At 38.0% G+C, this 144,179-nt stretch overlaps 2 protein-coding genes across 4 annotated transcripts; one reads left to right on the top strand and one right to left on the bottom strand.

The window, feature by feature from the left end:
- Positions 1-25,974: 25,974 nt before the first annotated feature.
- RB1CC1 (RB1 inducible coiled-coil 1) lies at positions 25,975-114,641 on the bottom strand. 3 transcript variants are annotated; one of them, XM_030937525.1, is made up of 24 exons: positions 114,250-114,610; positions 88,103-88,217; positions 86,785-86,906; positions 85,213-85,339; positions 84,873-85,043; positions 76,198-76,400; positions 73,669-74,098; positions 67,834-68,004; positions 61,367-61,551; positions 60,934-61,120; positions 60,765-60,846; positions 60,435-60,496; positions 58,688-58,791; positions 57,768-57,894; positions 55,778-57,678; positions 46,628-46,793; positions 43,323-43,431; positions 42,970-43,210; positions 39,399-39,453; positions 38,409-38,456; positions 34,362-34,420; positions 31,944-32,080; positions 28,211-28,281; positions 25,975-27,363 (listed from the first exon to the last, which is right to left on the bottom strand). In XM_030937525.1, exons 3-24 carry the CDS (start codon positions 86,853-86,855, stop codon positions 27,286-27,288), a joined length of 4,785 nt encoding a protein of 1,594 aa, XP_030793385.1. In that variant the 5' UTR covers positions 86,856-86,906; positions 88,103-88,217; positions 114,250-114,610; the 3' UTR covers positions 25,975-27,285. The 3 variants fall into 3 exon arrangements, with proteins under 3 accessions (XP_030793385.1, XP_030793386.1, XP_030793387.1); XM_030937526.1 differs by having other exon boundaries at positions 26,400-27,363; positions 31,953-32,080; positions 114,250-114,641; XM_030937527.1 differs by lacking the exons at positions 84,873-85,043; positions 85,213-85,339; positions 86,785-86,906; positions 88,103-88,217; positions 114,250-114,610 and having other exon boundaries at positions 26,404-27,363; positions 73,669-74,093; positions 76,198-76,323.
- LOC104666972 (translation initiation factor IF-2-like) lies at positions 113,751-116,233 on the top strand. The gene has a single exon (XM_010369136.2). The coding sequence runs from the start codon at positions 113,847-113,849 to the stop codon at positions 114,369-114,371; it is 525 nt and encodes a 174-aa protein (XP_010367438.1). The 5' UTR covers positions 113,751-113,846; the 3' UTR covers positions 114,372-116,233.
- The last annotated feature ends 27,946 nt before the right edge of the window (positions 116,234-144,179 follow it).

Genomic DNA, 144,179 nt, shown 5'->3' with positions numbered 1-144,179 from the left:
ATAATCTACCAATGTATACAGCACAGATTAGTCCACGTTTGATGAGATTGCCAAAATATTATTGAATTTACTATGATACCTGATTATATTTTTTCTGTCCAAATTAAGGTTCGGTGCTCTGAGATTTCCCACCAGCAGTAGCATATGATGTAACTGTAGTGTTTGTCTCTCAGGTAGCTCAAAAATACCATTAAGTACAGAGCTGAGAGGCACACATTAGGGGGCCCCAAAAAATAATATTTGGCTAGGCACAGTGGCTCATGCCTGTAATTTCAGCACTTTGGGAGGCCGAGGCAGGTGGATTACCTGAGGTCAGGAGTTTGAGACCAGCCCGACCAACATGGTGAAACCCTGTCTCTACTAAAACTTAAAAAATTAGCTGGGTGTGGTGGTGCACACCTGTAATCTCAGCTACTCAGGAGGCTGAGGCAAGGGAATTGCTTGAGGCGGGGAGGTGGAGGTTGCAGTGAGTCGGAATTGCACCATTGCACTCCAGCCTGGGCAATAAGAGCTAAACTCCATCTCAAAAAAATAAATAAAATAAAATAAAATAAAATAAAAGGGTGATTAAGGGCAAGCTTAAATTGAGGTAGAGCAGAGACCCCTCTTAGTGGCCTGGCAGGCCCTCTAAGCATGAACATGAAAGAAAATCCTGTTTCTTTCAAGGAAAATTCCAGGCACCTAGTTGGCCTTGAGAAGAAAACGAGCAGCCTGATAAACAAGAAGGTAACAGTAGCTTAAAACAACAGCCAGGAAGGTTAGAGGCATAAGATGTTTGGTTCCCTATGGAAACTAAAGATAACATCTTAACGTATGTCCCTGAGTTGTTTTTCATAAATCAAATGGAAAATCCTGTCTGCTAGCAAGTAGACCTCAGATGCAAGGAAATTGAGGACTGAATTCCGGTCACTGTTCTTTGTTCTAAATTTCCTTGTGAGGGACCTGGAGGAAGTAATGACCACAGGCCAGAGCTCAACATTCCTTTCTACTGACCCCAGGATTTTAGACAAAGCTTAACAAACTGCAAATTGGAAAATATTTGAATCCACCTATGATGTGTGGGCCCTCTCCTTGAGATGTCCCACCTTTTTACACCAAAAGAATGTATAGCCTCCATGTATTGATTTATGACAGCCTGTAACATCTGCCTCCTACTTCGAAAACTCTTACATGTGCCCAGGCACACTGGCTCATGCCTGTAATCCTAGCACTTTGGGAGGCCGAGGCAGGTGGATCACTTGAGGCCAGGAGTTCGAGACCAGCCTGACCAACGTGGAGAAACATCATCTCTACTAAAAATACAAAAATTAGCCAGGCGTGGTGGTGCATACCTGTAATCCCAGCTACTCAGGTGGCTGAGACACAAGAATTGCTTGAACCCAGAAGGTGGAGGCTGCAGTGAGCCAAAATGGTACCACTGCACTCCAGCCTAGGCATTGTCTCAAAAGAAGAAAAAAACCTCTTACGTGTAGGCCATCTGGGAGTTTGAAGCTTAAGCATTTGCTGCCTGATCCTCCTCGTGTGGTACACTTTAATAAATGTCTCACTTTCTCTTGCTGTAAATCCTGATGTCAGTGTTTGGCTTTGCTACACCAGGCAGATGGACCCAAGTTCAGTTCAGTAACAGAATCTGTCTGTAGTACATATAGATTGTTCAAAAGTTTTAAAATCACAAATGGAAAGAAGACGAAACATTTTGAAATAATGCCTTAGATGCTATGTAGAAGTTGAATTTTGTGGTAGCTCACACCTCTAATCCTGATAGAGGCAGGAGCAGCCAAATGCTGCCCAGGTCATTGTGCACAGGGGGTTTGCCTTAAACATGCCCATGGTGAAAAATTCCATCCCTTAACACATGCATAAGTAAGAGAAATAAATCCATGTGGAGTGGCTCAGACTAAGGACCCACCTGTGCACTGAAAGAATGGATTGGAGCCACCAGGAATTCACGCCTTATACTGGTGAGGAGCCCCGCCTCTTCAGAATGTGTGTGGTGGCCTGGTACTCCATTTTTGAGGTAGAAAAGCTGTGTGCAGGACCCCTCTTTTTGTTGAGAGCTTTCCTTTTGCTTAATACATTCTGCCCTCCTCACCTTTCAATTTGTGTGCCTAATTTTTGCTGGTCATGGGACAAGAACCCGGATTTTAGCTAATCTAAGGAGCAAAAAATCCTGAATCATTTTGGCAGCCCATACAAGGACATGAGGAAGGGTGAGTAAAATGTGGACATCCTCAGATTTTTTTCTGAGGGAAGGGGAATCTGCCCCCCACTCCCAGTCACTCTCAGGGGTCACGAATATCAGCCTTGGTCCAACTCAGTCTTTTCTATAGCATTTTCCTTCTTATTCAGGATGGTAATAGCACCTATTTTTTCTTTTACAAATTGTGGGTCCCCCACTCCCATGGCTGCCCCCCGTTCCTCCTGGCTGGGGCACATGGCCATGGCTACTGCATGTGTGTGCTGTGTCCAATGGCCATGCAAGGCAGGAAGGAGCCACAACCACTGACCAGGTCCCAAGGTGGCCTCAGGGGCCTGGGCCCAGTGTGGCCGGCTAGCCAGTGTCCCCTGCCACACATCCACAGAGTCTTCACCTTCCCTGGCTGAGGGGTCCAGCTTGGTTCAACAGCAATTAAAAGTTTCTCTCCCTGTTGGAGAAACTCATTTGCATAAGAATAAGAGGTTTCTTCCCCAGGCATCTTTTTCTTTTCTCCACCCTGTCAGCAGTTAACACAGCTCTGTACTTAAGCTGTTGTTGTTTTCTCTACCAGATCAGGAGTTAGTGGGTTGGTGCGAAAGTAGTTGCAGTTTTTGTCATTACTTAGAATAGCTGGGACCATGATTGCGTTTGCAACAACCTAATCACACAGCCCTGCAAGGAGAGGGGGCTTCTCTATGCCAGAGGCTCTTTTTTTTTTTTTTCTTTCCCTTTGGAAGGCATCTTATTAGACCAGGACCCCAATTCACAGGAAACCCTTTTTCTCTCCCTTGTTGGAGGAGGACTCAGTTCCACAGCTTCATGTTAGCATTTGGCTTATGTTAAGGAGTCTATGCAACCCCGAGACCCATTTTTATCCCAAACTCAATTCCAAGGTTTGGAACTCAAAGGCTACTGACAGCAGTGGGGACAGAGCATATGTGGGTAAGAGCAAATAATCCAACTCCCTAGCCTCCCTTGTTAACATGGGTGAAAGTCGTGTTGGCAGCCATGGGGCAGCACCCTGTCAAGGTCGCTGTGACTCATGGATATAAGCACATAAGCTTACATCCTGACTCTATCAGGATTTAAACACAGAAGAAAAAAGAGGGATTCCTTATCTATCTCTCCCTCACATACCCCAGGTATTTTCTGGGGAGAGAAAGGAACTTGGGACTCCTTGCTCCCCTCTTTCTGGATGAGTTGCCAATTTATTTTCAGTCTGTACCCCTTTCAATGCCTCATGAACCCCTGGGACTCCTTAAAAAAAAAAAACCAAAATGCCTTCTTTTTTCCTTTTTCTTCCTCTGTTCTCTCTTCACAGAGGGGTAATTGTGTCCCCATATAACAGAACACTCCATTCGGATGCATCCTCCACACTGAGAAAAGTTAATTTCCCAAACTTTAAACTGGTTGGCTTAGAATTGAGCTTGGAGAAAGGGAACCCACAAGTCTGACATGCTGGCAAAAGGGTAAAAGTTTTTTTGCCAGTCAGACTTTTGACTTCCTTCTCCCTGTGCCAACCAGTAAAAGAAATGAGAAGGATCAGTGTTTATATTCTCTGTAAACTTTTGATCAATGAAAAAGTATTTATTAGGTTGGTCTTAAGCCATGGCCAATCTGGTGTGCTTTGCATGTCTTGAGACTTGTCGGTTTCACTTGTGAGGTTACTTGTGCTAAAAATCAAAAGCCAGAAATATTGGCCCCTTTGCATGGCTAAAGTCAGGTAATAAAAGACTTAAAAGGTCTTTCTTAAAGAGTGCTCAGCTTAATTTGAAGTGGATATCCAATCTATAAGTATATTTAAAAGGCCTTTATGTTTTTCTCTTCATGGATCTTGTTTTCCTGAAAAAGGTTTTTTTCTCAGTTGACTGAATTAGTTTTCTCCATTTTGTCTTGCCACTCTTGGTGCATGCATATGAGGCCCTAAGATAACTTCTAAGAGCATGAGACTTCTTAGAAAAACAGAGAAGGCGCCACTGACCCTGTTTGGGGGAGAGACCTTTGTTTTTCTCATGGAAAGTCAGGAATTAAAGGTGGATAGATCTCTCTCAAAATCTGTTTCTGTCTTTCAGCCATACCTCTTTATTGGGCCCTGGAAGCTGCATGCTTTCCTTGCCTTACTCTCAAAGGACTCCACCCAGAGCCCAATAATCCAATTAGGAGATTGGCAAATGAAAACTCTTATAGCTACTGGACCTTCTTCTGTCTGTCTGTGTTATATATGTGTTATATATGTGATGTCTATTAAAAAAAGCTCTAATTAATTGGCTTAAAGAAGGATAAGCACTTGGATCAAATATATTTTGAAGTAAAGATAAAACTTGTAATGCCTTTTAGTTCATGCAACTTTAATCTTTGAGAAATAAAAAGTCTTGAAGATTACTGGTAAAATGCAAATGTCATTAAAATATAAATAAGTGGTCTAAACCATGAAGGTCAGATATTAGGTTTGCTAAACGTTTTCAGGTTATAAACTGCTTCTCTGGCTTTTGGTTCAACTTGCCTGTTTCACAATTGGTTAGGGCTGGGCACATGTGGAATTAACCACACCCTTAACTATGCTGGAAGGGGTCAAACTTTATCATTGCCTAGTACATAATTAAAACAACTTACAGGATTTTACATTAAAGTTAAAAATTGCTAAGAGTTACCATTATAACATGTAATTCAGACCACTGAAAATGGATTTCCATGCAAGGTGTGTAAGAACAGTCAAATGTGTTTGTAGTACAAGATTGTAAGAAGGCATGGAAATGTAAATTTTTGGCTAGGGCTAAAGGATTGTTTTGAATTAGATAAGATGAAGCTAAAACTTTAAACAATTAATGGAAGGTTTGTAAAAATTAATCTTACAAAATACATTATGTGTGTGAACATACTAAATTCAAAATGGTATTATGGCTTTTCTGTAAATTGAGCATTGAAATAAAAGCACAGTAAGGTTTGTTTTTTTTTTCTTAAGGCACTAATATACTCTTTAGCAAAATTTGTAAAGAGTTTTAAAAGGTTCATAAGAATCTTAACTTATGGTCAAACTGGTCAAGATTGGATGCAATGGTCTATAAGGTTTCATTTTAAAAATTGGGTTGACATTAATAGTAAACTAATGTAAGGGTAAAATTTGGCTTTCTCTCCCTCATACAAGATTTTCATGTAATAGTAAAAGATAATGAAAGATAATGAAAGATTTCCATTTGGCTTGCCTATAGTCTGCCAAGGAAAAGAAAGAGAAAACAGGAGATAAACTGTTTGGAAAGCTAAGTCTTCCCTCTTAACGAGTAAAGGTTTTTGCCTTGTTTTAAAATGTTTGAGTCATCATTTTGGCAAAATAAATAACTTATGGTAATGTGGAATTCTACTTCATAACGTCAAGTGTTTTAAACCTCAAACATATTTAACAGGATTTCCAAAATGAAATTTCAGCTTCAAGGTTGTCTTTCCTGACACCTAGACTTTGGATGCTACAGAGGGCCCCTGGAGTATCCAGAAGAGAGGTAAACAGGATTACCTCATATGTTTAGGTAGATGGGATTGCCAAAATGATGTTTAATCTTCTTCTGGTTATATTTTAGTGAATAATATTAATATATGCTCCAAAACTGTAGGGGATCTCTAAAGATTCAAATGTCTGAGTATATGCTATCAGTCACAATTAAGGTTGTTATATTAAGTGATTATAAACTACAGAGATAACCAAATTTCTTTGTCAGTTGTGTTTTTGACTGTAACTACCCTGGACATTTTGTTATTCACAGACAATTGTTGTCTTGTTTTGATCTTCTTCAAAAGATGGTTTATAATCAGCTATAGAACTTTGACAGCTGTTCTTAAATGCAAGTTTCTGATAACATTGGAGATTGTGACATTAGAATAAAGAAAAAACATACAGGAACTATGAAGAGTTGAAATTATTATGAATATCAAGGAGAACAAGAACTAACGGAATGAACTGAACTAATAGAAAACGAAGTAATTCTTTTTAAACTTTTGTTTAAAACATTGTTGATCCTTGTTTTGTTTTTCAGAGTCAAGGAAGCTTATTTTGAGCTATTTAAGGCCCTTAATAATTGAGTCAGGTATACTCCTGTGAAAAAATGTTTGGAGTATATTTGTTTCTCTCTGCCTGGTTTCTCCAGAATTTGGAAACCGGTTGTGAATATTGTTAACTTATGGCAATATGGTTATTTGCATCAGTGCAAATAACTATATAAGAACCCATTTTCTTTTGCCACAGGATGCAATTGGAGAAGCTGGTTGTTTTACTAAGGCTTTGACTAGAAGGGTATACTTATCTTTAAGGAGTCAAGCTCAACCTGCAGAGCCAATAAAAACCCCTTGGGAAAACTGGCATCATACTTTCTCTACACAGTCCTAGTACAGGGTTTGTAACCTGTGGTGAGTAAAGAATGTCACTGTCCTAACAGGCCTGGGAACCCCGTATTCTTGGGATCTCAAGAAGAGAGGAATTCACCCAACTTATAGGTACTTGAGGATACAAACCCACTGCTGAGCTTGGCTTTAAAAAGTGCTATCTGAGATTCCTTGTGGAACAGAGTTCCATCAAAGCCAATTTAAAAAGCCTATGTAAAAATAATTATTCTTGCTGCACTTTATGCAAATAATCAGGCCAAATGTAAGACTAATGTTTATTTTGGAAACAACTGAGTCCTATCATAATTTTTTTTAACAAAAATATGGACTGGAGATAAATTATGCTTCAAAACTTATACATTGTCATTAAATTCTAGACACATTAGGTGTTTTTAAGCTATTTTGCCTACATTTTAGACTAACCCTGCTTATTCCTGTGAACCAACCAGCAATGTCTGACTGCAGCTCAGAAGAAGTAAAAAGGGATAGGTAATGTAAAAATCTGTATCGGTATTCTAGTTCTGGGCAATTATCCTGCAAATCCTGCCAGGTGATGAGAGTAAATAGATTACCCATTACCCAGAGGTTTCTTTGTTGGGAAAATAAGACCGAAGGAGCTAACCAAAGCCAAGCTCCATGCACACAAATCTTTTTTTTTTTTTTTTTTTTTAATTTAATTTTATTTTTTATTTTTTTTTTTGTTGAGACGGAGTCTTGCTCTGTCGCCCGGGCTGGAGTGCAGTGGCCGGATCTCAGCTCACTGCAAGCTCCGCCTCCCAGGTTTACGCCATTCTCCTGCCTCAGCCTCCGGAGTAGCTGGGACTACAGGCGCCCGCCACCTCGCCCGGCTAGCTTTTTGTATTTTTTTTAGTAGAGACGGGGTTTCACCGTGTTAGTCAGGATGGTCTCGATCTCCTGACCTCGTGATCCGCCCGTCTCAGCCTCCCAAAGTGCTGGGATTACAGGCTTGAGCCACCGCGCCCGGCAATGCACACAAATCTTAGCAGGCAGATTGTCACCAGTTATCTGGGCACGCTGGCAGCCTTGGGATTTTTTAGCTGTCCTTAACACCCGTTTTGTTTCATTTTAATACATGTCTTCTAATAACCCTGTTTGTCTCATCTTGTCTTCAGGCCATCAAACTCCTAACAGTCATGCAACCAGAGCCTGAATTGATGGCCCCCTTTTACCAGAGACCCTTAGATACGCCTCTGAGGAAGACCTGATTGCCCATTTCCCAAAACAGCGCCCCCTGTCTGCAGGAAGCAATTAAGATCAGTCATCATCTTTATCCTTATTCTAACGGCAGTTAAACGTACTTCTTTAGATGGGGGAATAATAGAGGCAGGAGACAGCCAAATGCTGCCTAGGTCATTGTGCACAGGGGGCTTGCCTAAACATCCCCACGGTGAAAAATTCCACCCCTTAACAGATGCACAGTAAGGGAAATAAATTGATGTGGAGTGGCTCAGACTAAGGGCTCACCTGTGCACTGGAAGAATGGGGTGGAGCCACCAGGAATTCACACCTTAATGCTGGGGAGGAGCCTGGCCTCTTCATCTTCTGTGTGGTGACCTATTCAATTTGTAAGGTGGAAAAGCTGCATGCAGGACTCCTCTTTTTGTTGAGACATTTCCTTTTGCTTAATAAATTCTACCCTCCTCAACTTTCAATGTGTCTGTGTGCCTAATTCTTCCTGGTCATGGGAAAAGAACTCAGATTTTAGCTGAAATAAGGTGCCAGAAATCCTGCATCAATCCCAGCACTTTGGGAGGCCGAGCCGGGTGGATCACTTGAGGTCAGGAGTTCGAGACTGGCCTGGCCAACATGACAAAACCTTGTCTCTACTAAAAATACAAAAATTAGCCAGGTGTGGTGGTGGGTGCCTGTAATCCCAGCTACTTGAGAGGTTGAGGCATGATAATCACTTGAATCCTGGAGGGAGAGGTTGCAGTGAGCCAAGATCACACCACTGCAGTCCAGTCTGGGCAACCAAGCCAGATCCTGTCTCAAAAAAAAAAAAAAAAAAAAAAAAAAAAAAAGGTTGAAATTTTCCCAGAAGACAAATTAAAAGCCACTCAGAAGTAGGTGGGATTAAACTGTTAAGGTAACTTTTAGAGTAGTCTGTGATTTTGACCATTGAGCAATACAATTTTGGGTTTCTGCTTTCTCTTTTGTTACATTCTCTTCGAAAGTTAAAGAAAACAGATTCCAACTCAAAATTTTGTGGCATCTTTTGAGATAATTTGACCTATTTATCTATTGATTGTAGTGATTTTCTTGTTCATTTGTATTTATTTTTAATTGTATAAAATAGTAAGCCTTTCTCATATTTGTAGAAATAATATTTCTTTGTGCAATGTTGGGCATTTCATTTTCATTATTATATGTACTAAAGAGAATTGTTCATTTGTGTGTGGAAATATCCACCTGTTTTTAATTTTCAGTATTTAATCCTAGGATTCTTGTTCTTTAATGTTGTCTGCAATTCGTAGCTTCAGTTCATTTGGATATTATTTTGGGGTATTGATGAGATGAGGAGCTAAGTTGATTTTTTTTTTTTTTTAGAAGCAATGCAGTTGTCTCCCCTGACTAATTTTATAAGGTGTGCTGATTTGGCTAAGTTGGTCTCATTTCTCTGATGCTTTAAGAAAAGGATTCAGTGGACTCAGTTTCCTCCCTCTTTTAATGGTCTTGCAGTCTAAAATGATTGTTTCAGCCCCTAAGCAGAGACAGCTGAGGACCTGTTGTCACGGGAAGAAGTGAATGCCCTGATGGTGGTGTGCACTGAATAGTGCTTCAGGGGTTCTACCAGGCAGATGGACAGGGACTGGCTTTAAAAACTCGAAATAAATCATCCTGTTATCATCCTTTCACCATCAACAAAAATAAAACTGCCTTTCTCTTTTTCATGCAAATACCTCCTAGGCTATAAGCTACATCATTCAATTTTTTAAAAGGGTGGATCATTTGTTCTGAGCACTGAGTCTTTTCTTGGGGTGCTGTTAATGATTGCAGCAATGTACATATTTTTTAAATGTCACCCTTGTAAAGTGTCATATTTTCCCCATTTCCTTTCTTTGAATCCCCCCCCTTTTTTTTTTTACCATATTTATCCTGTGAGTAGACAAAGACAAAGGATTCTGTTATCTGAAACTGCATCAGGATAGATTTAGGGTAGACACAAAGAACGTTTCCAAAATAAAATACACTTGTTTTGGGCACCTTTAACAGCTGCTGTTCCTGCCTTCCTGGACTCATAGCCTAATGCGACAGGCATAAAGACAGGATGCTGAATTCAAAACAAACACATGCAAAGTCAGACAAAAAGTAAAAAAAAAAAATTCTAAGGCAGCTTCAGGTTTAGCAAATACCTTAAAGTAGTGGTCCAATTTGATGCTTAACATGTTTGATACTGGGAAACTAAAGGGAAGGTAGTGGCCACTTTGGGATAAGAAGAGTCAGAATCAACTGGGGTAGAGGATTGGGACCCCAGCCTCTAAACTCTATACCCCTTTCTTTTCACAGTAGATACTTAAAAGTAAATCTGTTATGAATAAAATAGATTTTACATCTGAGTTAAAGGGAGAATAATACTGCCTGTTGTAGAAAATGGGAAGTGAGGAGTAGGAGTTTGAGATAAGGTCATTTCCATTTGTCTGTAATAGTTGAATTCCTGAATAATGAATAAAGTTCATGGTCCTGACCCTGGGCTAGTACATTAACCTCTCTACACTTCAATGTCCTTATAAATAAAACAGAGAGAGAGAGAGAGAGAGAGAGAGAGAGAGAGAGAGAGAGAGAGAGAGAGAGAGAGAGATTTTATTTCCAAGTTGAAAAAGATGGTTAATCTAGGTCCTGACTATAAGAATTAAAGAAAGAGGAAACAAACACAAAAGATGGCTTGCCAGTCAAGACAGGTTTATTTTAGAGAAAACAAACCTGAGGGGGGTGTCTGGCAGAGTTAGGTCAGAGGTACACTCTCTTACAAAGAGTTTTTAAGGATTCAGGGTGGGAGAGTTTATCAGATGCTTGGACTGTTTCTGTGTCTCTTCGTGGTGCTTATCTGGGAGGGAGAGTTGTGTCTGTTCCCATTCATCTTTCTGCAGCTGCAGGCATACCCCCTGAGTCTGCTTTTAGCTTCCCTATTTTGGTGCACCTGAAGTGAAAGGAATGTGCTTATTAAGGCCCACTGTTTTACCAGGGCCCATTGTATGAGGGTGAAGTTTGGCAGTTACCCAAAAGACTTTCCCCTCACCTCCCTCTGTGCCCAGGTTGTCTTATCTGTGTTTTACTGTCTGCTCTTTCTGGCTGCTTGTAGTTAGAAGAGAAGTGATTTCCTTAAAATACATGAGGCTAGAAAGGGAGCTGGAACTTAAAGTGACAGTGTTCGTCCAAGATGATGGTGCTCTTGCTCTGTCACTGACTCAACTCAATTTTTGAAATTCTAGGAAAGAAATAGGTGAAAGAAATAATCTGAAGCTAAAACTCTGAACAATGCTAAACTGAACAGTGTCAACAGAAACAAAAGGGACTTAGGAGCTTGCTAAGACTTCATTTAGGGGAAAGCATGGAATGGATAGAAATAAATGAAGCCATAGACACTTATGGGAAAATAAAGCATATACATACATATACATATATATTATATATATGCATATATATGTATGTACTGAGACCCACATATATGTGAGAATATATAAATCAACCATTATAATTCTTTTTAAAAAAGGAATGAGGTAGAACACACATATGAAGTCTGTGAATATGCACATTCAACCCTACTTACTCAGCTGAAAATGTAGATTATATTTGGCATCTAAGAAATCCGTCTCATGCTCCTTCCTAAAAAAATGGACTTCTGTCATCATAGTTCATTTGTCTATACTTGAACTTCATATAAATGAAGTAATTCAATATGTAACCATTTGTATCTGTTACCTTTAACTCGTTATTATGTCTGTGAAATTACTTCGTGTCATGTGTACCAACAGTTCATTCACTTAAAGACAGGGTTGCTATGTTGCCCAGACTGGCCTCATACTCCTGCTCCTAAGGGATCTTCCCACCTGAGTCTCCGGAGTAGCTGGGACTACAGGCATGCACTACCACACCCAGCAATAATTCATTCTTTTAAACTGCTACATAATACTCTGCTGTGTGAGTATACCACAATAGATTTATGCATTCTTTTATTGCAAAGCATTTGGGTTGTTTCCAGGTTTTATCTACAAACATTATTTTACATGGCTTTTGGTGAACATATGCAGTCATTACTCTGGGGTAAATATTTAACAGTAAGATTGCCATGTCAGAGTGCAGGACTACATTTAGTTGTGAAATATACTGTCACGTTTTTCAAATTACTTCCCACCTGTAGTGTATGAGAATTTCAGCTGCCTCCCATCTTTGTCAACAGTTGTAGTTATTATTGTTAGTCTTTTGAATTTTAAGCATTCTAGTGGGTGTGAAGTGGTACCACATTGTGGTTTTTATTTGCATTTTCCTGATGACTGATGTTGAGCACTTATTAAAAATAGTCATTAAAACTGATCATTTGGTTATCCTCTTTTATGAAGAATCCATTCAACACCCAGTTTTGCCCATTTCTAAAATTTGCCTAATTGTCTTTTTCTTAGTATACATCTTGAGTCTAGGACTTGCCTTTTCACTCTCTTAATGGGGTCTTTTGATGAACAGAAGTTCTTAGTTGTCATCTAGTCCAATGTATCAATATTTTCTTTCATATTCTAAAAATTATCCTGTTTAAGAATTTTTTTCTTCACAGGGAAAAGAAGATATTTGTCTATGATTTCTTCCAAAAGTTTTATTGTTGTATCTTTCCCATTTAGTTCTGTGATCCATTCCAAATAAACTTTTATGTGTCTTAAATAAACTTTGTGGATAACGTGCAGTCAAGGAGAAGGTTCATTTATTTTTCACCTAGCACCTTTTATCAAGAACACTTTCCTTTTCCTACTGAATTGCAGTGGTGCCTTGGTAATAAATCAGGAGACCATATATATACTATACGTGGGTCTATTTCTGTACTCCGTTTTCCACTTTACTTTGTGAGCACAAATGAGGACTGGATTTGAAATACTGGATAGTAATTTCCCAAAATGCGATTTTTAGATTGCGACATGAATTGTTTTGTCTTGATAGAGTTCTTTTGATTCTTTTCCCTGACTTACTTTCCATCTCTTTATAAGGAAAAAGATAGCAGTGAGCTCCAGAACATGCACTGACAGTGGCAACCCTAGAATTTTTTTTCCATAAATTCTGTTGTCTTTTTCTCATACAGTTTAATAACACAAAATTTAATATGTTGCTTAATCCAATACGCAGAAAGGGAAGCGAAATTATACAAGTACTAAGCAGACTTTATTTTGCATTTTCACAATTCATATTCATTTTCTATATTCATGACAGTATATACGAACATCTAGAAATATCCTACGAATGTTTTGAGATCTGAGAGAAATATCAGATAGTGCTATAATCTAGAACTTTAACTTTTCCTATTTTTTAATGTGTAAAGAAAAATATTGCATCACTTTAATGTTAACATTCAATTATAGTTATGCAATCTCTGTTTGCAATTACACTACTTAAAATTATCTTTTAATTAGGAGAGTACATTTTTGGCTCCTGCTTGTGAATGAAAACATGAGCTACAAGAAGAAATATTTATATACACTTTGGCTGTGGTATTTTTATGAACTGATTCCATATATTCTTTATAAACTGACAACTAAAAAGAACTCTCCTGGCCAGGCCTGGTGGCTCACGCCTGTAATCCCAGCATTTTGGGGGGTTAAGGTGGGTAGATCATGAGGTCAGGAGATCGAGACCATCCTGGCTAACATAGTGATACCTTGTCTCGGCAGACTGAGGCAGGAGAATCGCTTGAACCCAGGAGGGGGAGGTTGCAGTGAGCCAAGATTGTGCCACTACACTCCAGCCTGGGTGACAGAGCGAGACTCTGTTTCAAGAAAAAATAAAAAAAAAAAAAAAAAAAAAAAAAAAAAAAAAGAACTCTAGTGATTTAATTATTAATAAGTTTCCCTGATGCGTCTGGTGTAACTAATATACTTAATTCAGTTCTCTACAAGTACTTGGTCACTGAACTCTTAATGTCTTCTGAAAAGTTCTAATGTCCATCTCAGAATACACCTGGCTCCTATAAGGACAAATACATTAAGCAGTAAGTACAGCTTTAATTGTAAAATTATGGATTTCTTTTTTCCCTAGATTCACTCTTGCTTCCTTGAAATGTTAGATGAGCACTTCTAAGGTTCCACCTAACAAACACTGATAGAGAGCAGCTGAGTAAATGACAGCTATTCAATAGTTTAGGCAAAGAAGGTTCTGTTAAGATAAACTTAGAGTAACTGGGCGTTGTTCATTAGAAGCCAATTTGGGCTAATTATCACTGTGGAAAGTCTACGGTTTGTTGCATTCATGACATATGCAAAGTAAAGACCAAAAAGGAACCTCAGTTTTGCCTGAGATCTTTCTGTGAAGATCTTAGTTTTTAAGATAAGCCAAATGCAGCTAAAGGAGATAGATGTGGAAGAAGTGACAAAGCTAATCACTTTCTCAGTTCAATTATTTTTGAAGCATGTAAACTACCTTAAGAAATGTTGCTGGGCATGGTGGCTCACGCCTGTAATCCCAGCACTTTGGGAGGCCTTGGCAGGCAGATCACCTGAGGTTGGGAGTTGGACACCAGCCTGATCAACATGGAGAAACTCCATCTCTACTAAAAATACAAAATTAGTGGGTGTGATGGTGCGAGCCTATAATTCCACCTATTGGGGAGGCTGAGGCAGGAGAATCACTTGAACCCTGGAAGCAGAGGTTGCAGTGAGCTCAGATCGCACCACTGCACTCTAGCCTGCGCAACAAGAGCAAAACTCTATCTCAAAAAAAAAAAAAAAAAAAAGAAATGGTTATGAGGTTTATGAGGCACTTCCGTAACAATCCAAAAAGGGCTCATTTAAATTTTAATAAGTAATTCTCACAGTTTAAAGAACTTGTCTCATTTGGAAAGAAAAAAATAAACGTGTACTTTAAGGTTAGTTCTCTAAAATATTTAATTCCTATGGAGGAGAAAAACCTCTATATTTCATATATATCATGCTTTCCTTAACAACTAGTTTTAGAAAAAAGCAAAATTGAACTGTGAAAATAAAAAAGATTGCTCCCAGTGCATGATTTAAATTATTTTTTAAATTAATTTATTTTTGAGATGAGAGTCTCACTCTGTCATCCAGGTTGGAGTGCAGTGGTGCAATCTTAGCTCACTGCAGCCTCTGCCTCCCGGGTACAAGCAATTTTCCTGCCTCAGCCTTCCAAGTAGCTGGGATTACAAGTGTCCATGACCATGCCCGGATAATTTTTGTATTTTTAGTAGAGATGGGGTTTCACCATGTTGGCCAGGCTGGTCTTGAACTCCTGACTTCAAGTGATCTGCCTGCCTCCACCTCCCAAAGTGCTGGGATTACAGATGTGAGCCACTGGGCTTGGCATGAATGATTTAAATTAAAATAAAGATTAAAGTATTTGAAAATATATTTGTTAAAATTATTTTCAAATACAAACTGTGTATACTAAATAATCTTTAGATGTTGCTAAGCCACCATTAATTTAATTTCACTTTTTTTGAGATGGAATCTTGCTCTGTCACCCAGGCTGGAGTGCCAGGCTGGAGTGCATGATCTCAGTTCACTGCAGCTTCCACCTTCCTGGTACAAGCAGTTCTCCTGCCTCGGCCTCCCAAGTAGCTGGGATTACAGGCATGCACCACAATATCCAGCTAATTTTTGTATTTTTAGTAGAGATAGGTTTTCACCACATTGGCCAGGCCGGTCTTGAACTCCTGACCTCGGGTGATCTGCCCACCTCGGCCTGCCAAAGTGCTGGGATTGTGGGCATGAGCCACCACGCCCAGCCTAAACCACCATTAATTTTAGGAGGAAAAGTTAAATATTTTATTTGTAAAAGCTTTTTTTGTTGTTTTTGTTTTGTTTTGGGACACAGTCTCTTTCTGTAGCCAAGGATGGAGTTGCAGTGGTGTGATCACTCATGGCTCACTGCAGTCTTGACCTCCTTGGCTTGAGCAATTTTCCCACCTCAAGTGATCCTCCCATCTCAGCCTACTGAGTAGCTTGGGACCACAGGCGCATGCCACTATGCCTGGCTAATTTTTTGCTTTTTTGTAGACACGGTGTTTATTTTGCCCAGGCTGGTCTCACACTCCTGGGCTCAAGCAATCCTCCCTCAGCCTCCCAAAATGCTGGGACTACAGGCATGAGCCACCACATCTGGCCCACTTTTCATTTTTAAAAGATAAATACAGTCTTTATCCCCAAGGAGAACAGAGAAGAGAGTAGAAATGCATTTTAGTGCCTTCTTAAACACACAGGTGTCTTCTCCCACATCTGAGCAACTTTTTATGGGATTTGGTGATGGGGTGAGGTAGGGTAGAGAGCTTACACGCCTTTTTTTGTAAAGAAAGATAATAACAGCAGTATTGACATTGAAGCCTAGGAAGACACCCTGCAACTTCTAATCAGTGTTTTGAAAGTATGTGGAGCTTTCTGAAATCTTTCTAGGAATATGTAAATATTTCTACAGCACTTTAAATATGCAAAAATACTTTCACTTCTTCTCATTATGAACATCACAGTAAGTTGTGAGGATTATTTCTTATAGATAGGGAAATTAAAGCTAAAAAAAAAAAAAAGTTGCATAGGCTAACCAGTAATTTCCTTTAGAATCAGGGTTTCAACCCAGGTCTATAAACCAAAAGTGTTCTGCATCTTGTCAGAATGTGACACTGTATCACATCTACAATTCTAGGCAGCAGGAGCTGCATAAAACACTGGAATTTTCTGGAGGAAAGTGGTTCTAGAGATGTCTAAGCTTAAAATATTTACCAAATAATGAGGTCTATGTTCGACTCAAGCATTTTTGAGGTTCAACTATAGACACTGATGATGTGGACCTACTGATAAGCTTGGGCGAGGTGCAGTACTGACATTCTAATGCGCAGAAAGTAAACTGCAAGCTGTAGACCCAGGCAGTTTCGCCTTGCCCTCAGAGTGCACTCAGAGTGACTTTTCTAAGCATTAGGCTTCAGCGTTGTTATGGTCTATTGGTTAAGTGTAATGGATTCACTTTGTTTGATTAGGTTCAGATTTTTCCTTAGAGCAGAGGTTGTATGTCTTTCAAGTACAAGGACTAGATCCAGATAAAATGACAAAGGTTGGCCTTGCAAATAAATTCTAGCTCTTGGGTATTAACTCTGAAAATGTGGACTCCTTTCTGTAGCAGTGCATTTCATATTACAAGAGGCCCACTGCAGAAAATAGTCAACACACTATTTGTGTAATTAACCATAGCCTTTCAAGGTATGTTCGACTGTCTCTTCTTACATTAATGTACTTGCTCCAGGAAGGAGTCAAGGCAACCACCAGTAACATCCAACTTACTATTACAGTAATCTTGAATATACGATCTCTTGAAAAGGTTTGAAAAGAGCTTGTGAGAAAGGTAGACACAGTGGCTCACGCCTGGAATCCCAGCACTTTGGGAGGCGGAGGTGGGATAATTGCTTTAGCTTGGGAGTTCAAGTCCAACCTGGCTAACATAGCAAGACCCTATCTGTAGTATAAAAAGTAAATTAGTTGGGCGTAGTGGCAAACACCTGTAGTTACAGCTACTCGGGTGGCTAAGGTGGGAGAATTGCTTGGGCCTGGGAGGTTGGAGCTGTAGTGATTGTGCCCAGTACACTCCAGCCTGGGCGACACAGTGAGACCCCATGCCAAAAAAGAAAAAAATATTTTAAAAAGGCTTGCGAGAAAATATCATACAAAATAACTTCAGTGAATTGATATTCTAGTCACTTTCCATTTTGCAATTGTAGGCATTTTGCTTTGGCCCTTCTAATCAAAATAATTTCACTGTTAATGTGAGTACAAAGATCATTTTGATGTGAGGTGTTATTTAATGAAAATTTTTCTGAACCTCATTCTAATCATAAACTTCTAGTGATGTGCCCTGAATTAAAATAATTAGAAATAATATTGTAGTGAGGCATTGGACAGGTATTTCAGTATGTCAAAAGTTGGAATTTTCCACATTTATGTTAACAATTTGGGCTTTTTCCAATTCCAGGATGGTTTAATAAACAAATGCTAAAGAGAACACACAAACAGAATCAAGCACCCCCTACGGCCTGAATAACATTAGACAAGTTTTTTAAAAAATATCAACAATTATCTAAAGAAACAGTCTAAGAGTCTGTGGATGTGTGGCTAGGATTTTAAAACAATGGGCAGTCCAACCAAGATAATGTGGACTCGGCTGTAGAGCCAGAGATATAACTAGAATATAATTACAGTCTCAAAAAAGCTAACACCTGAGAAATTGAAAAAGACAGCATGAACCCAACAGGGATGAGAAAGTGACCTAGAGAAGGGTGCTGGGGGAAGGAAGACATGTGTGAGCTACACTGAGAAGGCACGTCCACCCACATTAGGCTACCACAGCTGGGCCATTAGGGCCCCCGACTACTAACTCTTGCTCCCATTTCCAGCTTTCCAGTCAACATTTTGATAATTCTGCTTTCCAACAAAAAGAAAGAATCCATTAGCATATTTTTCTTGGCAACTACATCTTTTTGATTTATACCAGTATCATACCCCACATGACATGCCCTGCATGTATACAACATGAAAAAACTAGCAGCAGATTATAAAATTTTTCAATTTCACAAAGGTTTGAAGAAAACACACATAAAAGGAAAGAGATTTCTATCTTTCAAGCAAAGAGATGGTGCGCTCTAAATGTGGAGAAACATCTTGACATTCCAGTTATATTCACAAGCCTCTACTCACCTCCCGATCCTCTGAACTAGGGATTGTTGCTAGTCCATGATGTGAGATTTCAACTACCTCAAATGAGAATACTCTTTAACAGTAAATGGCTGTTTAATAAAATTAACATTTGATTGTTTGAAAAGCCTCTCTGATGCCTTAGGAGTGCACAATTGCTCATGGTCATCACTAGTTAATGCGGAGGTCATCTGGGAAATAACAGGTTTCAGAGTTAGGCAGTGACCTCTGTCATACTCCCGCTTCACATGGGAGTATCAGGACCAGAGAGGTGAGATAATTCTCTTATGGAGTAGCATTTTTAAATGCTCTTACTTATGAAGTTATTTAATAAAATACTATTATTTGTAAGGCACTTCAAAATATTTTAAATATGCACAATTGCCTTTAGTGCTAATTGTTAAAAGGAAGAGCCCTCTGGTAAGATTTCCAGTGTGAGACGGCCATTGTCAATGTTTAAAGAGTAAGTCGCTCACTCTTGCTTCCCTGTATTCTTTGATGGCTATAGGCTAAACTGGGGGAATATTAATAAAAAATGCGTTACTTTTAGAAAAGATCTAATTAAGCATATGGTGGCATGAAAACAGAAAGGAAAAGGCACAGATTTTTACTGTACTACGGAGAGCCTTCTTTAAAGGTGACATGTTGACAACTCCAGGAGTCGTACTTCTCAATCAGGTAGAATGTAGAGATAAACTTTTAAGAAATGACGAGGCCAGAAATTGCTGAAAGAATGCAGTTATAGTGTATGCTTGTGAAGATAAGCTTCCTACTTTTGGAGACGTTTAAGAACTCATTCTTTAAGAAACTAGGCAATTCACGTTAGAAGCCTGGGCTGGTTAAGGACCCCACTGATAGAATTCCAAAGAGATAACAAATGACACCTATATTAACTCCTCACTAATACTACAACTATTAGAGGAATTAATTGATGGTATTTCCAGAGCAGTCTAAGAAAAGGGTATTACACCACTGATTTGGAACTAGATTGTCAAAAGCATCTTTGCTATTAGGTCCCACAAAACTGGAGAGTTCATTCCAAAGCAAAACATAACAGTTGTAAAAATAGCTCTTGAAAGCCTAGTGTTGCAAATTCTTAAATTGTCAACAACATTTAAAACTTTAGTGATGGTTAAGTACAGTTAGAGGGATTCCTGTCTCTAGAAGGCCAAAGGCTGACATCGTTAAAATAGTTCACTGGCACAGTATTTCAATGGGACATAGATACTGGGTGAAGAGGCAGTCCTATGTGTATTCTTAACAGGACATCTACGTTATATTACTGCTTTGATTAGAAGAGTACATGGAGGACTCTCTATTTTGCATTTTGTTATCTTGAGGCTTGCTACTTGTTTCTACTAACATTAGAATTGGTATTGCTATTAAGCTTCATTTTAAGGTGGTAATGAAACAAACAGGTGGAGCTCTAACTGGTTTCCAAGTCTGAGACACCTAAGAAATATGTAAACCCAAATAGCTAACAGCTGACTGTTCAGTCTCATTACCACTATGTTAAGAATTGTTTGAAATAACTTCCATCTTACCCATAAAGATGATAAACTATACAAAGCATTTTTTAAAAATGGCCAAAGACAGCTTATGTCCTAAGAGCTATCAATTAGTAACTAACCTAAGAGCTATCAATTAGCCTACATATTAATGTTTTCCCAGCTTTCCAGTTTTTACTAAAACTGATAAATCTATGAAAATTAGATTTTAAAGTAAACATTACCAAATTTGGTTGCCTTTAGGCATCATTAAATCATATGCTAAAAACAAACAACAAGTATACCTATAAATTTTTATCTACATCTTAAAGGGCAATAGCTATTTTAGACCTAACTTAAAAAGAAATGTGATTTTAAAAAGATCACAATTTCCTTGCAGCTACTCTTATACTTTGACTCTGGGTTGGCTCTGTGACTTACTTTGACCAAGTGACATGACTTCCAAGCTTCTTTTGCTGCCACTGTTTAAGAAACCCCGGGCATTTTGATAGAGGTTCAGAAGGAACCAAGGCATCCCTTTCAGACATGATTGCAGTCACATGCGCAAATGGTTATTTTAAGCCAGCAAGTGTAGGAATGAACAGTTACACAACATACACCTGATAAAGAAATTAGCACCAACAGTGAGACTACTGCCCTAATAAAAACTTAGAACACATGACACTGCCTCACCAAGGCTGTAAGAGTGAACAAAATTGTACTAGCAGAGGCTGGAAAAGTAAAGAAACTGCTACTGAAAGCTGGAAAGACAGGAACTTGTGTCTTGTGGTGGCAAAACAACTGGCAAAACAATGAAGTTGTGATTCTGGCTAAGGTGGTTTCCAGGAAATGTTCAAAGCATCAATTGGCTTATTTTGGCTCTGTATAGTAAGGCATGGGAAGACAGAGATGAAACAGAGAAGATTCTGTTCTGCTGGGTTGGATCCAGTCTCTGTAGCAAGTTGAAAATTCTCAAAAGACAGAGTTGCAGGGTAAGGATAGAATCAAGCCTGTGGCTGTTATGCGCTTTGCTATGACTTCAGGTTTAAGTCATAAACCTAATAGACCTTCTTATGTAGACAAAAGGTGCTCCTAGGAATCTTGTTTTCCCATAGTACACTAGCCTTCCAGGGAGGTCTGTGTGAATTACGACTTAACTTTTAGAGAACTCCAGTCAGTTTTATAGGAAAACCCAAAGTTTTTAAGGAAACTATACTTTGCTGAACACATATAAAGATATTTAAAAATGAAAAGGGCCTCAAGGCCTCCAACTTTGAACAAACAGGAAATAACTAATCTATTGTATGAGTCAACCTCAGGGCATCTGAGGCAAATGCTGCAGTATTAACTTTGAGCAAATGTATTCTTTAGTCCCTTTTTGTTTTCTTGGGCCCATGCATTAAAGTAACGACATTCAGTGATTAAACTATTTTAACCACTAGAAGAAATTAAGGTACACACTGAAATATTTCCCCCTAATTGGAAAATCACTGTTAGAAGTCAGAAGTGATCAATTTGACTCCTAGATGAGATTATAATTCTGCAACAGTGGCCAAGTCACTAAAGTCTCTGAGCCTGTTAGGCCAGTAGTAATGTCACAGAAAATAGGAGATTAGGACCCTCAGATAATTGGTCCCTCCACTTAAAGTACCTGATGCAAAAGTCCTGTACAAAATACTAGCAAATTGAGTTCAGCAGCATATCAAAAGGATAATGACCAAGTGGGATCTATTTGCAGAATGCAAGGATGAGTCAACATACAAAAATCAATTGACATATTACACTAATAGAATAAAGAAAAAGTTCCATATAATCATCTCAATTTAGGCAGGAAAAGCATTTGACAAAATTCAACACTTTTTTCATGATAGAAAACAATGACAACAACAACACTCAACAAACTCAGAAGAAAACATCTTCAACTAAAAGATCATACGTGAAAAACCCAAGCTATCATCATACTGTTATGGTGAAAGACTAAAAGCTTTTTCTGTAAAATCAGGAACAAGATAAGGATGTATATTTTCACCATATCTGCTTGACACAGTATTGAAATTCTAGCCAGAGAAATAAGGCAAGAAAAAGAAATAAAAGGTGTCCAAACTGGAAAGGAAGATGTACAACTATCTGAATTTGTAGACAATCTGAATATCCCAAAGAATACACAACACAGGCTGGGCGCGGTGGCTCAAGCCTGTAATCCCAGCACTTTGGGAGGCCGAGACGGGCGGATCATGAGGTCAGGAGATCGAGACCATCCTGGCTAACACGGTGAAACCCCGTCTCTACTAAAAAATACAAAAAAAAACTAGCCGGGCGAGGTGGCGGGCGCCTGTAGTCCCAGCTACTCAGGAGGCTGAGGCAGGAGAATGGTGTAAACCTGGGAGGTGGAGCTTGCAGTGAGCTGAGATCCGGCCACTGCACTCCAGCTTGGGTGACAGAGCGAGACTCTGTCTCCAAAAAAAAAAAAAAAAAAAAAAAAAAAGAATACACAACACATATACACATAAATGGTACAGCTAATAAATTCAGCAAAGTTTCAGAGTACAAGATCAACACACACAAAAATCAGTTATGTTTCTTTACCCAAGCAATGAATAATACAAGGAAATTAAGAAAACATTTCATTCATAGCAGCACCAAAAAGAACAAAATACCTAGGAATAAATAAACAGAAGCAAAAGTTCTGTACACTGAAAACTACAAATTTTGGTGAAAAAAAATTAGACACAAGTGGAAAAATATTTTGTGTTCATGGATGGTAGACTTAATATTGTTAAGATGGCAACATTCCCCCAACATGAGCCACAGACTGAATGCAATCCCTATCAAAACACCAATGACTTTTTTTCCAAAATGGAAAAATACCAACCCTAAAATTCATATCGAAGGTGATGGAACCCCTAATAGCCAAAACAATCTTGGGGAAAAAAAAGTTGAATTCATACTTTCAGATTTCAAAATTTATTACAAAGCTACAGTAATAAAAACACTATCATTCTTTATAAGAATAGTCTCTTCAAGTGGTGCTGAGATTACTGGATAGCCACATGCAAGAGAATGAAGTTGGATCTCTACTTCGTATCATACACGAAAATTAACTCAAAACGGAACAACCTAAATATAAAAGAGAATACTATAAAACTCTTAGAAGAAAATATATAAGTAAATCTTTATAACCTTGGATTTGGCAACGGATTCTTAAGTTGTGACACTAATAAAATACTTCTAAATCATGAGTTTAGTATCCAGAAAATATAAAGAACTCTTACAAATCAATAGTAAAACAAGACAAACTAAAAAACAGGCCAAGAGCTTGAATACATATTTCTCCAATGAAGACACACAAATGACCCACAAGTAAGTAACACTCACTAAAATGGCCACAATTTTTTCTTTTTTTTAAAAAAAAAACAAGAAGTGAGAGCAAGCATATGAAAAACTTGGAGCCCTCACACATTGCTGGTGAGAGTGTAAAATGGTTCAGCCACTGTTGAAACAATTTGGCTGTTCTTCAGAAAGTTAAACATAGTATTACCATACTTTCTAACAATTCTCTTAGGATATATCCAAAAGAATTGAAAACAGGTACCCATGTACATACGTGTTTTCATAGCAGCACTAGTAACGAAAGCCAAAAACCTAAATGTTCATGAAGAGGTGAATGAATAAACAGATTATGGGATATATATATATATATATACATATATATATATATATATATAAATATAATGAAATATTATTTAGCCATAAAAAATTAAGTATTGATACTGTTCATTTTCAAATTACTAACTTTATGTGAATTTCATCTCAATATAAAAAAATGAAACAAAAAGGACTAAGATGATTTCTAAGATTTCAAAAAGGTTTAAAATTATAAGTCTATAATTCTTCCTTATTTTCTGGATACAGAAGTTCAGCAGTTTAATGCCCTACTCTTGAATATGAGGAGACAAGCCAGGATCCTAAGACATTCGAGAAACACTTCCAACATGACATAAAGACTAAATGAGAAAAAAAGAGCATGGAAGACAACAGAGAGAATAGAAGAAAATTAGAAAAACACTAATTTGTATCTTCAGAGTTTAAAACAAAACAAAACAAAACAAAACAGATGCATAGGATTCATGAAAAGGTGATCAGCAATCTTGTAAGTTAAAGCCATAGTTGTCAACACAAAATTCAATGACATGGCTTAAAAGACACATTGTGCAAACTCCCAGATAACACTAAAATATTAATTAAATAGAATGTAGGAGATAATATAAAAAGACATTTTCTAAAAATAAAAAAAAAAAAAAAAAACAACTCCCTTAGTGCTACGGACATACATCACTAGGCTGAAAGGGTTCTCTGATTGCCTAGTACCAAGAATGGTTGGGGGTTGGCAACTGCAAGACATTATCATCAAACATAATCTATAAAAGACCACAGATAGAATGGTATTAGATTTCGCAATACCCCAAACGACAGAAGACAATGTTCGCAAAAAAATGACACTGTTAAACTATCAATCATGAGCCTACTTACAGAGGTTCAGAAAATTTATTTCACTAATTCTTTCCTAGGAAGTCACTTAATCAAAACCTCTAGTACGAAAGAGAAGAGAGTCCATGAAATGCAGCTTCCTAACAAAAATGTTAAGGAAAGTCCTAGAATATGAAATAGTCAGCTTAAAGAGCAAACAGATGTTTGAAGCAGAACAGTTCCACAATGGAGGTCTGAGAAAAGTGGCTTGATAGACTAAATATGAAGCACCATCTGCATCTGAAAATACTGAAGCTATGATAACTACAAGGTAACAGCAGAATAAGAAAGAAAATAAAAAATCTTCAAATAAAAATCTGTGGGCAGTACAAAAAAAAGTAATCATCTTAAGTCGTCATAATGCAAATCTTAATGCACAAACTAGAACATAATAAAGTATACAGGAAAGACAGAAGTGGGCAAGTAAAGTTATGAAAGAACTAAATCTTATATGAGAAAGTCAATTAAAAATGTACATGGATTTATCAAAATATCAGCATAGCCATGTAATTTGGCACTCCATATACAAATGTCTACAAGCAAAAGTAATTGCCTCTAGGTGGCAAAATTTGGGAAACAGGACAGGGATCTTGGGGTGTATTTTTTTTTGGAAAGAATGTGCATGTGTTTGTATCTTGACAATTTTAAAAAGTCAGTAAAAATGACCGTTCATATGATTTTTGCTCATTCTGTTCTTAGTATATCCACTCACCTTTGCCAAAATAAATCAATCTATGTAATTCGTGTGCTTAAAGTTTATGTGTAAAATGTGATTGAAATCTTCACTTATGTAATAAAAGGAGCTACATTTCCATGCAAGTCTGAATAGTACCTTACAGGTTTGATTGTATTACATAAAGAAATCTTTATAATAGCTAACACACGTTGAGTGCTTAGCATATGCCTGAAATTGTTCAAAGCCCTTTACACTTATAATTCTTAATCTGCAAAATATCCCTCTGAGGCAGGTCCTATTATTATCCCATTTTAGACATGAGAAAACTGAGGTTCAGAGTTTATGGAACTCACCTAAAGTTAACGTTAGATCTAGAACTGGAAGTGAGGTACCCTAATGCCAAAGATTAGGGTATAGCACCTTTACCCAAAGCTAGTAACTCAGTTGATGAGTTTAGATTTCCAAGTTTCATTTCTCTTCAACTTTTTAACTAAGAAAATTATTTCATTTTTTTGTGCTTTATAAAGATACATGTGAACAATAACAAGACACAAAATGGCATATAAAGAAACTATAGGCAACAATCTTCAACAGCAATATTAATAATGATTTGATTTGATATGTGTCACAAAAATTCCACAGTACAATGACCACATATGAAATTTGAAGAGTACCAAATTAAGTCAAAATGGCCTAGCTGGCAGATTCATTTAGACCTAACCAGATCTGCTTCACAAAATCGCCCTCTATATAAAGTTATTACTTTAACAGTCATTGCATAAAGATGTCATGGAAAGATTAAATAGAAACATGTGAAATCATTTGTTCATTTATTCATTAACTTGTCAAATTCAGTTTTCTATACACTACGATGTTTATTCCATTTTGTACTATTAGATACACATATTTAAAAAAATATTTAACTTATTTTTATGAAGAAATTAAATATTTTCTGAAAAAGAATTATTTTATTATTGTTTTCTAGCAACAGATCTCAAACAATTCTCATCCAACTCAACTAACTCATTTAAATAACTTTGCTCAATGGCAACTTCTCTAAAGATCTAGTTTACACAATTCTATTCTACGTAACACTGTTTACCCTGTTACATAGTATATAGTTAAAGAACATTTTTGTAATAAACATGTTTCTCTTTGATATGATACATAACAATATTTTCACACTTCCCAGCAATCACTCAAATATATTAAAAATGTATCCTTCTTTAAAAGGCACACACATTTACAGGTTCAAATCTTTATTGTTTTAAAATTGTACAGTTCTTTTACAATACAATATTTTGTTATTTAAATGACCTCTAAATGGTTAATGTGCAATGAATATCTTTTGTTCTGAAACTCAACCATGAATTACGATTTCATCAATATGATTATTCTAGAGTCATAAAGATGTTGGGAAGGTTTGAGTCTGCATTTGAAATGGTTAGTAGCACAGACTCTTTCCTTTAGAACCCAGATGACCAATCCATTGAAAGTGCTTTTGAAGATTGCTGATTATTTATGGCTGATCTTAAAATCAGTCAATCAAATTACAGTTCCTTTTTTTTTGAAACATCAAAGGGCATTTAAGAAAACTGAAACAACTTGCTTTAGTAATCTACCGAGGCAAACTCAAAATGATTATCTGCATGCAATAACACTCTTCTTTAAATAGTTTTGAAGAATTTATACATTTTATAAAGAATGTGTTAAAGAGTGCAAGTATTCTGATACTGATTTCACAAAAGGACAAATGCTGGTAATAATAACATTTAACATCTAAGTTCAAGCTAGTGTATATTTAACAGGCAATTAATATGGCTCATCATAAGCCACAATGCACAAGGTATGCCCTTTGAGAAAATGAACTAGTTTGGTCCGCATTTCTAGAGTTGTCTGGGTAAAAACAAAAAACAAAAACCATTTTAATTCAGCCAAAGATTTTGATGAATTAATTATTCCTAAAATGAAGCCAGTTAAAAAGTAAATGATGTACACCAATGAAGCATATTGTCACGATGACTTTTGCATAAAAAGATGGCCTGCTGTTTTTGGAGTGATGAATGAGCACTGCAGGACAAATCAGAAAAAAAAGTCATAGAATGTATTAATTTTATCCGTAAGTTATACTTTCTTATTCCATGATACGGCTTTCACTCTGTAAAACTTTGTCCCCAAAGGAACTTTAAATCTGTTTTGTGCCTAAGAGGGAAAGAAAAAAATGGAATCACTAAAATGATTAAACCACATCACACACACACACCCCACAAAAACAAAAAGAAACAAAAAAATACATAAACGGTATCACACAAATACCCTCCTATCATATTACTCATTGCTGAGTATTGAGGGGTTGGAGGGATGTGATGGTCTTTATCAAACTATGTAAGATCTACCCCTCACCAACAAAGAATATATTGAGTGAAGAGCAAAGACAAAGTTGGTAGCCACTGCTAAAGAATATAATACAAAGTGAGCCATACATCATTATTTTAAGTATCAAAGAAACCTCAATACTATATGGTTCAAGTTCTATTCATGTTTTGTACATCGAGGCCCCAAATTATAGTGAGTCAAGAAGAATGCTCAGAAGGTTTCACTGATTCTAGAGCACTGATATTGTTACACAATCAGTCCATTTTTTAAGTCACCAAATACTTTACACTACCTTTCTTTAATGGGGGTAGAGTATGAAAATAATAAAACATCAACTGTATTTACAAATAAAATTCCCTTTTTGTCACTAGTTATGCAGCAATTTTTTTTTTTCCTGCAAATTAGTTACACTAGTAACCTAACAGTCATAGAACACAGACTTTGTAGTAGTTTTCCATTATATATTGATAGGCTGTAGTTAATCTATCTCTACTATCTAAGGACAACATGAATACTTATAAATTGCCAGTTCAAACTCATTCTCATTAAAGTCAAGCTCTAACTCAAATAAGCATAAAGGCCAAGAACAGCAGAGGTAATGATTTCTATATAAAGCAGTATTAAAATATTCTTTATAGTTCCTAGGCTTAGTATCACACGATGTGGTTTTTACCTTTTTGGCTTGACAGTATTCTTTTTCCATTACTTTTCCAAGTACCCAGGGTCTTCTAGATGCACCTGAAGCTAAGGAAATTAAACAGTTAATTTCTTTTTGAAAGTATGATAATAATTATTCATGGAAACGTAACTGCCAGAATTAGACTAAAAAAGCTCTCACAAGTGGAAGAATATGTAAGACTTTAAAAACTGCTGAAATCACTGAAATGCTTAACAATTTACAAAACTAAATTCATGTTACTTTTCAACCAGTAATGTGTGCATAGCTCTTGTTACTCTAATTAAACGTACATGATATGTCAAGTCACAGAAATAACAGTTCAGGAAACACTAATAATCTAAGTACAAATCATGAACAAGTATCTAGGAATTCTAGGCTAACTCAGTAGTGCCATCTATCGAAAGAACTAAAAGATAACCTTTCCCATTTCTTTAAGCAAATGTATAGGTTCAAAGCAAATGTATTTAAAATGTATAGGTTCGGCCGGGCGCGGTGGCTCAAGCCTGTAATCCCAGCACTTTGGGAGGCCGAGACGGGCGGATCATGAGGTCAGGAGATCGAGACCATCCTGGCTAACACAGTGAAACCCTGTCTCTACTAAAAACTACAAAAAAAAACTAGCCGGGCGAGGTGGCAGGCGCCTGTAGTCCCAGCTACTCGGGAGGCTGAGGCAGGAGAATGGCGTGAGCCCGGGAGGCAGAGGTTGCAGTGAGCTGACATCCGGCCACTGCACTCCAGCCTGGGTGACAGAGCGAGACTCCGTCTCAAAAAAAAAAAAAAAAAAAAAAAAAAAAAAAAAAAATAAATAAATAAAAAAAATAAAATAAAATGTATAGGTTCAAAGCAAAACACTCTGAGGGGCAGTATTTTTAATACAAGTTCTCAAAGGCAGCAGCTGAACAGCTCTCACATCTGTACGCCACAGTGCTGGGCAAAACAGTGTGTATACAGCTGGTACTCAATAAATAACTAATAAGGGTTAAGAACCAAAAAAGTCTAGAAGGGCAGTACTTGTGTGAATGAAGGAAAGTTGAAAAATGTGAGAGAAGACAGGATAAACCTAGTCCTTATAAAGCCAAAATGTGACAAGTCAAGTGATATCCATTCTCTTTTAAAATTCATCAGAAAAGAAGCTGTCATATTAAAGTTGACTTCAAAAGAATTTAGGTAATAAACTACGGATACCTTTCAACTTATGATAAGGTTATGTCCAGATTAAACCCATCCCATATTGAAAATATCTAAGTTGAAATGCATTTAAAACTTCTAATCTACCATACACCATAGCTTAGCCTAGTCTCAGAACATTTACATTCGCCTACAGTTGGGCAAAATCATCTAACAAAAAGCATATTTTAAAGTGTTGAATGTCTCGTGTAATTTATTGAATACTAAAAGTGAAAAACAGAATGGTTGTATGGATACTGAAAGTAGGGTTTCTATGAATGTGTATCACTTTCGCACCATGGTAAATTAAAAAAATCTTAAGTAGAACTACCATAAGTTGGGAACTGTCTATATTTTGTTTATGGTAAAGCCTTTGAAAGAAGGCATATGAATTTTTATTCCATAAAAATAATTTGGGAAGATATACATGAAAGATATCCCAAATAAAAAATCAGAAATGAACCTAAAGAATACGATCACATGACAGAAACATAAAAGCTCTCGGACAATAGAGTGTGGTGAATTCTCTGAAGAGTAAACTAACACTTCACAGCCAATTACTAAGATCCAAAAAGAATCATCTAAACTAAATGCTTGTATGACGCTGGAAGAGTAACGAGCTCCACTCTGAAAAGGCATAAAAACACTGGTAATCCACACTCTTCCAAGGCAACAACACAGTAGGGTAGCAGGACCCCAACTGGCATTCCTCAAAGGAAAAAAGGAAGGCGGGGTTATTCATGGTTAAGTAAGACTGTTAAATAAATTCTTTTCTGCAGTACTTGTGAAAACCTTTAAAATGGCAGTGTGCATTTTTAAAAATGTTTAATATTTCCCATATTTAAACACTGAACTCTAAGAAAATGAACATGGAAATACTGAAAGGTAATAGGCTAAGATGTAACTTATCATCATGCAGTTCTGAGGGAAAAAAGTGTGCACATATTTGTGTATATTTATATATTAGATACATACACATAAAGAGATACTGTAAGTGGGGTAAAATGTTAACAGGTGAATCTGGGTCAAGAAATATGCAGTTTTTTTGTGCTATATAATCTTTGCAACACTGTAAGTTTAAAAATCATATTCAAATAAAAAGTTTAAACAACTGAAAAACAAAAAAAAAACAAAAAAAGAAATATCAGGTTCATTATTTTCAAGGTAAAAAGTACTAAGTAAAAATAGTAAGTTATAAGCTATCTTCTCATTTTTCATGGTTACATGATTACTGTTTCATGGATACTCTAAACAGCCAACCACAAATAGCCATGATGGAACTGTCATGGGAAAGCAGCCTAGTTCAAGACTAGGAATTTGTCCAGCCTGGTCAACAAAGCGAGACCCTGTCTCTACAAAACAAAACAAAAACTGGGCATAGTGGTGGTGCACATCTATAGTCCCTAGTCCCAGCTACTCAGGAGGCTGAGGCAGGAAGATTGCTTGGGCCCAAGAGTTCAAGGCTACAGTGACCAAAGATCATGCCACTGCACTCCAGCCTGGGTGACAGAGCAAAAACTCATCTTAAAGAAAAAAAAGGCCGGGTGCGGTGGCTCAAGCCTGTAATCTCAGCACTTTGGGAGCCCAAGGCAGGCGGATCACGAGGTCAGGAGTTTGAGACCAGCCTAGCCAACATGGTGAAAACCCGTTTCTACTAAAAATACAAAAATTAGCTAGGCATGGTGGCGCATGCCTGTAATTCCAGCTACTCGGGAAGCTGAGGAAGAAGAATTGCTTGAACCTGGGAGGCGGAGGTTGCAGTGAGCTGAAATTGTGTCACCACACTCCAGCCTAGAAAACAGAACAAGACTCTGTCTTGAAAAAAATTATCTATCTATCTATCTATCTATCTATCTATCTATCTATCTATCTATCTATCTAACTGTCTGTCTGTCTATCTATCTATCTATCTATCTATCTATCTGGCTTTGTTTGTGAGTCAGTCCAATTAGATTAGGAACATCAATCTAAATGCATTTACTTTGTTTTAGTGTTAAAAATAATTCTACTTAGCCTAAGTATACCAGGATATCTATTCTGTTCTTTTTTAGTATTTTGAAAATCAAATAGACAATAGACATTGTTACTTAGTGTATTTTAACAAAGCTTATTTCCTTTTTTAAAAAATAAGAGTATAGAACAGTATAATGATAAACAAGGTACGAACACAGGATACAGGATAGACATTTTATAGTTTAAGAAAACTTTTGTTTTGCCAAAAAATAATGGTTTTATATAAACAAATAAGCATACATTAATCTTGAATAGTCTGTACATGAGAATTTTGACAATATAATTATGCAACTGCTAGGATATGAGATGTCCGAATCACTGCACATTCTGATCAACTGGTCCCTTGTATAAGCTACACTCCTTAACTCTGAATTGTAAATGGAATCCATGAAAATAATCTAGATAATGTAGATTTTATTAAAAAGCAGATTAAACAGGGTTCCCTCTTAGTGACTTAATTCTTATATAATTAAACAGGGAAAAAAATCTTTAGTTATATAATTTCCTCCATTCCAGGTTTATATTTTAGTCATGGAATGACACTTACCACCCTCACCTGGTTTGAGATCCAGGGCAGGTAGAGACTCTGAATGTAGAAAATATAAAGTAGGACTAACAGTAAATAACACATAATTGTCATGGCGTTCGTCTAGGATGATGAGTACCAAATCTCCCACCTGAAAACTGAATAAAGAAATGCAATTTTATTGACTTAGAGTTACTTCAATCTCCCTATTCTGAAAACTTATATATGCTACAATGCTCAACTACATATTAAGATATTAACGCAAATATTAAATTTCACATTTACATGATATTCTTTTTGTATTCTGCCCAGGTCCTAATGGGACTGCTGGTCATGCACAAATATTCAAAGGATGATGTCAGGGTCTGTCAAAGACCAAACATTTCTTTAATAAAGTTTCCATAATCTAACGTTAAGAAACTGGATGAAAAGCAGAAAAAGCACCCATTATAGTTTATCCAGTCACAGGAAGATTTTTTCTACTAATCTTTCATTTCACACCAAAAATTTAGAGAGACATCTCATATACACTCACAGTGTCAAAGAAAAATTAGATCTTGTCTTCAAGCGCAGTGCTCTTCAATTTACAAGAAAAAGCAATTGAAATAGGTCCATAAGTGCTTAATCAGGTCTAAACAAGTCAACAGATATCACTATTTTGGGGTATAAGCCCGAAAGAAGACAGGGAAAGAGAGAAGTGGGTACAACCAATTACATGCTTAAGTGGTGTTTGTCTCTTTACAGCCTTTTTTAGAACTATTGTTCAAAACATCAAAAGACCTTGAAAATCAATCTCATATTTTTCAGTTGTCAAGATCATTTAAGTTGGCAGATCCTATACATAATAAATCATCAAAATCAGCTGGAGAAACTTTTAATGTCTTTTATTTATTAAGTTACCCTATAAATACTTATTGACTACCTAACAACCATGTGGCAGGTACTGTTTTGGCTAAACACCAAAAGCTAATACCTTAAAATGGGGAATTGGGAGATGAGGCCTCTATATGAGGCAGTATCTTTGGAGTTCCTCCCTCTCTCTAGTCTCTGAAAGACCATTAATGAACTGCCCATTGACATGACATACAGCTGGTCAAGACAGATGCCACCAAGCCCTTTCAAATCACTGAGAGAAGATGAAATTTTAATGAGACATGAAAAGTCAGAATCACAGATATCTGACAATCAAAAATGTGGTCAACACATTTAGAAATTCAGAAACAAAATACAAGAAGTTAAATAAAGGGTCTTAACTTTCACAACCTTCCTGTCAGGAATAACTCACTATTCATGAGTTGCTAACAATGCTTTTATTATTCCAGAGCTCCACCTTAAATAACCAAAGCTAAAGAAAAATTGTAACTATGGGGTAATACAGTTCAGGAAAACTATTAAACGATTCAACTGATAAATTCTGTAAACCAAAAATCAAATTTGAAGCCCCCCAAACCAACCATCTGAATGAACTTCCTCCTCTAGGCCAGTGCCCATAATATATAATTTAACCTGAAAGACTGGTTCAGGCCATGACAAGAGGCAGGGGTTGGACTTGCCTCATCATGTCCTCTTCCCTTTTAGAATTCAGGAAAAGTCAACAAGAATTTAACATTAACACGAGGTTAAGCGTGATAAGAAACATTTACAAACTATTATCTGTCAAGCCTGCTACCTGGAGGCTTCATCTGCATGATAAAACTTTGGTCTCCACAACTTCTTTTCTTAACCTAGACATTCCTTTCAACTAACTGCCAATCAGAAAACTTTTAAATCTACCTGTATCTTGGAAGCTACCCTCCCACCTTTCACTTGTCCCACCTTTGTGGACCAAACCAACTTGTATCTTCAATGTCTCATGTTTCCCTAAAATGTATGAAACCAAACTTCCCCCTCACCACCAGCCCGACCACCTTGGGCACATGTTCTCAGGGGCTCCTGAGGGCTGTGTCACAGGCCATGGTCACTCATATTTGACTCAGAATAAATCTCTTCAAATATTTTAGAGTTTGACTCTTTTCATTGACAATTTCAGTTTATTATGAATTTGTAGAATATTAATAAAATGAAATCTAAAAACTAAAAATAGGGAAACATTGCAACTTAAAAACAAATCAAAACTCTCCAATATAGATTAACAAGACTAAGGAGATAAATGAGATTTAAAAGAGGTAGCACATGCTGAAAAGTTAACTGGAGGAAAAGGCTTCAAGGATATGTATGTGAATCATAATGCTATAATAGGAAAGTTTTGGTAATCTAAACGTTTCCAGAATAACAATTTAGAAAAATCCTGCTTTCCAATAAAAAACTTTTACTACTACTGAGTGCAAAACACTCAGCTCAAGGAACCTGGACCTGAATTACTCTCACTGAAATACATTTTCATTAACAATTCGGTGAATGCTTTCCACAGAAAAATACCCACAAAACTAAAGTACTTACTCTCTAATAGCTATCTTTTCAGAATGCCTTGAAGATACTGAAGACATGCTCTGAGACATCTAAAAAAAAAAAAAAAAAGTTTATGAACTTACACAATTTGAGTACCACATGTATTCTTACTGCAAAAATTTCACCCGCTGTTACATACATTCAAGTCTGTGTCCAGCTTTAAAGAGCCCAAACTAATAATAGTTATTATGTTCATTAATAATTCCTTTACTTCAACAATTAGCAAATTTGGTTAGATTAAAAACTGATTTTAGAATCACATTTTATTTACATTACATATTTAGCCTTAAAAATAAAACAGAGAAAAGGACAAGTTTTTCAAGAAGGCTTTGAAAATTCTAACGCATTAGTTTCAAAATCTTTCCTTTTGGAAAAACAAAAATGTTGGAAACAAGTGCTCAGCACAGCCAAAAGAAACGAACACTTGGAAAATTTCTCGGCAAAGCAACTTTACTTCTGCAGAAGGGTGCTGCTCGCAGCCGTCATGGTTGCAAGAGAACACCAAACAAAGGAAGGAAGGGATTTTTATCTCTAATGCAGTTTGTTTCTGTGTCCTATTGCCTGGGGTTGGACCACACAAACTAAACTGATCCCAGTTGGCTTAGACCTAAACTTTTTCCAAATAGGATTTGTTGAGAAAAGGAGAAGGCAGCGGGGAGAAGTGGATGGGATTGATTTACAATCTTACAACTTATGAACAGGAAGTTGAGTCTTTGAAGAGGAACTTAGTTGTCCCAACATACAAAAAACAAACAAACAAAAAAACCCAAAAAGATTTAAAATCTCCAGCCTGGGCAAAATGGTGAAACCCCGTCACTACCATAAATACAAAAAATTAGCTGGGCGTAACGGCAAGTGCCCATGGTCCCAGCTATTTGGAAGTCTGAGGTGGGAAGATCACCTGGGCCTAGGAGGCAGAGGTTAGAGTTATAATGCAGCAAGCAAAGACCACCTGGTGACCATCAAACAGGCCATCTGGAGGCAAAACGCTATCTGAGGAATTCAGAAGTAATTAAACTTTCCTAGCATGTGGATACAGGTCTTTTTCAAAAATGTTGTAAGTAACTAGAATTTCTACACGTCTCCAGAATGCATGCATGCCAAAACTCACTGAGCAACCCTTGCTGACACTGAGACACAAAAATGTCTACAAATGTAATCATTTACCACGACCCACATGGCCAATATTGGTCCAAACTACCCTTAAGATCCCACCTTAAGGTCCACATATGCTTGTAGGGAAAACTCACCACAGCGCTCAGTCCTCTCTTGCTGAGGCGCCCCACTACACTCTTCAGCAGCATTCGCTCTAATAAAACTTTCCTTTTTCAAACCTATACTGTTGTCGGTAAATTCTTCTTACCAACCCAGAGTCAACCACTTTGCAATGCCACAGCGCTCTGACACCTTGCCCAGCAAATAATACTACTCTGGTTAAACTGGGGTAGGAGCATAAAGTTCTGAAGGCTGAGAACAAATCTCTTTTCTCATCTTCAATGCAACTTCTGAGATGTCTCAGTTTAAAAAAACTTGTGAACAATCACGAAACAATGAAAGATGTGATAGCCACCCATTTCCTCTACTAATGATGAGCACAATGAAATGGTAGCTGATAAGCTACCCTATAACCTATAGCCCATACAGCTTATCAGGTATATGGTAGCTGATAAGCTATAGCCATAGCTCAGCTGGGACTGTTCTGCTCTTCAAAGAAGCTTCAATCCATTTATCCACACCATCTCATAAGACCTGGAGCATGGAAACCAAGGTCTTTGAAGCTTGAAGGGGTGGTAAAAACATCTATTTTTCCCAAGCAAAGCGAGCACAATGCATGGCTGCACAAACCAAGGACAGATAAGGATTTTTTTGTTTATTAAGTCAAATTTTGATGCTCTGAATTTCCTCCATTTCCCTTTGAACACTACCTGGTACAATGCAGGGTTCTCAATAGGTGTTTTAAAAAAGAGAAATAAAACAACAAATAATAACTAGGAAGGCCTAAAATTGCATAGCAACTTACTAAAATTATCCAGACAAATGGTCTATATCCTGCCAGTGAAGACTGACCATCATTTTTAAGACCACAATTCAACTTTAATTTTTTAAAAGCTTAAGTTTTTTATATATTATAAATGAAGACAATGGAAGAAAAAATTTGTGAATATAGCTGTAAGTCTATGTGAAAGTGTGATTTACATTTGGACACCTTTCTGAATGTGACTGTAATGCTCTCTGGGTCTGTAAGAATTTATTCTGTGAAAAGAAAACAAATCTTGGAAACCAAAAATCACTAAGGAAAAGGGGAGGTTAAGCTGGGAACTACATCAGGCAAACCTGCCTCACATTTTATTCCTAAAATAAGATAGCTACAAAGACCTCACAAATTTGCCCACAAGAAAACGGCCCTGCTGTTTCACTAAGTCAGACTAAAGCATAAGTGACAATTCCTCTACTCTCCTCTGACATGTAAATTATGTATTCAGTGAAAGGCTAATCACAGTTTCAAAATAATGCAACCATTTGTCTCTTATCTACCTATGACCTGTAAGCCCTCTCCCCAGCTTTGAGTTGTCCCACCTTTCCAGACAGAACATCTTACACATACTGGTTGATATCTCATGTCTCCCTAAAAATGTATAAAACCAAGCTGCGATGTGTCCTGACCACCCTGGGCACTACAAGGTATTTTTATTTTTTAAACAAACTAAATTCTAAAAAGTATTTCAAAACTTTTCAAAAGTACTGAACAGAAGCCTTAAACTGTTCCTACTACCTTGTAAACTGTAATTATCAGAATTTGAAAAAATAAAGTTAGTGCTTTATTAAAACACATTATTTGCTGTAAAATGGGCTGTTCAAATAACTGGTTAAATTCACAGGTTAAAGCCAAGGCAATTTGGCTGGGTGCAGCAAAATTCCAGGCAATTCCAATTTGCCTGGAATCCCAGCACTTGGGGAGGCTGAGGCAGGCAGATCACTTAAGCTCAGTAGTTCGAACCCAGCCTGGACAAGATGGTGAAACCCCATCTCTATAAAAACAAAAAAACAAAACCTAAAACCAAACTGAAAGAAAAATTAGCCAGGTGCGGTGGCACTCGCCTATACACCCAGCTACTTGCTGAGCTAAGGCAGGAGGATTGCTTGAGCCAAAAAGGTTGAGACTGCAGTGAGCCAAGACTGTACCACCACACTTCAGCCTGGGTAACAGAAAGAGACCTTGTCTCGATTTTTTTTTAAATTAAAAACAAAACAAAACAAAACAATAAAAACCAGGGCAATTTACAGTACCATATGGGATCTCTTGCCTTTCAGGCACTTTCACTTAAAAATAAGATTCATGAAAAGGGCTGGGCACAGAGGCTCACAGCTATAAATCGCAGCACTTTGGGAGTCCAAGGCGGGCAGATCACTTGAGGCCAGAGGTTTGAGACCAGCCTGTCCAAAATGGAGAAATCCTGTCTCTACTAATTATGCAAAAATTAGCCGAGTGAGATGGTGCACACTTGTAATCCTAGCTACTTGAGAGACTAACGCACAAAAATTGCTTGCACCCGGGAGGTGGAGGTTGCAGTGAGTCGAGATCGCACATACTCCAGCCTAAGCTACAGAGCAAGACTCTATCTTAAAAAAAAAAAAAAAAATGCATGAAAAGATAGAATGTATTAAAATTATGCACACTTGTGAGTAAATATATTAATCTTCAAAAGGCTTATGAAGCATAGCTCAAAACTGATTTTGATGATTCTTTTAAAAATAATCTTAGGTGCTTCAACTGGTCAGATTTAAAGTCGTAAATTCGCCAAGACATTATTTAATTTCACACTAAGAAAAAAGTCCGAATCTACAGTCAGGAGGTAACTCTGGCCTGACTTCAGCATTCTGAAAATCAATAGGATTCAACGACCAACATGGACCAACAAACCTACTATAGATAAGTCAATCAAAGCATACATCCTCTGATGGAATATCTTCATAATGAAATATAATGCAAATCATTTAAAAATGTTAAGACCAATTTACCAAGAAGAAAAATCTTACCAGTCTTTGATTTAACCGTTTATTTTCTTCTTCTTTCAATTGCAATGTCTGCAGGTAGAAAAAAAAGAGAGACCTGTGGTTTATCCTTGTACCTACTCAAATAAATCTAAACAGTGACTGTCAAAAAGTTTTCATCAGACAAAAATGTTTGGTTCAGTCACGAAAAGTTCATGGGGATATTACTTTCGGTGAATCCTTTCCAACTGTTTTCATTATCTACTGGCTTAAATGAGAACCAGAGCAATTTTAGATACATTTACCAAGGACTGTCAAACATTAACACGCATTAGAAACACCTGTGAAATACATAAATATGTAGTAAAATCTGAGATCTATCCCCAGAGACTTTGTTAACTAAGTCATGCCTAAGAGAATACATCTGGCATCTGTAACATACATCTCAGATTAGGCTGAGGTAGGAAATCACATAACCCTTTAATAATAGAAAACATGCTATATTCAAAAGAAGTTGTACAATTCTGAATTTGGATTTTTATCAATTACACTTGTAAAGAAAAAAAGGCATTGTTGAAAATCTTATACGCCTAAAGAATGAAAAGTAATCTATGAACAATGATCTGCCAAATGTGTACCAATTTGATCTTATAGTACCCTTAATAAAGGAAACCATTTATTATCAGTTTTTCCTTGTCCAACGCAATTCTTTATTTAAAACATAACTCCCTTCATTACTTATTTTTGTTTTTGCCCATTTCTAAAAAGTATTTAATACTTTGTTTCTGAAACAGATGTTTAAAATGGCTATTTATGTTATTTTGCTGAATTTTGAACTATTAGATAAAACTATTACTTTACACATGGATTTAATAAAAACTAACAACTTTTTCCTCTCATACAGACTTCATTCATTGGGAAATTACAACAAATGGGAGGGTTGAAATACTGCCAACTGTTTAGCTAGTAGTTTCTTTAACTGTATCCAAAAGTGAACATATTAAATATGGTACTTCAAGAAGATAATTTACTTACTCGTTCTAACAGCATTATCCGCTGTTTTTCTTCAGACAACATATGAATATTTTCTCTAAAAGTGAGAGAATTGAGTTTCAGTTTGAAATTCTAAACTTTACATTCTTCAAGATTTTAGAAATTATTAATACAGATCACTTTAATAATTTAAGGGTTTTCATAAATTTTCAAAAGCAGCTTATTTCAGTTAGCATGTAATTTCAATGTTGTATATTGTCTGTAGTAGACCTAGATCTACAAACCTTTTGAAATAATAAGTAAAACTTTGTGTATGCATTTATCTAGAGATGTCTTTACATTTCTTATTTTTCCCAGGTATTAAGAATCACTCTTCTTCCTACTTGTGATTGAATCCATGTTACTGATAAAGGCGTAGTTCTTGAGTGGCTAAAGACTTCAGTAGATTTACTAAGTGGATGCTATGTACTCACTAGTTACTATCCTAGGTGTGAATTTGCCCATTACACTAAAACATCCAAAAACAAACTAGAAAATTTTTTAAAATGCTGTAACATTAGAAAAAACAATTATTATTTAGGTTTTAAAATTCATCTACAGGTATAATCCCCCAATTATATTTTAAGCAACTTGATGCAAGGCAGGTGTTCTGTCTCCTTCAATATGCTAATTCTTTAGGAAGAGGTTTTGCCTAATATAAAGGCCATAAAGACTGACTTCTGTAAGAGTTTTATAATTTTAGCTTTTACACTTAAGTCTATGATCTATTTAAGTCAACTTGTATATATGGTGAGGAAAGGGTCCAACTTCATCCTTTTGCATCAGGATATCCAGCTATGCTATCCCTGCACCATTTGCTGAAAAGGCGACTTCCTTCATGGAGCTGCCTCAGCACCCTTAACCATAATGCAAGGGTTCAACTGACCATGAACACAAGGGCTTATTTTGGACTCTCAATTCTATTCCACTGATATATGTCAGGCTAGCACTACAGTGTCTTATTACCTTCGCTTACAAATTTTCAAATTAGTCAAATAGTGTGAGACTTTATTTTTCAAGATTGCTTTGGCTATTTTGGGACTCTTGCAATTCCGTATGAGTTTTAGGATCAGCTTGCCCTTTTCTGCAACAAACACAGTTCAGATTACGGTAACAACTGTGTTGAATTTGCAGATCAATTTGGGACGGGCTACCATCTCAAGGAGATTAAGTCTTCCAGTCAGTAAACACAGGATGCCCTTCTGTCTTAACTTTTTTCCACAATGTTTTGTAATTTGTACAAGTCTTGAACTTCTTTTGCTAAATCTATTCCTAAGTATTTTTACCTTTTTGATGCCATCAGAAAAGAAACTGTCTTTTAAATCTCATTTTTGGATGATTCATTGCTAGTAGAAACAATGACAATCTTTTTTTTTAACAGACAGGGTCTTGTTATGTCGTCCGTGTTCACAAACTCCTAGGCTCGAGGCATCCTGCTGCCTCAGCCTCCTGAGTAGCTGGGACTACAGGTGTGCACCACCACAGCCAGCACCAATTTGTTTTTGCACACTGAACCTGTAACCTCCAATATTACTGAACTAGTTTATTTTTTTTTAGAAGAGTCCTTAGGATTTTCTAAATAAAAGATAAGGCTATGTAGGCAAATAGAGTGTTTTATTTCTTGCTTACCAATCTAGATGCTTTTTTTTTTTTTTTTTTTTTTTTGAGACAGAGTCTTGTTCTGTCGCCCAGGATGGAGTGCAGGGGCACAATCTGCAACCTCCGCCTCCCAGGTTCAATCAATTCTCCTGTTTCAGCCTCCCAAGTAGCTGGGATTACAGGTGCCCACCACCATGCCTAGCTAATTTTTTTATTTTTAGTAGAGACCAGGTTTCACCATGTTGGCCAGGCTGATCTTGAACTCCTGACCTCAGGTGATCCGCCTATCTCAGCTTCCCAAAGTGCTGGGATTATAGGCATGAGCCACTGCATCTGGCCAATGCCTTTAATTTCTTTTTCTTGCCTAAGTGCCTTTGATAGAACTTCAAAGTACAATGTTGAGCAGCAGTGGCAAGAGCAGACCATCTTCATCTTGATTTTTGGGGAAAAGCATCTTACATCATTGAGTATGATGTTAATTGTGGGTTCTCACAGATGCCTTTTAATAGGCTGAGGAAGTCAATTCCAAGTTTGTTGAGTGTTTTTATGATGAAAGGCTGTTGGGTTTTGTCAAAAGCTTTTTTCTTCATCTATTGAGATAATCATGGGTTTTTCTGTCCATTCATTCTACTGATACAGTGTATGACATAAGTTGACTTTTAGATGTTAAACCAACCTTGCATTTCTGAAATAAAGCCAACTGGAATTCGTTTTGTATTCTCCCAGACTGGATCTATTAGTATTTTGCTGATAATATTTGTGCCAATAGTTACAGAAGATGTATTTTCTTCTTTTTGATATATTTGTCTGATTTAGTATTAGTATATAATACTGGCCTCACAGGCTTATATGAAGATGCAAATGACTGCTTTCCTCTGAGTGGGCAGGGGTGAGGTACAAAGGACCCTGCACCTACTGGTTTCTTACTGTGTACCAGACCTTCTCAAAGGTGCTCATTAAATGACTGTCTGGGCGCAGTGGCTCAGGCCTGTAATCCCAGCACTCTGGGAGGCTGAGGCAGGTGGATGACCTGAAGTCAGGAGTTCAAGACCAGCCTGTCCAACATAGTGAAACCCCATCTCTACTAAAAATACAAAAATTAGCCAGGTATGGTGGCGGGTGCCTGTAATCCCGGCTATCTACTCGGGACGCTGAGGCAGGAGAATCGCTTGAATCTGGGTTCTGTTAAGAAAGTTCTAAATTCCAGTAAGCTCTGCCAGGATTTCAATGTAATTCAGTAAACATTTGCTATATATGAATAAACAATAATAATAAAAAAACCGTTCCCTGCCTTTCCTCACCAAAATGAATACATTCATTACTACAATAACCCCTTTATAGGTAATGGACCACAAAATGTCAACATTCCTTGTAAATAAGAATGGCTCAACACTACTGCCATCCTTACCTTGGCAGTGTAGGATAATTCTGGTGCACATACTATGTATAGTATGAGAGTTCCCCAAAATAATTCATCCGGTAATGTTTTCTTACATTTACAGTTTAAAGAATTAAAATAGGCCGGGCGCGGTGGCTCAACCCTGTAATCCCAGCACTTTGGGAGGCCGAGACGGGCGGATCACGAGGTCAGGAGATCGAGACCATCCTGGCTAACACGGTGAAACCCCGTCTCTACTAAAAAATACAAAAAACTAGCCGGGCGAGTTGGCGGGCGCCTGTAGTCCCAGCTACTCGGGAGGCTGAGGCAGGAGAATGGCGTAAACCCGGGAGGCAGAGCTTGCAGTGAGCTGAGATCCGGCCACTGCACTCCAGCCTGGGCAACAGAGCCAGACTCCGTCTCAAAAAAAAAAAAAAAAAAAAAAAAAAAGAATTAAAATAGCACAACTTTCAGATATACGGGCTGTGGACAACCAGTAATGCTAAAAATATTTCCTCTCTTCAGAGCTTTATAACTTATGGAATTGCACTACTGCTTTAAAAGCCTTAAATAACAGTTGAAAACAGCCATACTTACTGTACAGACATCATGCTTGTCTCCATTGCTGAATCCACTCTTCCTTCATCTGCTGTTTCCACAGCAGATCTATCTGATTCACCTGGGAGTTCGGGTGCACAAGCTCCATAAAGTTCTGGGGCTGTAGCTACATATGGTGAAGGAACAAAACTGCTACTACGCAACTTACTGACTTCTTCTTCAAGCTTTTTCTTTTCCTCAAGCAAACGAGCTCGATCTTCAGAAAGTGACTCTATCAAATCTGAAAGACCCCCAAATTGAAAAAAAGTATTATGTAATGAAAAAAACCATTTTGCATGAATGTATTTTTTTCACTTTTAAAAATTTTAAAAATAGTACAAAATAGTACAAACCTTTATCTCGTTCTTGTTGCTGCATTGTACTTTTCAACTTATCACTAAGATCGTTTATTATGTTTTCTTTTCTCATTTTCTCTCTTGTTAAAACAGTGTTAAAATTGGTCTGGAACAAGATAATAATAATTATTTAAATTTACCTACATGTACTTAGCAGCTAGGACTTAGAAAATAAATTTGCAAATATTCTTTTCTGTGGCACATTTGTACATGGAGATGACAGGGTGTGATTTGTGAAATGTTTTTAAGATGAAAATGCAACATACTGTGGGCAAAGGTTCTACTTTCTTGGTTCCAATTTAAGTCTCTTGAAAGTAAATCCTATTTTCTTATTATTGTCCATGTATTTACTGTCAGAGATTTTGAAATTTTGAAGAATTAGAAGAACCAATAATTTAGAGTGCTGTTAGACACTTACTTTTTTCCTGGAGTAATCATCCTGCCTCTGAAACCTTCCTTTTGTCTTTAGCATTTGATCACCACCCTAACAATTTCAGATATGACTCTATCTTCCTTATTTCTCTTATTTGGATATCTGCCATGGTCACTGGAATGCTGATTTATATTGGCTAGACTTGTTACTCCCCCACTTTTATAAACTCTGCTATGAAGCTCACATACCCAACTGCCTGCATGGATCTCATGAGACAATCTAGCAATTTTAACTGCACAGTTTCTTTAATAAAGATGACTGAATTTGTTTAAAAATTTTGCTTAGGCTGGACTTGGTGGCTCATGCCTGTAATCTCAGCACTTTGGGAGACCGAGGTGGGAGGACTGCTTGAGCCCAGGAGTTTGAGACCAGCCTGAGCAACATAGCAAGATTGAGTCTCTACAAAAAATTTAAAAATTATCCGGGCGTGGTGGCACATGCTAGTAGTCCCAGCTATTGGGGAGACCAAGGTGGGAGGACTGTTTGAGCCCAGGAGTTTCAGGTTACAGTGAGCCATGATTGCACGACTGAATTCCAGCCTGAATGACAGAGTGAGACCCTGTCTCTTAAGAGGCAAAAAAAAAAAAAAAAAAAAAAAATTTACTTACAAGATTTCTGAGCTTCTTGAAATGTAAAAGCAATGGATGAATGATGAAATGATCTAAATTGACTCTTCTCATCTGCCCAGTATTTCTAATTCCAAAATTTTAAGAGCTCTATGGTCCTTGGATCAATGAATAATGCTAACAATGCTGGCAATAGGGAGATTTAGGAAAAGTAACACAGTATTTTTAATAAAACTTTAATAAATTCATTAAATATTGAATTAAATACAATTTCTAGCCACAAAGCATACAGGAAGATCTCTCAAAAAGAAACATTTACGATATGGCTTTGTATTAAGCCATCTCTATGTATTTTATTTATATATAGAAAATAAACACTTATATAATATAAACCATTATGTTTATTTTCAAGATCTTTGCCATTTCTATAATTTGAATTTTTAGGAAGATTATCACAACTTGTAACTGGCATATGAAAAAAGGGGGCTAGTTGGCTGGGCGCGGTGGCTCAAGCCTGTAATCCCAGCACTTTGGGAGGCCGAGACGGGCGGATCACGAGGTCAGGAGATCGAGACCATCCTGGCTAACACGGTGAAACCCCGTCTCTACTAAAAAATACAAAAAACTAGCCGGGCGAGGTGGCGGGCGCCTGTAGTCCCAGCTACTCGGGAGGCTGAGGCAGGAGAATGGCGTAAACCCGGGAGGCGGAGCTTGCAGTGAGCTGAGATCTGGCCACTGCACTCCAGCCCGGACGACAGAGCGAGACTCCGTCTCAAAAAAAAAAAGGGGGGGGGGCTAGTTAAGAACTAATTAGTTCCAACTCAGAAATCACCTATACAGAGTTAGGTACAAATCACCTTAAATAAATACAACTTAACATACACATCATGGAAAATTGGAAGGTACCTTAGAAGTCATTTATCCCGCTCTTATTTTATAAATATTTAAAGAGGCATTAAAACATGAAAAACTAAGTTAGACAGCTGTCAATACTATACTTTTGGTTTCAGTTAAATCACTCTTAATTTTAGAAATTGTACACGTGTTTATAAAAGAACACACAGAGAGACAACGCAACAGAGATGAATATGCAGAATGAATCATAGAGAAGAATCTATAAATCCAGATTCTTAAAGAGAGAGGTTACTAATGACCTCTTTATTGCTAATTCTTACTTAAAACTTGGCTATGCCTCCTCCCTGAACACTTAACTTTCCTTGGTTTCCCTTAAGCCACACACTTTTTTTTCTGGTTGCGCTTTCTCGTTCCCTTTTCCCAGGCTCTTCTTTCTTTCCCTAGGCCTTAAAAATCTAAAATTGTTATGAGGTTTGAACTATATTTTCTTTCCATTCTCTGATTTACATTTTTTCAAATTCTACAAAGACACTAATTACAACATTTTAGGAAAAGGAAAAATACCACATAATATTACATGTGTACAACAACCATAATATGCAGTTTCAGAAATGTATCCCTTAAAATGTATCCCGCAAACTGCAGTATTTTCTCTGGCCTGAATCCTACCAGTAGCTACCAAATTGCTCTTCCAGCTGACTGCTTTGCAGTTCTCCAATCTTTCTCCATGTTCCAGTGGGTGATCTTCATTAAGTATAAATCTAATTATGCCATTGTATTTAGTTGCTGTCCAGTACTTTAAGTAAAGTACAAGCTCTCTAACAAGGCATCTGGTTTTTGATCTAGCCCCAACATACTTCACAAGCACTACCTCTTACTATAGACAACAACAAGTACATTAACAAAATTCAACAATATTCCATCTTAATCTACTACCAGCCTATCAGAAGGATAAGAATTACAGGAAGTGTAGGATATTTATGCTGATCTGAATGTAATTTGGGATAACAAAGTTTGGAGAATTTGAAGCTTAGAGAAAAAATAAAAATCATTTTTTAAATTAAAAAAATCCTTTCATAAAAAACTAATCTTAGTTCTAAAGAGGTTAAATGATCTATCCAAGATTACATAGGTAGTGAAGAAACCAGGAACAAAATTCACATTCCCTCGCTTCTAATTCGAAGACTATCTCATTTTGAAGCACCTGGTATTGTCATGTGACATTAACATGAAAAATATTATTTTTCAGATGAGCAAAAAAACTAAAAAATAAAACATTCTTAAAAATACACGCTTTTGTCATGAGGAAATTTATTAACAGGATCAATGTAAGGAAAATCACATCTAAGATATAAGAAACCCTCAGCTACATAAAGAAATTGTATTTGTTAATTTATGTCTACTTTCTTTAGTTCTCAAATAAATGAAATGGGAAAAGAGATACAGACCTGTTGTTCTGCAATCAAAGATGTTCGAACATTTTGCATTTCTTCATTCTTTCTTTTTTCTTGCTCTTCAAGTTGTTCTAGAAACTTAGCTTTTTCTTCCTGAAGCTTTTCTTGAAGTTCAGCAACTAAGCTTGAAGAATCTTCTCTGGTAGAGTCAATGGCAGGACTTACAAATTAAATATAGCATTAAATTAAAAAAAAAAACTACAGACACACAAATGTACCAAATATCATATTTATGAAATTTATCTTCCTTAAGCCTAATAATGTAGCATGAAAGATATCTGTGTGAACCCTCTCTTTGAATCTAAAAAGGGAAATACGTAAAAGTTTAATACAGATTAGATGGTGACACTAACAAGGTTTACTGATTTTTATCAGTATATCAGATACATTCAAGATAATCTGCTTGTATCAACATACATAAAAATCAAGAGGCTGCTCTGCCCATGGAGTAGCTATTCTTTTATTCTTTGGTTAAGCTCTGTGGCTCACATCTGCAATCCTAGCACTTTGGGAGGCCCAGGTGGAAGGATCCACTTGAGCCCAAGAGTTTGAGATCAGCCTGGGCAGCAAAGTGAAACCCCATCTCCTAAAAAAAAAAAAAAAAAAAAAAAACAAGAGCCGAGCACAGTGGTGCATGCTGAGGTAGGAGAACTGCTTGAGCACAGACGTTCAAATCCTGCCTGGGCAACATAAGGAAAAAGTATTTTCTGGTAAGGGACTATACACATAGGAGATAGGTAAACTCAACTTCAAATGTCAGTTTTGCTATTCCTATACATGAAATTTACACAATGACTTAGGAAAAAAGAAACACCTAAAGATTGCATATGTTGAAATGCTTTCATTTCCATAAAACAGGCTTTGATTCATTTTGGTAGCAAGTAGGCAACACAAAGCTAAAACTGAAAAGCGTTTACACAAACAAATCTACATATTCCTGAACTCACACTCATTTCCTGAAGACTTGCTAACCTCTCAGGGGTTGCTGACAAAGTGCTAGAGATGAGAATAGGACAATGTAAGAAGAAATGAACAAACACTGGTTAGTCATTATTTTAACTTATAATTAATAACTCAATAACTTCTAATTATAACTTCTAAGTATTAATCTTATCTACTTTCAACTTAATAATCCTTAGCATTAAAAAAAGGTTTCTTCAAGAAGATGAAAAATCCCATTGGTATTAAAATATGCTGCTAAGCCTCAAGAAATTGCTGTTATTAAAAACTACTTTAACAAGTCAATTTTTAGGCTTAAATGTCCCTCTATTTGTTTTTAAATGATATGCTAATGTTTTTGAAATCAGGGTGTGTTCTGCAATTAATATGGGCATGTATTTAAAATGTTCACTCTACATGTATCTTATGTAATTTCCTAATCTAATTATATGATAGAAATACACTATTTATACCAACAATCATACAAAAAAATTATTGGACTCTTTTTATTCATGCTTCCAAATTTACTGATAAAAATCTAATAACTTAAACTTGCTGCTCAGATAACCTTTCCTCCAAAGAGATAGCTTTAAACAGCCAAACACAGAATATACAGTTTGAAACATAATCTCTCTATCAAAGTCTAAGACTCCTTATTTAGTTCCCAGAAAGGCTGGAATAGGAATCCCCTATTTCATAATATAATTAATTAAAGGACAGGATATATATTCCATAATATAATTAATTAAGATGAAGGCTTTACTTTTAAAGTTTCTCCTTTGGGGCTGAAGAGGGGGATGTGCAAGTTTAAACTATTCCACGGCTGGAAAACTGACATACTACTTAAATCAAAGTCTTACTAAGGAACAAAAAGGGACTCAGACTACTAACAATGAAGTGCTTGGGATAAAAATAGGTATAGGCAGGGTTTACAAATAATCCTGTTTGGCCAGTGTCTTCCTTGAAGAAATATCCACAATTCTAAGGTAAGCTCAAACTTTTAGGAGTAAAAAACAAGGCCAGGTTTTAAGGAGGAAATCAAGAGAGCACTGAGGATGGAGAAGTGAAGGACAGATAGTGAACAGTAAAGGTTATGAATTTCATTGCGAGTACCATATAAAGTCATTGAAAGGTTTGGTCTAGAGAATGATAAGGTGTGAATCTAGGTTTTGAAAAGACTATTGTGAGAAAGGGTATTAGTAAGAAATGGGGCACAGTAAAGAAGCCTGAAGAAGAGCTTTCAACATGACAAAATATCCTAGAATTGTATTACAAAAAGTGTGGTTCACATTGTGCAAGTGAGGGAGGGGAGGTCATGCACAGCCAGTACTTATAATTTCTAGGTGTCCTGCATCTTTGGATTGCCTGGGGTACTCCATTTCAGGGTCAGTGCTGTGCTGGGATAATACAGGGACAAGAGGACACAGTTCCAGGTACGCAAACAGATATAGATATCACTGACACTCTGTAAACACCATATCATCCCCAAAACCAGAATGAGAACACTAGGTGATTAGCATAGGGTATCTCATTTACTGACTCATAAAGTAAAAGCAAAAAATGGACAGGTTATGACATGAAAAAATAACCATTATCCTGTACTGAAGATAGGTTTCTTATGGCTGTATTAATCCGGCCAAAGTACATACTGTGCCGTATTGTTTGACGCTCCCATTAGAAAATGTTCCAAGTGACTATCTGCCACACAACTTCTATTGCACATTACCCTAGGATCTGAAATGGCCCTGCTATCAGAGGAATTAACCCTAGCAATGAAAGGCTAACAGCTAAAATAGGTTTTGTGTTTTAACTAGCATCACTGCCTTTCTTTGGGGAGCAAGAAGCTGTGTAGAAGGGAGGGAGGTCATGAAGAAAAGGTTACAGGGTATCACAGTTTAGTTAGGAAAATATAGTAGTCCCCCTTCACCCACAGGGAATGTTCCAAGACCCCCAGTGGATGCCCGAAACCGCAGATAGTAGCAAACCCTGTATTTTTTTCCAATATATGCACTGTGGTCCTAACATTTGCAGTTTGAGGTGTGATGGCAAAAAGAGAATGAATTGTCTCCTTCTGCATAGTTTCACAGATAGACTGGGTCTTACTGTAGATCTTTGCAGTCTCAGCATTTACTTTTTTTTCTTACTAAATCAAGAACTTTCATCTTTTCACTTAAACGAAGCACTTCAAGGCTTCTTTTTGGCACACCCAAATTGTCAGCATCATTACTCTTGTGCTTTGGAGCCATTAAATAAAGGTTACTTGAACACAAGGACTGCGATACTGATAACCCAGATGGCTAACAAATAACTAATGTGTGGAGACTGTCCAGTGTGGATACACTTGACAAATCATGCTTCTCAAAACGGTATCCAATTTAAAACTCAGGAATTGTTTATTTCATTTAATACTTTCGAACCATGGGGTAACTGAAACCATGAAGGCCGAAATCACATAAAATGAAACTAGAGAAGAGGGAATGACTGTATTTAATCTAACAACACTACCACAGAAACCTAAGAAATTCATCAATAAAGGTTGTCCACCTAAAAGAAACTTGCATAATCCTGTCTTTGCATATCTGAATACTTTAAATAGGCCTGGACATTGAAACTCAAGGAAGCAGATACATTTGTTATCAGCTGGGAACTTTAATATCACGGAAACTTGAAAAAAAGCATCTCTAAAGGTTGACAGTTTTTCCCACCATTAAAATGTCAGTTCTAGCAAAGGACTGTATTATATCCAAATATTTCTATCAATTATAAAATTTACATTGAACATAAACTTGATTGTCTTGATGCTTGAACTCTTAACACTGACTAAATTATAATGCGGCCTAGTAAACAGTTCACAGTGGTTTTTAAAAAAAAAAAAAAATCTTCTATCGCTTGAACCCCGGAGGCAGAGGTGGCAGTGAGCCGAGATTGCGACACTGCACTCCAACCTGGGCGACAAGAGCGAGACTCCATCTCAAAAAAATAATAAACAAAATAAAAATCTCTTCTTTTGAAATTAGAATTACAAAATCAAAATGCTCCCACTCATACTCACTCAGATCCATATCACTACCTCCTGGGAGCAGGGCCATCAATCATGTAGTAGAGAGATCTCCCGACCCACAAAATACACACACGCTCTGCTCTCATTTCTTTGTACAAAGGTACAGGAGAAAGCTTTCTCCTACATTTTCAAAACTATTAATAACTCCAAATTAAATAGAAGATATTCTGATCTTGCATTTCCTGAATCACAAGTAGACCGAACAGTATTTACATTTTGGCCATTTGTATTTCTTCTTTGATCTTGTCATATCTCTGTCCATTTTTCTAACAGATTGTGCGCCTTTTTCTTATTGATTTACTGTGGGAGCTCTTGACATTACAGACATAGCTAATTTGCGTATTCATATCTTACAAATGTTTCTCATTGGCAGCTGGCCTCTCAATGTTGCTTCTGGCATATGTAGAAACCTAGTGGTGAAAGGGAAATGTGCCGGACTGTGTCCTCACATAAGCATCATTCTTCTTCAAAGGTTTCCTCTGCATGACAGAGAAGCCAGGGATATTATCCAGAATTCCTTCCTCAGTAGGTTCTATGTTTGAGTTTGCCAGTGGAAGATACCCACATCTGACCTGGGATGCTGAAGTTAGAGACTCTGGAGGTGGTTGTAGCCAAACATGTGGGCAATGTGAGATTCATAAGAGATTTCCAAGTAAACCACCTGTTTGGGGGTCTTGGTAGACAACTGATGAAAGTCTTCGAAGAACTGTAGCAGTTTCCTAAGCCACCAACTTTGGTGGTTCAGATGACTTTCTATTATAGATCTCCTGGCCTTCACCAGATTACTATCTAGTCTCCCAGTTCTCCCAACATTCGTGTAAACTGTAAGTCTGATACTAACCCCTTTAATCCTGAAATATTTAAAAGTGGTTGTTTTATAAGCTCAATCCCGATACAAAAAACGACTCTAGAGGAAAAAAAAAATCCCATAAAACATGGAAATCTGAGATTAATTATCTGATCTGAAAGCAGTAATGACCTCACTGCCAGTGCAAAATAGAACACTGGAAGACCAGGGCAGTACATGGCAGAACAGCAGACACTTGTAGTTGTTTGAAAACCAGTGACGACTAAGGAGGGCAAGGCTCTGGGACATGTCCCAGCTGTGCCTCCAAATCCCACCAAACCTCCCTTCCTGGAAGCAACAGCCTTTTCTACCTTCTCTGAGGAAATCAGTGCACCTTCACTCGAGGTAGTCCTCTTCTCAATGAGATGATCCTTTTCAACAACATCTCCCACCATTACTTCCAGACCCGTTGCTACATTCAAAACTGCCAGATCTCTGGAGATTTAAAAGTCTAACAAAGGAGGAATTGCAAAGCAATTACAGAATCTTTAATACATTTTGGCAGAAAAACGGAAAATAAGTATGGGAATGGATCTAATGAGAGTTACAAGAGGAGGGACAGACTTTGCTAAGTTGACTGCCCGGAAAGTAGACTTAAGAATAACCAACATTAAATGAAAATTAGATGGCAAAATGAGATACTCTAGACCAAGGGCAGGTAAATCCAATCCGCTGTTTTTTATAATTAAAGTCTTGTTGGAACACAGCCAAACTGTTCATTTATATTGTCTTACTTCTGTCTTGCTAAAATGGTACAGCTGGGTAGTCTGGATAGAGACCATTTGGCCCACAAAACCTAAAATATTTACTATCCAGGCCTCTACAGAAAGTTTGCCAATCATTTCTTCAGGCTCATGATTCCCAAAGAGTGATCCACAGAAGCCTGGGGTTAACCAAACACATTCAGAGAACGAGTGAAGTCACAACTGTTTTCACAGTAACACTAAAGTGATGTCGTTTTTCAACTTGTTAATATTGGCACCAATGATAAAACCGCTGGCACCGGAACACACATTAAAGACATTAGCACCAAACTTTATGTGTTGTCATTTTATCTTTCACCACAAGGCACTCAAAGTGGGCAGGAAAAAGGGGAGGTTGTTTTTTCTTAGACTATTCTTGATATAGTAAAAATTACTAGTTCTAAAATATGTTAACAGTTGGAAGATCTGTATTAACTCAGTGAACTAGTGTTTTCCAAATGACCAACTCATGATGCCATAAAATCATGCATGAGTAAAAGATTCAAGTATAAGAGATGTACCAGTAAATGTTAAGATTATGAGAAAATCCACTGATAGCTTCATATTCCACAATAAAAACTAATGTTCAGAAATTACCACTTGCTGAATTTTGATTTAGTAACAAAGAATATCGACAATCATCTGAAAAGGCTATTTAAATATTCCTTTCTTTTTCCAATTACATTCAGCATAAGGTTGGATTTTTTTTTCCATATACTTCAATCAAAACTCAAGAGATTTGCAAATATATAGAGCAATGGTACTCTTCTAACTAGTTTTCATTTCAGACAAGTTTTTATTAAAAAGTCTTATGTATGGCCAGGCACGGTGGCTCACGCCTGTAATCCCAGCATTTTGGGAGGCCGAGGTGGGCGGATCACAAGGTCAGGAGACAAGACCATCCTGGCTAATATGGTGAAACCTCGTCTCTACTAAAAATACATAAAAATTAGCTGGGTGTGGTGTCACGCACCTATAGTCCCAGCTACTCGGGAGGCTGAGGCAGGAGAATCACTTGAACCCATGAGGTTGCTGTGAGCTGAGACTGCGCCACTGCACTCCAGCCTGGGCAACAGAGTGAGACTCTGTCTCAAAAAAAAAAAAAAAAAAAGTCTTACATATGCCAACATGTAATAAGGTTATTTGAAAATGGCAAAGTTTCAATTTCTTGGTATTAATCTTTAGTACAGAAATACTGACATAATCCCTATAAACAAAATCAGTTTGGTGTCAATTTTTTGAGAGCATAAAGATACTGTGACAGAAGTTAGAGAGCCACTGTTCTTGTTTTTCACATATTTAAAAGATGGTAAACACACACATACAGATTATATTAGTAAGTCTGTGTGTGACCTGCAAATGCTAAAATTTTTACTATCTGGACCTTTAAAAAACAAGTTTGCTGTCCAGGGATGGTGGCTCACATCTGTAATCCCAGCACTTTGGGAGGTGAGGCAGGTGGATCACCTGATGTCAGGAGTTTGAGACCAGCCTGACGAATATGAAGAAACCCTGTCTCTATTAAAAATACAAAATTAGCCAGGCGTGGTGGTACATGCCTATAATCCCAGCTACTCGGGAGGCTGAGGCAGGAGAACTGCTTGAATTTGGGAGGTGGAGGTTGCAGTGAGCAGAGATCATGCCACTGCACTCCAGCCTGAGCAACAAGAGCGCAACTCTGTCTCAAAAACAAAACAAAACCAAAACATAAACAAAAACAAGTTTGCTGACTCCTGATCTACAAGAAGGCATCCAAAGGCAGGTATACTGGAAGGGATTTATTACTTACACCCTCAGAGGGCCCAGAGAATACATTCTTTACCAAGGCTTTGCAAAATACATGCTTAAAAGGCTCTGTAGTGGTGGTCTGTAGAAAACGGAGAGCAGAGGGAGATGAGAACACTGAAATTCAATGAATTTATGGGAATGACAGGCTTCTGGAGTGGCAGAGGTCAATTAGTGGATTTCACCACCAGAAAGATAATGCGGCTCTACCACAAGCAACAGAGCCAGAGCAGTAATTAGAAGGTTTTGACCCAGAGAAATCTGCGGTCGTGGTTGTCCGTAGGCCCTAATATAATGAACCGGTTAAAGACCTATTAAAACTGTAAAAACAAAACAAAATAGAAAACTCTAAATCTAGTATGCAGAGGCTTAGCTTATCAAGAGAATTCTAACCTTCACCCAATTCCAAGATCTGAGTTAGTTATCAACTACAATGCCGAAGAGATCTACAGCCATTTTCCAGACTTCTGGGGGAATACTGAACACCGGCTCTGAGAGGACTGTAGTGACTGTGGTCCACCAGGAGGAGATTATTGGTGCTCATGTGATAGAGTTTGGGCCCAATGGTTCCCTCATCGAGAGAGGAACAAGTTGAATAACCCTTAATGGAAATGCTTGGGAGTAAAGTGTTCTGAATTTCAGATGCTAGAATACCTGTGTTATATTTACCAGTTGAGTATACCAAATGTGAAAATCCAAAATCCAAAAGGCTCCAATGAGCATTTCCTTTAAGTATCATGTCAGGGCTCAAAAAGTTTCAGATCTTGGAGCATTTTGGATTTGGGATACTCATCCTTACAGACTGGCAGAATCCCCATGTTGCTTCCCTTACACGTGGAACAAGGACTATGATGGTAGAAAAGGCCAAGTAAAATTCCTAAAACTCTCACTTCACATGATACAGGGGAGGGAGGTTTCTATTATGTTCTCATCCAACATAAGTATGTGTCCTGTCCAGAAGACATGGAGACAAACAATGGATTTTAATGAAATTTTTCAGGTGGAGACTGTTTAAAAGGGATAAGGCAAAGACACAGGTTGAAATATATATGTATTCACTTGGAGAATTAATGATAGAATGAATTGACGTATTAATTATGTTCTAGAAACTGTTTATTGGGTCACAAAACCCCCTTCAAAGATTAAAAATAAAAGTACTAAAAACCATCTTCTGTGATCAAAAGGCAGTAACATCAGACAGTAACAATAATAAAAATATAAAAACAACACCAATCCACAACCAAAGTATCAAACCTGCAATTTAAAAACATCTTTCAAACACAGAGGAAACAACTGAAATTGTATTAATAACAATAAGGAACACTCTACATGTTCCTATCTATGATTTAGCCTTTAGTAAACAATATGCAGAAGACAATTTTACAGTCTTTTATATACTAAACTTAAAGAGAATAAATATAAGTAATTTTCTACTGAAGAGTTTAGAAAAAAACTGCGAATAAAGAGAGAAACTTAGAAGGAAAAACAAAGAGCTCTTTAAAACATTTCAAACTTTCAACAAAACATTTCTCTGAAAATCCAAACTGCTGATTCATTTTTTAAAAGCCATTCATGGATTTAGTCTGTTATTTCTGTTTGCAAGAAACACTGACAAAGGGTAAAAGTTTTTACTTCATGAAAATACCCTAGTTGCTACATTTACCCAAGGTAAATGAGTAAATCAAGGTACTATGATTACACACACTTACAAAAACACACGAATCACTGATATTTTAATTTTATAATTACAGACTAAACTGAATTCTTACCTTTTTGCTATTTGATTCTCAAGATGTTTTACTTTTTCTAATAACTGTTTCTCAACAACTTCTCTCTCCAATATAAATTCTTTTAGGGCAGTCTGAATAGCTTCATCTTTTTCACAATTAAGCTTCTGAATTAACTGTTCTCTGTCTTGTTCCTGGCTGATGACCAATTTTTGTCTGTCTTTCTCAAGGTTCTGGATAATAGCTTCATATTTCTCTTCTTGTTGGGTGATTTGTTCATCTTTCTGTTTTTCAAGAGCACTCAATTCTGAGTTCAATTTACTCTGCAGTTCAATTATTTGTTCTTTCAGGGTGTTTTCTATTTCAAATGCTTGGTGATGCAAAGATGTTACTTTGTTTAATTCAGCTTTAAGTATATTAGATTCTTCTTCATGTCTACTAATTAACTCAGAAATACACTGATCTTTTTCAATTGTCATTAAAGTTCTTAGCTCTGCTAAGCCCACCTGATAATTTTCATTATTATCCTGAATTTTTTGGTTGAGTTTACTGATTTCTGTTCTCAAATCTTCTGTCTCCTGTTCAAGAAGAGATTTCAAGGTCTCCTTCTGCTGGGCTCTGCTTTCTTCCAGCAAAATTTTTATTTCATCAGTTTCTGCTTCCTTCAATGCAAGTTCAACCTCTAACTTGCATCTCATGTCTGACAAATCAGAAACTTTGAGTTTTAATTCCTGTAACTGTTGTTCTTTTTCCTGGATAACTGCAGCATGAGATTCTTGTATTTGATTAATTATTTGTTGGTTTTCCTTTTTTAATTCCTCCAAAGAAACTCTGTGGTCTGTCATAACCTTCTCAAACTCTTGTATGTGCCTAACCTGAAGTGTGTCCTCTAATTCCTTTAGATGACTTTGCTCCAAAGACTGAAGTTCTGCCCTCAATAACTGTAACTTCTCATCATTTTCAACATGGAGCTTTTTTAAGTCTTCTAACACTATTTCTCGTGACTGCTTCAGTTCTTTAATTTCACAATTTTGAGAGTGCATTATATTTTCCATTTCTAACAACTTCTGATCCTTTTCATTCTGCAGGCAGATTACAACTTCTTTTTCATGTTTAACCAAAGCAAATTCATTATCTTTATTTTGTAAAACCTCCTCAAGGCATACTAACTCTCCCTTCAATTTTTTAATTTTGTTTTCATTCTCTTCAGTTTCCTTTATTAGTGCGTCAAGTTTACCTTCATATTCATTTTTTAAAGACTGTAGTTCTTTTTGATGTTTTTCTTTTAGTGTTATTTCCAGAGAACATTTTACTTTTTCAATAATGTTTCTTATTTCTACTGCTGTACATTTTAATGAATTTGAGAAGTCACACTGTTCTTTTTGTACAAATGTTCTAAAGTGGCAAAGGTCTTCCTTAATGGTTTGTATACTGAAGTGAGAGTCTTGGGCAACAACTCTACATCTTTCTAACTGGACATTCAGAGAAGCATGATCTCCAAAATCCTCCTTACCACATACATTTGTATCCTGCATACGTCTACTGTCTATTGCATTGATAACTGATGAATAAAGTGATTCCACCATCATTTCTGGGCTTTGTGGATCACTTATAGGATTAGGAGATGACAGATTTTCTTCTATTACAAACTCATTCACAGCAGACATAAAATCTGATTCAGGACTTTCTGCTAATGAATCCAAGTCTAAAGAAACTTGGTGAATAGTCTGTTCTATGTTTGGATGAGGAATAGTTTCAAAATCAAATGTATGTGCATCAATGCTATCTGGAGATAATTCTTCTAAGGGACAAACTGCAGGACATAAGGGATCCTGAACAGTCAGTGGTGGAGGAGTTCTCGGTGAGGTAGTAGTTGTAATTCCTGCTGTACTTTCCATCCTTGGTGAAGAAGCAGACTGTGGGGATGTCTGACTCACAGATACCTGGAAAACAGAAAGAAAGGCGTAAAGAGCTGCACCAACACAAACATTTTACACTAATGAAGAAAACTGTTTGAAAGAACTGAATTTGCCTTTTGTTCACTCAGTAGATCTGTAATGGTCTGTGACATTTCATCCAAACTTTGTGCTGCTTTTACCAAATTATGTAGAGCAAGTACATGCTGGTGTAGAGGTTCAAAGTCACAAAGTAAGGGAACCCTGAAACAGAATGCAATAAAATTAGACTTCTGATTTCTTAATGAAATAGCAGATAACTGCTACCAAATATTTTGATATGCCAAAAATAACAAGAGCCTTATCATTCCTTTTAAAATTAATACCAGAAGTACTTTAAGAACTTTGTGTCATAATCAGTGAAGTAAAAACTTAGGGCCAAACGTGGTGGATCGCACCTATAATTCCAGCACTTTGGGAGGCCTAGGCGGGTGGATCACGAGGTCAGGAGTCTGACACTGGCCTGGCCAACATGGTGAAACCGTATCTCTACTAAAAATACAAAAATTAGCAGGGCGTGGTGATGGGCTCCTGTAATCCCAGCTACTCAGGAGGCTGAGGCAGGAGAATTGCTGGAACATGGGAGGTGAAGGTTGCAGTGAGCCAGTATCGCGCCACTGCACTCCAGCCTGGGCGAGCCCGTCTGAGACAGACAGAGTGAGACTACGTCTCAAGAAAAAAAAAAAAAAAAAAAAAAAAAAAAAAAAAAAATATATATATATATATATATAAAGTCAGAAATTTCCCAACAGCATGCAAAAAGTTTCTACTGGAAAAAAACAATTACATGTAAGGCATACCTTCCTTTACTTTACCTTCATTTTCGATCATTTTTTATTCCTCAGATATTTCTCAAAGCAGTCACAGGAAAGCCAGTCTATCACAAATATTTCTTATCTTGGCACCTCTTAAGATTACTGGTACTACCTGGCACAACTCCAGAATAATAAAAACATTTTAAGGTTATAAATTAGATTAAAATACTGATGACATTTACCTGAGGAATGGCTGAACTTCCGAAGGACAAAATGATTGCAGAAACTGTAAATCTTTTAATGAAATATCTGGAAGTTCACAGTCAAACTTTCGAGGCTTCTGAGTCTGTACCAAAAAATAAATTAATTAAAAAAATTTTTTTCAACCAAAAACAGAGGGCAAATTTATATGATTTCTTACTATAATTAAATTTACTATACCAAACTAAAATGCTTTAAATGATTAAGCAACAAAAAAAGAAATATCATTCAATAAAGATATGGCATATTATTTTTCTGAGCCTTTAGTAAACTGTGACGTGAACTGCTAGTGATCAAGGGATGCGCTTGTTCCTCCCCTTCTCTGCGTTTAGCATCATTTTATGGGAATTACAGTATTCCTATCCTATATGTATGTGTATGTGTGCGTGTGTGTGTGTGTGTGTGTGTGTGTGTGTGTATATGGTAAATATGAAGTATATATATATTTACCACGTTAAAGTCACTAATATATTAAAATATACACATGTATTTTTTTTTCCATGTAACACTTTCTTATTTGCTGTTCCCTTGACCTTTCCATTACATATTCCAGAAGACAAAGTTTTGGTCAATTTTAGCTTCTGTAAAAAATATTAACTGGTAAATCCTACCAATTCGTTATTTATAAAATTGCCAAGAGTTGCATTAAAAAAAACTTCAATAGTTTTAAATCATTACTCAAGCAGATGTGGAGATGTCAAGATGTTCTTCATAAAAAAGAGTTCTCGGATAAATAAGTATGGGAATGGCTATGTCACCAATTCTTAGATATTAAAAAATGCATACATTTAAAACACTAAGAAATCCTGCAGTACAGAAACATGTTTAACAGCTAAGCACAGCTGGGTGTCGTGGTTCACGCCTGTAACCTGAACAATTTGGGAGGCCAACGTGGGCAAAAACACTTGGGGCCAGGAGTTTGAGATCAGCTGGCCAACATTGTGAAACCCTATCTCTACTAAAATACAAAAACTTAGCCGGATGCGGTGGCGGGCACCTGTAGTCCCAGCTACTTGGGAGGCTGAGGCACAAGAATAGTTTGAACCCAGGAGGTAGAGGTTGCAGTGCGACGAGATCGTGCCACTGCACTCCAGCCTGGACAACAGAGCAAGACTCTGTCTCCAAAACAACAACAACACAGCTAAGCAGTACATCTGATGGGAGTAAAAGTCCCCATATTGCTTTGATCGTGGAAACGTTTCTTCTTATGTAATAAAATTAATGACCCCAGATAATAATGGTTAAGAAATATACCAAACTAATGTTTAATTTCAGTGAAGTCTAACTGAGGCTTTATTATTCTGATTTGTCAAAATATAAAGGGGGGTGGTGTGAAAATATAGAAGGGCAAGGACGAGGCAGAGGCTGTAAAGGAGGAGGGAGGGAGAAGAGCGGTGGAAGAAAGAGGAGGGGAGGGTGGAAAGAAAAAAAGGAAGAGACAAGAAAACAAAAAAAACTAAGTGAATCTATTTCTACCAATCCTAACAGTGCTGTATAATGTATCTTCCTGTGTTATGAAGATTCTTTATAAAAATTATGAATGCAAATATCAATCTTTATGCTGACTTTTATCAAGCTTTATGCTGACTTTTAAAGTCAAAAACACTTTTATTTTGATTTTTTTAAAACCACAACAATTTCTGCAAGTTTCTGATAAATGCCTCTACTTCTGGAAAAAAGGTTTTAAAACATACGGAATTTAGTCATGGTTAGAAAATAAATACATACACAAAAGGAAGGGGGCCAGGAGTCCAGTCCCCTAAACAGACGATTTCTTAAAAAAGACTTCCCTGTATAAAGAAATTAACAATATGGTTATTTTAGAGCTTTATTTAAGGCAAAAAATTATCTCTGGTTTTTGAAAAAGTAAACTAAAAGTTGACAGTACTTCAAGTTTAAAATTTAACAATGGATTCAATTCTATACACTTTAAAAGGAGTATTTCCTAGATATCAATGGTAATTAACAGCATATACATCAAGTATGCTACAGAAAATCCAAGTTTATAAAAACTTTTTTCCTTTACAAAAGTAATTGAAATTATTAATGAACACTTACTAAATAATTTCCCAAAGGATTCCCTTTTTGATTTTTCTGCTTCATATAATCTCTTTCCATCTTTCACTAAAGCACCAGCCCACTAGAAGAGGAACGCTTATGTTAAACATAAACATACACCAATTCGTTAAACTTCATATACATTTAAAATAGAATTCAACTTGCATACCTCCCTGTAGTGTTTTATGAACATTTTTCTTCTTACAACCTCAACAACAGCTAAGCAGTACATCTGAGGAACTGTACTAAGAGCTTCAACAATTTTGACTCTTTCTAACAGCTCTATCACGAGGCGGAGCAAAGCTTGTAACTTCTCTCCATCTTGATCAGCATGAAGCATTACAAAGCAACACCACCTAGAGAACAAAATCCATCATTTTCAAAATTCACAAAACTTTACTTAGTTACTTACTAAGTTTACTAACTTAGTTAAGCCAAAGAAATCAAGATATATAAGCTCTACAAAAATAGTCTAATTCCAAAATTCATCAATAAGGTATTTCAATAAAATTGCAAGGAAAAATCACCCTATCATTTGGGAGAAATAAATATAAACACCTACTCTAAACATCTTAAAACAGATATATAAATGAATCACTTACTTCAGTCTGACATGTAGGTTATTTGCTAGTTCTTGCTTGGCAGTGGTACACTTCTGTTTAATATCTAACAGTTTTCTATGATTTTGCAACATAATCATCAACTGATTTGCGTGACTCAGGCATAAATCAGGTAATACGGATGCATCCTTTAAGTTTTCAGCTCTCTTCTGATTAGCTAAAAATCCCTTTGAGAAAAAAAGTGTTTCAAACGACATTAATTTTGTTTCATGAAAGGTATGGACATTCAGTTAACTGGAAAATCTTTATGTTAAACACAACCCGTTCTGCGCCTTCTAACAATATTTTTAAATCCTCTATTTTTCTAGAATTATAAGACCTAGAATTTTTAAGAATCCTATGCTCATCTTTAATTTTTCAAACTAGAAGAAAATAAAGGCTGGAAAGATAAAGCCACTTAGCCAAGGATATACTTAGCAGTCGATGAGAACTAGAAGCTGTGTGTCTAGACTCCTATAGCACTATCGGTCGGTCACAGCACAAATAAAACAAGGTCACTGAAAAACAATGAGGGATTTAACCTAGCAAACATTATACAATAGTATATTAGACACTTTCCCAAAATACAAAAATAATAAAATGCCCTTATAATAGTTATTGAAAAAGTCACTGCCCTCTCCAGTTATCTCTGGACTATATTTTGTTCCACTGATCTGTGCTCCCATCACTAGGACAATGACTGAATTGTGTGATTTTGCACACAGTTAATACTTTATTATTTGGTAGAAAAACCTTTTTTCTGTTTTTCTTAGCTGTCCTTACTCATTTGTTTTTGTAGGTAAACGGTGTATCTGTCAAGTAGGGATTGTGTAAGTTACTAATTAATTTCGATAGATTTGCCATAATCTTCCTTCATCTCTCTCAAGTATATTTAGTTTTCTTTATATATGGTCCAAAGATAACTTAATAAGGTTATTACTTCATACTTTATTGCTACCACAAAGCTTTTTCCTATGCTATATACTAAGTGGCTTATATGTAATAATGCTTTAGGTTTTGTACATCCATCTGATTGCTGTATTGATACTGTAAATAAATCATTATCCTTCTAGGAACTTAACTTTATGCCCAGCTAAAGGATAAGTGTGTCTTCCAATTTTCTGGTAGTTCTGTTTCATGTTTTTCCTAAATATTACAATATTTAGATTTAAACGATGTATATTAAAGTCAAATTGATTCAATATCTGAAAACAAGACAATTTTTATAGTAACTGTATGCTTTTTCCTTTCAAGATACTCTTTGGTTAACTGCAACTATGATTTTTCTACAATGTAATCTATTAAAAAACAATTTGCTACTTTTATCTCCTTTCGCAAAGTCTGGTTTTCAATTACTTTTTATTGAATCCATGAAAAATATAGAATCAATCCCAAATCTAAATTTTAGACCATTAGTAAAGGATTTCCTGACACCAAAGCATGTAAGTACTGTATTGCTAAAAGAAGGAAAAAATACTGTTTTTCAATAAACTGAATTCCATATTTGCTCAACCATCCTCAATATAATCCAGACTAAATAGAAAAAATCCTCACAAATCATGTAGTACTAATTACTAATATTTCTACACACAAATAAGGTTTGACAGCTACATTATAGCACTACAGTACTCACAATCCTGTTTCAGATGCATTCTGCCAACTTTTGTTTGGGAAGAAAACTCCCTGATATTTCCTAATTTTGCTGATACCCCTCAAGGATACGAATGGCTAGAGAATGAACATTCAGGGCTCTAGTGTTACACAGCTTTATAGGTTTGGTGAGTGAGGTTTTTTTTTTTTTTTGTTTTTTGTTTTTTTACCAAAACCATGTAGAAGGGTCTACAACAAATCCTCATAAATGTTGTGGTTTTAAGAAATTACCCCTTCAAAGGCATTTGAAATAGTCTGTGTCTTATGAGATGTTCAGGCAATAAATAATAAATCCCTTTCCACAATTTCTTTTCCCTTTTAATTGGGAGTGGTTTTAAGTTTTAATTGCTTTGTAGCTAGAATGAATTATACTACGTTGTAATGTGTTTAGCAAGATGTTAAATCAGCTCCTAAAACTGGCTAAACTGAATTTATTTACTTTTCACCAACCGCATTCTGAAGGAAGTACTGACAAACTATCTGCAACAGGGAAATACCATTGGCAGCAACAAAAGTAACTGATGAAACATCTGTAAATAAAAATTTTACACTAGCCAGAGGCTAGATAGAATTGTAACATTTCTCAAATTCAAAAAACACAAATCCAAATTCTCATTTTATTAAGTATTGATGTGTTTCTATTATGTATGTATCAGGAATGTGTGGTAAGGCCTTGTAGACAGAGCAGATGTCCTGCCTCCTTGGAGCTTATATTCTGGAAAAAGACTGTATTAAAAAGCATCTAATTAATAATTACAATTGCGGTACAGGATAAGTACAGCATACTAAGAGAAAATAAACCTGATGATGTGACCAAGACTTCAAAAATGGAAACGTCTGGCTGAGGAAGTGATGCTTCTGCTAAAACCTTGACTCTCTACATCCCTTGGCAGCCCAAATCATGACAATACAGGTGTGAAAAGTTGTCTCACTTACCATATACCTCCTAGCTTCAACTGGGTATCCCTTTTCTCTCATGAGCTCACTGAAAATAAGCTTACTAACTGAATCCTCTCACCCTCAGATTCACTCAGGCACACTCAACTGAAAACTGTCTACCTCGGGGTCTACATTTCTGCCTTACAATTTTGCTCCCAATATACAACCAGACAACATAGATGACTTCTAAATACACTTATTATGAATACTTAGGAGTATCAAAAAATATCCATTGGAGAACTTAAATAATCAAATATTTAATTGCCTCAAAATGTTTAAAAGGACTATACCACTCAGGTATCAAATAAAGAAAAGATATTTTATAAAAGTAAGAATATTATCTATAGTATTCATTCGGTGTTCCTTATATTCCATGAGCTACCATAGTTTAAAACAATAGCAAAATACTACAAATAAATTGGGGGGAACTAAGATGTTGAAACAGGATGCTCTATGAGCATAAGACAACAAAAACTAATTTTGTAATTTTCATTGGAACAGAAATTTTCACTCAATTTTACTTCAGTTTAGATTCAGGGAGGTTAAATGGTCAGATTTAGAAAGCAAACAAGAAAACCTCAAATACGCAAATAATGCATTCTTCCATTTTGAGGAAATAATATTATCACCCAACTACATTCCCAGAAAAATACTTTTCCTTGTATGACAAAACTCCATTTGCTGAAACCAAGTAGACTTGCGGGCAATATGAGCAATAAATATCTTTTTATATTATTAACAAATACAAAACCATCCAATGTACCTGCCTAATTGACTCTTCAAGTGATACAAAGCAGGAGGACTAACAGCAATATTTTAAAATATTGAGAGATTAAGGGGAGCAAAGAAAAAGCAGACAGAGAAAACTGGAGTATCTAAGGTAAGAGAATTGAAAGTTCTGGTTTATTCAATCTGAAAAACAGTTATAAAGAAATCCATAGGATTTTATAGAATGACGGGTTCATAATATGAATAAATGTAGTAATGAATTTGACTGCACCAAAATTTAAAGCTTCTGATTTTCAATCCATATAAATTATCAACAGAGACAGTATCTGTAATAAATCTATAATAGACAAAGAATTATCTAGATAATATATGAACAATTCTAACAAAAACATGAAGAAGAAAATGTGGAGAATGACAATTCAGAGTAAATACATGGCAAACACTGATAACAGAGAAATTACTCTTCTCCTTACATACTGGAAGTGTTGACTGACTTTGCTTCTATGGCAGGCATTAGAACATTATTAATTAATATTTAAAATGAACAAACACCTTAATCCAACAATCCCATTATTGGAGATTGTGCCTACAGAAATACTAGAACATGCATGTAAAAATGGGTATAGTGCAATATTCAATGAATATTTCTAATATGGAAAAACTGAAATAAACTAAATAATCACCAAAAGAAGTATGGTTAAATAAATTTTGTTTGATTCATTCTATGGAAGTTAAAAAACAACAACACTGCAGAAGAAGCAAAAGATCAGGAATACAGAGTTCTGTCTCTAGTAATGGTAGTCTGTAATGTCGATCAAGCTCCCTGTGGCTTTAGGGATGGGAGATCTAGGAAGTCAGTGAAGAAGCCAGGCACCGTGAAAGGGCTAGAATCCAGGAGAAGAACGAAACCGAGAGGAGAAGTTAGGTGACTAGGAATGCTTTGCTCTGAGGAATTCTGTTGATTCTTGAAGAGGAATCCAAAATTAAAAATAAGCAGTCAGCAGTCCTGACTTCCCTGAAGGGCTAGAAAACTGAAAATTGAAGACCAGAGCCAGCCAAGGAAAGGTACAATGGAACAGAATTTGTTTGCGTTCAGATCCCTAAAACCTATATCCTATGATTAAGGGTAAACTAAAAGTAGAACGGCCATCCCAAGAACTAGAATACCAACTTCCAATCATCCAAATCTCTGAAACTGAACTAAAGTAATTTATGATGGTAACTGCCCAAAGTACCTACCAAAAGCAAATATAAATTCTCTGCAGAAGAAAATGTTATCCTAGGCCTCATAATATTTGATTTTTCTTATTTAAAAAAAAATCAGGTACATGAAAATGCAAGAATGTTAAGAGTGAGAATTACAAGAAACACCACCAAATATATGGCTGGGCGCTGTGGCTCACACCTGTAATCCCAGCACTTTGGGAGGCCGAGGCAGGCGGATCACCTGAGTTCAAGACCAGCCTGACCAACATGGAAAAACCCTGTCTCTACTAAAAATAAGAAAATCAGCTGAATGTAGTGGTGGGCACCTGTAATCCCAGCTATTTGGGAGGCTGGGGCAAGAGAATCGCTTGCATCCAGGAGGCACAGGTTACAGCAAGATGAGATAGCGCCACTGCACTCCAGGCTGGGCAACAAGAGCGAAACTTCCTCTCAAAAAAAAAAAAAAAAAAAAAAGAAAGAAACACCAGCAAATATAAACAGACACACAAGAACAGGCAACATAGTGAACAGATAAAGACTTAAATTGCTATATGCTTATTAATGTGATCAAAGAGATGATGAATGGCTAAGACTAAATATTTGGGGGTGGAGAATATGAAACTATATAAACAAAAGAACCAAACTGAAATTGTAGAGCTGAAAAATGAACAAAAATAAGAAATGAGCAAATGGTTAGCTAAGTTAGACACTAAAAAAGAGAAAAAGTTAAAATGTAGGTTAAAGGTAAATATCTAGAATGAAGCACAGATGGATAAAAAGAAAATACAGGAAACAAGTGTAAATGAAATGGATATGGTGAAAGGTCTAAAACGTCTAACTGGAATCACTGAAAGAGAAGGAAAAGCAAGCGAGGGAAAGAGAAACTGACTCAGATTTTTCTCAAATGGTGTAAGTCATTAAGCCACAGATTCAAGATGCACTACAAGCCCAAAGTAGGATAAATACAAAGAATGCCACATCTTGGCACCTCATACTAAAATTGCTAAAAATCAAACAAAAGGCAAAGAAAAGACCACAAATAAAATGCTAACAACCTGGAATTTTATATGAATCAGGTAAAAATATCCTCCAGAAATCAAGGTGATTTAAAGAGATTTTCAAACGACAGAACTGAACATATCACTAAAAGGAAATACTAAAGGACATTCTAATTTACATCAGCCTTAACTATGACGTCAAGGAAGTATGTTTTACCTTAAGAAAAAAGGAAAAAAGTTAATATGGGGATGTAACTATTTATATGTTTCAATGAAAGAACACAATTAGAGAAAAAATACTGGCAAGGAAAATTAAACTAGAAAAATAGGTGTCAGAATCTGATTACGACATTCAACTATTCAGCTATGGGTGGTTTTGACACAATGCTTGTCATGGTGGGTGAAGGACAGGCAATCATGAATTTAAGAGAGGTGCTGGTTTGCTAAGAAACGTCCACGTTTACCACTCTTAGCCATTCCACCACCTTCCTTTGGTTTAAAATCCACTTTTTCAACAGTTCTAGGATTATGGCATTAAATTAGATCTAAAACCTAGGTATTACTATTAGAAGTATTAGTAAATTCTTCAAGCTTTCGTATTTTCCTTCTATTCTTAAAAAATTTCATTTCTTATCCTTTGTCCTACGGGGGGGAGGGTAGTAGGAAGCATTCAAATTTTTAGCACAAGAATGGATAGGATCATATGCTTTCAATATATCAAAAAATGTTCATTTCTGCCCCCAGCCTCAAGTAGCAGTTTCATGGTTTATCTACAGGAAACTCAACCATTAAGAACATGCCTTTCTGCTTTATTACAAGCAAACAATATATTACAAATATTCAAGGCTAAAGTGAAAATACGGTACACACCAAATTGATATTGCACATACAACATGTGTACAGAAAAACTACAAATTTCTTTTCCTGAGAAAAATCTAAAATAGGTACCTGAGCAAGCTCTTTCTGTTCATTCACCAGTCGGCCACAGCTAGCAATCATCTGGTCCAGGGCGTAGAGCCGATCTTCAAGCCCTTTAATGGCTTTCATATTCTGATTATCAAGTTTGGCAATAGTTTGACGGCATTCTGCTATAAATGGTCGAATAATCCTTGGATCAAGCTAAATGACAAGGAAACACATATGAATACAATTTTCGGCAAATAGTTTAAAATGTATTTCATGCTGTTCTGACATACAGCTTAAGAGAGAAAATAAGTGACAAAAGACATAAAAAAGCAAAAGCATGGGAACTCTATAAGTTATACTTTCATAAGAAGGTCAAGTACAGGATAAATATCCTAGACAACAGTAAATTTACACTAGAATACATAATTAGGAATACAGTTTCAGGAATCACACATTTCAATCAGTGTTACAATTTAATCACTTCTCAATCTCTCTCAGAAAAAGGTATTTTCAATGTCAGCATAATATCATTAATTCTCTTATCAATGCAACTTCTCTTTAAAACATATAAACTTCTTTGGCAAACTTATCTCCCTCCTGGAGACAGAAGATAAAACTTCTTTATTCTCAATCTCTATCTCCTCAACGAATCTGCTTGCTCAATTATGCTTTCTCACTCTTCCATCTCTACTGTTCCCTGGCTTTAATTCTACACATTTGCTGAAATTCATGGAACCTGTAAAATTTGCCAGTAATGCTCCTGGTCCCTTAAAAAAACATTTTACCTGGCTGCCTTTCCGTCTGCGTTTTCCATAAAAACTCCTCAGCCAAAAACTACCAATGACCTTGCTTCACTTGAGGCTCTTTAACAGTTAGCATGGCAGATAACCTTTTCCCAACCTTATAGGCTCTGGGAAGTTACTTCTACTGGTTCCTTCATAGCATCCTTTTCTGGCTCCTTTTGCTCTGTCTAATCTTTCTAAAATAGATGATTCAGAAGGATTTTGTCCTTAGCCCATTTTTACTGTTCTCAATATGATTTCAGCGTTAAGTGTAACTTTTCTGGAGATAACTCCCAAGTCTACTTCAATCACTCATCAGTCTCACAAATTCTGAAGCTGTGTTTCTGTTTACCAATAACTACATGTGGGTATCAACCATGAAACCTTCTATTATTGACTTATTATGCTTGTTCCTAATAAACCCCTCAAATGACTTTCTTCTGCCCACAGAAAATATCCAATAAATGTAGAATACAACAAAAGCTTCATTGATCTGATCAGAGAAAATCAAGCCTCTCATCTTTTCAAGCTGAAATGTCTATCATTTCAAGATAAACTGTGTTTTTCTATCTCTGATCTTTGTTCACAATTCTTATACTGTTTAAGTCAACCTCTCCTTCTATTTAAAGATCCTAGTCAAATACTACCTCCCGCATACTGCCTTCTCTAATCTCTACAGTGGAAAAAAATTGATTAATGCATAGAGTCTTGTACGCAGTGAACATACAAAAGCAATTAAAACTAAACTACTTTATTGCTATTATCAAAAATCCAGTGCAGTTAAATAAAAGGCTGCATGTCTACCACCACCAAAAAAATTAACAAAACCATTATTTCAGAATAGGCACCACTAGTTTTGCACAATGTTGTCTCAACTGAAACTTGTACATTTGTGAACATTTTCTCACTTTTCTCAATTTTGTGGTAACTGAGTCCAATGTGTATATATTTCCACACCAGAGTACTATGTAAATCAAAGTCTGGTTACAAATTATTAGAATGACAAAGATGAAAATTGGTTCAAATGTTCAACCTGGGCAAAATTACAATTATACATAAACTTAACATAGCAACAACTTAAAACAAACCAAAAACAAGGGCTCCTGAATACAACGTATCTGAACTTAATTAATTCATTGAAAGTATAACTGCACTGACAAACATAGGAGAGTATTTGATGATTCACTAAAAAGTTTGCATAACTTCCTAAAAAAAAAATTTTTTTTGAGCCAGGTTCTGGCTCTGTTGCCCAAGATGGAGTGCAGTGGCATGATCACAGCTCATACTATAGGCTTCAGCGATCCTACGGCCTCAGCATCCCTAACTGCTGGGACTACAGGCATGTGCCACCACAATCAGCTAATCTTTAAAACAATTTTTTGTAGACATGGGTCTCGCCCTGTTACCTAGGCTGGTCTCAAACTCCTGGGCTCAGGCAATACTCCCACCTTAGCCTCCCAAAATGCTAGGATTATAGGCATGAGTCACTGTCCCCAGCTGACTTCCTAAAATTTCACTGCACTTAATATTTTATTTCATTTGTCCACAGGTAATAAAAATCTTTGAAGAAATGTTTTAGATTACATATATTTAAACCACAGAATCTCATTAGTAATTATTTAGCCAATTTTGAATAATTAACAGGTAGTGATACACTAATTTTTACTCTTGGGCTCTTTGGCATCTACAAAGGCTAATATTATTTTTAACTGAGAAAAAAACTATAAAACAAAGTTTCTTACACTCTCTCTTAAGCCTCCCAACTTTAAACCCACTCCCCTGCATAGATTCCTTAAAATCACAAGTTGTCTGAAAGAAATGCTAAAGCTCAATAAATTATGCTGGCATTAACCTGGACAGTTTAGAAATGTGCTAAATGCAGACACTTCCAATTATTAATTGTCAGAAACACAAATCAGTGTGCCTTTTGTAGTATAATCTGAAACAGAACACTCAAGCGTAATCTTAAAACCAGGTCAGTGGCTCACACCTGTAATCCCAGCACTTTGGGAGACTGAGCCAGGTGAATCACCTGAGGTCAGGAGTTCAAAGCCAGCCTGGCCAATACAGCCAAACCCTATCTCTACTAAAAAATACACAAATTTGCCAGGCATGGTGGCAGACGCCTGTAATCCCAGCTACCCGGCAGGTGAAGGCTGCTGTGAGCCGAGATTGTGCCACTGCACTCCAGCCTGGGTGACAGAGCGAGACTCCATCTCAAAAAACAAAACCAAAAAAAAAAAAGAGTCTTTTTAGAAAGAATACACTAAAATCTAAAAATGTGAGTCTACAAAAATGCAGCAATAATTCTAAATTTTTTCTGATAAAATGGGGGAAAAACAATAATTCACAAAACTAGCATCTCTTAATCCACAAAAATATAAAACTAGGAATCCCATGTTAAGTGACTTATGGATGACAGAGGTAGTAAATGAATGTCAATGCCCAGATTTGAGCCCGTGTGATTCCAAATCCTAATTTCCAAAATATCTGTGTCTCGACTAATTTCCCGAGAAAGACATTTTAATTTGGCAGTTGAAAATACATGTTACAAATACTGTTACAATTGGAATTAATCTGCAAAAACGATAGATTTAAACTAAATTTCCTTTTATGGATAAAAAATCTTGGCATATGTTTTTATTACTTCATTGGCAAACAGCGCTACTGCAATCAGATATCAAGTAGGTTAGTTGTTTTGGACAACTGTTTAATAAAACAGGCGTAAAAAACCATCTTCAATCAGAGAGAAATCTCATATTCGGTTCATCTTCAGAAATGCCACTAGTGTTATCAAGAAAAAGTACAGTACTCCTGAGAAGAGAAAAATATTGATCTAATAAAAACATCAAGGAAAAGTGCCATTCATTATGCAATAATCACATTTACAGATCATGTATTTTGTAAAATATAAATAAAAACATATACATAAATTTTTCCAAATGGATTTTAATTGCTTTAGAATATATATTTTTTTGATTTCAAACATTTATTTTAAATTCTGGCATACACATGCAGATGTGTAAATGTGTGCCATGGTGGTTTGCTGCACAGATCATCCCAGCACACCTAGGTAATAAGCCCAGCATCCAATAGTTACTCTTCTTGATAGAGCAAGTAATAAAAAAATCTAATGGGCACACACAACTAGTGAGTACTACATTATAGGCACCATTTTAAAGTCATGTTAGCTAATTTTGAAACAAACAAGAATAACCAAATAAAAGTTTGTATTTTGCTTTTGTAATATAATGGTCATGTAAAATATCACAAAGACTTCAGATGTTGTTGCTATGCCTATTCAAAGCAGCATTAACCTCTAAAAAGAAAAAAGTGATTGCTTAGTAATAACACTACAGCTAACTCCTATATTCTGAAGGTATAAATATTTCTGACATTTATTTATTCATTCATTCATTCGAGATGGAGTCTCACTATGTTGCTCAAGCTGGTCTTGAATTTCTTGCCTCATGTGATCCTCTCGCCTCAGCCTCCCAAGTCACTGGGATTACTGGTACAGGCCACTGTGCCTGGCTGACTTTTCATTAAGTCAGAGGATCACTGTTCCTTTCCTTTAGTGATACCAAGTGAAAAAAATCTATGACTCTGTGAGATTTCACACTAAACATGGAAATACAAAGCCGATTTCAGGTTCTCTTCATATATATAACTCTGTTCTGACATCTGGCACAGTTTAATTATAGAAAATATGACAGGCCAGGTGCAGTGGCTCATGCCTGTAATCTCAGCACTTTAGAAGGCTAAGGCAAAAGAACTGCTTGAGCCCAGGAGTTTTGAGACCAGGCTGAACAACATAGGAAGAAGACCCCGTCTGTGCAAACAACGAAAAAATTAGCTGGATGTGGTGGTGTGTGCCTGTGGTCCCAGGTACTCGGGAGGCTGAGGTGGGAGGGTTGCCTCAGCCTGGGAGGTAGAGGCAGCAGTGAGCTATAATCATGCCACTGTACTCCAGCTTGGGCGACAGGGTGAGACCCTATCTCAAAAAACAAAACAAAACAAAATATCTCAATTATTCTGATCACAATCACGTAAGCGATTATCTACAATCATAAATGGAATTTTCAGGCTACTACAATGTCAATAGTTTAAGCAGGAACACTAACTTTCATTCATTTTTGGCAGTGATCAATCTTTGCATAACATATTACATACTTCTCTGACAAACATGTCTTAATGGAAAGAAATGCTTAGCCTATAGAATGTCATCAAGAAACTGGACACGGAAAGAATTACAAAACCTAGATTTTTAGTTTTCCATTTTACTGTATCCTATACCTTTAACAGCAATGTATGTATTCTTTTTTAGGCATCCCAGACAATGTGCTATCCTGCTCTAAATAGTGAATCAAAGATGAACTCTTTTTCGACTGCGTGCTCCTTGAAAAGTTTAACTATTTTTAACAATTATCTTTTGACAACAGCAGTCTTCACAACATTATTTAATATTTCTGTAACAATGAAACATGCCCCATCAACTTCCTTCCTGGTGTCAAAGATTTTGCATCAGTTTACGGATCAGATATGAAGGGGTATTTATTCCTCAGGTTTAAAAGGTTTTCAGGTGTGCTGGAGAAGACCTTAATCCAAAATACAAGCTCACTATAATTATAAAATACAACTAAAAACACAGTATCTACGTTTCAAATTTTAAAGATCTCAGGCAGATGCAGTATTTAAAATTTCTTCTTTAAAAGTCAGAAAGAGGTTGCCTCTAAGGAAATGGTGACTGGAAAGAGGCACAAGGGGACTTTCTGGGCAATCAAATTTTCAGTATCTTAATTTGTGTGGTGGTTATTCCTTGCATGAACCACTCAAGACCTGTACAGTTTACTGTATGTAAATTATTCCTATTGCACTAGAAATTTTCCTATTAATCTCAAATAATCTTCACAAATTTATAATCAATTCATAAATAAAATTATGAATTAATTTGATTCAACCTATGTTAAAAGTTTCACTGCAAGGCTCACTTATTTCTACTAAAAGGTAATACCCATTCTCTCAGTACATAAAATATTTAGGATAATTTAAAATAGTAAAATGACAACAGAAATACCAAATTAACATTACTTACCCTGCTCATAGAATCAAAGCACTTCCTGACCAAAGATTCCACATCATTAGGTCTATCTTGAACATTTATCCAGTCTAACAAAGAAACATTAAAAAAGGGCAGATCACCATCTTTAGTGTCTATCGTAGTTTCATCTTGCTGATGAACAGTACTTTGACAAGATTCCCTAATCTCTTTGCCACTTTCAGCATCTGTGGTATCTGGGGACACATGTTCCACTGACTTGGGAAATGAGGTTAACAAAGATTGGTCAGTTGTTCTAGGCATATCAGGAGACAGCACCAGTTCAGTGGATCTTTTCATCTCAGCTTTTTCCTGGCCTTCATGTTCAGGTAAAGAATCCAGTCTTCCCAAACATTCTCTGTAACTATGTCTGGTTAGGCACTCCAATAGTGGAATCTTGGCCATTACTGAAACTGCAGTTCCTAAACTTAAAATACAAAAGATCTGTCAGTAAAACTATGAGACTGCTCTAGTTAGGAATTAGCATGTTTGAATGAAATCACATATTATTACATACACAAATCTCACCACCTCTCCATAACATTATACCTACATAAACTAGTCTATGAGTTAGCTATTCACTAAAAGAAGTCTAGTTTAGCAGAGAGAGGCTATCATTAACACATTAAAATATCACTCTAGGGCCGGGCGTGGTGGCTCACACCTGTAATGCCAGCACTTTGGGAGGTGGAGGCCAGCAAATCATTTGAGGTCAGGAGTTTGAGACCAGCCCGGCCATGGTGAAGCCCCATTTCTACTAAAAATAAACAAATTAGCCAGGTGTGGTGGTGGCAGGCACCTGTAATCCCAGCTACTCAGGAGGCTGAGGCACAAAAATCGCTTGAACCTTGGAGGCGGAGGTTGCAGTGAGCTGAGATGGCGCCACTGCACTCCAGCCTGTGTGACGGAGCGAGGTTCCGTCTCAAAACAAAAACAAAAGCAAAAACAAACAAACAAACAAAAAACGCTCTAAAGTAAAGCTAGCTATATTAAAGAAGTGAACACCAGGCTTTTATAAAACCTTAAAGGTAACAAATTTAAATTTACAAAAAGATTCACCATAGCAGTATCTTAGAATATAACCTTATGGCCTTAAGTAAATCAAATATATCTGATACATTGAAAGCACAGGATAAAAATAACAATCCTAATAAAGATAACTCTTGTACTCATAACACCCTAAAAATAGGTTTATGTTGTCAAAAGCATGGGGAATATATGAAATCTTAGTGATTTAACTTCTATAAAATCATATGCAATATGATGTAGGTCCCTACTTTAAATTGATACAGCTAATAGAACCCATAGAAAAAGTTACTTAAAAAGGTTCTCATTTAAACTTTAAAAAGATCTTTCCAGTCTTAATGAATCCTTCTCTTTCCTCCCAAGATTTTTCCATTTTTAAGGCCAAAATCGACCTAACAGTCATACCACAAAAAAGAGAAATCTGAATTTAAAAGGTTACCCAAATTTAAAAAAATGAAAGAAACAAAAAGAAAAGACAAAGATCAAAACCAGAACATGCTACTTGCCTCTAATTCAAGGTCAAGATAATTAAAAGAAAAAAAAATCTACAGATCCGAAACAAAAAACCTGAACACAAAATGCTAACAGCATATGCACACACACAATAAGGGTTAGTTTCATGCTGAATTACTGTTATATTTTCACATTAACTATAGCCCTTTTAAAAAAAGAATCAATGTGTATTAAATGTACTTCTATGCAAAGAACTAAAACTTGCCATCTTAATGAGCGTTGAAAACACATGGGCTGGCTGGGTGCAGTGGCTCACACCTGTACTCCCAGCACTTTGGAAGCCCAAGGTGGGCAGATCATGAGGTCAGGAGATTGAGACCATCCTGCCTAACACGGTGAAACCCCATCTCTACTAAAAATACAAAAAAAAAAAAAAAATTAGCTGGGCATGGTGGTGGGCGCCTGTAGTCCCAGCTACTCGGGAGGCTGAGGCAGGAGAATGGAGTGAACCTGGGAGGCGGAGGTTGCAGTGAGCCGAGATCACGCCACTGCACTCCAGCCTGGGTGACAGAGTAAGACTCAGTCTCCAAAAAAAAACAGGGCTTTTTTTTTTCTTTCACCTCATCAAACCTGCATCAGGATGGTAATATTTACAAAGAACTTAAAATTTTCCTCCATTGTCCAGTGTTTGAAAATGTGCCTATTTCTGTTAGATGTTATTTTTCACATGTTGCCTTTTGTTTACTGGACAAGATATAAGCAAAGATTCTTGGTTTTATAAATGACTTCAAAAGTATTTGAGGTCTTATTACAAGTAAAACAACTCAAGAGAAAGAAATGTGGGAGACTCATAAGATACATGGTAAACAGAATTATCATTTTTAAATTAAAAACTATAACCTACAAAGCACTATCAGAAAAGGCTCAAATAATAAACCTCAGTTATAATAAATATATGGCCTATAAGAAACAAATTTGCAGTGATTAAACCTACTGATAAATTTCAAAGGCATTTTAAACAAATATCCATTTTAATGGCAAACATACTGAGTAAGTTTTAACTTGATGTCTTCTATGGACTGCAGATAATTTGAATAAATACTTTCAAACTTGAAAAGTAGCTTTTGGTATGAATTTGAACAGTCCTCCAGGTTGGCCATAATTGCAGCCCAGCCTTGGTGCTGAAGATGTTCATCATGTACAAGACCTTCACAAAAAGAACAAAGTTTCTTGGCAACTTCATACATTTCCTGTATTGAAAAAGAATACAAAAGAAAGTAAAAGAAGGCAATGGTTTGTTTGCAGAAGTTTTCATACATTTACAAACATGTATGTAAGAATGCGTTCTAGAGCACATTTAACAAAGTGCTCCAAAAGACTGTTTTAGTTTACCTCTGTTCACTTCTGTGAAAGCCTAAACGTAAGTGAGGTGTTTAACGTAAGAGAGGTGTTATAACCTATAACATAAGTGAGGTGTTTCCGAGCAGGTATCCTAAGACATAGTCAAAAGAAGAATCCATAAGATGCTACCTCCGAAAAACAAAGGAGTAGGGCTTTTAATTATTTGACTAATGATCAACATCTGCCATCTCAAATGTCACTGTCCTCTGGTATTATCTCAAGACATATATGTTAAAAACAATTTTTCGTGAAGGCAAAGCTAAAATACATCATCTACTTCTAGATTAGTATAACTATAACACATTTAGTAACCTTAAATGAGATTCTAGAAAATATTTATTTACGCAGTTAAAATACCTTCAGAAAACAGACATCCGACATTCAGTTCCAAAGAATGAAGAATAAAAATAATTAAGGATAAATTACAAGGCAGCAACGTATATTGCTTTATATATGGAGATATATAAAGAAGTCCACTGTCACAAAATATTTTAGCTGGCTAGGAAATAAGACAGATCATTCTACCTTTGTTAACTGATGAGACAGATATAAAAGTCACAAAAGAGAAGTCAAAACTTTCTGAAGGCATTTAACTTAAGTATCAAAGTGTGAAAAGAATATGAACAAAGATAGGGAAAGAAGTACTTCAAAAGAGTGGAACATGATGAAGTGGCAAAGAGAGGAAATATAAAATGTTATTGGTTAAGAACAAATGGTCTGGGGGAAAAAGCGAGAGAAAGAGGGCCAGATGATCAAAGACCCAGAAAATACTAAGGTAGGGAAGGAATTGGACTTTACTCAGAAAAGACCTCCTGAAGAACTCTTTAACATGAAGAACGTAATCAAATAGATGCTTTAAGAAGACTGATAATATGGAAAATGTCATATGGTGGAATGGGAAGGCACCTAAAAGAATGGATGTAAAATGATTATCTTTAAGTTGTCCAGGCAAACTGTAAAAAAGCTACTGTAAATACTGCAATGGTTGGTAATCTAGTTACCAAGGTAAATAAGAAGTAAGATGGTCCTTATGGGGTAGGAACGTCAGTAAGATGATTATGTGCCATGTCACTAAAAATTAATCAATCATGCAGCCACTAAAATAGAGTGGGAAAAAACTCTGGAATTATGAAGTAACAGAAATGATAAAATGTTTTCAGATTTTTTTAAACAGATGAAAGAGAGGTGACACCCTTGAAATGATGAGTAAAAGAGTTGTTGGGTACATTAAAGCAACAGGTTCTTGCAGTGCATGCAGAAAATGTAGGAGGAAGATTCTTAAATACAAAAAAGATGGAGGATATAACATATTCAAATGTTTAGATTTTTTGAATTGTTAAAATTTATAAATGTAAAATAAGTTGAACTGTAGCACTGTTTACCAGGAAAATAAACTTAGGATATTTCAAAAATGGGAGTACCTTGCAACAATGAAAAAGGAATAATGTGTATAGTATGGGCCAGGCATGGTGGCTCTTGCCTGTAATTCTAGCACTTTGGGAAGCTGAGGCAGGCAGATCACCTGTGGTCAGGAGTTCGAGGCCAGCCTGACCAACATGGTGAAACCCATCTCTACTAAAAATACAAAAATTAGCCGGGCATGGTGGCACGCACCTGTAATCCCAGCTACTGGGGAGGCTGAGGCAGGAGAATCACTTGAACCCAGGAGGCAGAGGTTACAGTGAGTCGAGATCGTACCACTGAATTCCAGCCTGGGTGACAAAAGCGAAACTCCATCTCAAAAATAACAAAAAAAGTATAGTATGCTTCCATTTGTTTGGGAAGGCTAAGGTTGGTTAGAAATGTGAAACAATAGAGGTATGAGATAGAAATGCATTTTGTATGTATACCAGAGTCTAGGAAAATGCAAAACAAATGTTCCATCATCATTAAGATGGAGTAGGGGATGGAAGGAAAAAGGAAGTATTTTCTCTATGTATTTTGCTGATAAGCACGCCAAAATTATGACCATTCTGTTTTAGAAGATAATATTGTTAATGAACAAATTTAGGTGAAAAGAAATATCTTTACAGGTAAAATATAAAAGTTTGCTATGTGGAAGTACAATGATATGAACGTAAAGAGCACTGGCCTTGGAGAAAAGAGGTTCTTTTTCTTCTACCTGGCTATCTGGCCTTGAAGAAATGATTTAACTTCACCCGTTCTTAATCCCATATGTATATAAGAAAGGGCTAATAGTTTCAGTTGTAAGATAAGGAAGTAAAAATGTCTTGGCCTGCTTCTCCTTCATGAAACCAACCAAATACAAAAGGGAAACAAGACACCATCTTGATGAAACCAGGAAACAACTACCACCCCTACACATACAATATATGCAGCAAACCTGTGAAGAATATGAAAACTGGATCAACTTGGGTCAAATAAAAAGGGCACCCACTGTGAAAGAATAACAAATCTCGGGAACCCAAAATCACTAAGCCAAGGGAAAAGTCAAGCTGGGAACTATGTCAGGCAAACCTGCCTCCAATTTTATTCCTAAATAAGATAGCTACAAAGATAAGAAAGCTACATACCTCCCTCACAATTTTGCCACAAGGAAATTTCTTGTGGGCTTCAAGATCTTTAACTTAAAACGGTTCTGCTAAATTTTACCTTGGCAATGTAAACTGACAGCGTATCTTCACATGTGCGGGACAGAAAGTCATACCTCTGCTCGCCTAAAACAAAGGCCTATCTGTTTCTTCTGTCTTATTGTTTATTGTTTATGTAAAAATGCAGATTCATTGAGCCAGACTAAATTATGTATTCAGTGAAAGACTGATCAAGGACTCCAAAAAAATGCAACCTTTTGTCTCTTATCTACCTATGACCTGGAAGCCCCCGCTTTGAGTTATCCTGCCCTTCTGAACCAAACCCATGTACTGCTTACACATATTCATGTCTCATGTCTCCCTAAAATGTATAAAAGCAAGCTTTACCCTGACCACCTTGGGCACATGTCATAAGGACCTCCTGAAGCTATGTCTTGGGTGTGTCCTTAACCTTGACAAAATAAATTTTCTAAATTGATTGTGACCTGTCTCAAGATAATTTTGGTTCACACCACTATTGCAGACATTTAGCAAAACTTGGGAGAACTGAATCCTCCTTGTGAGAAGCTTGGGTGGACAGCAAGAACCTCTTGGGGCCCTATTTGAAATTAGAGAGTAGCAGAAGAAGTAATACCTATTTACATGACATACTTGCAAAAAGCCAAAGGAAAAACTGTGAGAAAAAGTCCCTAGAACTGCTAAATTTTGTCTAAGGAGAAGGACAGAATAAGTCATCTCTGTCCCTCTCTTATACATACACATTCTGCTTCTAACCAGGGATCCCCTGTGACCCAGGGCAGCTTCCTGCTCACCAGGTTTCCTACACTGTCTTGTAGAGGAATAATTCTACTCCTTCAAACACAAGCAAAAATTTTAACATATGAAATCTATACTAAATTACCCTAAGAAAAAAAAAGTTAAAAGTAAAAAAAACTAAATGCAAAAAAACTCTCCCCAGGACCAAATGGAAATTATAACCAAATTCTTTCCTAAGAACTTAGTCTAATTTTGTTTTATAAAAAAGAACTCAACACAGAGTTAGCTCAGGAAATACGTTAAAAAGAAACATATCACTGATTGAAGGCTACACTGGAAGAAAACACTGCTGAAAACAGAGAAGTCTAAATCAGGCTTTTAACAACCAAGACAAGTGAAATGAAAGGAACTACCATGAAAATTACAGCTAATATATGGGGGAAAAAAAAAGGACAGTGAGCACTGAGTCCATTTCAAGATGAAATCTGAAAGAACTATGGACATTTCAGTACGGAAGAGGTTGCAGAAGTAGAAGACAGACTTAAACTGTCAAAGTATTCTGATTTCTTTACACTACAGTAGTCCAAAGAATGTACTAGGATATTCACAGTAGGTTGAGTCACAATAGTTGGAACACTAGAAACAATCCCAATATCCACTAGTAGCAGAACAAATAGAAAAAAAAAACTGTGGCATATTTGTACAATAGAATACAATGCAGCGATGAATACAAACCACCGATACATGCAACAGCATTAATCATTCTCAGGAACATCATGTTGCATAAAAGAGGCTAGGCACAAAAGAACACAAACTACATTATTCCATTTATTTACATTCAAAAAGAGAACAAGTAATCTTGGTTTAGAAGTCAACTTACTGGTTAGCATTAGTGAACAGGGAGGATGAAAACTGATGGGGAGAAAGTCTTAAGTAGGGCTTCTGGGTTGAAACTATTTGTTTCTGTGGGTTTTTTATTTTGTTTTGTTTTGTTTTTTGAGATGAAGTCTCACTCTGTCACCCAGCCTGGAGTGCAGTGGCGCAATCTTGGCTTACTGCAACCTCTGCCTCCTGGGTTCAAGCGATTCTCCCACCAGAACCTCCTGAGTAGCTGCGATTCAGGCGCATGCCACCACGCCTGGCTAATTTTTTTTTTTTTTTTTAGTAGAGATAGGGTTTCACCATATTAGTTAGGCTAGTCTCAAATTCCTGACCTCATGATCCACCCACCTTGGCCTCCCACACTGCTAGGATTACAGGCATAAGCCACCACACCTGGCTGAAACTATTTTTATCAATGTGTTCATTGTGAAAATTCACTAAGAATGGATGTACAATTACAGTTTGTGCATTTTTCAATATGCATATATCTCAATAAACAAAAATCTATTCTTAAATTTACCAACAGGGTAAATGAGTCGAAGTCACACCACAAGTAAATGAGGTAATCAGATATAAACTCAGAAAATCTGACTTTAGAGACAACATCCTGGACCATGAAGAAATACCACCTCTAATTCCTTACATAACGAATTGATTAGAACTATGTTGCTGTTTTGGTTATAGCAGCTTTAGAATTTGTTTTATACGTCTCAAAAGAGGGCAGGCATGGTGGCTCAATGTGTTTTATAAATCTGAAAAGAGGCTAGGTATGCTGGCTCATGCCTATAATCCCAGCCCTTAGGGAGGCCAAGACGGGAGGATCATTTGGGCCCAGGAGTTTGAGACCAACCTCAGCAACACAGTGAGATCCTGTCTCTATATAATAAGTCAATAAAATACCTAACATAAATGATGAGATAAGGTTATGGAACCACAGCCTGGATTTCAGATGTATGGAAACGCCTAGATGCCCAGGCCAGTTTGCTGCAGGGTGCAGCAAACCAACATGGCACATGTATAGCTATGTATCAAACCTGCATGCTGTGCACATATACCCTAGAACTTAAAGTACAATAAAAATAAAAAATAAAAAAAGTAAATAAATAAATCTGGAAAGGTACATTTTTGCTCCCATCTTCCATTCTTCTTATGACTTTCTTGGCTATTTCTGGACACTGACCCTTCCATATGAATCTGAAGACCATTTTAGATCCAAAACAAAACCCAAAGCTTCTCCTATGCTCCAAAAGAAATATCATGGCAATTGTAACTACAGTTCGTAAGTTCATGATCATATTAAAAATGAGATACATCTTCTCATTTGTTTCATGGCCATTTGTTCATTTAAGAACAATTCGTTCATTTGTTGTGTCCATTTCTTTGTTTTATGTAACTCGTTTTACATTCCTGAATATTTTATATAGCCTAATTGTTAAGTATATTTTGAAGTTCTACAAAAATATATATATATATATATTATTTTGAAGTTTTTGTTGCTGTTCAGATTACAGTATTTTTTTCTGTTTCTATCCTAATGCAGTGGCCAGTACAGAGAAACTCTATTCATTTGGATATATTTATCACACATCCAGTCACCTTACCAAAACGCTGGAGAGGTTTTCATTAAAATCCCTTAATTTTCCAAATATGCAACCATATCATCACCTAAAAGAAATGTTTTTCATTTATCATTTTCACCATTTATTTCACTGATTTCATTTTCTTATTTCCTCAATGCTTCAAAGTACTGAACCACTGTTCCTGTTTTATGCAAACATGGCCCCAGCATTTCACTAATTTAAAAGCTACTTAGGCTGGGTGTGGTGGCTCATACCTGTAATCTCAGGTGAACTTGAGAGAGATGATTTAGCGTACCTGGTGGAAAAAATTTCTAAGCAGCAAAGCATTTAAGAGGTGACTTGGGTACCGTTAAAGGCATTCAGTTTTATAAGGGACGCAGAGCACAAAAGTTTGGAAAATTTGTAGCCTAACAACGTGATAGAAGAGAAAAATTCGTTTTCTGGGAATAAATTTAAGTCAGCTGCAGAAATCTGCACAAATGGCAAGGAGCCTAACGTTAATCCCTAAGACCACAGGGAAAATGTCTCCAGGCTGTGTCAGAGACCTTCACGGCAGCCCCTCCCATCACACGTCCAGAGGCCTAGGAGGAAGGAGTGGTTTCATGGGCCGGCCCCAGGGTCTCCGTGCTGTGTACAGCCTAGACACTTGGTGCCCTGTCCCCCAGCCACGGCTGAAAGGGGCCAACATATAGCTCAGGCTGTGGGTGGAAGTCCCATGCTTCGGCAACGTGCACATGCTATATTGAGCCTGCAGGGGCACAGAAGTCAAGAATTGAGGTTGGGGAATACCGCCTAGATTTCAAAAGATGTATGGAAACACCTAGATGCCCAGAAAAGTTTGCTGCAGGGGCAGGGCCCTCATGGAGAACCAGTCAGGGCAGTGCGGAAGGAAAATGCAGGGTCAGAGCCCCCAGAGTCTCTACTAGAGCACTGCCTAGTGGAGCTCTGAGAAGAGGGTCACTGTCCTCCAGACCCCAGAAGGGAAGATCCACCAACGGCTTACACTGTGCACCTGGAAAAACCACAGACACCAACGCCAGCCCGTGAAAGCAGCCGGGAGGGAGGCTGCACCCTGCAAAGCCACAGGGAAGGAGGTGCCCCAAGTCCATGGGAACCCACCTCTTGTATTAGTGTGACTTGGATGTGAGGCCTGGAATCAAAGGAGATCTTTTTGGAGCTTTAAAACTTGGCTACTTTGCTGGTTTTCGAACTTGCATGGGACCTGTAACCCCTTTGTTTTGGCCAATTTCGCCTTTCGCCTCCTGCCGTAATTCCAAGCCTCTCCCGCCATGAGGTACTGTTAAGTACAATTAAATCTCTTTTTCGTCCCAGGCTCAGGTATGTCTTTATCAGCAGCATGAAAACAGAGTGATATAGAATGCTTGGCATTTGAATCTCAGATCACTAATTCAGGATCTCAACAGCAATCATCATCTTTCTCATTTCATTTATGTATTTAAAAAATATTTTAAATATGATGAATTAAAAGAGAAATAATGCTAGCTTATATTCAATATAATTCCTGATATATATATTTCTGCCATTTTGTTTTCTTTGTACTTTCTTGTTTTCATTCTTTCGTTGAATAGTTTTAATTGCTTTCTCTCTCTAATCACTTGAAAAGTATATATCCTAATTATCCTTTAACTTATTATCATATTTAATACTTTCTCTATCAAGATGTAGTATGTATACTTTTCAACCAAATCAAAAAACAATTCTAAAAGATTCTATTATGTAAATTCAGTTTACAGAAGTGTATTTTTTAAAATTTTGTCCTCCCAAAGCACTTTTGGACTCGTAAATGTTTATTAAATATGTTTCACACAGATGAGGTTATTTCCTTTTAATGTTGTATCCTATGTGAAAAATGGGGGTATTTGTACAAATGTATATACTGCTTAAAACAAATCTCTAAGAGTTTTACTAATTAAAGCAAATGTTTGGTAACGTTACTTATTTTTACAAAACGTAAATACTACTATTACATTGGTTCTAACACATTTTTTCATGATTAAAAGAAAAATGTAGCTTACTACTGACAGCTTAATGTCATTGACATTACTAGAAGGTAAATAGCAAATTAAAAAGGAAAATCAAATGACTGGGAAACAATCCGTGGCAACTGCAAGAACCAGTGTTAAGAGCTATATATTAGAAAGAAACCTGATTCTCCTCCAGGAACTAACCATAAATACGGAAAAAATAAATACATTTTTAAAGCTATTTAAGTTCTCTGTCTATATCTACTCTAACATAGGTCTTTTATTAATTAATGTTCAAAAGTAACTATTTACATATCATTATCTAGGAAAGAAGGTGACCTAATGATGTTAAGACAGCTGTTCCACTCTAAAATACTGTCATTATCAAAGTAGAATAACTAGCAATGTATGACCCAGAAATTTTAAAACTAGATTAACCACAAAATATTTTCAGTTTATTTGTCAAACTTCTTGCATGCTTCCTATGCAATTTAGACTACTGTGCTATTTAGATCCGAATGCTTTTAGAAGCAATCAGTTAGTTAATATAATTGCTTATATCTTACCACTGCAAGCTGTGTCCTTGAAGCAACAGTATGAAAAACTGCAGGCATCATAAGAGATTCTTCAACTTTTATTTCCATGTCATTTTCTGTCGAAAAGGTAGTTTTAGGAATAGCAGGTGGACGATCACATAAGATCATTTCTTTGTTAAATAGAAAAATTGGATTTGTATCCTATATTTTTTAAAAAAGGAGAAATAACCAAAATAAAATGTTATAAATACTGAACGTGCACATTGCCTTCAATATATGAAATAAATAAACCTTACTTTTGAACACTGAGTTCCCAATGTGATGTCAAGGTGGTGTGCATTCCTGTGTGAAAGGACTCTTGAATACCTACCGTCCCAGCACTGTAGGTACACACTCTTCGATCTGCAGCCATGCATTCTCCTCCATTAACCACCAGCACCTGGTGTTGAATAGCAATCTTGTATTTGCTTTGAATGGCATGTTTAAGGTCTGCCACACTTCAAAAAAATGAAATAAAATAAATCAGTTGTTTATATTTGCCCAATGACTTTATTTTCCAAGTAGTACTATGTAAAAACACCTTAGAGGTTAATGATTCTCGCTCTAAAACTTTCCCCAAAAACAGTAATGAAGAATACAAGCTTCCTATTTAATGAACTGGATTCCCTAACAACTGACTGATCTTAGGTAAATAACTCGCCCATGTGTCATATCTACAAGTGAGTCTATGAAATGGAGGCAGTAGACACATTTATTTTCGAGTTATCTATATAACATAGCAAAGGAATATGCTCAAACTGATTATCAGGTCTATTAAAATCCTCAGGCTACATAATTTTTGTTAAAATCTCCACACGTTTTAGAAACTACATTAAGTCTAGCACCTGTGAAGATTCCTTCCTAGCCCTGTATTCCAAAACATCATTCATGTAAGGGTAAAACCAAGCTTAATGAAAACTAATTCTGGAAAAAAAAAAATCCATAATTCAATTTTTACAATAAAGACTATTATTTCACACATTATTTATAATAATTCCAGTGTCAGATTTATTCTGCATTGCCATCAAGTCTTTACTATTATGGTCACTATAAAAATATAAACAGCGTTTGGAAATGATATTTACTACTTCGATTTTCTTCCTGTCCTGTCAAGCTAGAGAACTATTAGATACCTGAGTCCCACTAAATTTGGCTGAAAATATTAAATTTATTTTTTCTCTCATTAACAAACAAAATAAACCTATTGACATTTATTCATAAACTGAATAAAAACAAACGATCAAAAACCATGGAAGTGATTATACATCGTTTTATGAAGCTTCCAATAATTCCCTTAACAATGGCCTGTGAAACGCAGAACAGCAATTGACTATAGGTACTTATAACAATGGAAATCAGTTTGTTTTGTGGGTAGATCTATTTACTGTGAATATTATATTCATGGCAACAGGACAAAGCACAATTTAAAGAATGTAATTAGTATTTTAGAGAAGGACAACCATTATATATAAAATATGTTGGGATAAAAGATTTAAGACTTGCCATTATGTGGCTTTTTTTTTTTTTTTTGAGAGAGTCCCGCTCACTCGCCAGGCTGGAGTGCAGTGGCGTGATCTCGACTCACTGCAACCTCCGTCCCCTGGGGGTTCAAGTGATTCTCCTGCCTCCTGATTAGCTGGGACTACAGGTGCGTGCCACCACACCCAGTTAATTTTTGTATTTTTAGTAGAAACGGGGTTTCACCATGTTGGCCAGGATGGTCTCGATCTCTTGACCTCGTGATCCACCTGCCTCGGCCTCCCAAAGTGCTGGGATTACAGGCGTGAGGCACCAAGCCCAGCCGCCACTATGCTACTTTTTAAACAGTAGAGTAATATTTCTTTAACTTTCTGCATGCAGACAGAATGCAACACTGAAAAAAAATAAATGAAATACAACTCACGTTTGCACTGTAAGTTCAGTGTCAAATGTTAGAGTAGTTCCAGTGTTAACCAGAAATACATATAACTTCATGATGGTTTATCTGAATTCTGTGAGCTTATACCTCACCCTCTGATACGGTTACTAGAAGAAACAAGAAAAGTGATCAATTTTACAAATGCAACTACAATCACAAATACTATCATCACTGTGACACACTACAGTATTACTATATAAGTAACAAAAATATCAAAACGGGCTTTGAGGTCTAGGATGGCTAACTGGACAGTTCAGTAAACTCAATGCTTAAAACACATAAAAATAAACAGTAATGAGATCAGTGAAAAGAAAAGCATAACTGTTCTGCCATAGGAAAAGAATAAAACAGTTGGTCAAATATCTTATCCCTGACAGTTTTCCCCCCACTGCTTCCTCAACATAATAAAAAATACATTAGTATTAAGGTTAAACTTACTGATCGCAAATTAAGAGTACTCATTACTTGCAAATTGGGAAATGAATCCCAATTCCTTCCATCAGCTGCCTGTTGATCTGCATTTTACCTCTACACTGAGCTGGAAATCCTCCATAAGAAACGCCTTAATAGTTCCATCACTTTGTATAACAGTAGCAAGGGTACAGGTCTAGAAATCAGAATATTTAAAACAACTCTGCCATTAACATGCCCAAGGAAAAACCTCATCTAGAAAATAAAGCTTCTTCATCTATAAAATGAGGCTGACACAGACGACCAGGCACAGTGGCTCATGCCTGTAATCCCAGAACTTTAGGAGCCAAGGCAGGAGGATCCCTTGAGGCCAGGAGTTCAAGACTAGCCTGGGCAACATGGCAACACCCTGTCTGCACAAAATGTTTAAAAAATTAGACACACTTCATGGTGCATGCCTGTGGTCCTAGCTACTTGGGAGGCTGAGGCAAGAGGATGGCCTGAGCCAAGGAGCTCAAGACTGCAGTGAGCTACGACTGTGCCACTGCACTCCAGCCTGGGCAACAGAGAAAGCCCCTATCTCAAAAGAAAAAGAGAAAGGAAAAAAAACTTAAAATAATGACATATAAAGGGGACAGATTTCATGGTCTACCATTTTATTTTCAACAAATAGAGGAAAAGATTGACAAGATTAATGAAACTGGTGAACGATAACTATAATTAAATTCCCAGAAAGTAGTAGGTACCTTTACTTATGCTCTTTCCACATAAGCCTTTAGAGAATTATTAGAGAAGGAAAAAGCAAATAAGGTTTTCAAATTAAGATTTCCAGAATCATCATTTTAAAGACAAAAGATTAAACTCTGCTAAACAGGTAGAAACTGTGACTTACCGTCAGGCACTGTGAAAAGGACTACCACTTTTCTTAAAAAGTAGATTAAAACTGGTTTATGTTTGCTTTGCTTGAGATTGGCAACTGAATGGCATTACTGGTTAAACTCAGAGAACTGGAAAACAAAAATTTCTGGTTATAAAGAGAAACAATTCAGTATGAAACAACATATGGTTATTGTTCCTTTCTTCCTTTTAAAACTACCATCTGTAAGAATAATCTCTACTCAGGCCCTCCTACCTGCACATTCACTATAATACCAACCACATGACTTCAACCCACATCACTCCATGGCAACAAACAAAAGTTACCAATAAATTCCTCAAAACTGCCATTTCTACAACAATTTCTCATTCCTTAAAATGTTATGGTAAAGAAGTATCCAGGCATTGGAGTCAGAAAGCTTGGGTTTGGTCTGGGGTCCATAACTTGCAATTACATGATCTTGGACAACTGTTTTGGCTTCCTCTTTTGTAAACAGGAATAAAAATGGCACCTGCAGCAGACAGCCTCTAAGACAGCTGCAATTATCTGTACCACATCCACCTACTGTATTCATACTCCAGTGAAATCCCCACCCTCAGGTGTAGGCAGGGTCTGTGATCTGTTTCTAACCAAAAAAATACTGCAAAAGTGATGGGATATCATGTAAGTGATTGTTACTTAAGATTGTAACTCCCATTTTGCCAGCTGACTCTCTCTCTTGCCACGTTGATGACATAAGCTGCCATATGGAAAGGCCCACTTGGTAAGGAATTGAAGATGGCCAGCTAGCAAGAAGCTAAGGGTCTCAGTCTGATAACTCTCAAGGAACTGAATCTTGACAACCAACACAAGCCCATAAACAGATCCTTTCCTAGTTGAGCCTCAGACAAGACCTCAGCCCTGGCCAACACTTTGAAGTCTTGCAGAGACCCAAAAGGGTCCAGTGAAGCCATGACCAGAATCTATAAAATAATAGATTTATGTTGCTTCAAACAACCAAATTTATGGTAATTTCTCACTCAACAATAGATGATTAATATAACACAACCATAGCACAGGGATACTAGGAGGACGTTGTGGGAAGTCAGGGACCCCAAACGGAGGGACCAGCTGGAGCTGCGGCAGAGCAACATAAATTGGGAAGATTTCGTGGACATTTATCAGTTCCCATATAACACTTTTATAATTTCTTATGCCTGTCTTTAATCTCTTAATCCTGTTATCTTTGTAAGCTGAGGATGTACGTCATCTCAGGACCACTCTGATAATTGTGTTAACTGTCAAAACTGGTCGTAAAACATGTGTGTTTGAACAATATGAAATCAGTGCACCTTGAAAAAGAACAGAGTAACAGTGATTTTTAGGGAATAAGGGAAGACAACCATAAGGTCTGACTGCCTGTGGGGTCGGGCAAAAAAGAGCCATATTTTTCTTCTTGCAGAGAGCCTATAAACGGACGTGCAAGTAGGAAAGATATTGCTAAATTCTTTTCCTAGCAAGGAATATTAATACCCTGGGAAAGGAATGCATTCCTGGGGGGAGGTCTATAAACAGCTGCTCTGTGATTGTCTGTCTTATGCGGTTGAGATAAGGACTGAGACACACCCTGGTCTCCTGCAGTGCTCTCAGGCTTACTAGGGTGGGGAAAAACTCCGCCCTGGTAAATTTGTGGTCAGACTGGTTCTCTGCTCTCAAACCCTGTTTTCTGTTGTTTAAGATGTTTATCAAGACAATACATGCACCACTGAACACAGACCCTTATCAGTAGTTCTGCTTTTGCCTTTTGTCCTGTTCCCTCAGAAGTATGTGATCTTTGTTAGACCCTTACTAGTAGTTTTGCTTTTTGCCCTTTGAAGCATGTGATCTTGTACCTACTCCCTGTCCTTACACCCCCACCCCTTTTGAAACCCTTAATAAAAACTTGCTGGTTTTGAGGCTCATGCAGGCGGGCATCAAGGTCCTACCGATATGTGATGTCACCCCTAGCAGCCCAGCTGTAAAATTCCTCTCTTTATTTCTCAGCTGGCCGACACTAATGGAAAATACAAAGAGCCTACACTGAAATATTGGGGGCGGGTTCCCCCAAAAGGACGTCAAAGAAAAAACATAGTATTTGGCAGATAAGTCAACTCTCCAAAATTTGGGAGGGATCTCAGTCGCCTTACCTTTGTAGTAGAGTTCACTTAACTCCCATAGCTGCTGCTACCACTACTGTTGATTGCTGACTCCCAAATCTTTCCTAAACTATCTATCCAATCCCTCTCAAACTCAACAAATTCAAATCAATCTCCTATATGCATTTCTTCAATATTATTGTTTCTAAAACCAAGCTTTTTACTTCTCTGCCCCTTAATCCTCCTTGCTTTAATTTTTCATCTCTCTTTGTTGATGAAGTCTACATTTACCCAGTCTCTCACATATTATCCTAGATTGGTCTTCCTTTTGTCCTGTAAATTCTAACATTTAAATACTTAATCACATGATATCCCTATTCCTATCCCTACTGCCTTAAATCAGACCCTGTTTTCAACCTGCACGGATTTCCTCAATCACCAGTCCGTCAACCTCCATGCGCCTTCAAAGAAATCTTCCTACATGCTAGGTTGATTCAAGTTTTTCTGCTGCTTTAAAATTCAAGACAATTATGACTTTTATGGCAGCAGCTACCACTTTGTATTCATTATATCCCAGGAAACTATTTTAAATGCTTTATTAAACGACGATAACACCGAAGACAGAAGTATAATATGCTCTTCCTTTCCACCACAACCTTTCACCCTCATTCTCTACCCCTCTCCCAGCTTGTCAGTCCCACATACCACACTGCTTAAACTCCCTAAACAAATCCAGCTGTTAAAGTCTCTGAGTCTTCATGGGGCAGTTCTCCCTGCTTAGGATTCTATTTGCCCTGCCTGCTATGATCACCCCTTCCACCTGCCCTACCCTCACACACATCTTCTTCCAGACTCAGGAGAATTGCTTGAACTGGGAGGCGGAGGTTGTAGTGAGCTGGGCTCACACCACTATACTCCAGTCTAGGCGACAGAGCCAGACTCTTTCTTTTAAAAAAAAAAAAAAAAGCAGTATCTACAGCCAGGGAAAGTAGGCATAATTATCATAAATGTGATACTTTCTAAGAAATATGTGGAGAGTGACAGGGAACTAAGAAAGACACTTAACAGATTGACAGAAGACTGGCCAGAAGGTGCAGACCTAGAAAAGTCATGCATATCTGAGAGATGTTAACAAAAGGAAGCTAGAGATAAGCAGGGAATCAAATGACTGTATTAAATAAAGATCTGCTGAATGAATGAGTAAATGAATACCAAATCCAAAAGCATAGGCTTTATCTTACAGCTTAAAAAGAGGCATTTTGTTTTCTCAGAGATTAGGTAGCTAAGGTATGCTGACTAAAGTGGAAGGAATATTCATTCATTCATTCATCCAAATCCAAAACACATGTATTGATATTATGTGCCAGGACTGGGTATTCTGTGGGGAAAAAAACAGACATAATCTTTGTCCTCATGGAGTTCGCAGTCTTGAAGGAGAAAGCAGCATTAAACAAAAACAAAACAAACATGATATAAGTTGTAATAAACACACAAAAGAAGAGTGGGTAGGAAGAAGGACTTACTTTAGATTTATGGGATCAAAGGAGGCCTCTATGCGGGTTACATATAAATGGTATTGCTGGGATAAGAAAAGGCCTGAACTGAGAAGATGTAAAGCAGTACAATGAGACACACCATTTTTGTGAGACTAAACACAAAATCTTAAGTAATAATCACTGGTATTGTTTTTTCTTTTCTTGTTTTCCTTGAATATTATCTTTGTTTTGATATAATTCCACAGTTAGAGAAAAATTACAAGAATAGTACAAAGAACTTCCTTGTCCCCCTTACTCAGATCACCAACTGTGAACACTTGTGTTCTATTTGCTTTACCACTTGTATCAGTGCACACTCCATACATGCTCTCCACATACATATAGAGATATATTTTTTCCTGAACTACATGTGAGTAATTTGCAGACAGAATTTCCCTTTATCCATAAATACTTCAGAATGTCTTACCTAACAGCAATAATTTTCTCCTACAAAACCAAAGTACATTTATCAAATCATAAAATTTAACATTGATGCACTATTATTATCTAATCTACAGTCCATATTCAAACTACTGCCCCAATAATATCCTTTGTAGTTCTCCCCCCTCCTCAGATCTAGGATTTATTTCAGGATCATCATATTGCTTTTAGCTATAGTATCTATTTAATCTCCTCCAATCTGGGACAGTTCAACTCTTCCTTTGCATGTTCTATAGCCAATACATTGCTTTCAATATCAGAAGCTTTAGAAATCATTAAAGAGTAAAGATGACCTCAGTTCCATTCTCGTCTTCCATGATACTTAAAGCAAACTGAGGGCAACTCCAATAAGCTATAGCAGCTGTGTGCCTTTAAACAAACACTAATCTCTTCATTTTACATGCACACACCTCACCCCAAGAAACCACAATCATAAACAATGCTGACCAAAAAAAGCTGAAAGAAATAAACCTACTTCAGAATGAGTTTGTCTACATACTTGATGAACAATTTAAACTATTTTAAGGATAGTTTTGATTACAGTGGCTCTGGAATTTAGGTTAAAATTAATTTAAACTACTTCAAGGATAGTTTTGATAACTGTCACTCTAGAACCTAAAATTTGACTCCAGTATACAAATTTCTAACAGCTCCTAAGTGATGTTAATGACAATATCATTTTCCCATGTTTTCATCCATTGTTTACAGTCCTAAGACTGGCATCTTTAATCAGAAGCCTCTTCCAAATTTTCAATCTCTACATCCTCACTAACTGTCAGCTACCAAAAGTCTACCCAAGAATAGCACAGGGAAAAATCTAACTACTAACATAAGGCATCACTTCCCCATGGGTCTACCAGTACTGGTAACCTATGAGGAAATGTAATGCTCATGGCTTTCATGGCCACAAATGCTCTTCTTTTCTTCACATGTCCTAAGTATATGGCACATAAAATAAATCATAATCACTGCTAATACTTACTGAGTTATTCGTTGTATACCACTCATTATGCTAAGTAGTTTTACATGCATGACTTCATTTATCATTACATGTAATACATTCATATCATTAGTGTTTTCATTTGCAGATGAGAAATTATGATTCGGATTAAATTTGTCTAAAGGAATAAACTTAGTAAGCCAAAACAAAAGTAAACATAGCCGGGGTGTGAACACAGGTCAATAAATACGTTCATTCAATAAAAATATCACCTGAGAATTTAGTAGGTACCAGGCATTTTCTTAACTCTGGGAATAAAATACAAAATAATAAAATTGTCAGCTCTCATGAATGTTAATATCATAGTGGGCAACATGAAAATTTTGTATTGATATAAAACTCCATGATACCTACTTTCAGGGGGAAAAAAGCTACAAAAAAGCATTTTTTTTTTTTAAGTAAAAACAAACATGAAATTCCAAAATACATACTTCCACTTTGCTTTTATTCTTTAGAGATAATGATACTGTTGGCATAGCAATAGCTTCCATTGATTGGAAACACGACGTAAGAACTGTATGAAGTACATGATATTCTCGCAAATATAGTGAGAAAGGTTAAGAATTATCTGCATCATTCAAATGACAAAACTATGGCTCAAAGAAGTTGCTTCCTAAAGTCACATAGAAAGAAAGTCATCAAAACTTAAAATCCATAGCTGGATCACAGAGAAAAAAGAACATGAACATACTACATTAAAATTCCTTACATAAGATTACATGTAGTAAGCATATTCTATGACTTGGGACTTTACTATTCCTTTAGAAATACCAGCACTTTTTCCCCCTTGAGATTTTCTCCTTTATGTGACCATTTAAAAAATTTCCTTTACTAAATACAATACAAAAAAAAACCGCTTTCAATATGAGATAAGAAGAGTAGAATAACAGAGCACTTTAAATGTGACAAGGTAAGGTTTTCAACGGAAAGTCATCATCCAAGAAATGGCATGGACTCAGATCCTGAGAGAACAAGATTTCCTTGTGTCCATAAATGAAAAGGTCATCTTCACCTACAACCATCAGATCTTCCACAAACCTGACAGAAACAAGCAATGGGGAAAGGATTTCCTATTTAATAAACGGTGCTGGGAGTTTCGGCTAGCCATATGCAGAACTGAAACGGAATCCCTTCCTTATGCCACATACCAAAATCAACTCAAGATGGATTAAAGATTTAAATGTAAAACCCAAAACTATTAAACCCTAGAAGAAACTAGGCAATACCATTCCGGACATAGGCACTGCAAAGATTTCATGACAAAAAAGCCAAAAGCAATGGCAACAAAAGCAGAAATTGACAAATGGAATCTAATTAAACTAAAGAGCTTCTGCACAGCAAAACAATCATCAGAGTGAACAGACAACCTACAGGATAGAAGAAAATTTTTGCAATCTATCGATCTGACAAAGGCCTAATATCCAGCATCTCCAAGGAACTTAAACAAATTTACAAGAAAAAGAAAACATACATGCAGCCAACAAACACGAAAAACAAGCTCAACATCAAAGATCATTAGAGAAATGTAAAGCAAAACCACAATGATATATCATCTTACACCAGTCAGAATGGATATTATTAAAAAGTCAAAAAAAAAAACAAAACAAAAAACAAACAAAAAAACAAAAACAAGATGCTGGCAAGGTTGTAGAGAAAAAAGAATGCTTTTACTCTGTTGGTGGGAGTGTAAATTAGTTCAACCATTGTGGAAGACAGTGTGGTGATTCCTCAAAGACCTTGAGGCAGAAATACCATTTAACCCAGCAATCCCGTTACTGATGAGAATATATAGACACGTGGGGGTAGGGTGGGGGGAAAAAACACTCGCTGGGGCCTGTCAGAGGGTGGAGGGTGGGAGGAGGGACAGCATAAGGAAGAACAGCTAATGGGTGCTGGGCTTAATACTTAGGTGATGGGATGATCTGTGTAGCAAACCACCATGGCACGTTTATCTATGTGACAAACCTGTATATTCTGCACAGGTACCCTTTAACTTAAAATTTAAGAAAAGAAAAGGTGATCTTGGCATGTAGCAGAGAGAAATTTTTCCATACCTGGTCATCCTGGCAGTGTGGAATTCTCTAGAAATATGCATACTGAATACTTCATAGCTAAAGAAACATACAGAGGAGAACCTACCTATCATAGCCAAGAACAGAGCTGAGTGTTTAACACGGACAGCTGCCCCTTTGCACCCTTACACACTTCACTCCCAGGGCACACACTGAGGCCACCTACAAATAGGGAACTCCACTGCTACTGCTAGTAACTTCAGGGGAGTGAGGAGTATAATCTTGGCTCTCGAGTGGAAGACCCAACAGGTCACATGGTCTCCCACAGGGCTTTCAGGAGGAAGAGGAGGGTGATTCTGGATCTGTTTTCAAAGCAGAAAGTAAAATAGTGTTGGCCTCTACTCCCAGGCTCATCCCCCTCGGGTAGTCCCTTGTGGATCCAGAGATAGTCTCAAACTGATGCCAACTGGGCACAAAACATGCCCACCATCCTGGATGGCTCATCCCAGACAAATGGGACCAAGCGGGAGTCTTTTTCTTATTACATTAAACATCTACACATCATAGCCTCAATTTTGTCTCTTGGACAGTAAAGCCTAAAATACTTAACTATCTGATCCTTTAGAGAGAAAGTGTGTGCCTCTTCCTCTAAAGCTTAAGCAACTACAGCCACTTCAGTGAGAGCTGCACATACCTTAGTTAATACCAGGCATCTACTAGTGAAGGACTGAATCTCCTGGCAAGCAGCACTTCCATCATATGGAAGTGACAGCAACAATACAAAGAAGTTCTGCCAGGAGACAGACCCAATTTCCCAGTTTTCTTTCTAACAGATGATAGACCCAGGACTGATCACAGAATGACTGGTATTCTAGCTTAGTGGGAGAGGAAAGGGTAGAAAACCAAAAAGAGGAAGTTGTTTTCCATACCTGCCACCCATCATTTAATTCAAATATCCAAAGATGTGACTGCTGGTGAGAATGACAATAACAAGTGACTAAGGATTACTATTAGCTTTTTAGTAAGAGTTCCTATAAATAAGAAAATCACAAAGACTCACAACAGATAAATAGGCAAAGGGCATGGGTAGGTTATTAAATGGTTAACAAATGTGGAAAATACTGAGGCCTCTTCAGTAATCAAAGAAATACAAATCTAAAGAGAAGACAATATTTTTCACCTACCAAGCAAGCAAGATTTTCGACCTAAGATTCCAAGGTTTTCAACGCAAGAGAAAAGAAATAAAATGTATAAAGAAGTAAAAAGTACTTTAGAAATACTAGTATAAATAAGAAAAGTACCCACAGCACAACAGGCGGTGAAGAATTAACACTGACCAAAGAAAGGTCTGGCCTTTGCCCTTTACTGCGAGGTAATCTCTGGGCCCCTGTAATGTCCTGCCAGATCGAACTGTCTTTGTTTGACTCAGGGCTTCAGTCACGTCAGTGTAGCAATGTGACTCATGGATCAGTTCAGTTCTGACCTCCAGAGGAACTACTGACTAAAGACACTGGTCTGACCTCCAGGAAGGGCTAGAGACTAAAGGTCAGTCATGTAAACAGTACAGGATCAAGCCCTAATAAACTCTGGACACCAAAGACTCAGGTGAGCTTCCCTAGTGAGCAATACTCTGTATACTGTCACACGTTGTGGCCAAGAGAAGGTAATACTGTCCATGACTCCACCAGCAATGATGTCCAGAAGCTCTGAGTTTGGACCCCTTCCAGATTCTGCTCTCTGCCTATTTTCTTTTGCCTGATTTTAATTTGTGTATCCCTCTAATAAAAGTATAATTGTGAGTATAGTGCTTTCCTGAGTTCCCTGACCTGTTCTAGTGAATTCTCCAAAGAGAGGGTAGATATGGGGAATCTGTGAGTTTGTAGTCAGCTGGTTTGAAGTGAGGGTGGGTTCTGGGTACTGCCAAACTTGCAGCTAGTATCTGAAATGAGGGCAGTTTTGTGAAACTATTCCTTCTAACTGTAGAGTTGGCTAAACTCACTGCACACTCATACTATGGTTTTTGTTTTGTTCTGGTTTGTTTTTGAGACAGAGTCTTGCTCTTGTCGCCCAGCCTGGAGTGCAATGGCACAATCTCGGCTCACTGCAACTTCTGCCTCCTGGGTTCAAGCCTCCTGCCTCAGCTTCCTAAGTAGCTGGGATTACAGGCGCACATCACCACGCCCAGCTAATTTTTGTACTTTTGGAGAGATGGGGTTTCGCCATGTTGGCCAGGATGGTCTTGAACTGCTGACCTCATGATCCACCTGCCTCAGCCTCCCAAAGTGCTGGGATTACAGGTGTGAGCCACCACAACCAGCCTACCATGGTTTCTAAAAAGAACCTTCGGAGAAGTGGCTAATGCTAAATGTCTGAAGTAGAAAATGTACCAATCACATAAGCCTGGAACATCTTTGATAGCAAGACAACTATCAAAGACTAAAGAGATCAGGTCAAACAGGCAAGGAAAACAACTTTAAATGGTCTCTACTGGCTATGATGGGACAGTCTGAGCATCAAAAGAATGAGTACAAATAACTGAATGGCAAAAACCTGTAAAAATCCATGTTGCATAATGATACTCAAAAAAACAAAAACAAAAAACCTCAGTGAGCTAAGACAGAACCCATCACAAAAACTGAAAAAGCAAAGAAATTAAGCACTGTCTTTCCTATATGAAATGTATTTTGGATAGCTGGGCACGGTGGCTCACATCTGTAATCCCAGCACTTTGGGAGGCCGAAACAGGCTGATCACTTGAGCTCAGGAGTTCAAGACCAGCCTGGGTAACATGGCAAAACCCTATCTCTACAAAATATACAAAAATTAGCCAGGCATGGTGGTGCACACCTGTACTCCCAACTACGTGTGAGGCTGAGGTGGGAGGATCGTTTCAGCCTGGGGGATGGAGGATGCAGTGAGCCAAGACCACACCACTGCACTCCAGCTTGGGCAAGAGAGAGACCATCTCAAAACAAAACAAAATGAAACGAAAAAGATACGTATTTCAGTCCATTTATGTGGAAAAACTCCAGCTAACAGTGATTCAACTGGACACAGCCCAAGTAAAAAGTTTTCATGCCACCTCAGCCCACCTCTGAAAAATTAAACCTGAATTTAATCAAGCATCTATATGTACCCATGGTTTCCAGTTTCTAGGAAATATGGACTATAAAGAAAAAGAAACATTATGATCAATCAGCTAAATTCATAATAAGCATTCCACAGAACAATGACTTTGTTTCTTCAACAAATGGTTTCTAAAAAGAAAAAAAAAGAGAGAAGACATATAAACTAAAAAAGATGGAAGAGACAAAATAAACAAATGCCACGTGTGAACTTGTTTGGATCCTGGATCCTGACTCAAAACAACGTATAAAGACATTTTTGGGACAAATGTGCAAATCTAAGTATGGACAGGGTATCAGATTAAAGAATTACAATTACTTTCATTTGGATGATAATGGCATTGTTGTAACAAAAAATGAACTCTGAAAAATTAGTGTGTAAAATGATGCCTGAGTCTTGCTTCAAACTAGTCCAGCAAAAATAAGTGAAGGAAGGAAGGCTGGAAGGAAAGAACAGAATTAGTTGGGCAGTAGAAAGGTGAGATTGGCAAACTGTTGGTACTTATTAAAGCAAGTGAGATGCCTATATTACGTTCACTGTAACATTCTCTCTACTTTTATATACGTTTGCAAATTTCCATAATAAAACACTTAGAAAAAGTATTTTAATCACATTCAACATTTATAATACAGGTCGGAATGTACTTGAAATAATTATGTTTCTGGAAAGCAACTGGTGTTTGTGGAGGTAGGTAAGCAAAGGTTTTGTAAAATCTCATTTCCTTAAGCCAATAACTGTACCATGAAAATCAATTTTAGGGAAAAAATTTGAAATATAGTTAAAGCATACACAAGACACTTTCCTATGTTTATTAGTAATAAATATTTGTCTACCCATTCTTTTATTATTCATATTTTAAGACAGGATTTAAAATGTTATAGATAAAAACTAAAAATTTGATTTTGTTTATTTACACATTTTTTAAGATGTGACCTCGTCCTGTTACCCAGGCTACAGTATAGTGGCAGGATCACAGCTCACAGAAACCTCAACCTCCCTGGGTCAAGTGATCCTCCCACCTAAGCCTCCCAAGTAACTGGGACTATAGGCATGCACCACCATGCCCAGCTAATTTTTTGTATTTTTTTTTTTTGTAGAGATGGGGTTTCTCCATGTTGCCCAGGGTTGTCTTGAATAGAAATTTTAAAATATTAGAGAATAACTTTTTTTTTTTTTTTTGAGATTGACTCTCGCTCTGTCGTCCAGGCTGAAGTGCAGTCATGCCATCTTGGCTCACTGGAAGCTCCGCCTCCCGCCTCAGCCTCCCGAGTAGCTGGGACTACAGGTGCCTGCCACCACGCCTGGCTAAATTTGTGTATTTTTTAGTAGAGACGGGGTTTCACTGTGTTAGCCAAGATGGTAACCATCTCCTGAATTCGTGATCCGACCCACCTCGGCCTCCCAAAGTGCTGGGATTATAGGCGTGAGTCACCGTGCCCGGCCAGAGAATAACTTCTAACAAGGCTTACAATACATGCAATGTGATTTTTTTTTTTTTTTTTTTTGAGATAGTCTCACTCTGTTGCCCAGGGTGGAGTGCAGTGGTGTGATCTCAGTTCACTGCAACCTTCCCTTCCTGATTTCAAGGGATTCTCCTGCCTCAGCCTCAGGAGTAGCTGGGACTACAGGCACCTGCCACCACACCCAGCTAATTGTTTTGTATTTTGAGTAAGGCAGGGTTTCCCCATCTTGGCTAGACTGGTCTGGAACTCCTCACCTCAGATGATCTGTCCGCCTCAGCCTCCCAAAGTGCTGAGATTACAGGCATGAACGACCACACCCGATCTTAAATATGATTTTTTAAATGGTCAAAAAGAATGCAGAGGAAAGGAAAAAATCTAACTCTTATCTAACCCTAACGCAAAACAAGTAACAAGTGTCTGTAGGTACTAAATTACTCGAGTAAATACTAAATACTCCAGTAAAACATTTAGCTGCTGTCAGAATACACCACCCTCGTTGGTTATAATCTGACCTAAACAGAAGGAAAAACAACTGACTGCAGAGGACCTGGTTAAAATTCTTATTCTGCCACTTACAAGCTGGGTGGTTTTAGAAAAGAAATTTATCCTAGCATTCAATTTTCTTATCTCCAAAGCAGAGATAACATCTTTCTCATAGGGCTATCACAGGGGATATCTGTTCCTCAAAATTTACAGGTCTAAAGTAACAAGAGAATGAGAAGCAGATGGAAGTATAGCTGAAACAAGACTGGCCACGAGGTGATAACAATTGAATCAGTATGATGGGTACATCATAGCTCATTCTTCTATTGCCTTTCTGTGTTTTTGATTTCCGCAAGAATTATAAAAATGCAGCCGGGCGTGGTGGCTCATGCCTGTAATCCCAGCACTTTGGAAGGGAAGGGCAGGTGGATCACTTGAGGTCAGGAGTTCAAGACCAGGCTGGCCAACGTGGTGAAACCCTGTTTCTAGTGGGGAAAAAAAAAAAAATTAGCTGGACATGGTGGTGCATGCCTGTAATCCCAGCTACCTGGGAGGCTGAGGCAGGAGAATCGCTTGAACCCGGGAGGCAGAGGTTGCAGTGAGCCGAGACTGCGCCACTGTACTCTAGCCCAGGTGACAAGAGCGAAACTCTTGTCTCAAAAAAAAAAAAAAAAAAACCTACAAAAATACAAAAACAGAAAGCTTATAGAACAATCCCAGTGTTTCTGCACCCACACAACAGGATAAAAATGTCTGAACGATGCCAGGAGCTGTTTCACCAAAGCAAGTCCATTTTATAAAAGGCTACTGTAAAGAACCATGTCTACTCTAATACCTACCTACTGGCACAGTGCCTATACAAGAGCTATGTGCATACTAGAAATTACCTATATCACCGCCTCACATAATTCATGCTACACAAAAAACTTCAATTTTTTTCCCTCTACCTATTCCTCACACTCATCTTTTCTCATATTGATGGGAAGAGGTAACTGAAACACTCTGAAGGCAGTCTTTCACTGCGGTAAGACAGAGCTGAGAAATTTTCTTTCCCATTATGTCTCAGAAAATCAGCAACATGCTGGGTGCACTGGCAGCACCCTTGGGAGGCCAAGGCAGATGGACTGCTGAGCCCAAGAGTTCCAGACCAACCTGGGCAACATGGTGAGACTCCATATCTACAAATATACAAAAAATTATCCAGATGTGGTGACGCACACCTGTAGCCCCAGTTACAGGGGGTGGGGGTGGGGGGGCGCTGAGGCAGGAGGATGGCTTGAACCTGGGAGGTTGAGGCTGCAGTGAGCACAGATTGTGCCACAGCACTCCAGCCTAGGCAACAGAGTAAGACTCTATCTTTAGAAAAAGCAAAAAGAAAAGAAACAAAATCAGCAATGTCTTCTTAATTAAGTCTGGACTAAGTACATCTTACTGGTCACTGGCATATCTTATTTGCGGCCAATCCATTAACACGAGCAGAACATACAAACAATGTCTAATACACAGAGTGACCACCCTGTATCCATGGCAAGGCATAAACACTAAATATGCTTTAGTAAATAAAGGGAAACAATTGCCAATAATGAAAATTACAGTTTCCTATAAGTGAACACGTATACACAAAAACAAAACAAACTTTCATTTTGCACCAATGCCTAACCAATATAAAGGATATTCATTGTTTTCTTATTCTCAGACTACACTCTCAATCTTAATGTTTAACAACAATCACCACAGGAATGAAAAGTGAAATCTTTACTTGAATTTAATTTCCCTGGACCTGTCACTGCATTAAGAGGGAGGCTGACCTAGGTGACACCCAAAGTGCCTAATTACTAAAGATTCTAAAAGGTAAGTTGTATAAATTGGACTCTTAAGTCAGTTGTTTAGGGAAACACACACAACTGGTCTCTTTCTCAAAGGGCTGCACAACCTTATGTGTATAACAATGTGCGAAGGACCAGATCTTTTTTTTTTGAGACGGAGTTTTGCTCTTCTTGCCCAGGATAGAGTGCAATGGTGTGATCTCAGCTCACTGCAAACTCCACCTCCTGGGTTCAAGGGATTCTCTTGCTTCAGCCTCCCAAGTAGTTGTGATTACAGGCACCTGCCACCATGCCCAGCTAATTTTTGTATTTTTAGTAGAGATGGAGTGTCATCATGTTGGCCAGGCTGGTCTCAAACTCCTGACCTCAGGTAATTCACCTGCCTCGGCTTCCCCAAGTGTTGAGATTACAGGCACGCGAGCCACCTTGCGCAGCCAAAAAAGCTATTTCTATCTTGAACTGTTATTTCAACTCTGGATTATTAATCTTTATGTGGTCATGTAATAATTACACAACAAGTTGTTTGTGACTTGAACCATTCAAGTTTTTTGTTGCTGTTGTTGTTGTTGTTTTATATTTCACAGATTGTATGCAGTAAGTGAATGGAAATACAGATTTTTGTGTAAGCAAAATAAAAGTTGGTCAGATTTTAATTGAAATGTATGGTTTATAAAATTAGTTAAATACTCTGTACGGGTACCAGGATGAGTAAAATATACTTATTCATGCTAATGTTTTAAATTCTCTTATTAAAAGAAATATCATATGACCTGTATAAAGACCAATTTTGTGTAATCTAAGTCAAAGTTATAAAATTCTATTGAATGAATCTTCTCCAGAAGATTCATGAGCTGCACGGCTTTATTATCAGGAAAAGAAATGTAGATGAAAAAACAGGCCAGGCACAGTGATTCACACCTGTAATTCCAGCACTTTGGGAGGCCGAGGCAGGTTCACTTGAGGTCAGGAGTTCGAGACCCACCTGGCCAACATGGTGAAACCCCATCTCTACTGAAAATAAAAAAATTAGCTGAGTGTGGTCGCTCTCGCCTGTAATCTCAGCTATCAGGAGGCTGAGGCAGAAGGATCACTTGAACCCAGAAGGTGGAGGTTGCAGTGAGCTGAGATCATGCCACTGCACTCCAGCTGGTTGGCAGAGTGAGACTCCATCTCAAGAAAAAAAAAAAAAAGAAAAGTAAAGAAAAATAAAAAATGTAGATAAAACAATAAAACAACTTCCTTCATCAATACACGTCTGTCTAAATTTCCATTCTCTAATCTGTAAATGGGGATATATATCATACCCACCTCATATGGCTGTTGCAGAAAAAAAAAAAGAAACCACAGTAAATAATCCAAAAATGTTCTCTAGGGACAGGAAGTAACTCTGTGACATAACACAAAGCACTCAAAAGCATCTGTTGAATAAACAGGGTTTCATAAGCAAATGTACTCTTGGGGTTCTACTAGCAGTACTCTAACCAAGTGACAAGGCAGAATCCAAACAGTAACTTAGTAACAGAGAGAGACCGCATGCAGGTAGTTAATTTTCAGCAGTTTCTTTATCAGCCAATGTGTTCCCAGTATCTTATATTAAAAGAAAAAAAAAGTAATCAACTTGGTTTAATATGTTTTAACATCATATATGAATAAGTACTCCTTGGTTCCACATAAACAGTTACTAAGTATGTGTATCCTCTCTTCCACTGTATTCCCATTAAGCTATCTAATTCAGAGCTTCCTACTGCATATCGGGCTCTAACAATTACCTATCTGAGCACCTACTAGCTGCGGATTCCATCTCAGATGACACCACCAACTACATAACCTTAGATTCTTTTAATGTTTTTATTTCTCCCCAAACCAAAAATGCTTCATAACTTCTACTCAAGTATAAGTTCCTTAGACTGACACTCCACTATTTCCTTTAATTGGGTCATAACTTCTATTCAAGTCTAAGTTCCCTAGACTGACACTCCACTATTTCCTTTAATTGGGCCCCTACACGAAGCTCCACACCATTTAGGTTCATCTCCTGAAATGAGGTAAATGGATAAATGGATTTTCATGCCTCTACTCATGTCATTCCACAGCTTCCATTTTGTAACCAAGAACTCACAAATATTCTGTCGTAAAGTCTTCCTTAATGTACTGGCTGTCAGTGGTCTTGTTCCTGAAGTAATGACAGCCCATACTTCAAATTTGAACTATTCAAATAAGTACTGGTATTCAGAACATAAATAAATGCCCTGCTACACTTTTTTGCCACTTGCCAAATAACTTACATTGCCCAAGCTGTACTGCAAATGGCTAAAAAAAAAATTTGGTCATGACATATTATACCTCAATGCCACCAACATACTACCTAGGGATAGTAAAGAGTCAATAAATGTTTGAAGTCAAAACCATGGATAAGGACTACAGCAACCAAAACTGTAAAATCAGAAAGTTGCTCAAAGAGAATTCACAGGAACACTGTCTCTATTTATTTACTAGACTGTATACTTTACGTTACATACTTCTATATGCTATCAAAATGATCCCATGAAGCTGAATTCTCTCCTTTGTACGTCACAATTGTTAAAAACATTCAACAAAAAGGGACATTAGTAACCAAATACATATTTGGTCACCCTGAAATAAAAAAAATACTTGGGCAGAAATAAGAGGTCTGGTTTTTAGCCGTAGCTTCACATCTTTACTCCTGTGGTTTTGAGGAGTTATCCAATTTCTCTGAATCTCAGTTTCCTCATCTTAAAACATAAAGGGGTACACTAGATTATTCTTCTGATCTTCTATAAATAGTCAAATAATATATTAAACATGAGTCTAACACACTGAACAAACACTAATTTTAAGAAATTTATTGTGTGCTAATGCCGAAGAGTAATCAATAGCACATTACCTGCCTTCCAAGTAGTTCAATAATACTAACAAGAAGAGAAGTATGCAAAAGTTAGACTGAGAAAGAATGGACAAGAATTCACACAAAGGTGACATGAAAACATAAAAAATAAAAAAAAAATAAAAGGATATGTAAAATCAAGTTCCAACTAGGAACTGACAGTTTACCCTCACTGATCACATTACTAAAAACTTAAGAGGATAAACTTAATAAACCAATGATTTCTTTTAAGAAAACAAACATTTAAAGGAGCTAATTCTTTTATTAACTTACAACTTTGGGAATGCTTATTATGTACATGTCCCCCTAATTTACGTAAAATCCATTAAATCCTGTAAGTGGGTGAATCTCTATGATCTAGAACTAAAGTTATTGCATGTAATTGTTAAGTAAGGTAGAAGCATAGAAATCAACTGCTATTCAAGGTATTATAAAGTAACTTTATAAGCCTTATATAAATATAAGCCTAGTACATAAGTATTACTTTTCACCAAATCGTCACGATTTCCTAAAATTTGACCTGATGCTCATTTTATATAAAGTCCTTTCTTAACTTTTATAAAATGAAACCATACTTAATACTATACAAGTTAACACAAGCCAATTCTAAATTAAAAGGAACAGGTTAGTAACTCAACAACTGAAACAACATTTTCTTAAATTATTTGACCCTCTGCTTAAACAGTCTTTAGTTTCTGCACACTAAGAATTACTATAAACTGCCTACCATATATACTGAGACTTCGGATGAGAGAACAATTGTCAAAGCATGTCAAACATACTCATAACTCACAGAGTAGTTAACAAGTTAGTAGGAATCATGGTACATTAATAAACATAATGCATGAAACTGAATAGATCCAAATTGATCTTTGTATATGTATACGCATACATACACACGTACATCTACACAATAACAGCGAGAGTTCAAATTCGGGAGAAAGGATCAACTTTTCATGCAATGGTATTATGACAAATGGCTATCCATAACATGAAGAAAAATAAACTATCTGGAGGTACATATTCACTAATGAGAACTAAAACATCAATAAGGTACCACTTTTTACCCTTCAGATTATTACTGATGATTAAAATAAGTGCTAAGTGTTGACAAGATTAACAGTGGGTCCACTGGCACATTTCTGACAAAAATATAAACTGGTACAACTTTTAAGGAAATTTAATCTGGCACTATGTATCAAAATTTAGAATGTACAAACCAGCAATTCTACTTCTGGGAATGTACTGGAAGCAAAGAATGAGACAAGTGTACAAAGGTATATATATATATATATGTAATGGTTTTCATTATACTATTACTTTTAAAAATGATAAATTTTAAAACTATCAATGGAGGTTGGTTAAATAAATTATGTCTATAGTCCTAGCTACTCAGGTTGAGGCAGGTGGATACGGTTTGCTCGAGCCTGGGAGCTGGGTGACCCAGCAAGATCCTCTCTCTAAAAAAATAATAAATTATGACACAACCCTGTAAGGTGTCAAATTTTAGACATTTAAAAATGTTTGCTTTGATCTATACATATTGATCAGTAAGAAAAGAAATTTATAGTGTATGTTATATGATTCTGTTTGTGGATTTTATTTTTACAACTAATGCAGAGGAGAACATATGTATATACAAGCACTTAAAAAGTCTGGATCAATTTAATAGCAATCTTTTTAACACTGGCTATCTCTGGATGCCGACTTTTACTTTCTCCCACTTTTTTTAAAAATCACATTTATAATTAGATGGGAAAAAACTTATATCCATTAAAAAAAAAAAAAACAGATGACACCCTACACATTACAAAGAAATAACCTGAATTTGTTGCCCCAGAAGAGTTAGTCCCATCAAGAGAGCAAGACAAAGATTCCCACCTGCTTTCCCCATTTCAGTCCCAATCTGAGGTCCTAGGGGAGTTCTGCCCCACTCCCATTCTAAATCTAGCCTTCCCTAAATGGTCATTCATGTTTAGTCTTCCAACTGTTTTTTTTTTTTTTTTTTTTTTTTTTTTGAGACTTTCACTCAGTCACCCAGGGACTGGGTGCAGAGGTGTGATCTCAGCTCATTGCAGCCTCCGCCTCCCAGGTTCAAGAGATTCTCTCTCCTCAGCCTCCAGAGTAGCTGGGATTATAGGCACCCCACCACACCCAGCTAATTTTTTTTTTATTTTTAGTAGAGACAGGGTTTTGCTGGCCAGGCTGGTCTCAAACTCCTGACCTCAAGTGATCTGTCAACCTCGGCCTCTGGAAGTTCTGGGAATAAAGGCATGAGTTACCACGCCCCAACTGTTAGCTTTATGTAGACGGAAGAGCGAGAATAGAACTGTGAAAAGAACATGAGATTTGGAATCAAAAGAATTGTATTCAAGTCCTGGCCCGATGTGACCTGGACTGACTTCACCTAACAAGTTTTTTCATTTGATCACAAAAAGGAAAAAGTACCTGTCTCACAGGGTTGTGGTCACGATCTAACGAATAATCTACACATATATGGAAGTTAAGCATATCATAAAGTGAAATACAAACATCAGTTACCGTTATTGACTGATCCAGATCTCTGTTCTGAGTTCAGAACTAGCAGTAACTGATGCTACATATTTCCAACTGGAAATCCTACTGTTACCTCAAACTCAACATGTCTAAATTTAAATTCGGTGCTTTTCCTTTACATCTCTTCCTAATTGATTCATTGTCAATAAACTATCATTCTACTACTGCCCCAGACTTCAGTTATTTTTCTTTTCTTTCTTTTTTTTTAAACAAACTTTCCAAAGTGACAATGGACCAGGCTTCAGTTATTTCTGTCCAAGTCCTACCCATTTTTTCCTTTCTAATCCAACCCCTCATTTTCCAATGACATAACCCTTACTTAGGAGCCTGCAACCTCTTATCTCTGCCTTTAAATCTCTATCCTGCTTAAATCCTTCCTAAATACTCCCTAACAGTTACAGCCAAGGTAGTCAGGCTGCTTCCCTCAAATATCTTCCCTACCACCTTACTGCTGCCTATAGCAGGGCACAAATCTGTGGTTCCTTTACAGCTACACTCTCCTTGTCACCTCTGGTTCAGTACTCAGACAGTTTCACTTAATTGCACTATCTGCCCACCCCTCTTAGCATGTGAATTTGCCAACTTGACATAGGCTAGATTAACATAAAAAATGGCAGACTTAGGAACAAAATTTACTTGTATTTGAATACCATCTATCTCACTGAAGCTCAGGTAACCTCTACACATCAGTTAACAATCTATAAATTGCAACAATACCTTTCACAGAGATGAGAAGGATAGCAATAATGTACTTCAGACTCCTTTACAGTGCTAGTAATATACTAACAGCTTTAAAAATGGTGGCAATTATGACTTTAATTAAACTCCAGCACTCAAGAACTTCATAATTAACCCCAGTTTATTTTTATAGCAGTATCATCAACTATTCCCTTACATGACAAACCTATACCCTCACTTTACATACTCCTGCCAGGTAAAATACCCCCATCTTTGCTTATTTGAATTTTACTCATCTTTAAAAGTCCAAGTATTGCCGGGTGCGGTGGCTCAGGCCTGTAATCCCAGCACTTTGGTAGGCCGAGTGGGGGTGGATCATGATGTCAGGAGACTGAGACTATCCTGGTTAACACAGTGAAACTCCGTCTCTACTAAAAATACAAAAAAATTTGCCGGGCGTGGTGGCGGGAGCCTGTAGTCCCAGTCACTTGGGAGGCTGAGGCGAGAGAATGACGTGAACCCAGAGATCGCCCTACTGCACTCCAGCCTGGGCGACAGAGCGAGACTCCAACTCAAAACAAAAACAAAAACAAAAAACAAATAAAAGTCCAAGTATTGTCCTATTACCACTTCTGGGAAGTCTTCCCTTATCACAGGTGGCCTACAGTATTCTTTCTCCCTTCTCTGAATTTACAGAACTCTTAAGTAGTTAATATAAGATAGCAGGAATTCTCTTATCTGGGGGGAAAAAACCTATCTCTCATTATGAGGACATCTGTTCCTCCTAAATCCTCCTGGGATACAGTCAGCTATAAATGAAGGGGAGAAGAGAGATGTATTTAAAAAAACATTGGTCCAACATGGTGCGGTGGCTCATGCCACCCAGCACTTTGGGAGGCCGAGGTGGGCGGATCACCTGAGGTCGGGAGTTCGAGACCAGCCTGACCAACATGGAGAAATCCCATCTCTACTAAAAACACAAAATTATCTGAGTGTGGCGGCGCATGCCTGTAATCCCAGCTACTCGGGAGGCTGAGACAGAGGAATCGCTTGAACCCAGGAGTTGGAGGTTGTGGTGAGCTGAGATTGCATCACTGCACTCCAGCCTGGGCAACAACAGTGAAACTCCATCTTAAAAAAAACAAATAAAAATAAAAATATACTGACCCCAGTGCATTTGTTTCCAGATGTACAGGGGTAACAACTGAATCCATATATACCCATATTTGAGGAAAAGAACCAGAAAGTATCTCACATACTCATTAAAATCTATCCAACTTATCAACTGGATATTAATTTACAATTTTCTCTTGAGAGATTACCACCACGATGATAGTCAATTATCCCAGCCTTACTGTCAACTATTCTAATACAGTCAAAACTTAGAATTAGGCTGGACACGGTGGCTCATGCCTGCAATCCCAGCACTTTGGGAGGCCGAGGTGGGTGGCTCACTTCAGGCCAGGAGTTCAAGCCTGGGCAACATGGTGAAACCCCGCCTCTACAAGAATACAAAAATTAATCCACAGTGGTAGTGCGTGCCTGTAATCCCACCTACTGGGAGGCTGAGGTGGGAGGATCACCTGTGCCCAGGAAGCAGTGGTTGTAGTGAGCCTAGATCACACCACTGCACTCCTGCCTGGGCGACAGAGTAAGACTCTGCCTAAAAAAACGAAAACAAACAAACAAAAAAACAGAATTTGCTTCCTTATATGAGAAGGTGACGGGGGACACCCCAATGACAATCTCTGACCTTCAAAACTGGACACATTCATTATTCATCCACTATTTTGGGGGCATGTGACATAAGCCAGACACTGCTAGGTGCCTGGAATACAAATATCTTCAAGATGCTTTCCAGCTGAACAGAAAGCGAGACTTAGATAACCCTAAAGTGGACTAAAACCTTCAGAGAGAAAAGATGATTGGAAATAATTTTGCCTGATCTCTAGTTCTGTAAACTGCAATTATTAGCAATTCTCCCTCACTGAGGGGTCACGGGCTACTGCATCAATGGAGATAGTGTCCTCCACAAATGGAGTGTCTAGGTTGCCCAGGGACTGAAAACTGGGTATCGATCTCCCCAAATCAGATGTATTCTAATCTGATCCTACCTCTTCTCTGCCAAGAAAAAGAAAGAAAAAGAATGAAAGATGAGTAGGTCAGGCATTTTCCTAACATTTCCCTGAAAGAAAACATTTTTCATAAAAGTTCAGACTTCCTAAATATATTCCTTGTCTATAAACTAGACAAGCAATTTCACCAAAAGAATGAAGCGACCATTTATAAAGGTAGTGCCCAAAGACAGCAAACGAGGTACAAATAGCAGAACACGAATATGTTTAAAACAAAAATGAAAAATACTTTGGAGTACACCCTTAAGTTTTTTTCCCTAGGTGTAAAGGAAGTATATGTGTATACTCAGGCAATATGGTTTTATAAAAATGAGGTTACACCCTACATACTACTATGGACTTTGCTTGAACTGCATAAAATAACAGAAATCTTTCTGTATCACTACATATGAATGCATTACACATTTTGGTGTCCCTATCATTTATAAAAACTACACAAAATGCATGATTTTAGTGAAAATTTTCTAGTTGCGTGTTTTATTTCATAATGGAATTTAAGAGTTAAACCAAAATTATCTATATATCAAATACAGAATTATATAACACAGGGAAGATGGGGAAAAAAAGAAAATGTAGAATTAGCTGCATTCTATTAAACCAAGATTATCTATAAACATATAACAATATTAAACCAGCCTGCCCAAATCTGGCATTTGCAGTAAAACAATTACTAAAAGCCATTATATTACTATAATAATAATATGGTAGTGAATTAATATTTCAACAGGTATGCTGAAAAGTTACTGAACAAGTATAATGTGTGGAATGTGAAGGAAAAAATGAGTGAACAGTCTCAAATCAGTGACAAAAAAAGGAAATGGATCACAATTATTTTCATCTCCTAGCACAATTACAAGCCAATAAAATATGAGAATTCAAAAGAGCAAAATCACGGGTGGAAAAAAATCATGGATGAAAAAAAAAATGGGTGAGGATTGTTATTCCACAATCCTCAAAGCACTCACTAAACAGCTATGAAAGCAGAAACAAATTAACCCAGGAAAGAGGGTACTTGGAGCCACTCAAGTACTGCATTTACAAAAAGTAATCCAACAGAACCAGAACTTCACAAAGGGATGGAAAGAAATGCCATCCTCTCAGGGCCCTAAACAATGGGGGTACAGTTTACAGTCAAATTAAGCTGATTTGGTCCATAATAATTAAAGAATCAGAGACAAGTAATCTTTACATCCTTTTACCTATGTGAGTTAAGCAAAAACTCATCAACGTAGCACTATTCAATCCGCTTGGCTAGTCTTTTATCTATTCTACATCCTCAAAGTAATCTGCATTTGTCATTTATGTCCATTAAAATTTCCAGTGGTTGCCCATTTCCTATAAATAAATATATTTAGACCAATATGTATTTCTTATTCACTGTTGCACTGCTGAAGCTAAAAGAGTATGCTGCAGGGGTTCAATTAGCATTTCAGGAATAAATGAGATGAATTTGGCTTCAACTGCTTTCCAGCCATGCTGGGTTTACTTGAATTCACCTGTAGGCCTTTGTACATGCTGAATTAGAGTACATTAGTTTCCTTACCATGACTTCCCAACCTGGATATGCAGAGTCCCCCAATCTTCCAATACTATCCCCTCTCTCATATTAGCCCAGCTTCAGTAACTTCATTTTTCTTTGTATATGCCATGTATATCAAGAGCCGTTCCACTTACTGCTTCTTCCACCAAAAATTCCTTTCAAGAGAGTCACACACTTACACCTCTTACTTCTCTTGGGCCTTTATTCAAAAGTCAATCAGTGGCTGGGCTTTGGGAGTCCAAGGCAGGCAGATCACCTGAGGTCAGGAGTTCAAGACCAGACTGGCCAACATGGTAAAACCCCGTCTCTACTCAAGAATAATGACTTAAACATTTTTATGTTCCTCATGCAACTAGTTCAAAAACATCACAGTGGTAAAAAGATAATAAAAGAATCGTGAAAGTGTGTTGAAAGGGATTGCTAGATTTTCATCTAAGTGTCTTAGGCCAGTATTACTACAAAAGAAAAGTGTAACTGGAGTTAGAAAATATCATTACCTGAATGAAAACATTTTATCAGCCATTCTTTTAAAAAGGTATTCATAAGACATACACATCTGCAAAGTAAAGCATGTAGGTACTCAAATATTTGCTGAATGCATGATTAAAATTTTTAAGTTAATCTTAAATAGAGTCTAAAAACTTTTCTCAGGCTAACAATCAAACTTTAGGTTCAAAATTTCGAAAACAAGTCTTGTGTCCTCTGCCTTTATGAACTTGATTTGCTAAGAGTAAATCTGCCATGCATCCTGATCTTGTGTTCGGCAGCAAGAGCTAAAAGAAAACTCAGGGACAAAAGTACCGCTTCATTGTCTTCCCTGTCGTCCAATAACAAACATATAAAGGATTAGGTACATAAATAATCATATCTTGATTACCATAAAAAGTTCAAAATAGACCAAATAAAATTATTTTTAAAACATGAACTACATCAATATCCACTTTCCATCAACAGAGGTTTCTACACATAAGCATTATGTGCCTAAAGCATCCCTGGCATAAAACTTTATCCAGGTTTTGAACACAATCACAAACATTAAAAGACATGACAGGAATGTTATTGACAAAATATCTTCATTAGGGCTATATTCTGTTACAACAAATATAAAAAACGAACATATTTTCACATTCCTAGCAATGGTCTGCTTATAGATCCAATAATCCAAAAAATAAAATCAGCCACCTCCCTCAGTAGTCCTTTGGCTTCTCAGAGTTTTATCTGATCAGAAGTGGAAGGACCCTCTTTTTTATCGTCTACCAAAATGTAATAACATTCTTGATTAAACACACAATTAAATCTATTTAAATGTCTTCCTAAATTGCTAACTGTCCAAACCTACGTTTAAATCATAAAAGCTTCATCAAAACATAAAAATTTAAGAAACTACATAATAAAATGGTTAGCAAATAGGTACACTTTAAATGTTTGCAGCAGACTTGAGAACATTCCCATCTGGCTGAATGTCTCGTAGTAACGTGACTCTTTATCAACAGTGAGCACACGAGTCTTCTTTGGCACCCAGGTCTACACTACTTCAAGGTATGACCACACTTCAAAGAGTCATGATGGAAAAGACTAGATTACGAAACCATAAACAGTAAACACAGCACATCCACCAGGCGGTGGAAGAAACTATATAGAGATATTCCATTCAGAAGCTGCCATTTCTACTGTTGGTTACTGTATTTTTGTTTCTACCAAGGAAGCTGTAAAATCCGCGTGCACGCCCATCCCAAATCTATCCGTGGGGCGGGCGCAGGCTGAGTCATTCCTAGGAGTAACTTTATACCGATCCTCGCACTCTGGGGTCGGGACAAAGACATCATCTCTCCGTTACTCCCACTCGGTGAGCTTCGTTCGGCCTCGGCCAAACTCCACTCTCCTGTTTCTCGAGTCCAACACAGAATTAAGGGCTGATCCCTGGCAGCGATGAGCACAAGTCAGGATGTGTCTCGGGAGGTTCGGACGTCCCCCGCCCTCGGCCACTCCGGCAACTAGGCCGGGTGCTGACCGGCAGCGCAGAGGAAGGGATCCCAAGGCTCCGTCCGAGAAAGCCGCAGGCAGCCCCGCAACGAGACAGTCCGACCCACACCCCCAGCAGCCTGGTGGAGCATCGACTCGAACCACTTTTGTCTCCAAAGGGGCTCTCGCGCCGGGAAGGCGGCCAGTGGGCAACACCTGCCGGGGCGGGAGGCGCCGGGGCCCTCGGGTGCACACACCTGCGCGGGGGGCCGGGTTCGGGCCGGCCGGAACCCTGGACCCCGCGACCCCGGCCCACCGTGCCAGGGCCCGCCGCGCGACCGCTGTGCCAGATGGGGGAAGGGGACACGGGCGGCGGCGACACTTACCCGGCAGCGCCTCCTCCTTCGCCGGCGGCAGCAGCAGAGCCAGCGACCCCCGGCACCATTTTCCGCCGCCGCCTAGTCCTCGGCGGCGGCTACCAACCGCCCATTCGGCACCACTAAGCTGACACAACCGCCGGCGTCCCGGGCGCCCGCCCGCCGCGGCCCCGAACTCTAGGCAGGAGGGAGGGGTCCGGGCGGAGAAGGACGCGGGCAGGCCCCTCGGCTCTGGGTCTGGGGCCGGGGGACAGAAGGCCACGGCCTGTCAGAGCCGAGGGGCCCAGGCAACTGGGGGACCCTGAGGCAACGCCGAGGGCTCGGCAGGGCCGCGGACACCGCCGCGGCTTGGTTTGTTATTGTCGACTCCGTCTCTTCCTCCGCGGCGCATGCCGGGAAACGGCCTGCCGGGGGAGGGGCGCGCCTGGAGGCGCAGATAGGCGTCTACGCAGGTCCGGAAGTCGGCAGCCTGCCGGGAAGGGGGCGGCCCCGCCTCCGGCTCTCGGGCGGCGGGGCATGTTGGCTGTCCTGGGCTGACCCTGGGAGACGCCGCTGGGGCTGCCTGTTATGGTGCTAGCTGCCGTCCCGGCGCGTACTTTCCCAAGGTGAGTTTGACCTTCTTTGCGACAGCGAGTAGGCCCTGACTAAGGCCGACCCACCAAACTTTGGATCGTCCCCAGGCGAAAGAGAGCTTGTCTCCCTCAGCCTGCCGCGGAGGAGCGGAGCCAGTCGAGGGCCTGGTGTCCCCGTCCCCTCTCCAGGGGCAACCTGCGGACTAGGCCAACGTCTGTAACGGGATAACGTACCAGCGCCTGGCCCAGGCGTTCCTGCCGCCACCTCCCCGCGTATCCAGACCGCCGGGACTGCACGCAGCTGGCAAGCGTCCCCGTGTTAACTCTGCAAGGGTTGGGCGGCACATTTTTTTCTCAGACCAGGTAAGGCAAGAAAACATCCAAGAGAGAAGAGAGCGAAGGCTAGGCCGATCGGAATGAAAATGTAAACGCCACAACCACGTTTTCAGCTTTACAAATACTGAATCTTGTAGTGGGTCTAGTGGGTTAGCTGTTGGTATGAGCACCCTAGTGGGTGGGAGACAGTTTCAGCGGACTCTTGCATTTGTAAAGATGATCAGTCACAGGCAATGACTTGAAGCCACAAGGCTTGAATATTAAAATCTGATGAGCAGATGTTACAGGTAGAATAATTACATAATAGTTTTCAAATTCCTGCTATATCCAGAAATATCCTGGAATGAGTAAAAACTTGGATGTGCCTTCTCTAAAGTCATCAGGACTTCTGAGTTGTGTTTGTAAAAATAAGAGGCACAAGAAGGCACCAAACTGAACAAAATGTTACGTGGAAACTGTAAAACGTTGGTTAGCATGAACAATTTCAGTTTTCAGTCACCCTAACCAGTGTCTGGAAGTTAGGATTGAGATAGGCTTGTTTTATTTATTTACTTTTAAATTTGTGCTGCTACATATCCCAAACAAATCTGGTCCTTATCATCATTGGCAAGCCATTTTACTTACTCAGTTAAGCTGGAATTTTATTATACCACCCCAGCAAGATAAAGCACAAAAGCGAAAATTAAGCAGTAAATGGTTATTATGCCTTAGGAGAAGGTGTGAACTGGCAAGACAAGAGCCAAATTTAGTAGTACAGCATAGTAATCAGTATACATAAAATAAGTGGTGAGGAGGAGTTTGGCTAGAAAATTGGCTAAGAAAAACAGCAGTATGACCAAGAATGAAAACAAAAAGAAAGAAAAGAAAAACAGCAGTATGAGGCATGTAAAGAACATATTGGTACTTAGACACTTCCTCTTATTAGTGACATTCATTATTACAAATATAACCCAATTTAGAATGTAAAAATCTTGCTGGAGGTTGGTGCAGTGGCTCACACCTGTAATCCTAGAACTTTGGGAGGCCGAGGCAGGAGGACTGCTTGAGCCCAGGAGTTCGAGACCAGCCTGGGCAACGTGGTGAAACCCCCTTCTCTATAAAAAAAAAAAAAACACAAAAATTAGCTAGGCGTGGTGGTGCGCACCTGTAGTCCCAGTTACTCAGAAAGCCGAGGTGGGAGGATCAGTTGAGCCCAGGAGGTCGAGGCTGCAGTGAACCATCATGGCACCACCGCATTCCTAGCCTGGGCAACAGAGTGTTGCCCTGTCTCAAAAAAAAAAAAAAAAAAAAAAAAATTGCTGAAATATGCCAGTGATAATCTGGTAAATAGTAAATGTTGTCTGACTTTTTTCTTTGGAAAATGAATTCAGTCCTAACCTTCCCTCTTAATCCCAATAAATTACCAGAAATGACTGTTTCATACCTTATACACCTCCAGTGTAAATGTTAAGAGTTTGTATGCATCAGTAATTCTTTCCTAGGGATAAGGGAAATGTACTAACATTAATTTTATTATATATGTGCAAATATCTAGAGGAAATACTGTTTATAAGTTACTAATACATGTATCCATGGTAATAAGTTGTGACAAGTTACTTTCCTTGCCTATTAGACACTCCCTTCCTTAATTTAAAAAAAAAAAAAAAAAAAGAACAAAATTCTGTAGCATCACTTCTCAACTAAGCTTTCTGATAGGAAGTCCAATCTCATTTTTGGCCTACTGTGCATTTCTTACTTAACTTGCAAACATATCATTAACAAGGACCTCCAAATTACAGTAAATTACAGTACTGAGATTTTATTTGAACTTTCTAAAGCATTTGCCATTTTAAATTATTTAACTTTATACTCCTCCTTTCCTTTTGTGCTGTCTCCTTCCTGGCGCTCCTAAATATCTGTCCATTCTTTGGACCTCTTCCAAATTTTCAAGTAATTATAATGGTGTGCGAATGATGCAAAGATAATGTGCTGTGGGAGAACAGAAGAGAGAAACCTAATTCTGGCCTCATCACATTTTTTTTTTTCAAATTTAATAACTATTTTAGATGTTTCAGTAGATTTACAGTGAGGGCAAAAGAAAATGGTTTTCTTTAGGAGTATGGAGGGATTATACAGGATGTACAATAAATACCATAAGTAGTTCAAATTAGTTCAGATCTTTAAAATCTTATTTTTCCTTCAGTTCTCAACTTCAATATCACCTACTCTGGGAGTCATTCCCCACCATGCTTGTTTGTTTGTTTGTTTGTTTGTTTGTTTGTTTGTTTTGAGACAGAGTCTCACTCTGTTGTCCAAGCTGGAGTGCAGTGACACAATTTCTGCTCACTGCACCCTCCACCTCCCAGGTTCAAACTATTCTCTTGTCTCAGCCTCCCTAGTAGCTGGGATTACAGGCACTCGCCACCACTCCTGGCCACTTTTTGTACTTTTAGTAGATGGGGTTTCACCATGTTGACCAGGCTGGTCTCGAACTCCTGATCTCAAGGGATCCATCTGCCTCAGCCTTCCCCAAAGTGCTGGGATTACAGGAGTGAGCCACAGCACCTGGCCACATGCTTGTAATTTCTTTAGATTCTCACAGTTGTATCTTTCAGTGTCATCTAACCTGCTGACTATAGGGTTTTTTTTTAAAAGATGTACTATACCTGGTATACAATGGTATGCACTGAACAAACATTTGACAGTACCCCACAACTTGTCTCAGGCCCTCAATTTATACCTTAATTGACCTCCTATCAGTCTCCATTATTTAGTCCATCCAGGACCAGTCTAATCACTTCTCTTCCCTAACAATTTCATTGGTCTTGTTTTGTATACTAGATACAATTTAAACTTTTTTTTTTTTTCTGATGGAGTCTGGCTCTGTCATGGAGGCTGGAGTGCAGTGGTGCAATCTCGGCTCGCTGCAAGCTCCATCTCCCGGGTTGACATCACTCTCCTGCCTCAGCCTCCCAAGTAGCTGGGACTACAGGCACCTGCCACCACACCTGGCTAATTTTTTGTATTTTTAGGAGAGATGGGGTTTCACCGTGTTAGGCAGGATAGTCTCAATCTCCTGACCTTGTGATACACCCGTCTCGGCCTCCCAAAGTGCTAGGATTACAGGTGTGAGCCACCGTGCCCGACCCTGGACATGGGTAAACTTCTTAACCTAGCATGAAAGTCTCTCCATGATGAGGTACCAACCCATCTCTCCAGCTTATCTCCCAGCACTTTTCTCCCCTGTATACATGCTCTATATGAGTTTCCTCATCCAGGAATGTTCTTCCCCACTTGTTCACCTTTCAAAGTCATCCCTTAAAATACAGCTTGGGACTGGGCGCAGTGGCTCACGCCTGTAATCCCAGCACTTTGGGAGGCTGAGGCAGGCAGATCACCTGAGGTTGGGAGTTCGAGACCAGCCTGACCAACATGGAGAAACCCCGTCTCTACTGAAAATACAAAATTAGCCAGGCATGGTGGCGCATGCCTGTAATCCCAGCTACTCGGGAGGCTGAGGCAGGAGAATCTCTTGAACCCAGGAGGCAGAGGTTGTGGTGAACCGAGATCATGCCATTGCACTCCAGCCTGGGCAAAAAGAGTGAAACTCCATCTCAAAAAAAAAAAAAACAAAAAAAATACAGCTTGGTTGTTAGCAGTTTCTAACGTCTAGAGTCTACAGCCTTCTATTAGCTTTGCTCTGTATCTCACAACTGTAAATTTTTTTCTCCCCTCTTAGTCTGTGAAACTCTTAAGATTAAGAACTATGCATGCCAGGCGCGGTGGCTCAAGCCTGTAATACCAGCACTTTGGGAGGCCGAGACGGGCGGATCACGAGGTCAGGAGATCGAGACCATCCTGGCCAACACGGTGAAACCCCGTCTCTACTAAAAAAATACAAAAAACTAGCCGGGCGAGGTGGCAGGCGCCTGTAGTCCCAGTTACTGGGGAGGCTGAGGCAGGAGAATGGCGTGAACCCGGGAGGCGGAGCTTGCAGTGAGCCAAGATCCGGCCACTGCACTCCAGCCTGGGCGACAGAGCGAGACTCCGTCTCAAAAAAAAAAAAAACTACTATGCATTATTAATTTTTCAATTGCTGGAACTTTATGGAGAGCTTGGCAGTCAGCAATTATTTATATTGATGGTTGACTAGGAAGTTACTGCGGAAAATTCCTACCGTCAGATATCTCATAGGCTTGTAAAGGGGACCATTCAAAACAATTGCAGTAACAAAGGAAAGGTGCAGTGGCTCATGCCTGTAATCCCAGCTGAGGTGGGCGGATTGCTTGAGCTCAGGAGTTTGAGACCAACCTGGACAACATGGTGGAACCCTGTCTCTACTAAAAATACAAAACTTAGGCAGGCATGGTGGCACCCACCTGTAGTCCCAGCTACTCAGGAAGCTAAGATGGGAGGATCGATTAAACCTGGATACAGAGGTTGCCTTGAGCCAAGATCATGCCACTGCACTCCAGCCTGGTAGACAGAATGAGACTCTATCTCAAAATAATAATAATAATAATAATAATAATTGCAGGCTGGGTGCAGTGGCTCACGCCTCACGCCTGTAATCCCAACACTTTGGAAGGCTGAGGCGGGTAGATCACCTGAGGTCAGGAGTTCGAGACCAGCCTGAACAACATGGAGAAACCCCATCTCTACTAAAAATACAAAATTAGCTAGTGGCGCATGCCTGTAATTCCAGCTACTCAGTAGGCTGTGACAGGAGAATCACTTGAACCTGGGAGGCGGAGGCTGCAGTGAGCCGAGATCGCACCATTGCATTCCAGCCTGGGCAACAAGAGCGAAACTCTGTCTCAAATAAATAAATAAATATAATTGCAGTAACAAATTTATGTGATATTAATTATTTACCAAAGTACATTCAGTTTATTGGGAAGATCATTGTACACATCTTAATTTTGTCAACTCTGCCTGAGGCATTCAGCACATGTATTAAATATTAAACAACTTAGTGTCATTACCCTAATTTTCTTTTAGGTGATATTCAAACAACCAGCAACCACAATTCACATAATTTGGCTTTATTCAAAGTATGAGTCACAATTATTGTTCATTTTTAAAAAGGTTGAAAAGATGTACTATTTTGGACTTTGTTTTTAAAACCGTAACTAATTTGGTGTATATGATTTTGTACTATTTAGAGGCTGCTGGCACTATGATGATTAAGTTAATGTTTTCAGTACTGTTTACAGACCTGAAAGCTGCCCTCCTCAGCTGGTCTGTGGGTACTCACACATATTACTGGTAATAATGGTGATGGCTAACTTAGGAATGAACATCTTCAAAACTAGTGATGACTTGATGAGCTCATAAGCAACACTGTTTCCAGTGCTGCAGCAACATAGTCAAGAAAACACTTCTAGAATGCTGAATTTCCTGAAAGATTTAAACCAATAGATTAAGACAAAACATTTGTAGTCATTTTTCAGATTGAAAGAGATGATACCTTTTTGCGTCATATTTTATTAGGTTCTTGTCTTTCATTATTTTGAAGAGCTGCCTAGCAAAATGTCCAGAAATAGAGCTGGCACTGTTTATAAAATGCCTTAAGTCAGAAATTAATCAGTCATGTAGACACAGATACAGAACTGATTCAAATGTCAAGTAGTGGTTAGACTTCAGGTGGTGACTTTCTAACTTTTACTGTGATCCACATTAAGAAATACAGGTTCACCTTGTGACCTGGTATACACATACAGGAAAAAGTACTTGCTGCTTGTGATATACTCTGATACCTTCTACTCTTTTTTTTTTTCTCTTGCTAGTCTTACACACTAAATTGATTTTACTACCATCCAATGGTTTCAGAGACATTAGATTCAATGACTTAGGCCCCAAACCTTGAGATTCTTTGTTCCTGACTTTTCTGTATGCCTTCCTATTTCTGTCATTGCCTCAATAGTGTTTATAAAAATAAATGTTTTGTTTGTTTGTTTGTTTGTTTTTGTTTTTTTGAGATGGAGTTTCAGTCTTGTTGCCCAGGCGGGGGTGCAATGGCGCGATCTCAGCTCACTGCAACCTCTGCCTCCAGGATCCAAGTGATTTTCCTGCACCATCCTGTAGCTGGGATTACAGGCATGCGCCACCACGCCCAGCTAATTTTGTATTTTTAGTAGAGATGGGATTTCTCCATGTTGGTTAGGCTGGTCTCGAACTGCCGATCTCAGGTGATCTGCCCGCCTTGGCCTCCCAAAGTGCTGGGATTACAGGCATAAGCCACCGTGCCTGACCAATAAATGTAGTTTTTAAAAAGCATGACCTAACTGAAGCTCATGAAACACTTATCTTAGATGCCAGACATGGGTTTTACATTTATCAACCTGTTTAGTTGTCTTAGCCCTGTGCAGTTTCTATAAATTTTCTCTGATTTTACAGATGGGGAAATAAGGCATGGAGCGGTTAAGTTACTAATTCAATGTACTTCCTTCTAGTTAGTGTTCTTAAATTAGTAAATGTCAGGGCCAGGATTTGAACCCAGGTAATCCAATTGTACAGGGTAATCCTATATCCTATGCATATCCTATGCTACCCCTTAATTTGGTGCTGGTCCTGCAGGGGTTTAAAAAAAAAAAAAAAGTTGGCTGGGCGAGGTGGCTCCCAGTTTACACCTGTAATCCCAGCACTTGGGGAGGCCAAAGCAGGTGGATAGCCCTGAGTTGAGGAGTTCTAGACCTGCCTGGACAATGTGGCAAAACCCCATCTCTACCGAGAATACAAAAAAAAAAAAAAATTAGCCAGGCATGTGGTGGCATATGCCTGTAGTTCCAGGTGAGGTGGGAAGGTGAGGTGGGAAGATTGCTTGAGCCTGGGAGGCAAGGTTGCAGTGAGCTGAGATTGCACTACTGCATTCCAGCCTGGGCAACAGGGTGAGACCCTGCCTCAAAAACAAGAAAAATGTCTAGCAATAGGCTACAGAGTTCCTCAGTCTCGTATCTCCCAGTTAATTCTTTGTTATAAGGGGCTGTCCTGTACATTTTAGGATGTTGAACCTCCTTGGCTTCTGCCCACTAGATGCCAGTAACACCCCAGTTATGACAATCAAAAATGCCTCTGGACACTTTGTAATGTTCCCAGAGGGACAAAATCAACCCCTTTCTCAGAATTCAGGGCTAAAGTGTGGTACATCTATATAATGAAATACTATGTAGCCATTAATATTTTATTTTAGAAGAATATTTAAAGACAGGCCTGGCATGGTGGCTCACAACTGTAATCTCAGCACTTTGGTAGGCTGAGGTAGGAGAATCACTTGAGGCGAGGAGTTTGAGACCAGCCTGGACAACACAGTGAAACCCTGTCTTTATAAAAATAAAATAAAAGTAAAAATATAGGCCGGGCTTGGTGGCTCACACCTGTAATCCCAGCACTTTGGGAGGCCGAGGCAGGCAAATCCCGAGGTCAGGAGTCAAGACCATCCTGGCTAACACAGTGAAACCCTGTCTCTACTAAAAGTACAAAAATAAATTAGCCAGGCGTGGTGGCAGGTGCCTGTAGTCCCGGCTACTTGGGAGGCTGAGGCAGAAGAATGGCGTGAACCCGGGAGGCAGAGCTTGCAGTAAGCCGAGATTGCACCACTGCACTCCAGCCTGAGTGACAGAGTGACACTCTGTTTCCAAAAAAAAAAAAAAAAAAAAAAAGTAAAAATATAGCTAGGTGTGGTGGCGCACTCCTCTAATCTGAGCTACTTGGGAGGTTGAGGTGGGAGGATTGCTTGAGCCAAGGAGTTTGAGGCTACAGTGAGCCATGACCACACCACTGCACTCCATCCTAGGCAACAAAGTGAGACCCTAGTCTTAAAAATTTGTAAAAATATGTATTTATTTATTTATCTGTTTTGAGATAGGGTCTCACTGTCTCGCTCAGGCTATAATGCAGTGGCACACCCATGGCTCAACCTCCAAGGCTCAAGCAATCCTTCCACCTCACTGTCCCTAATAGCTGTAACTACAGATGCCCACCACCACACCTGGCTAATTTTTGTGATTTTTGTAGAGACAGAGTTTCACCATGTTGCCCAGGCTGGTCTCAAACTCCTGGGTTCAGGCTGTCCTTTCACCTCAGCCTCCCAAAGTGTTGGGATTACAGGCGTGAGCCACTCTGCCCAACCAAAAAATATTTAAAGACAAAGGAAAACAAATTAGCAAGCTACTATACTTTACTATTTTTCATATTTTAACATCTGTGAAATCTGGGTCCATTTAACAGTGGATAGATAATGGTCCTCCAGGCTTGTCAACCAGTGCCATCCATTTCCTGTGCTTACTGTAAGACATCAAAAACACCAGATTGGAAAAAAATCCTAACTATAATGGTGAGAGAAGTGATGAATAAGATGTGTTGTACAACATTCCCAAAGACAGCTTAGGCACCTAGCACCACAGCTTTAGTTCTTTTGTGGATTCTGTAAGGAAATGCTTGTTGACAGTGCTTTCAGTGCTGCAAAGGATAAATTATGTGGAAAAACCCAGACAACCTCTGAGTCGGAAGTAATATTTCAAAAGTGATGAAATTTTAGAAATACCTTTACCAATGTAATTTGCTTGTATTTTCATTGTTATATATGGGCAATATGATAAAAATGTGTCTAATGAAGTCTAACAAAGCTTTTTAAGTAAGTACAAAATCAAATTCTAAGTGATTTTTCCTGTCTATACGTATATTTTTCTGCACTTTCCAGACTACATATTTTTGAAAAACGTACCATTAGTCTTTTGTAACTTAAAATGAGTTCTCTGTTTATCATATGAAATGAATGCTTTTTTTCCGATTCTCTGAAGTCCATTTATTTCAATAACACCATTTGGTTTTTTGCCTTCTTCGTCAAATGATCCCTTTGTTTTAATCAACCCTACCTGCTATCCATTCATGCAAAATACTTTTCCCAATAGTCATTCCTTTTCAGTATGATTTATTAAAAGGACCACTGAACTGAATGTCTGGAAACGTGGGTTCCAATTCTACCTCAGCTTTCTGTGTTGTTTCCCTAGTAGTTCACTCTTCCTACTCTCCATCAGATCATCTGCACTATTCTTAAATCCCTAATTCCCACCCCTTCCCAGTTCTCTCCTTGGTAAATAATCTCACCTCCTACAGCATTGAGGAAATAGAAGTCATGAGGAAAAAACTTCCTCTTCTGCCCTGAAATCTGCAAACCTATTTGCATCCACAAATTCTCTCCAACAGTCACTATTCTGTCCCTTCTATTTAAGGTAGTCGTGGGTTTTTGACTCCATCCCATTTTAACATCTCATTCTGTCATTCTGTGGAACCACTTACTAAGTACAAAATTTAGTTCATATGTGAAATACTTTACAAAACTTAAATATCTGTAAAATTGAAATTTATCCAGTTTCATTGTTTATTCATTTAAAATTAAAAATCAAGAAGTAAAACACTATCAGTATGATTTAGTAAAAACAAATTATATCTTGTAGATGTTTATCTTATTGAAATTCACTTATTAGTTGCTGGACAATTGTTTACATAAAATGACTTATTAACAAGGGATCAAAGTTAAAACTCCTAGGCAGATCTCAAAACTATCAAGTAGTATAGATTTTTTCTTTTCGGTTTTGAAATACTGGTGTGGCTTTTTTTTTTTTTTTTTTTTTAACTTTTAAATATTTGACTGCCTTGATTAAAGTTTTGATTAAAAAAATTTTGCTGTCAATTTCTTTTCTAGGTATTATTATTATTGTTGTTCCATTGTTACTGAAACTAATTTATAGAGCAATGGGGTGTTAAAAAATTATCTGAAGCAATGGGGTGTTAAAAAATTACCTGAAGTGTCAAATACACTTCACCACTGGCGGGGCTCAGGGCTCTTCATTTTTTCATAAGTTCTAGGGGGAATTCTAATACAAGGAATGGCTTTGAGAAACAAGACTAAATTTCTAAAAACCCTCACAATGCTGCTCAATTTTTTTCTGTCAATAGATGTCACCCCTCCCTTGAAATAAGCTCTTCAGAAAAATCCTAATCTACACGCAAAGCTTTCCATGTGTTTGTATGATTATTATAGATTAATTTGAACTCATATCATTCTCAGATGTGCCTTAATTTTTAAAATATGTGTATATAGTTTATAGATATACATCGTAAGTTGGCTGCATTTAGGAGTTGGAAAAATCTGGGACCTCATTTGGATTTGGAAAATCAATTAATGTCTATAAATTCAAGTTCCTCATTTTGAAATTGTGTTGGCAGTATCTACTTTAGCTGCCTCACATTGCTCTATAGGTTAGAATGAAAAATTGCATGTAAAATATACTATAGCTCTGACATTTGTATGGTCCCTACAGAAATTATACAATAGCCATCAATACTTTTTGAAAAATCTAACTCCAATAGTTTTTGAAATGTATAAAGTGCTTGTATGTATTTTAGTACAAACATCTAGTTACATTTAAAACACTTTGTAAAAAGAATTGCCATAAAATATTTTTAAAGTTTACATCTTTCTTACCATTTACATTCGTGTTATAGGCTTTTTCTCTCCTTTCCTTTCCTTTTTTTCTACTCCCAGCGTTCTGGAAGCTGACCAAAGAGATACTTGTGTGAAATGCTTGTATTTTCCCTACCATATTTAAGGCTCTCAAGAGAAATTTTATACTCCTGTTTTAAGAAGGTTTTTTTTAAAAAAATTCAATATCACCAAGAAATGAGCTGAAAATGACAGGTTTTCTGGAAGGAGGTTCAGCTAGCCTTTATTAAAAAGTTATGAGGCCAGGTGCGGTGGCTCACGCCTGTAATCCCAGCACTTTGGGAGGCCAAGACAGGTAGATCATGAAGTCAGGAGATCAAGACCATCCTGGCCAACATGGTGAAACTCTGTCTCTACTAAAAATACAAAAATTAGTTGGGCGTGGTGGTACGTGCCTGTAATCTAAGCTACTTGGGAGACTTGAGGCAGGAGAATTGTTTGAACCAAGGAGTCGGAGGTTGTAGTGAGCCGTGATCACACCACTGTGCTCCAGCCTGGGTGACAGAGCAAGACTCCGTCTCAAAAAAAAAAAAAGTTATGGTATGTCCTAAACACAGTGGGTACTACAGATTTAAAATAAGTAAAAATGTTAAAGTCCACATTAAGTGACTTTAAAAAATTATCTTTTTCCTATTTCATATAACTGCTTCAGAAATATTATTTTTACTTGAAAATATTTTGTTGTATTTCTATACAATAGCAATAAACAATTAAAATGCAATTGAGAGGCCAGGCACAGTGGTTCATGCCTGTAATCCCAGCACTTTGGGAGGCCAAGGCAAGCAAATCACTTGAGGTCAGGAGATCAAGACCATCCTGGCAAATACATTTAAACCCCCTCTCTACCAAAAGAAATACGAAAAATCAGCCAGGTCTGGTGGCGGGCGTCTATAGTCCCAGCTACTTGGGAGGCTGAGGTAGGAGAATAGCGTGAACCCGGGAGGCAGAGCTTGCAGTGAGTCGAGATTGTGCCACTGCACTCCAGCCTGGGCAACAGAGCGGGACTTCGTCTCAAAAAAAAAAAAAAAAAAAAAAAATCTGTGAAACATTCTCTTCCCAATTTCAAAACGTACTTGCTACAAACTCACACTAATGAAGATAGTGTAGTACTGGCATAAGATTAGACAGATGGAATGGAATTAAAGTCCAAAAATGAACTAAGTTTAAAGTCAATTGATTTTTCTCCCGAATCAAGGACTAGCAAAAAATAATAATAATAAAATACACCAGGCTCTGTAGCACAGGCGTGTAATCCTAGCACTCTGGGAGGCTGAGGCAGGAGGATCGCTTGAGGCCAAGAGTTCAAGACCAGCCTGGGCTACATAGTGATACTGTCTCTACTAAAAAAAAAAAAAAATTAAAAATTAGCCAGACATGGTGGTGTGAGCCACTTGGGAGTCTGTGGTGGGAGGATTGCTTGAGCTCAGGAGGTGGATACTACAGTGAGCCATGATCATGCCACTGCACACCAGCCTGGTCGACAGAGCAAGACACTCAAAAAACAAAAAAAAAGATATTTCAAAGGAGAAAGAATAGCCTTCTCAATAAATAGTGTTGGGAAAACTGAATATCCACATGCAAAAGAATAAAGTGGCACTCATACCATAGACAAAATGATCTCAAACTGGATCAAAGACTTTAATAGCTCAAACGATAAAATTCTTAGAAAAAAACAGGAGTACATCTTTTTGGCTTTGGATTAGGCAATGATGTCTTAGATATTAAGCTAAAAGCACAGGTAACAAACACACACACAATTAGATAAATTGGACCTTATCAAAATTGAAAACTTTTGTGCTTCATCATCAAGAAAGTGAAAAGAGCCCAGGCACGGTAGCTCACGCCTGTAATTCCAGCATCTGGGGAGGCCAAGGGAGGTGGTCATCACTTTGAGCTCAGGATTTTGAGACCGGCCTGAGCATCATGGCGAAACCCCATCTCTACAAAAATTAGCCTGCATGGTGGCTCACACCTGTAGTCCCAGCTACTCAGAAGGCTGAGGCTGGAGAATCACTTGAAGCCAGGAGGCGGCGGCTGCAGTGAGCCAACATCAAGCCAGTGAACTCCAGCCTGGGCGACAGAATAAGACCCTGTCTCAAAAAAAAAAAAAAAAAAAAGTGAAAAGACAAAACATAGAATGTGAGAAAATATTTGCTAATCATATAACAAGGAACGATATATAAACAGTTCTTCCAACTGAACGATAAAAAGACAACCCAACTTTAAAAATGGGCTAAAGATTTGAGTAGACATTTCTACAAAGATACGCAAATAGCCAATAAGCACATGAAAAGATGTTCAACCTCATTACTCGCTAGGGAAATGCAATCAGATCACAAGAAGATACCACTTCATATCCACTAGGGTAGTTAAAATTAAAAAGACAATGGCAAGTGATGATAAGGATATGGAGAAATTGGAACGCTTGTTAGTGGTATTACAAAATGGTGTAGCCACTTCAGAAAACAGTTTGGCAGTTCCTCAAAAGATTAAAGAGTAACTGCATGGCCTAGTAATTCCACTTCTAGAGAAATGAAAACATCACAAAAAAGCTTACACAAATGTTCATACAGCATTACTCATAACAGCTAAAAAGTGGAAGCAATCCAAGTGTTTTCTCATGTTGAATGGATAACCAAAATGTGGTATATCCAACAATAGAATATTATATGTAATAGAAGAGTTTCTGTTCCTCAAATAATAAGCATAGAATTACTACGTGATCCGGCACTTCCACTCCTAGGTGTATATTCAAGATAATTAAAAACCTATGTCCACACAAATGTTCAGAGAAGCATACTTCAGTAGCCAAAATGGAAGCAACCCCAGTATCAACTGATAAATGCACAGACCAAATGTCGTTTATCCATACAATGGAATACAACCTGGCAATAACAAGGAGCCAAGTACTGTTACTTGAAAACATGCTAAGTGAAAGAAGTCACAAAAGGCCACATATTGTATCTTTACCCTTACATAAAATGTCCAGAATAGGCATATTCATAGACAGAAAGTAGATTAGCATTTGCCAGGGGTTGGAGGAAGGAAGGAAAGAATGGGATATGACTGCCACTGGACGTAAGATTTCTTTTGAGAATGATGAAAATGTTCTGAAATTAGCAGTGATTGTTTCATAACTTGATTAATATACTAAAAACCACTGAATTGTACACTTTAAAGTGATGACTTTTTGGTTTGTAAATTACATTTCAATAAAGCTGTTATTTTAGAATATTTAATTATGTTTTTAAAAATGAGGTAAGCATGAAATCAACCAAGAGAATAGCCACATAAGAACTTGTGGCCAGCTCTGGTTCGTTTATGCCTCACTGAGGTGGTACTCCAGAAGAAGAACTCTAACTGGAGCAATGAATGATAGCCAAGATGGAGTGGGTGTCCGAGTGGTTACCCCTGGGCATAGACAATAAAGGAGTACACTGTCTATATGATTACCATTTAGCAACAATGAAAACAAATAGAATCAGTCTGCTTTTATTATCACCTTTTTGCCATCAAATCCTAAACAATGTCGTTGAAAAAATATACTCTCGCCTCAAAAACCTGGTTGGTCCAAGCCAGGGTTTCTCATTTTGTTGTCATTCTGGGCCAAATAATTGTTGTGGAAGGCTGTCCTGTGCATCTTTGGGTGTTTGGCTGCATCCCTGGCCTCTACCCACTTGATTTCAGTTGCACTCCCCACAATGGTAACAGCCAAAAGTGCCTGCAGACATCTTTGGATGTTTGGCTGCATCCCTGGCCTCTACCCACTTGATTTCAGTTGCACTCCCCACAATGGTAACAGCCAAAAGTGCCTGCAGACATTGCCAAAAATGTCCCGAAAGGCAAAACGGCCAAGGTTGAGAACGATTGATTTAAGTTCTAAATAAACGCTGTGATTGTCTATTGAATTTTAGTAACATGTTTAAACCTCAAATTAGCACATTTTTATTGCTTATCTTTTAATTATACTCTGGGGAAGTTAATTCAAAGAACTCTCGACTATACAATTGGTCCCCAACATAAAAGGGCTAGGCTTTATATGTGTGCTGGTGTTGAAAGTACATTCTTAACAGTTCTAAATTGTTTCAGCTTGTTTTGTGCACAGCTTGTATCTCCAACCTTTGGCACTATATAAATCCTAGCTTTAAATAGCAGATTCATAATACATGATGATAGCACCGTGATTGTAAAGGTGTCAAAACAAATTGAATAACTTCAATTCTGTTATTGTATAATATATACACACCATTTTCTGAGCCATATAGGCAGAGTTCTCTTTCTCACCATTTTCATATGTCTCCCCAACCTTTAATTTTTTTCAAAAAAACACATTCATGTAATGGAAAAGTATTAATTTCCTTTTTTGTACTGTGTTATTTAAATTTTTATTTGAAAAAGTTTAATGATAGTTACATAAGTAAAAATCAATAAAGTATTTTTCAGTGTCTTCTTTCTGGTCTGCATTTCATTTCATGACTATTAAAAATAATTTTCTCTGGCTGGGCGCGGTGGCTCAAGCCTGTAATCCCAGCACTTTGGGAGGCCGAGACGGGCGGATCACGAGGTCAGGAGATCGAGACCATCCTGGCTAACACGGTGAAACCCCGTCTCTACTAAAAGATACAAAAAACTAGCTGGGCGAGGTGGCGGGCGCCTGCAGTCCCAGCTACTCGGGAGGCTGAGGCAGGAGAATGGCATAAACCCGGGAGGAGGAGCTTGCAGTGAGCTGAGATCCGGCCACTGCACTCCAGCCCGGGCGATAGAGTGAAACTCCGTCTCAAAAAAATAATAATAATTTTCTCCTTTAGAGGAGGAAGCCACTTAAAATGATCTGTACGAGGTGTCAAATGTGCTAGGCACGCCACTGATTTAGGGAAAGAGATAAAGTACACCACAATGAAAGTGGAAAAGAAGATAAAATGCATTGAGATTAAAAAGAAGAGAAATAGATGAGGGGCCGAGGAATTGAAGATGAGAAAGTGGAAAATTGAGAGACCAGGAGGCAAAATTGGTGATTTCTGAAATGAATAGATTATTGAATTGCATTTGTTCTGTTTTTATTTCCTTATCATTTGTTTGGGCAGTGGGCTAAGGTCTGTACATTATCATCTGTTCATCCCACACATTTGGAAGATTAGTTGCCAATTAATTACTATTTTTAATTCTTCAACTGCTCTGTGGCTTCAGCTGTGCCTTGCCCTGACCCACATCATTGCAGAGGCCCAAAAATTATTCTCTAGGTGCTGCGAAGGAGGAAGGAGTGCCCAGAATAGGGAGCTAACAAAATTGAATGGATATGTGTGAGATATTAGGCTAGGTGCTTTATATACCTTATTCCATCTCTCACAACAAACTGCCATTTTACTTGAGGAAACTGAAGCTCAGCTTAATGGGGTTTTTCCCCTTCAAATTCTATTTAAAATTCTCATTGGATGAATAACATTTATTAGATTTTTTTTTTTTTTTACTGTCTCAGTCCTAGGCTGATTTTTACTTTCTCAACAACTAAACAATATAATGGCATACTACTTATATAATATGGTAAGTCACTTTTTAAAGTTATGCCCTCTGGTAGTTCTTAATTGTGGAACGATCAATACATGTGTTTTTTTAAAGGAAACTTTTAGACATAAGTACTTGAATCGCTGATAGATGCCTACTTTTTGTGCTATGCATTCTATAGCATGTAATTAACCCTTGTTGAATGCATAATGTATTAAGTTTGTAGCTTACCTAGATAATGAAGTTGGTTCCAGGAAAAATTGTCGAGAAATGGCTCTGTCAGTGAAGTCTCTACAAAATTTTAATTTGAAAGGTAAATAATAAAAGGAGAGGCTGGGAGTGGTGGCTCATGCCTGCAATCCCAGCACTTTGGGAGGGCAAGGTGGGAGGACTGCCTGAGGCCAAGAGTTCAAGACCAGCCAGGGCAACAGAGCAAGACCCTGTCTCTGCAAAAAATGTTTAAAAACCAAATTAGCTGACCGTAGTGCTGCATGCCTGTCGTCCTAGCTACTTGGGAGGTTGAGACAGAAGGATCCCTTAACCCCAGGACTTCAAGGCAGCAACAGGCCATGATTGTGTCACTGCACTGCAGCCTGAGCAACACAGCAAGACCTTGTCTCTAGAATATAATAAAAGGAGACAGAATCACTAACATAAAGTCCTAATCTGAAACACGAGAGAGAAATAAGACTGACATCTTTTAAAGTATTTATACAGTGTTCTTTTATATCTATAGTTACGAAAGTTTTGGATTGAATTCTGTTTCTATGGTAGAAACCTAAATACTAGAGGAAGTATGTGCGCCATTTTGACTTGGAATTTCTAAGCATAGCTTCAGTAAGATTAACCACATTAACCCAGCCACAAAATACATTATTACCCAAATATTAACGTCCTGTGCCAAAACTTGCCACTGGTGGATAGGTGCTGTTATACAATTCTTACATGGAAACTGCCTTCGTCATGATATGACAACCAACTGGAGAATTCAAATACAGTATATGAACTTGAACTTGAGCTTTAAATCATTGGTATGTCATTTTAATAACAAAGCAACCTAGCCAGATTTATTCTTAACTCAGTGTAAATATAGACAGGATGTAGTGGCCTTTAGCCAGCTGGGAGTATCTCTGCAATTCAAAAGATGATTAATGAGATGCTGTTTCTGTTTATAAGTAGAAAAATTAGCCTTAATGTACAGGTTTTTGACTAACCAATGATTGAGGCTATTTATTCAAGTTATGAAAACTGAAAAAGTAGAGTTTAAAAGCAATAAAAGACCATTCTTCCCAGTCTATCCCATTTACCTGTAAGGTCTTGAAATGATGGACTAGGGTTGGATTTCCGCCTAGGGTTTGATTTCCATGGGTATTTAGCAACTTTGTCTTCCCTTAGAAATGGCAATTAGTAGTAAGGAACATTAATTACAGTCCCTCAAAGGTCATACCTAAATATTCAACATGCCTTGCAATCAGTTTCTTACTAATTGACTCATTAGTTCATTCACTCAACAAATATCTATCATTGACCAGGCACTCTGATATCATGTTTTTTCTATTCTCCCCCATTTTGCTCATAACTAATTATATTTGTATGCACACAGTATATCTCTTTCTCCTCATGGTTCACCAACCCTTTCTTTTTTATTATTATTATTTTAATTTTTCCCCCCAACCCTTTCTGCTTTTCCCAAACATGGCATAACTCTAGAACAGAGAGCATGTCATATTCATCTCTGTATACCAGAGCCTGACATACAGCTTTTAAAAATGAATTGCATTTAATGCTCAGTAAAATAAACAGGCAGGAGGACACCCCCAAACAGTGTCAAAGATAAACCTAGTTGTCCATTAGTAGGTGTGTGGATAAGTAAATAGTGTATTGGTGCAATTTAATAGTTCTCAGTAGAAAATATTTGCCAACTATTCATCCAACAAAGGACTAATACCCAGAATCTATAAGGAACTTAAATCAACAAAATAACCCCATTTAAAAAGTGGGCAAAAGACATGAATAGACATTTCTCAAAAGAAGACATACTGGCTGAGTGTGGTGGCTCACGCCTGTAATCCCAGCACTTTGAGAGGCCAAGGCAGATGGGTCACGTGAGGCCAGGAGTTTAAGACCAGCCTGGCCAACATGGAGAAACCCCATCTCTACTAAAAAATACAAAAATTAGCCGGGCATGGTGGTGCACACCTGTATTTCCAGCTACTCAGGAGGCTGAGACACAAAAATCGCTTGAACCTGGGAGGCAGAGGTTGCAGTGAGCCGAGATCATGCCCGTGCACTCCAGCCTGGGCAACATAGTGAGACTCTGTCTCAAAGAAGAAAAAAAGACATGGAATCAACCTAAGGAGCCAAAAACAATTGATTTGATAAAATGTGGTACATGTACTCCATGGAATACTACACAGCCATAAAAAAAAATTACATCCTTTGCAGCCACATGGATGGGACTGGAGGCCATTATCCTAAGCAAATTAACATAGAAACAGAAAACCAAAAACTGCACGCTCTCACTTATAAGTGGGAGCTAAACAATGAGTACCCATGGACATAAAAATGGAAATAGACACTGGAGACTCCAAAAGAAAGGATGGAGGAAGAGGGGCAAGAGTTAGAAAACTATCTATTGGGTACTATGTTCATTATCGGGTGATGGGATCGATAGAAGCACAAATCTCGGCATCATGCAATATACCCATGCAATAAACCTGCACATGTAACTCCTGAATCTAGAATTTAAAAATAAAAATGTACCCAGTAATTTAAAATGCATGAAATAGAACTACATGTATCAATATGGATATCTCAAAAACAGAATTTAAGTAAAAAATTGAAACATTTGATAATATGGAATATTACAAAGGGGTGAGAAAATGGACACTTATTTATATCTCAGACTATAAATTTATTATAACCTCAAGGGAGGGCAATTTGGCAAGTGATTACAATTAATACTACAATAAGTAAAGTGTCCATTCCAATTTATTCTCCAGCTATGTCTACATGTATGAAAAATAATGAACAAGAATAGTTATTGCAATATTGTTTACAGTAGTAAAAGATGTCTATTAACAGGCCAGGTCAGATAAATTATGTTCTGCATATCCAATGCATCTTCGACAAAACAACAAGGAATATCTTTATACACTCTATGTAATTATCCCTAAATACTTCTAGAAGAATACACGAGATGGGAAACATTGGTTGCTTTCATGAAGTGACACTGGCTGTCTTGGGCACATGCATAGAAAAGAAACTTTTCACTGCTTACCCTCAAATAATTTGAGTTTTGAACCATATGAATTATCTCTTCACAAAAAGAAAAGGCAATTTGAAAGCCGGCATGGTGGTTTGGACCTATAATCCCAGTGCTTTGGGAGCTTAAGGTGGGAGAATGGCTGAGGCCTGGAGTTCAAGACCAGCCTGTGCAACATGGTGACACACGCTCCCTACCCTGGTCCGGGTTCTGAAGAATAAAAGATGTTGGGAGTTTTTTAAAAAGATGATCCAGCTGGTGGGAAGGCAGAGCACCTTGCCTCCTCAGAGACGCAGCTTCCCTTCCACATGGAGGGAAAGAGGAACAAGATTACAGAGTTGGAGGTGGAGCTAGACAGTGGGCGAGGAACCCCCGCTTCTTCTCGTGACCTTCCACCTGGACCACACAGTGTCGCACTGCCTGCTCTAGGTGACCACTCAGGCCCTGCAGACTAAGACCCCAGCCTCCACAAGGCTGGACTGTGAGGAGACAAAAGAGCTCCAGCCAGCTGTGCCTCCTGCCAGTGCCTCTCGCCAGCAAGGTGATCTCGAGCGAGTGCCTTACCCTCTCATTGCCTCAGTTTCTTCATCTCTAACATGAAAATCATGATGCCTACTTTGTAAGAGTATTGTGAAGTAATACTTGTAAAGAGCCAGAAACAACACCTGGCATATAGTAAGTGCTCAATTACTACTGTCTGTTGTTAGTTCTAGAAGTGCTCCTTCTTTCCCACTGTATGCCTTTACTCAGGCTGGTACTTCTGAAAACTTCTCCTCTCATCTTCCTGTCAAAAGACTACCGATTTTTAACCTTTTTTCCTGGTCCACCCAACTGGACATTGTTTATTTCTCCTCTGAACCATCACAGAGCTATAAACCTTTCCTATGGTCCTTCTAAGCTGCCTTTCTGAAGTTATCTGGGTACCTGTCTTATTTCCCAGTTTTAGACTATCAGTGCCTAAGGAATCTTTATTCTTGGAGATGTCTTTCACAGCTAATTATCCATAGTAGTAAGGAAACAGTTTCTAAAAACAATCATCTTTACTAGATGACAAGCTTAATATCCTTAAAATTATTATAAGAGACAATAAATGATCTCGTTAAAAAATAAAAAGTATTTAAAAGAATTCAATTATTTTTTTACCTATCCCAAATTATTCCTAAGAGGTAGTCACAAATACACTCACACACACAATTTGTGTGTGTGTGTGTGTGTGTGTGTATACATAATGTATTCTTCCAGGTGTTTTTACAAGTACATAAATATGTGTATGTGTGATGTCAGTACACTTAGATTTTATCATATTTCTTTCTTTTTTTTGGAGACGGAGTTTCCCTCTTTCGCCTAGGCTGGAGCACAGTGACGTGATCTCAGTTCACTGCAACTTCTGCCTCCTGGGTTCAAGCAATTCTGCTGTGGCCTCCCAAGTAGCTGGGATTACAGGTGCCTCCCACCATGCCCAGTTAATTTTTTTTTTTTGTATTTTTAGTAGAGATGGGGCTTCACCATGTTGGCCAGGCTGGTCTCAAACTCCTGACCTCAGGTGATCCACCTACCTCAGCCTCCCAAAGTGCTGGGATTATAGGCATGAGCCACTGTGTCTGGCCTTATTATATTCCTTTTAATGCTTTTGTAGCTTTCTATCATATGAAATATGAGTCTATCCAGATGGATATAACACCATTTATTTAACTGGTCCATTTTTGATATGCAGGAATTTTTCAGGTCTGCTTCTACAGTTTTCAGTTTTACAACTGTCATGATAAAATCTGCTTTTTCTTTCCTTTTTATCACTACACATTAAGTCATGAGTAAACTCTTGCACAATCATACGGTTATTCCATATAGTCAAAGGTTTTAGGCAGTGAAGAGATCATTCCTGTGATTTCTACCTCTGAGATACCGATGTCTTGGAACACAATTTAGAGCCCACGAATGCTTTCCAGTTTCTTTCTACTGAGAACTATTTTGGGCTGGGAAGCATTTTTGTAATCATAATTTAACAGCCATGGAGTTCCTTTTATGTTTTCCATTATTGCTGGGCCACAAGCTTTACCCATGACTGCTGCTGGGTTTGTTCAAGGGCCCCATGCCACTTTCATGATGGCAATACTTTGCAGTTACACAGTTTTACAGTTTCTGCATGCATGGTCTTATACAGGCCTAGCCTAGTCAGTGGTGTGAAGCCTGAACAGAAAGAAGAAATTTGGCCGGGTGCAGTGGCTCACACCTATAATCCCAGCACTTTTGGGAGGCAGAGGCGGGCGGATCACCGAAGGTCAGGAGTTTGAGACCAGCCTGGCCAACATGGTGAAACTCTGTCTCTACTAAAAATATAAGAAATTAGCCAGGCATAGTGGCGTGCGCCTGAAATCCCAGCTACTTGGGAGACTGAGACAGAAGAATCGCTTGAACCCGGGAGGCGGGGTTTGCAGTAAGCCAAGATCTCACCACTGCACTCCAACAGAGTGAGACTCCATCTCAAAAAAAAAAAAAGAAATTCCAGCTGGGAGTGCTACCCACATCCACCTAATTCTGAACACACTAGGCAGGAAATACAAATGTTAAATCATACATTCGGCATAGTTTTAATTGCTCAGCTTTACATAGTTTAACCTTATGAAACTGCTGTTGTCTGAAGGGCAGTTCACCTGTGAACCTACTACATGTCAGGCATTCTACCAGGCCCAGCAGATTTGGCGGTGATCAACTCTCAAATTGCAAATATCCATCCAACATCTATGTTTTCTCTCCTCTTCCTTCCTTCCTTTTTTCTTCTTATGGACATGAACCAGAACAAATCTCTTCCTTTCCATCTCCTTTCTTCCCCCCTCCTTCCTTTCTTCCTATTTTTTCTTTCTCCTTCCTCGTTTCTTTTCATCCCTCCACGCTGCATGAAGGATTTGAGGTGAAAACTGTGCTCTCATTACGATAGTATATCCAGAGTTAAGTGTTCTGGTGTGCAGTTTGAATTATTTAGATTTGTCTCACATATTCACACAGACTATACAGATTTCTTAAATTTGCCGTTCATGAGGGAGCACATAATTCTGCATAACTATGGATTTCAAGACACTTAAAAACTAGATTTTATGGTCAGGCGCGGTGGCTCACGCCTGTAATCCTAGCACTTTGGGAGGCTGAGGCGGGTGGATCACTTGAGGTCAGGAGTTGAAAACCAGCCTGGCCAACATGGTGAAACCTCGTCTCTACTAAAAATGCAAAAAAAATAGCCCGGCGTGGTGGTGGGGTGGTGGACGCCTGTAATCACAGCTACTTGGGAAGCTGAGACAGGAGAATCGCTTGAACCCAGGAGGCAGAGGTTGCAGTGAGCCGACATCATCCCATTGCACTCCAGTCTGAGCAACAGAGCAAGACTCTGTCTCAAAAAAAAAAAAAAAAAAAATTTATATCTCTCTTTTGGATATTGCCATCTACTACATTAGGCAACAAATAAGTTTAAATTCCTATTGTTGCTTTTATTTTTAAAATAAGTCACTTTAATAATTGAGATTTGAGAAAAATGAATTTCATTCGTTCACTGTTTCTTTAGTACATATTTTACTGACATGTACAGGTATTACCTAATAAAATGTTGGTCTTTTGTATGTTGAATGCACAGATTCTAATTTCCTTTACAGAAATTTGCTTTACCCCATAGCCACTGGGAATGGGCTGCTTTACATAGAGTTGGCCAGCTCCTGTTAGGAGCTATTTCAACAGATAGGAATAACAGACTGCATGTGTTTCAATGTAACACCAGGGGTCACTGTAAGCTAGAAACCTTCAACCATGTTTAGAAATGTTGAATTAATGTTAGTCACAAAATTTTTGAATACTGGCTTATCGGTGAGATTATTTTATAATAACCTATATTGTGTTTAATCATCTTCAAACTGTCCCATTTTAATTCAACTAAAATGTAAAAATTCCTCATTTACGATTTTTAGAAGCAGCACTGCCACAATCAGATAAACAATGACAAAGTATAATACTTTAAGGAACGCTGAGAATTCCTGTTTCCAGCTGAAATTAGATACGACAGAGTTCAATAGATAAAGCCACACTTGAAACAGGAAAGATGAATTCTTAGATATGCTGCATGTAGTATAATCTTTCTGCCTAAAATTTCAGGTTAGGATGAGACTAGATTATTTCTAAGATCCTATTCAACTCTTCATTTTGTTTTGATCCTACTCAGCTCTCAGTTTAATCATTCAATTAAACAAATTTGAATCATCTACTGCTTTTAAGTATTCTAATATTATACAGAAAGCCATGGAGCCTTTTCCTTAAGTGCCTTAAGGGTCACTTTGTTTTAGGGATGGGCCTTAGGGGGAAGGCTGAACCAGATCTAGGGCTATTGGAGATTTAAATCCACTAAAGAGACAGACCTGGGCTTTGTGACCCCAGGGGATGAACCTAGTTCTTATCTTGAAAGAAGCTAAATATCCAGCAGCCTGGCCCAGTGCTTTCTCAAGAGGAGGTTACCCTCCAGTCTCCAACACGCCCTCAGATACACCCAAGCCAATCAACTGAAACCAATGAAACGTTTCTATCAGGGGCTTTCAAGGACTTCCTTAGGTTTCTTTCAGCTTTCTCCTCAAACTCCTCCAACCTTAAATATTTGCTTAAGCCAGTCCCACATCCCAAGGCCCTCACCTTCCATAAATCAAATCACTTTCATTCCACTTTATTGCTGAAGTGACACCGCTCACTCCAGCCTTTGCTTCTCCCTCAGCACCCGATTCCCAAAGCATTCCTGTGTTCTGCGAAAACTCACAGAACTTTCTTCATCACTAACCTGTTATCTGTGGCACTCACCTTCCCTCTGTCACATTCATTTTCTTGAACGTAACCATAATTGAGTTATTATATGCAAGTATATATGCATCACCAGTAAATTTTCAAACTCTCATGAAAAGCGACCAAATCACATACCCCATCCAGACCCTCACAACCTAGCAGAGAACAACTTTCTTTCCTTCTTCCTTTTTTTTTTTTTTTTTTTTTTAGACTGAGTTTTGCTCTTGTTGCCCAGGCTGGAGTAGCTGCAACCTCCACCTCCCTAGTTCAAGCAATTCTCCTGCCTCAGTCTCCCGAGTAGCTGGGATTACAGGCATGCGCGACCACGCCCAGCTAATGTTGTATTTTTAATAGAGGTGGGGTTTCTCCATGTTGGTCACGGCAGCCTTCCAAAGCACTGGGATTACAGGCGTGAGCCACCACGACTCAACTTGCAATGGATCAGTAACTCAATCTGAGTTGCTGTCTAAGCCATATGTTTGTTACTGCGTTTGCATGTTCCACCCTTCTTTCAGGTGAGAGCTCATCAGAATATGAAACGGACTTGTTAGATTTCCATTGGTTTGGGGCCACTGGGGAACCAAAGAGATTTACTCATAAGAATTAAAATGTAGAGGCCGGGCGCGGTGGCTCAAGCCTGTAATCCCAGCACTTTGGGAGGCCGAGACGGGCGGATCACGAGGTCAGGAGATCAGGAGATCGAGACCATCCTGGCTAACACGGTGAAACCCCTTCTCTACTAAAAAATACAAAAAACTAGCCGGGCGAGGTGGCTGGCGCCTGTAGTCCCAGCTACTCGGGAGGCTGAGGCAGGAGAATGGCGTGAACCCAGGAGGCGGAGCTTGCAGTGAGCCGAGATCCGTCCACTGCACTCCAGCCTGGGCGACAGAGCGAGACTCCGTCTCAAAAAATAAAATAAAATAAAATAAAATAAAATAAAATAATAAAATAAAATAAAATGTAGAATGTATTAGAGATGACAATAGTATTAATTAAAGAAAGACAAACTATTTAAGCAGAAAAGATAGCTGGGCGCAGTGCCTCAGGCCTGTAATCCCAGCACTTTGGGAGGCCGAGGTGGGCAGATCACCTGAGGTCAGGAGTTTGAGATCAGCCTGGCCAACATGGTGAAACCTCATCTCTACTGAAAATACAAAAATTAGCCGGGCCTGGTTGCGCATGTCTGTAATCCCAGTTACTTGGGAGGCTGAGTCATGAGAATCGTTTGAATCTGGGAGGCAGAGGTTTCAGTGAGCCGAGATCATGCCACTGCAATCCAGCCTGAGGGACAGAGCGAGACTCCATCTCAAAAAGAGAAGATATTTAAAGCCAGGTGTGGTGGCACATGCCTGTAATCCCAGCCACTTGGGAGGGTGAGGCAGGAAGATCTATTGAGCACAGGAGTTCCAGTCCAGCTTAGACAATGTAGTGAGACGCTGTCTCTAAAAAATAAAAGTTATATTTTCATTTTATGATATATTTGCCCTCTATGATATTTATGAATGCAAGCACAAACACATACTATATTTTTAGTGTTAAACATATACTTATGCTGAAATAAAATTAATTGCTTTTGGACGGCGGACACTTTCCTGATGTAGCCTCTAGGCAAATTAGTTTGGGAACCACATTTATACTCAAGTCAATATATAAAGTTTAATAGCTGTGCTCACAAATAAAGCAAGGGTTGAAAAATGGTCAAGCATCTCTTTCTGAATCTATTTTAGTCTTCATGCCTTCAAAGTCTTATATTGTGGCTTTGATGGGAAGAATACTGTTTGTACCTTGTACTTACTTTTCAATTTATGAAGAGTAATAGTAAAGAGTATCAAAAAATTCAATGCCAATCTAGATTGATACACAATTAAAGATAATTAGTAGAGTTCTGAGCACACTAAAGGATTTCTTATAATTGAATTTAAACATTTGTTAAAACTTAGCTAAATAATTGGGATACTATGCAAAGAAAAATGAAAACAAACACTGATACAAGACTTATTATGGGCTAATCTCTACAATAACTTATCAAAATTCCTAATCATAACACTATGAGAACCCTCATTTTCCAAAGAAAACAGGAAGAGGGTTGGGGGGTCATTGGCCAGAGATTAATTCTCAGTTAGGAAGTTACACAGGTGGGGCCAGTCACAGTGGTTCACACCTGTAATCCCAGCACTTTGGGAGGCTGAATCAAGTGGATCACCTGAGGTCGGGAGTTTGCTACCAGCCTGACCAACATGGAGAAACCCCATCTCTACGAAAAATTCAAAATTAGCTGGGCATGGTGGCGCATGCCTGTAATCCCAGCTACTCAGGAGGATGAGGCAGGAGAATCGCTTGAACCCAGGAGGCGGAGGCTGCAGTGAGCCGAGATGGCGCCATTGCACTCCAGCCTGGACAATAAGAACAAAACTCTGTCTCAAGCAAACAAAAAGAGAGTGACAAAGTGACAAAGGTGGGATGTCAGTCCACCTCAGTTCTCCACTCTTGTCTGCACTTAAGATTTTAACCATTCTGATAGGTGTGCACTGATATTCTATTTTAGTTTATTTAGCATTTTCCTAATGGCTAATGAAGTTGAACATCTCTTCAGGTGCTTGTTTGTCATCTGTATGTGCTCTCATGTCCTTTGCTGTTTTCTAATTGGATTTTTAAATTTACTATTGTTTTGAGAGTCCTTTATATATTCTAGATAGGAGTCCTTTGTTGCGTATGTGGTTCACAAATGCTTTCTAGGATTCTTTCTTGTCACAATATCTTGTCATTCCTGTTTCTAATCCACCAGCCTGGAGATAGATTAGGGGAAGCAAAAAGCCCAGATCGCATCTCATTATTTGTGAGCAGGTTTGCAGTGCAGACTCCACTTCACAGTCATCACTTACCCATCTAACTGTAAACTTGATTTCATCTTTTGTGTACCCAACATTTAGTTAGCATTCTTGGTAATGGTTACAAGTTTGTTTTTAAGTTTTCCTACAATAAAACAACACCAGACATATTTAAGGAATCTGGTGTTTTAATGTATATAATAAATGCCAGTGAAGGTGTTGTATTCATTATTTCCTTTAACTCATCCAACCAATGGAAGGTATTACCATTATCTTTATCTCACAGATGAAGAAACCTAGGCCTGAAAATGTTAAGTAACTAGCCCAGGTTGCATGGCAACAAAAATAAGATTTATATCAGGTATCATTCAAGAGACGCTTAGCTGCTACTCAATATTGTCTCTTTTATATTTTTATATTTTTTATATTTTGATAATTTTATATTTTTATATTGTTGCAAAATTGTTTGGCTTTTTAAGAAATCATGAAGTTGCTATGTTTCATTTACCAGGAGAAGGCCTGAGAAAACTACTGTTAAAAACACTGTGGATGGGGCTGGGCACAGCAACTCACACCTGTCATCCCAACACTCTGGGAAGCCAAGACAGGATTGCTAGAGTCCAGGAGTTTGAGATCAACCAGCACAAAATAGACAGACTCCACTCTATAGAAAATTAAATTAGTCAGGCACGGTGGTGCACTCCCATAGTCCCAGCTACTTGAGAAGCTGAGATGGGAGGATCACTTTGAGCCCAGGAGGTCAGGGCTGCAGCAAGCTATGATCACGTCACTGCACTCCAGCCTGGGAAACAGAGCAAGACCCTGTCTCTAAAACAAATAAACAAACAGAAACCCCACTCTGGATGTACTTCCAATTCCAGCCATTGATGGAATAAGAGGGATTGAATTTGCCCTCAGGTCTATTTTAACAAAGAAGCTCAAAAGTAAGCCTAAAAAGGATCAAACAGAATTCAAGTAATTTAATGAAATATTTATTAGAATACCGAAAAGTCCAACACCTAATTACATAGAATTGACAACAGTGGCATCTATTCATAAGTTAACAGGCACAGAAAGCAATAAAACCTGTCCCAATGCCAAGCAGGAAAAAAAAAAAAAAAAAACAGACACAGACCTAGAAATGACACAGCTAATAGAATCAGCAAAGACAGTAAAGCAGTTATTAAAAATATACTTCCTATGCTCAAGAAGGTTAGAGAAAAGCAAGAGTGTGATGAGAAAGGGGGTATGTAAAAAGATCCAAATTAAACTTCTGGAGATTAAAAATATAGAGACCGGGCACGGTGACTCAAGCTTGTAATACCAGTACTTTAGGAGACTGAAGCGGGTGGATCACGAGGTCAGGAGATCGAGATCATCCTGGCTAACACGGTGAAACCCCGTCTCTACTAAAAAAATATAAAAACCTAGCCGGGCGTGGTGGCGGGCGCCTGTAGTCCCAGCTACTTGGGAGGCTGAGGCAGGAGAATGGCGTAAACCCGGGAGGCGGAGCTTGCAGTGAGCTGAGATCCGGCCACTGCACTCCAGCCTGGGCGACAGAGCAAGACTCTGTCTCAAAAAAAAAAAAAAAAAAAAAAAAAAGATATTCATGATTATTAACCAACAGAGAAATGCAAATTAAAATCATAGAGAAACCACTCCCTACCTACTAAATGCTAAAATTAAAAAGACTTCCAACACCAAATGCTGGCAAAGATACAAAGCAACCGTAACTCTCATATTCCTGGTGGGAATGAAAAATGATACATCTACTTTGGAAAAACAGTCTGACAATCTTATATAAAGTTAAATACTTACCATATGACTCAGCTGTCCCACTCCTGTATTTTGTCAAGAAAAATAAATTCCTATGTTCACACAAAGACGAGTACAGACAGGTCTTCAAAGTAGCTTTGCTCACAATAACCAATAACTGGAAACAATCCAATGTCTATCAGTAGATGGGTGAATAAATACATAGCAGTGTAGCCATTCAAAGGATTTGGTTTTATCAAAGACCAGACTAGAGACTCCAGCAACAGGGCAGAAGAATCACAAAAGCATTATACTAAGTGAAAGATAAAAGCACTTCCCTTACCCTACTCAAGGTTACATACTTACATGATTCCACTTATATGACATTT

This window comes from Rhinopithecus roxellana, chromosome 9 (genome assembly GCF_007565055.1).
Source record: "Rhinopithecus roxellana isolate Shanxi Qingling chromosome 9, ASM756505v1, whole genome shotgun sequence".
Taxonomy (NCBI): Eukaryota; Metazoa; Chordata; class Mammalia; order Primates; family Cercopithecidae; genus Rhinopithecus; species Rhinopithecus roxellana.
Note: the sequence above shows the minus strand (reverse complement) of the source record. Positions and strands in the feature narration are given on the sequence as shown.

Bases quoted from the DNA above. Each gene is read 5' to 3' on its own strand.
- LOC104666972 (XM_010369136.2), top strand. From the start codon at position 113,847: ATGTGTCTCGGGAGGTTCGGACGTCCCCCGCCCTCGGCCACTCCGGCA.
- RB1CC1 (XM_030937525.1), bottom strand. From the start codon at position 86,855: ATGAAGTTATATGTATTTCTGGTTAACACTGGAACTACTCTAACATTT. The intron at 68,005-73,668 runs GTAAGTAATGTT...CTTGTCATTTAG, and splicing joins GCTTTGATTCTATGAGCAGG to CTTGATCCAAGGATTATTCG. The intron at 46,794-55,777 runs GTAAGAATTCAG...TTAATTTGTAAG, and splicing joins GAGAATCAAATAGCAAAAAG to TCCTGCCATTGACTCTACCA.